The 144,179-nt window shown below is 40.3% G+C and overlaps 2 protein-coding genes and 1 pseudogene across 5 annotated transcripts; 1 reads left to right on the top strand and 2 right to left on the bottom strand.

Annotated features, from left to right (window-relative positions):
- Positions 1-26,325: 26,325 nt before the first annotated feature.
- Positions 26,326-120,052, bottom strand: GPR156 (G protein-coupled receptor 156). Of its 4 annotated transcripts, XM_037525484.2 has the most exons (12): positions 108,963-109,001; positions 106,147-106,287; positions 104,081-104,378; positions 69,673-70,133; positions 69,352-69,488; positions 46,307-46,442; positions 45,944-46,054; positions 43,613-43,738; positions 42,586-42,681; positions 39,659-39,895; positions 33,468-33,626; positions 26,326-29,195 (listed from the first exon to the last, which is right to left on the bottom strand). In XM_037525484.2, the coding sequence occupies exons 4-12, from the start codon at positions 69,763-69,765 to the stop codon at positions 27,858-27,860; spliced, it is 2,433 nt and encodes an 810-aa protein (XP_037381381.1). In that variant the 5' UTR covers positions 69,766-70,133; positions 104,081-104,378; positions 106,147-106,287; positions 108,963-109,001; the 3' UTR covers positions 26,326-27,857. The 4 variants fall into 4 exon arrangements, with proteins under 4 accessions (XP_037381381.1, XP_054556511.1, XP_037381382.1 ...); XM_054700536.1 differs by lacking the exons at positions 106,147-106,287; positions 108,963-109,001 and adding an exon at positions 120,023-120,052; XM_037525485.2 differs by lacking the exons at positions 104,081-104,378; positions 106,147-106,287; positions 108,963-109,001 and adding an exon at positions 97,378-97,489.
- LOC119257044 (histone acetyltransferase KAT7-like) lies at positions 58,945-62,366 on the top strand (annotated as a pseudogene).
- Positions 114,352-130,763, bottom strand: LRRC58 (leucine rich repeat containing 58). Its single transcript, XM_037525483.2, has 4 exons — positions 130,176-130,763; positions 124,486-124,614; positions 123,235-123,512; positions 114,352-120,276 (listed from the first exon to the last, which is right to left on the bottom strand). The coding sequence occupies exons 1-4, from the start codon at positions 130,673-130,675 to the stop codon at positions 120,068-120,070; spliced, it is 1,116 nt and encodes a 371-aa protein (XP_037381380.1). The 5' UTR covers positions 130,676-130,763; the 3' UTR covers positions 114,352-120,067.
- Between the last annotated feature and the right edge of the window lie 13,416 nt (positions 130,764-144,179).

Raw genomic sequence — 144,179 nt, 5'->3', positions numbered from 1 at the left:
TATAAACATAGGGTGCAGGTTTCTTTGGAATTGAGTTTCTGTGTCCTTTGGGTAAATACCTAGGAGTGGAATTGCTGGATCATATGGAAGCTCTATGTTTAGTAGGTCCAGAAATCTCCATACAGCTTCCCACAGTGGTTGGACCAGTTTGCACTCCCACCAACAGTGCAGAAGAGTTCCTTTTTCTCCACCCTCGCCAACATTTGTTGTTGCTAGTTTTTTTAATATGTGCCATTCTCACTGGTGTAAGATGGTATCTCATGGTAGTTTTGATTTGCATTTCCCTGATGACAAGTGAATGTTGAACATTTTTTCATATGCCTGTTGGCCATTTGCATTTCCTCTTCAGAGAAGTTTCTTTTAAGCTCTTCTGCCCATTTTTGACTGGATTATCTTTGTTTGTTGTTGAGTCTCATCAGCTCTTTGCAGATTTTGTGATCAGTCCTTTATCATTAGTGTTGTTGCAAAAATGTCTCCCAGTTGGTGGGTTTCTCTTTGTTTTTGTATTGTCTCTTTGCTGTGAAAAGCTCTTTAATTTGATGTAGTCCCAGCTGTTTATCTTTGCCTTCACTATCACTGCTTTGGGTGATGTGTCTGTAAAGATGTCTTTGATGTGCAAATCACGTAGTGTTTCGCCTATATTTCCTTCTATATATTTATGGTTTCAGGTCTTATGTCTAGTTCTTTAATCCATTTTGAGTTGATTTTTGTGTATGGTGTGAGGTGGTGGTCAAGCTTCATTCTTTTGCATGTAGCGACCCAGTTTTCCCAGCACCATTTATTGAACAAACTTTCTTTGCTCCAATGCATATTCTTTGCTCCTTTGTCAAAGATTAGTTGACCATAAATCTGTGGGTTTATTTCTGGATTTTCTATTCGATTCCATTGGTCTGTATGTCTGTTCTTGTTCCAATACCATGCAGTTTTGATGATTATGGCTTTGTAGTATAGTTTGAAGTCTGGGAGTCTGATGCCTCCATTCCCTTCTTTTTTTTTTCAGGAGAGCTTTGGCTATTCGGGGTTTTTGGTGATTCCATATGAATTTCATCAATAATTGTTCTATTTCTTTGAAGAATGACATTGAAATTTTGATTGGAATAGCATTGAATCTGTATATTGCTTTTGGTAGGATGGCCATTTTAATAATGTTTATTCTTCCAATCCATGAGCAGGGGATGTCTCTCCATTTCTTTGTGTCTTCTTCTATTTCTTTTAACAGTGTTTTATAGTTTTCTTTGTATAGGTCCTTTACCTCTTTTGTTAGATTTATTCCCAAATATTTGATTTTTTTTGTTTCAATAACAAAAGGGATGGTCTTTTTGATTTCTCTTCTTCAGATTTATTGTTTGTGTATAGGAAGGCTACTGACTTTTGCGTGTTTGATTTTGTATCCTGCCACTTTACTGAACTGATTGATGAGTTGAATTAGCTTTTCTGTGGAGTTTTTGGGGTTCTCTATGTATAATATCATATCGTCTGCAAATAGTGATAGTTTGACTTCTTCTTTCCTATTTGGATTCCTTGGATGTCTTTCTCTTGTCTTATTGCCCTGGCTAGGACTTCCAGTATTATATTGAAAAGCAATGGTGAGAGTGGACATCCTTGTCTTGTTCCAGATCTTAATGGAATTGCTTTCAGCTTTTCACCATTGAGAATGATACTGGCTGTTGGCTTGTCATAGATGGCCTTTATGATGTTGAGGTATGTTCCTTGTATCCCCAGAATTTCAAGGGCTTTTATCATGAATGGGTGTTGCACTTTGTCGAAAGCTTTCTCAGCATCTATTGATATTATCATATGGTTTTTATATTTCTTTTTGTTGATGTGTTGGATAACGTTGATTGATTTTCGGATGTTAAACCATCCTTGTGCCCCTGGAATGAATCCAACTTGGTCGTGGTGAATTATCTTATGGATACATTGTTGGATTCTGATAGCTAAAATTTTATTGAGGATTTTTGCATCAGTGTTCATTAGGGAGATTGGCCTGTAGTTTTCCTTTTTGTGTTGTCCTTGTTCGGTTTTGGTATTAGTGTAATGTTGGCTTCATAAAACGTGTTTGGTATTGTCCCTTCCTTCTCAATTTTTTGGAAGAGTTTGTGAAGGATAGGCACTAATTCGTCTCTGAATGTTTGGTAGAATTCATTTGTAAATCCATCAGGTCCTGGGCTTTTGTTTTTGGGGAGGTTTTTGATTACCATTTCAATTTCGCTAATTGTAATGGTCTGTTTAGGTGTTCTATTTCTTCTTTATCTAGCTTTGGGTGATTGTAGAGTTGTAGGAATTTGTCCATCTCCTCTAGATTGTTAAACTTGTTTCCATATAACTGTTCATAGTAGTTACTGATTATTCTTTTGATTTCTGCTGTGTCCGTTGTGATTTCTCCTCTTTCATTGATGATCCTGTGTATTTGTGCTTTCTCCCTTTTTTCCTTTGTGAGCCTGGCTAGGGGTTTGTCTATTTTATTGATTTTTTCAAAAACCAGCTCTTGGTTTCATTGATCTTTTGGATTGTTTTTTTAGTTTCAATTTCATTTATTTCTGCTTTGGTTTTTATTATTTTTTTCTTCTACTGGTTTTGGGGTTTTTTTGTTGTTTTTTTCTAGATCTTTGAGCTTCGAGATGAGGTTGTTTCTTTGCGTTCTTTCTTGTTTCTTGATGTGAGCTTCTATTGCTATATATTTTCCTCTTATTACTGCTTTTGCTGCATCCCATACATTTAGGATATTAGTGTCCTCCTTGTCGTTCAATTCAAAAAATTTTTTAATTTCTTCTTTGATCTCCTCATTAGTCCAATGGTCTTCCAGTAGTGTGGTTTTTAATCTCCATGAGGTAGGAAAGTTCCTTGCCTTCTTTTTATGGTTTATTTCTAGTTTGATGCCTTCATGGTCAGAAAAGATGGTTGATATGATTTCAATCTTGGTGTATCTGTTGATGTTTGTCTTGTGCCCCAGTATGTGATCGATCCTGGAGAATGATCCGTGTGCGCTTGAGAAAAATGTGTACTCCGTTTTTTGGGTTTAGTGTTCTATAGATGTCTGTTAAGCCTAATTGCTCTAGGTCCTTATTTAGAGCTTTGGTTTCTTTACTTATTTTTTGTCTTGTTGATCTATCCATTGTTGATAGTGGTGTGTTGAAGTCTCCCACTACGTATGTGTTTTCTCTGATGTCTGTTTTCAGAGAGGACAACAGTTGTCTGATATATTTTGGTGCTCCTTCGTTTGGTGAGTAATGTTAATGAGTGTTATTTCTTCTTGAAGTATTGTCCCCTTGATCATAATGTAGTGACCATTGGGGTCTCTTTTATCTTTTGAGTTTGAAATCTGTTTTATCTGATATAAGTATAGCTGTTCCTGCTTTCTTTTTGGTCCATTTGCTTGTAGGATTGTTTTCCATCCTTTAACTTTGAGCCTATTTTTATCTTTTGTAGCTAAATGTGTTTCCTGGAGACAGCAAAAGGTTGGGTTTTGTTTCTTAATCCAGGCTGCCACTCTGTGTCTTTTTATTGAAGAGTTTAGTCCATTTACATTTAGAGTTAATATTGATATGTTAACATCTGTATTTGCCATTGTGTTTGTCTTTCCTTTGATTTTATTTATTTATTCTTTTAATAACTTTTTTTTTTTTTTGGCCTTCTTTCATTGTTATTCGTCCCTCTGAGGTTCTGGCTTTAGGACTCCTTGTAGTATTTTTTGGAGTGGGGGTTTAGTTGCAATGAAATTCCGGAGTTTCTGTTTGTCTGGGAAGGTCCATATTCTTTCTTCAAAGAGGAAGGAGAGCTTTGCGGGATAGAGTATTCTTGGTTGGCATCTGTTTTCTTGGAGTCTGTTGGCTATGTCCCTCCACTCTCTCCTTGCCCGTAGTGTTTCTTCGGAGAAGTCTGATGTCAGCCTGATTGGTTTTCCTTTGAATGTTATCTGTTTCTTCCCTCTTGCCAGCTTCATTATTTTTTCCTTGTCCTGGATTCTTGGGAGCTTTACTATTATGTGTCTTGCTGTATTTTTCCTTTCGTCGTGGAAGTTTGGTGTTCTTCTTGCTTCTTGTATATCAATTTTCAGCTCCTTCTTCACATTTGGGAAGTTCTCTTCAATTATCTCTTTGAATATTTTCTCTGTTCCTACATCTCTCTCCTCTCCTTCTGGTATTCCTATAACTCTTATATTTCCTTTCCTCATGGAGTCAGATAGTTCCCGAAGTCTTTCTTCGTTCTTTTTCCTTCGTACTTCTCTTTCCTTTTCTGTTTTGGTTCTTTTATTTCTGTGTCTTCAAGATTACTTATTCGTTCTTCCATTTCATCTATTCTGCTTTCATTGCTTTCCCAGAATTCTTTAGTTCTTCCATTAATTCTTTGATCTCCTGCATTTCTTTTACTTCCCTCTTTAGGGACTCAATTTCTTTCTTCTGACCATTGTTTTCCCTCTCTAGGGACTCAATTGCATTCTTCTGATCGTTGATTATTTTTCCCTTATCATTGTTTTCCTTTATGACTTCTGTCAGTTTTTTAATCACGGCAATTTTAAATTCTCTTTCTGGAAGGCTCAGAATTCTTCCAAGTTATTGTCTTTGCAATCTGGGGGCTGGCTTTCTTTTTGTGGTGTGCTTTTTCTCTGGAGAGTTGCTAGGTTGCGTGTGGTTCTTCTCCTCCCTACTGTCTGTTTTCTAATTTGCCGTATGCGTTGGGACACTGTGTTGTTGGGACTGGCCGGCATCTTGGGTGGGCTTCTCTGTTCCCCTCTGGTTCTTCCAGGAGTCATCTGTCAGTTTCAAGCAGCCTTTAATGGAGAAAGGTCCCTGTTCTAAAATGCCGATGTGGGGACACACTCCCCTGTGCGCCTGGTCTGCCCCGGCGGTGGGTTCCTGCTCCCCTCTGGGCTTGGACTGCAGGCCAGAGGGGGTCTGGCGTGGGCGAACTTCCCCCGCTCACCTCTGGCTCCTGAGGAAGCCTTCTGCAGGTAGTCTTTACTGAAGAAATGTCCCTGTTCTAAAATGGTGATGTGGGACACACTCCCTGCGCGTCTGGTCTCAGGCACACTCTTCTGCGCGCCTGGTCTGCCCTGGCTGTGGGTGCTCGCTCTCCCTGTGGGCTCAGACTACTTGTTCGGAAGGAGCCAGGTGTGGGCTAACTCCCCAGCTGGCCACTAGCTCCTTCAGTAGCCTGTGCTGGGGTCAAGTCGCTAGGTGGCGCCAGAGATCTCTCCTAGAGCCCTTGGGGAGCTGATTTTCCACCCCGTGGGACAGGGAGCAGAGCGGGGATGGTAGGGTACACCTCAACGGCTTTGGGGTGCTGTGTCTGCCTTGTGCCCCACTGTCGTGGGGAACCCACGCCCCTAATTTCGTGCCCCGGGTCTCAGTTCCAAAGCCCTCAGTTCCAGGACGCGGGCTGTAGCCCAGATCAGTGGCGCGGGAATGGCGCCTTTTGAATCCCGCTCCCCTGCCTGGGCGCCTTGTTCCTGCTCACTCAGGGAGGGCCTCCGCCGTCTCCCCGCAAGCCTAGGTCGCAGGTGCGGGGACCTGGGCAGCTGCGATCCGGTCTGGATCCGCGCCGCTTTCCGCGCAGGCTTACCGGGCGGCCGGGGCTGTGTGCTGGGACTGGTCTCCTCCTGGGCGGGGCTCTCTTTAATGGCGCCTGGAGCTCACCTCCGGGGCGGATCCTGCAGGGTTCGCCTCAGCTCCCGTTCACGGGGTGTGGTGGCTGCAATAGTTCCTTTCCACTCACAGTCCCGCTTGCTGTGTCCGTTTTTCTTGTTGGCCGTTTTGGTTTGTTGTTTCCTCCTCTCTGCCAGTCGGAGAGTGCCGACTTTGTGGGCGGGGGAGGGGAGCAGGGTTCTGCGCTTCCCTCCCTTCTCGTCCTCTTTTATGGCAACTTTCTTCTTCGGGCAGTTTGCTGGAGTCGTCTGTTTATCTTCCGTGTCCCAGTTCTCACTGGGACCTGCCGCTTTTCCTCCCTATTAACTTTTTTTAATGGGAGATCTTACTCGCAGCGCGTCTCCTCGCCGCCATGTTGCTCCGCCCACTCTCAGAATGAACTCTTAATGGTCTTTCAGGGATGGGGACCATGCCAAGATTCCACTGTCGTATGTACCTGTGACATCTGTATTTCTACAGTATTTGCAAAACACTTTTCCATGAATTTCTCTGAATACAGAGTATTAGAATAGGTAACTTCTTTAAGTTTCAAAAGACAGGAAAATGCCCATAATTAAAGATCTGATTAAAACACAACTGAAAACGAAGTTTGCTCCATTTTGTGACATACAATATTTTAGAGTAATAATGAGAATTGACCAGTAATAACACAAGTCTTATCAGACTTTTAAGAAGTTTCACATGATTTTTTAGAACACTCATATTAATACTTAATTACCCAGAGCGACAACAATTTTTAAAGTAACTGTATCTCTGACAAGGCTCAGCTCCAGGCAATAGTTAAAGGACTAGATTTCTGGGACCTCCCCGGTGGCGGTGGCGCAGCGGTTGAGCACTGGGCTGTGAAGCTGCCCGCAGCCTCTGCAGCGCCGGCTCCATCCCCGGCCGCAGGGGGAGGGTCCCACATGGCGCGCAGACCTCTCCTGCCATGCCCGCTGCTCCCCTCAGCAGTGTGTTTTGTCACTCTGCTTTTTCTGTTCCCCGCTTCGGCTCTGGTGAATTCTCTCACCCTCCCGCCCTTCTGACTGTACCCAGTGCTTGTATAAATAAATCTTTAAAAAAAAAAAAAGGACTAGATTTCTGTTGAACTAACCATAGGCTTTGAAGCATCAGGTTTTCAGATTATTTAAACAGTTTGCAATCTGCTGTTAAAAACTTAGTTTTAATCGTTTCACTATACTTTTATCTTTTAGCAGAGGAAAGAAATTAAAATTTGGTTTTCCATAAGTATGTCACTAATACTAAAGCTTAATTTAAAAAATCCTCCTAATAATTTATTTGCCCTTACCCAGCTTGAGCCTATGTCCTAAGATATTCCTTTCTCACAAACTTTCTACAGATTCACTTTACTTTCCCATTTTCTTCTATCGTCCATTTCAAAAATGACCAGTTTCATTTTTTAACTAAGTCTCTTTTTCTCAGTAAAAATATCTCCATTCCTAGCACTTTCCTTTTTTTTTTTTTTAACAATACAGGCATCTTACTTTCTTTGTATACAGATTATTTCCCTTATTATTTCCATTAGCTTTAATGTCATATTTTAGTTAGAAATCTCAGCCATGAAAAACTTAATTTCCAAATTATAAGCAATTGTAAACACTGTGCAATATCTGAGCACGTTTATAAAAAGATACTATACTAGTTTAAGTTAAGGATGCTGGCACCAGACTGCCTGGGTTCAAATTCTCAGTTACTTTCTTTCTTTGTGCCTCAGTACTCTGTATCAAAATTGGTCGCAATAATGGCACCTATCACAAAGGCATGAAAGTATACTGCGAAGATTAAGCGAGTGAAATGTTTACAATTGTGCCTGGAATTTGGCTAAGCACCATATAAAAAAAAGCCATTTTATTCTTTTGATAGATGTCCAAGAGTGGCCATTATGAATGCAAGGAATGGTGGTAGACTCCAGAGGAAAATTGTAAACACAACGGATACAGAAAACAGTTTTTTCACTCACAAAACTGATAGTCTACTTGGGGATATAGGAAATTACAATGGCAGGTGTATGGCAAGGGAACATGTTGGGAAGAAAGCCTGACTGGAATATTTGATTTCTGCAAGTAAGATATATAAATATTCTAAATGTTGATCTGAGGTTACATTTGTCCTCATGTGAATTATTTGGTCTTAGCCATTGTCTACTTGCCTGAGGAATCTGAGTATTTACTTCATATATGTAGCTATATTTTTCAAATTTAAAAGCAGTGCTCATTCTGTTCCAGCCACTCACTGGCCTCTGATGTTCCCTGAATCATCTAGATACATCCCTTCCTCCAAATCACTGATCTTTGGTTCCTTCTGCCTGGAAAACTGTTCTCCCAGTATCTACATGACAGTTCCCCTGTCTCTTTCAAGTCTGCTCAAATGAAGTCCAGTTAAGTAAGGTCTAGCTCTTATCCATCTTTCCCCGAGAATTGAGACCCAGTCATCTACCTGCCAAGAACGAACAGATGGTCTCAAACTGAGCAGCTGCTACAGATGGCAGCCACATGACTTCCAATGTCACTGTCTGCTGCTGTACCTTCCTTGCCTACCAGTGTGGTATTAGCCCCACTCATAGCCCATCTGTCTAGATAAACAGGGATATAATTTCAAGACTATTGGCCCACTTCCATGTTGATACTTAAGAGGGGGAGGGACTCTATTAGATGGGAACTACTTCCAGGCAATCCTAGCACTTCTACTCAGGAAGGGACAGGATCATAACTTTCAAAGTGCTGTTTTTGAAATCTCTGCCTGGGATGAGTTTGGAAGTGCAAGGGAAAGTTGGGAAAGTGCTGCTAGGATCCAGATAAGTTTTAAATTAATTAAAATATAGATACAATTTTAAGATGTTCCCTACATTAATGTTACTCTCCACCACTTAAGTCCTGAAGGTATTTCTGGATGGGGAGCTTTTTCTACAGCATTGCTGGTTAGCCATGGACCCGCCCAGGAGTCTGCCTCATTGTAAGATCTGTAAGTATCTAAGTGCAGCACCTTATCCTTCACTCAGCTTGTCCTTTATCCTAGTACTCAGGGATCATGTTGGAGAACCAGAGACTTGTGGTACAGGGAGAACCCCCATGCAGGGAAAAAAGTGCAGGGGAGAAACTTTGCAATGACTCTTAAGCCATAATGGGTCTATGATTTGAGAATTAGTTATGGGGTAAAGATGTTAGGGAAGTAGTTTTAATTTGGGTGTGGAGATACACAAGAGTAAACACCGAAGTTTTCAGAACAGAGAGAAGTGGAGGGATGGTAGAGATCACTTTCTTACTGAAAAAAACTTGTTTGGGAAAATACAAGAGACCACCCCATCTCTACCCTTGCTTAGTGACTACCAGAAATAGTTGGATAGAATTTGAGAGTGGTCAGATTTCCCAAAATTGAAGGTAACAACAGAGCCAGAGAAATGCCATTTTTACCATTACTGTGACTCTTTTATTTCAGACAGGTGTGGTCTGAGACAACATGGGCTATATACAGATGTGTTTGCCATTTTAAGGCACACAGGAATTATAGAGCTAAAAATAATTGCATGTAAGTGAAGAGGTTATGGGTAATGTTTGCCAAAACAGTTTAATGACAAATGCATACTACAGAATTCTAAAATATTGTAACATGAAAATGTTATTAAACTGGTACCATGAAATTTAATATACAATAGACATTATATATGTTAAAGGCACAAATTTTTCTCATTGGTCTGGGAACAACTTCTGATTAGACTCTTTATGGTCAATGATGGTTTTCACACTAGGGACACACTGGGCCCCTTCAGACTCTGCTACGAAAAACAAGTGTGGTTGGAGGCAGAGGAAGAAAGGGTTCTCTTAGGACCTGAGACCTCAGTAGGGAGAAAAGAGAGGAGTTGCTTCTGGAACAGCAAGGAAAAGATAAAAGAAGAAACTAAACGATACAAATTCTCCAGACCTCAAGGTCAGCTTGGGGTAAAACTGAGTTGTAGGGGTGAGTGTTCAGTTTCAAAACATCCCACTTTTATCAACTTGGACTTGATGTTTTTCCATTTACAGTAAATCCCTTTATTAAAGTTGATGAAAGTATGTCATTTCCTTGCTTCCCTTATTCTGTTTCTTGCAACTTTCTTAGCACAGGAGCACATTCTCTGCCTGTTTCTGAGTGCCAGTTCTGACTTTATTGCCAAATCCAATATGAGGGACCCTGCCTCCTCCCAAAATAACCTGCAGGCCTTCATGAGATCCCTCCACATTAAGCTTGCTCTGAGCATATGGAGTGTGTAACCCAGGATGCACCTGCTATCTAGTCCTATGGATGTTTATTTACCAGAGGTGGATGTTGGTAAACTTCAGCAATCTGTACATTCACGAATGGCATTTCCCAAGTGAACTCAATTCCTATCATCTCTAAGAACATGTTCTGCTCTAATCCATAACTCCTCTGACCTCAGGAAGACCTAGGAACAATGTCTTGTACCAAGTACAGAGAGCAGAGTGTGAGTGGGGTTAGCCCTTGGCCAACCTTGCTGGGCAGACTGCCCTGTGAAAAATTCCTGGGGTTTACCGCAGTTTAGTCAGAAGCTTCTTCAGATTTCATGAATATCATTCATATAAGCCCAGGCTGTAACCCCAAATGGCTTGCTAATTCTCAGACTTGTCTAATGCAGTTACTAAGAAAAACCTATCTGACTGCAGCGGCCCTGCAGAGCGTATGAGAAACCTTTTGTTTTGTCTTTGCCTGGTGTGTACACTATCCCAAGCAACCAAAGGTACCATGGCCTGGTTAATGGTGAGAAATTTGCCAAGAGCCCTGACAGAGGCCCTTGTCTGGGGTCCAGCTTTTACCAGGTGGAGTTTTATGGTTGACTCCCAATATCTTGAGGAAGTGTTAGTGTTAATACTAACATTACCACATACTGAACATTCTGTTAAACCCTTCAAGCATGTAGGATTGTACTAATCCCTCTGGGATTTTGAGTTCTTGGGACCAGACAGAACACTCTAAAGTTCACAGAGATACCAGACCTACTATGAAATCTTGAGTTCTCAGGGTATGCTATAGATCAGTCTTCTCGCATTTTAATATACATGTAAATCACCTTTAAACTTTGTAAAATTGTAGATTCTGATTCAGTAGATCTGAAAGGGGCCTGAGTGTCTGTATTTCTAACAAGCTCCTAAGTTGTGCTGGGAGCAAGGACTACACTTTGAGCAGCGAGACTTTGAAGGAAGCAGAGCAGATAGAAAACGTTCAAGAACTCAGATTCCTTCTTGCGGTGAAAACTCTGTCCAGCTCTGCTACCGAAGGGAGAGAGAAGTGAGCCTTTTATATACACAATGGAATACTATTCAGCAATCAAAAAAGATAAACTAATGTCATTCACAGCAACATGGATGGAGCCTGAAGGGATTATGCTCAGTGAATTAAGTCAGAAGGAAAAAGAAAAATACCAGATGGTTGCACTTATAAGAGGAATATAATGGATCAAGGAAAAAAAATACTAATTAAAAAAAAAAAAACCCTGGGCCTCCCCGGTGGCGCAGTGGTTGAGTGCCACGCTGCGAAGCTGTCTGCAGCCCCTGCAGCGCCGGTTCGATCCCCGCCAGCCAGGGAGAACACCACATGGCGAGCAGACCTCTCCTGCCTCGCCCACTGCTCCCTCAGCAGTGTCTTCCGTCCGTCTGCCTGTTCTGCTCCCAGCTCCAGGCTCTGGTGAATTCTCTCACCCTCCTGCGCTTTTGACCTGTACCCCAGTTCTTGTATAAATAAATAATCTTTAAAAAAAACCCACAACAAAACAAAAATAAACAGACAACTATAAATCAGAGACATTCTGCAGGGGAGGGGAGGGAAAGGGATCAAAATGAGGGCAGGAAGAGCACAGGGGACTGTGGTGATGGTGTGGTGCACAGGTGAATTGGTGGTGGAAACTGTGGGGACTACACCTGAGAAAAGAAAGCAAACACTGTAAGAAAAATAAATAGAATTTAAAAAATTGAAATAAAAACCCCTCAGATTCCCTTCTATAGACATAATTTTCTTGCAGCTGGAAAGAAGTCACCTGTAAGATGAATGGAAATGGCCTTATCCATTTGGCCCTTGTAATCTCCTCTCAGAGAGAGAACATTTTTTTATGAGCAGAGATAAGGGAACTGATTAGTGTCCAAGAGAAACCACACTGCACATCACCCCCCTCAAATACTCACCTACACACACCCCATTCCTCAGCCACCTACCTAGGCATACTGACTATGATTCAGTTCCTTAGGTCCTAGGTCAGGACAGACGAGATGATGTGAGGTTGCTCACCTGCTTAAGTGTGAAATTGCTCACTGGATAAGGGTTAGTTCTTACAGCTGGGAATCTCAGAGAAGGTGACAGAATTCTTTTCATTCTCCACCTACTGTTCATGTGGGAGTTGGCAACTAGCTGGGCGGGGCATTATTTCTGGGAATCAGAAATAAATAAAATCGAATCCTTATTTTCTGGACATTCAGCCTCTAGGGAGGAGGACACGAATGTGGACAAATAACAATATAAAGATGTTTCAGTGCTTTAGTAGCTTTATGTCAAACAGTTATTTAAAATTTTTTTAATTCTATTTACTTTTTTTTTTTACTTTAGGAAACATTGGTTTACAACACTAAAAATTTAGGGGACTAGGTTCCCACCTCTTCAGATGCGTATCTCCTCACCACCGAGGCACCCATAGTCTTTTACCACAGTCCATTGGGCCCCTGCACACTTTGTTCCTACATCCGCTCCTCCAGTAACTTCAATTCTGCAGTCATATTTGTAGGGCTGGTTTTGGTTTAGTTTTGTCTGTTCCTTTTCTTTTTCTCTATACTTTACATAAGTGACAAACATCTGTTTTGAACCTATCTGGTGAGAGGGTGGGGCTAAGATTTGGGAAAGGACTTGGAAAAGGTTTCACAGAAGAATGGTCTGGGAGCAAATTTTTATTCCAATACTCTCCAGGTGGGAAAGGAGTTGTGGGAGGGTAGCTTATCCTGATAGGTTTCCCTTAGGAAAAAGGCTGTCTCAAAGGGGAATTTCTGGAACCAAGGTTTTCCAAAGCACATGACTTAACAAAGGTGAATGGAAGTACAATAAAGGTTCTTGCTTAATATTACGAATTTGGTCAGATGGTGCTCCTGCTGAGGTATTACGGCTGTCTTTCTTTACTTTTGATGTTACTCTGATAGATTTTAAAGTATTTCTAGTAAAGTTGTAGGTAGATAACAGTTGATGTAATGAAAAGGGAATTTATGAGCTTCTCAAAGATCTTTGCACCAGAAGGAGCTCAAAGTCAGACCCCAGCACTCCAGGGATGGACCTGTTGTCTAGGGCCAGCGACAAGAGTGGAGAGGGGCGCTCCACTCCAGCCCAGGCATGGGACAGTCTCTTCAGGTATGAGATCACCATGATCTAAACAAGTCATTTAGTACAATTCGTCTGTCTTCTTCCAGGTCCTGCCCCTTAGTTTGGTTACTAGAGAATACACACCCAACTATGAAAATGAGTAAACAGGCAGCATTACGTAAGCAATTAATTCATACTAAAATGTAAAGAATTACTCACGAAATGTCAGAGACAGATGCTGCCCCTGTGACAGCACAGAGGAGAGGTATCGATGGAGGAAGCTTGGAGAGCCTGAAGAACCGTGCTGGGGATGAGGGAGTGGGTTGTCCCTGAGAGAAGAAACAAATACAGGAAGAGGTAGCTGGAGCAGCAGCTGCCTTTGATTTTGCTTGTTTACCTTCTCCTAGAAAGGGACCCATAGAAGTTGCTCATGATATTTTTAGAACTATTTTCAAACTGTGCGACTAGAAAAGGCTGCAGTGCTACTTGGCTAGGAAGAGTATTAAGCAAGGGTAGTTTTCTCAAAGTAGGATTTTGTTCCTAAGTGCACCAGCATATTGTACTTAACGTTCTAAAGGAAAAAATCCCTCATCAATGCCCCCTGAATGGTGTGGGGTGGCTCCTCTGGGGCTGGGATGAGCCCGGACATGGCTTCTTATGGTATAAGCTGGGGGTGGTCAATCTGTTTTACTGTTTTTCTGCTGGACTCTGCTAATCTAGGGTTCCTTTTTTGCCCAATTTTACATTGCTCAGAAAGAGTCCAGGGCTCCTTTTGGATAATGAGCAGTTTTAAGTATTTTCATGTGAGCAGGCTGACCTAAGTGAAGCAGAACCTTTGCAGGGCAGGAGAGAGGAGGCCAGGGTAGAATTGGGAGGCAAAGAGGCAGTCAAACAGATTCAGGTTCTCCTCCAGGCTTATTAAAAGCTGAGTGATAATTCAGGCAAGGTAGCAAATCTCTCAGGCTTCACTTTCTTCTTCCACAAAATGAAGATAAAAATTGCTATTGTGAGATTTCAAGGAGATAAAGAATATTTAAAGAATTTATTTTTTAAAGCTTTTTTTAAAAAAAGATTTATTTATTTATGCATACAGCTGGGGTACAGGCCAGAGGTGTGGGGGGTGAGAGGATTTACCAGAGACAGAGTGGGGAACAGAAAAGGCAGACTGACTGAAATACACTGCTGAGGGGAGCAGCGGGCCTGTCAGAAGAGGTGTGCTGTGCCATGTGGGTAGCTCCCTGGGCGGGGATCGAACTCATGCTGCAGGCTGAGGACAGCTTCAGAGATTGCGTGGTAACCCCTTGTGCTACCAGGGAGACCCATTTAAAGAATTCAGAGGTGATGGAGGATGTAAATAATAGATTCTGGCCCCTCTTAGGTGCTCAATCATTTCGTTTTAATGTCTCTCTTCAAAACTCCCTTTTAATCACTATTTCTGTCAATATGCCTCCCCTCTTCCTGTTAGAAAGATTCTTCCACCTCCAGTTTTGCTCAAAGACCTGCCTCTCTTAGAAAGAGGAGTTCTCATTTTACATAACAAAACCACAATGAGACTATGTTAAGATTGAAACTTCTGAGATGCCAGGAGATGTTAAATGTCATTGCTTCCAGGTGAGGAGACTTCTTTCAGAAGGCCTGGCGGCTCTTTAAAACCCCTCTTCCCTCCCATGCTCAGGGCTGTAAAAAGCCCCTAATCAAAAGTTTAGGGATTAGTGCCTTAGGCTGGTGCTGCTCTTAGTCTGAGCAAGAGATACTTTCAGCTTGGGCACTGATTCTTTGGCAACCCTGTCTGAAGGGCACTATTCACCTTGTGAGTGTTAAAATCTCAAAGGTCTAGATAAAACATCTAGTCCTAATGGGAGGGGTTCCAGAAAGACTTTCAGGTGCTTTTAGCTTGGGGATTTCACATATTTGGGTAAGGTATGGGCCTCTCTCTCTTTTGTTTCATTTGGTAAAATGTAAATAACAAAGTTTACAACTTTCATTCAGTGGCAATGTTAGGGGGAAAAGGATGTCCTAAAGGCAACCCGTTCAATATTGGGGCTGCCCTATAACAGCAGTAAGTGCATTCATATTCCAGTATAACATCACCACTATCCATCTCCAGAGCTTTTTAATAATTTTCATATTTTTTTACTAAAATTCCATACCCATTAAATAACGCTCTTCCCTTACCCCCTCATAATACTATTCTACTTTCTTCCTCACCAGATGCCTCATCTATGTGGAATCATATAGTATTTGTCACTTTGTGTCTTACATAGGCCCCTTTTAAAGGAAAAAGTTTATATATTTTTTGTGGTGCCAGCAGGGCACAGAGCAGGCTTTCTATGATCCTGGCAAATGGGTGAGAGACCTGGAGCCCTCAGTGGCTTTTTCAGGCTTTTAATGATCTTTGCACACCATTTGTAGTGAGGTAGCCAGGTGCCGGGCAGGCAGTGAGGCCTGGGAGGCAGGCTGGCAGGCAACCCAACACCCCAACCCTCCCCACCGCGAATCTTTATTCTCTCTGGGCTCTCCGTTGGTCTCTTCTGCACTCTGCTGCCTGGTCCTCTGCTGCTGCCATCCTTATATGCTCAGTCTCTGGCTCAGGTGTGCCGGCTTACGCATGCCCACATCACACTCCAGGTGCCACCATCAGGCACGAGTATAAGACCACAAATGTCAATCATAGATGCTAATGGTGGGAGGGCGGAAAAAACCTGACCACTTCCATTTATCCTTCAATATTATAGATACGGACACATGTAAATGTGTCCAAGGTGATTAGAAAATGTAAAAGTTGTATAGAATTCTATGCTTATAACTCTATAGCTTAGACAATTAGGAACAATTATTAAATTAAACCTAAAAACCCACACGTTCTAATACAATTAAGTTTAATGAGAGATGATGTTTGGCTAAAAAAAAAAAAAAAAACACCCAAAGTTTAAAGTAACAGAAAGAGTTTTGGTTCTGGTTCTATATTTCACTGTGTCTTCATTTTGACTTCAAAATCAACAGTAACTACATAAGTGTATCACAGAAAATGGCACTAGTCACATCACAACTTGACTTGCTATAGCACGGTCAGCAGACCATACGTAACTGCAGTTGCTTGTAGCCAGCAAGCAATTCTTGAAGACCAATTTTAATGAGGAGTTATTAGATAAAACGTAAACTTTTTTTTCCTTGGACATAAGATTCACATTGTGCTGTTATTGAAATCTGTTAGAATAAGGAACAGAAAAATTATCTACTTTACCTGCTGCTAGGGAACTGTTACAAATTGGTACATATGAATAAGCTCTGAGATGTAGAAGCTGAGTATAAAGTCAACTGCTGTGACCAGGTCCCCTTGAGCTTAGCATCTTCATAAAATGGGTCCAATTATCTATTGCTGTGAAAGAATTCGTCCGAAACTTAATGACTTAAAAGAACATTTATTTTGGGCCTCCCCGGTGGCGCAGCGGTTGAGCGCTGGGCTGTGACGCTGCTCGTAGTCTCTGAAGCACCAGTTTGATCCCCTGGCCTCCGGCGAGGGTCCCTCATGGCATGCAGACCTCTCCTGCCGCACCTGCTGCTCCCCTCAGCAGCGTATTTCGTCCGTCTGCCTGTTCTGCACCCTGCTCTGGCTCTCGTGAATTCTCTTACCCTCCCGCGCTTCTGACTGTACCCAGTGCTTGTATAACTAAATAAATAAATCTTAAAAAAAAAAAAGAACATTTATTTTGCTTACAAATCCATGATTTGTGCCAGGCATGATAGGGAAAGCTTGTCTCTGCTCCACTGGGCTTTTCCTGGGGTGGCTTGAAGAGCAGGGGCTGGAATCATCTAAAGCAGAGATCAGTTAACATTTTTTGTAAAGGAGAAAATAGTAAATTATTTTTTGCTCTCTGAATCATAAGAATTCTGTCCTAACTACTAAACTCTGCCACTGTAGTGCAAAAGTAGTCATAGACAGATAAATGGGCATGGTTGGCAGCCAGTAAAAACTTTATGAAAACCAGAAACAGGCCAAATTTGGGGTCACAGGTCAAAATCTGCCAACCCCGCAGCTAAAAGCTTACTCACATGTCTGGCTGCTGGTACCTTATCTGGGTCTTCTAGTCAGAATACCTACATGTGACCTCACCTGGGGCCTGAGCTTCCTCATCACATAGAGCTATGTTTCAAGGGTTCAGAGAGAAAGAGGCAGGCAGAAGCTGTATCTTTTCTATGGTCTCGCCTGAGAAGTCATGCAGCATCCCTTTGATCACATTCAATTTGTTGAGGCTTCCTATGAGTCAAAGTAGAGGAAATAACAAACTCTACTTTTTTTTAAGATTTATTTATTTATGCATAAAAGAGCTGGGGTGCAGGCCAGAGATGCAGGGTGTAAGAGGCTTCACCAGAGAAAGAGAGGGGAGCAGAAGTACTAAAATACACTGCTGAGGGGAGCAGTGGGCGTAAACTCTACTCTTGATGGAATAGTGACAAGGTTCTAGAAGAGCATGTAGGACCAGGAAAGTTGCTCAGCCCAATTTTGGACAATATGATCTTCACATTTATCACCTGCCATGTTATGATTCAATTCTCCCACCACTTTTTCTCACTTATACAGTAGAATTTGATACCATTTGAGCTTCATTTTTTATGAAAATATTCACAAATGCAACCTTAGGTACTGAAATTTCATGGGAGATATCTAAAATGTCATCCAGATGATTCAGAACAAGCTAGGAATTATTTTTATATTACCATTAAGATAAAAAGCCAAATTTCCAAAAATTCTGAGTGATCTTGCAGATCTCTGGAAATATCTTCTCCATTTGACAAACATTAATCTAAGCATTAGGCCGCAGAGGCAACAAAAATAATTCCCTTCAGCACCAACTGGTCCAGACCAACTTTCTGGATAAAGTCTCATAATCATAAGCTGTGTGCATTTGCTTTAAGAGTCTACTCCCCAAAGCTCCCTTGGGACCTGAAGTTTAGGAATTTGGTCTTGGCAATTTTGTGTTCTTCCCTCAGAGACATTACTAACAATCCCTAATGGCTTTTAACCATTTTCAGCTGCATTGTGGTTCTTCCTCGCCTCTTCACAGCAACACGAGGAAAAGTTATTGTTTGGAGTTCTGGTTGACATGCCTTAGCTTTGAGGATCATCTTACAAAAGTCTTTCTAAGGGTTTTGTGTGGAGGCCAGCTGGAGGACTAGATACCTAATGCAGAATGCCAATTGATAAGGAGAAGACATTGGACCCTTTCCTGCTTAGCCTTCTGACTACTCTTTCTTGTTATCTGAAGTAGATCTCAAGAATGCTGCCCTTTTGCTAAAGATCTCTTTGCTGTAATCTTCATCTAATGCTTTTAGTGATGGATGAAGACACGGGAAGCATGCATTCAGGTATGGTATATCCCCATTGCGAGAATCCCTGGTGGCTAGATTGAGGCGCCACACCTGACACCTTGGTGGGACAATGGAAGCACACGAAAACCTCAAAGACTTCATGAATGTCAGACAGGATGTGGTAAGAGCTCCTGCCTGTCACAGTCACGCTGTCTTCAGAGAAAAAGAGCCAAGCAGAAGCTGTATCTTCTCCATGGCCTCACCTGAGAAGTCATGCAACATCTTGAGCTGTTGAGCTTCTCACAGTTGGTACAGGGACTGAGGGCTGGGTACCCAGGGGAGCGGAGTTTTGGAGACCTAGGCTGAACAACTAGAAAGAAAGTAGCAGCATATCCTGAAAGATGGAAGAGATTTGGTTTAGCCATATTTTGTTGTTTTGCTTGCATTTGGTAACTGAGAAGCTATGCTCTAAGCCCTCCTTTTCCTCTGTACATCATGGGAAGGGGTCTCTAAAGACACTTTCAGACACTTCACTTTTCCTGCTATTTATTCCCTACTGGGAGCCAAATCTTCTATGACTCATGTACTTGCTGTAGAGATAATTCTGATGTCAGGAGCAGAGCCCATTGATTTGACAGAGGAGAGCAATGACTATACAGAAACAAGTCTCCTCTCATCATGCAAACACCCCTAATTAAGAAATCCAGAGACAGATTCTGTGTCATGGAAACATAATTTCCTTTGACTCAGAGAGTTCCAGGAATTGCTGCAGGCTATCAACCTTTCTTGATATCCTTGGTTAACCTACTTCACTCTTGGCTCTGAGTTTTCTTGGGCAAAAGTAAATTCAACCCAATATTTGTGGACAATCTTCCATGTGCCAGGTATGATCCCAGTGACTTGAAAAATAAGTGTGAACAACAGCAGAATTTCCATCCTCAAGGAGATAACTACACAGTATAATAATCTTTTTTTTTTAGTTTAGTGATAGAGTTTTATTTTATTTATTTTATTTTATTTTTTTAAAGATTCATTTTATTTATTTTATACAAGAACTGGGGTACAGACCAGATACGCAGGAGGGTGAGAAGATTCACCAGAGACAGAGCGGGGAACAGAACAGGCAGACTGATGAAATACACTGCAGAGGGGAGCAGTGGGCAAGACAGGAGAGGTCTGCCGTGCCATGTGGGACCCTCGCCGGCAGGCCAGGATCAAACCAGCGCTGCAGAGGCTGCGGACAGCTTCACAGCGTGGCGCTCAACTGCCTGTGCCACCAGGGGAGGCCCTATTTATTTATTTTAAATATTTGTTTATCACATGCAATTTGCAGCAACATGGATGGCGCTGGAAGGGATCATGCTCAGCGAAATAAGCCAGAAAGAAAAAGAAAAATACCAGATGGTCACACTCATAGCAGGGATCTAGAAAACTTAAATAAGGGACCAGGAAAATGTATAACTATAAGAAAGTGAAAATCAAAATCAACAAAAAACTATGAGCCAGAGACACTTTTTGGGGGATGGGGGGTGGGAGGGGAGGGATTGGGGTCAAAATGGGGGGGTTGCAATTGTATGGGGAATATAAAAATAAAATCTATTATTTAAATCTAAAAAAAGTAATAATAAAGTAAAAATCAAAATAAAAAAAAATATTTGTTTATTTTGTAGACGAACTGGGGTGTAAGCCAGAGGTGCAGGGGGTGAGAGGATTTACCAGCGACAGAGTGGGGAGCAGAGCAGGTGGATTTACTGAAAAACCTGCTGAGGGGAGCAGCGGGCGAGAGAGGAGAGGTCTGCTGCGCCACATGTGGGCCAGTTCCCTGGCAGGGAATTGAATTCAGGCTGTAGCAGGGGTAGCAACTAGCAGATAGTGCTGAGACTTAACCCCTAGGCCACCAGGAAGCCCCTGAGTATAATAATCTTTAAGAGGTAACTTCTTTATACCATGTGAACTATAGGTGAACACTTTTTTGCTATAGGAGAACACTTTGCACACTGTTATGGATTGGATTGTGTTCTCCCAGGATTCATGTATTGAAGTCCTAATCCCTTCAATACATGCCCACCCCCATGTGGCATTAATTGGAGATAGGATTTTTTTTTAAGATTTATTTTGTATTTATTTATACAAGCACTGGGTACAGTCAGAAGCGCGGGAGGGTGAGAGAATTCACCAGAGCCAGAGCGGGGAGCAGAGCAGGCAGAGGGACCGAAGTACACTGCTGAGGGGAGCAGCGGGCGGCAGGAGACGTCTGCGCACCATGTGGGACCCTTGCCGGTGGTCGGGGATCGAACTGGTGCTGCAGAGGCTGCGGGCAGCTTCGCAGCCCAGCTGCGCCACCGGGGAGGCCCTTGAAGATAGGATCTTTACAGAGGGAATTAAGTAGGGTCATTAGGGTGCACACAAGAGAGAGAAGCCTGGAATAGATCCTTCCTTCACAGACATCTGCCTTAGGATTCACTCAATCTTCCTGATACCTTGACTTTAGACTTTTGGTTTTCAGAACTGCGAGACCATAAATTTCTGTTGCTTAAGCCACTCTGTTGTACTTTGTTATGACAAGCTCAGAAAGCTCATGTAGATACCTAGGGTCCCCCTTCCTGCTTGTATGACTTGGTGGGGAAGAGCCTGGGTTGATGTAAATTAAACATTGGCATAGTTTGCATTTATTAGACATTTATCCATTCATTCCTTCACTTACTTTTTCACTCATTTCCCATTTCTTTACCTAGGTTTATTTTCTATTACCACTCTCTGGGATTACTTTATCACTATTAACTTGTTCACTGATTCTCCACTAGTTTCATTTTAGATATGGAGTAAATGTTTGTTGTATAAAAATTTATCCTTTCTTCTTCCCTTCTCTCCCTCCATTCAATGTTCATGTTCTCTTTTGTGTACACAGCATTCCATGTGCATCCCTGTCAGAATATAAAATGGTTAAAAATCTTCAAAGAATGATTCCTATCTCCGAGGAGGAGCTTCAGAAGCAAGACAAGCGTGCTCTGTGAAGAGCTGCGTTTCACCACCATGGAGTGGGTGCTACCCAGGTGTTGGGTTATAAGAGCTACAGAGAGAGGATGGGTGCAGTGGGCCCAGGGTGTGCATGGAAAAGGGGGGACCTGCACTTGAGATGAAGGGAGAGGAGAGAGTGCATGGGAGTAGAGGATGTTCACAACCCATTTGCCTTCCCTGACACCTGGGGCAACTTTGAGGCAGTAGTGGGATTGTTCCAGGTCAGGGGCTGGACAAGGATGGTGCACAGAACCCAGAGCTTCACTCTGGCATTCTAGGAGGTCAGAGCCAAAACTTCCGAGCTTTCAACTCTGGATGCAGATGAAAGTCACCTTGGGAACTTAAAAACTTGTGAATGTCAAGACCCTAGCTTTATCAGTATGTCCCAGAAACTGCAGGCAGAACTTCAGAGGGAAGAAATCCTTTTAGGCTATGGGTTGACAGCAGTGGTTTCTGGCTGCAAGGCCCAGGCTACTCTGACCTGATCATGAGACTTCTGTAGTTCCGGAGTGATGGGGATAAATGCTGGAAATAAGACATCTGGCTGCATTCCACTGGTATGGCCTCCTTTTCCTGAGAGTAAAAAGTGCCTGCTTATGACATCAGAAGAATGTGTTGACAGATCTGTATCCTGTTTCCGATTCTCTACTACATTTTATGGTGGGAGCAGTAGCAACAGCTGCTGAACTAACCTGGTCTCTGGCTTTTGAGGACAACTTCAGCTTCCTGTATGTGTTCGTAGATAGAACCTTCGAGAAGTAGTTTTGTCATTGCTGGATTTTGTTTGTTGGTTTGTTTTGAGGCTGTTGGGGAAATTGGGTTGAAGATTTTAGGGATCTTACTACTTGGTATTAGCTTTTAGCTTAGCTTCTTTCAGCATGTCTGTAAGGCACTATCATAATGCTTGGCATATAAGGGACTCTCAGCTAATAAGATAGCAAAGAGCCTCTGAAATGCAAAACTAGTAGTTTGGGAGAAAAATATTGCCTGATTCCTTTCTATTTGCTCAAAGTACTCTTGATACAAACAGAAAGGTAGGGGCAAAGAGAAAGTTGACCAGTCTTCAAAATAAACCTTGAAATGCTGATTGAGATCTACAAGGTCACAGGCACTGTGCAAGGTATTGTGGAAATGCAATGATAAATTAGACCTGGTTCTTGCCCTCCAGTCTCTGATAATCTAGTTGGAGAGGCAAGATATGAACATGTGGAAAGCTAACAATAAAAGGTTTATGTAACAGCCCAAGACAACAATAGAATTGTTGTCAGGGAGCATTTCAGGAGTCTTTGATTTTTTGCCAAATAAATTCTGAGGCCAGTTGGAACCGGTGAGCACAAAGGGTTCACTTCAGGCTGAGGTAGTTGAGTGAAGGGAGAGGGGTTGGTGTGAGCAAACGTATAGAGCCTCAGGTTGGTCCAGATGCTGTGGTAGTTGCCAGCAATCTCCTTTGGCAGGTGCAAGGTGGAGAGGTGTGGGCAAGCTGAGGCTAGGGGACAGTAAGGCTGCATAATGGAAGGGCTTCCACACCCAAACCAAGGTGAGGTTTCATCTTGCAGGAAGTGGGGAAACAATGAAAAGACTTGAAGTTTCTGTGGCCTCTCTGAGTCTCAGCAGAAGATCTGTGGTCTGCACTGTTTGTAGTCATTATAGGGTCTTCTGAATCACTTTCCCAGTATCATCTTTTTCTGCCACTTAAGGGGGACAAAAGTTGATAAAAAACTTTCATCGTGGGGAATGGACAGTGGTCTCTTTAAACAAGGGACTTGCTTATTTTCAGTATCCCATTTTTGACTTTAAACAGCCTGAAAGCGGGGGTGGGTGGGAGCCAACAGGTAGCTTTAGAAAGCACTCTTCCAGCCTCCAGGACACTGTTCAATGACTCAGCAACAGAGGATTTTGCAATAGGCTTATAGAACCAGACCAACTTGCTTTTCCTAAGGAAGCCTTGGTGTCCTAAAAAAACCTCAGCCTGGGCCCCTGCCCTGCTGGGTTGAAATTCCTCCTGTCTTCTGCTAGCATGCCTGTAGCACATGTTCTGGAACCAGTATCACGGAGTCCAAAAAGGGCTTTGGAATCAAGTTAGGTTTCAGTTCAGTCTCTGGCTCTGTCTCTAACTGGTTGTGTGACCTTGGGCGAGTTATCTAACCTCTCCCAGTTACAGTTTCCTCATCTGTACAACGGAAACAACTACTTTGCGGGGGTGGTTATAAGTATTAAATAACAAGTATTAAGTGGCACATAGTAGGTAGTCTGTATATTTTTCTATTACAAAGTACATATATGCCTACAGAGGAAATGAGTTGTCTCTTGGTTCTACTCTTAAAACAACAACAACAACAACAAAAACTTCCTGACTTTCCAACTGCCCCTTTCCTTCTGGGCCTTCCGTAATACTTGAGTCCTACAAGAGGACGTGCTCGTTACAGGAAGTGCAGCCTGACCTAAAAGGAGTTCAGGGAGAAAATTCTGTTGCCCAAGCAGTGGACTGAACAAAGTGGCCCTCCTTATTTTACCAGATCTACTTAGAAGACGCTTTACTCAGGAACTAATCGAACACAAAGATGGGGATTTTGGTGAAAAGATTAAAAAACATAGAGGATTTCTAAATATGAATCTGCTTTCCCAAACAACTTCCTAAGACAAAGACTTATGTAATGTTTATTACGTGCCAGGCACAGTTCAAAACACTTCACAAATGTTAATTGGCTTAACCCTCCTAACAACTATAAGTGTTATTGTGCCAGTTCAGTTGGGGAAACTGAGTCATAATGTGATTATGCAACCTGTTTGCTTTTCCCTGTAATCCTCTGCTTTCACCTAGTCACCTGCAGACCTTTCAGGTGTTCCTCCCAAGCATGTTCTCTCTAAGCTCCTGCCTGTAGACACAAAATTAAGTAAAAAAAAAAAAAATGAAAAGGGGTAGGAAACAGACTCAGATCTTGTCACAGGCTATTTTATAATTCATGACACTTGCATTTTCTGTCTCTTTGTGGCCTGAATGGTGAACTGAACATAAAAAGACACTCCCTTCTTCAAATATGGTTTGACTGGGGATGCTCATACCAGGACTATTTTAGGGGAGAAAGAGGTCAGAGTGGGTACCAGAGGTGAGAAAGAACAAAATCCAAGGACAGAATAGGCGCTCTCCTGCTCTCAGCCCCACAAATGCCATCTCTGCATTAGGCCTCCCTTAACAAAGCTCTGATGGTGCAACTGGGAAAAGCACAGCAGCCACCAGGAAATGGCTCTGTTTTGGGCACTGAGAGAGGGGACTCAGGAAGATGATGGTGAGAAAGATGGACAGTCCTGCTAATATTACTTGAAATGCAGTTGCAAGGCTGTGAAGAAAGCATCTTCACATAAGAAAGCATCTTCTCATAAGAGAAGGACTTGATCACAATAAATTTCTTGCTCTTCTAGTAACCCCATCTCTAACCCACCTCTCCCAAAGAGAATATAAAGTACTATCACTTGCAGAATCCAGTTACTTCTGGGTCATGTAGTGATGCCGTTTCTTGGAAGGTCATGAAACAGATGGCCCTGCCTTCTTTCTGTAGGGTGCTAGCCCCAGGACAGGTTCTTTGCCTTCCTTCGTTTGAAACACTTATCTTCCCAGAAGTCAATCCCCAAAACATTTTTTTGACTTATGCTGTGTGCAAAGTTCTTGGAAGGTTATTTTTGAGGATACAAAGATGCAGGAGATACAGTCAGTGTCTTTTAGGAACTTACAATCTGTGAAGGAGACACATCTAAATATAGCAAAATAAATACAGACACAAGAGATTTTTGCATTGGCTTTTCTCTTTACTATTTTAGAAGTCATACGGCTCTTTAAAAACATGCCTCCTACATCTGATGCTTTTTCCTCCTCATTGAGCTCCAGGCCATGTTGTTCCTTTAAGGAGAGAAGAGTTTGGCACAGGCTAGAAGACAAAGACACACTTTGGAGTGAGGATGGACACCTCCAACCCCAAGATTTCAGTCAGCAGGAAACATACTTGGGTCAGAATCAGGCCTGGGTCCAGGCCAGATCAATGGACCAAAAGAGACATGCACAGCTCAGATAACAGCAGCAGAGGCAATGTTTGTTTTTCCTGGATCTTTTTGCTCAAGTTATTGCCCTTTCTTCAAAAGCATAAAAACCAGGAGCATGCCAAAAGTCATGGCAATCTCATCGTTTGAAGAATTTTGTCACTGGATTAGTTGGTGTTGGGTAAAAGTTCTAGGGAAAGAGTCAGCAAGGAGTGAGGGTGGGGGTGGCGCACAGAGTAGACAGTAGATTTGGAGACAGTATTTTTGGGCAGGTAGTTGTGGCATTTGACACATATTTTTTTGGAACCAAATGATAAAAAGGAAAATTTGGGGTAAATTCTCCATCTCTCAGTCAAGTCTGTCAAGGGTTTCAAAGTCAGTATAGGTAAAATGGGTAATAGAAGCCTCTGTATAACTGCATTTGAAACATGGACCCCAAAATATCCTTCTCCATTGAACGAGGCAGTTAGTCCATTTTAGTTGAGAGTATTCAGGAAAAGCTAAAGAGAGAAAGAATGTTCCACTTGCGTCTCAAAGATGAGTAATTCACAAGGTGCACGGGGTAGGGGTGGGCGGGGGAGAAGAGGGAGACATTCCAGAGAGAAGAGGGATGTAGGTGTGGGAGGTCTGGGATGATGGGACCAAGGGTACAGCAGAGAGAGGGAGAGGGTAGGAGGACTGCCAAGTTGAGAGTCTGCATAGTCCACATTAATGAACAGTAGGTGCTGACATACAAGGAGGAAAGGACCTCTTGTGCATAGGCACAGCTGAGGGTCCCCAGCATTTCTCCCACCCAATGAGGCAAGTGTTTCCGGGATAGGAAGCAACAAAGGGAGACCATGGAAGAATCTGTTATAAGTGGAAGTTTGGCAGAAGATACACTTGGAAGCTGGGGTGAGCTGGTGGCAACTCTGATGGCTGCTGTTTCCGCTCCTCTGGGTGGTTCGGTCTCCATGCCCCTCCCCCCAGCACCAGACTACAGTTTCTGAAGAGACTCGCCCTGGGAGCCATTTGTCTTTTATTAAGGTATCACTTGGACAGCATACAAACAGCACAAGTAGAAACTACAAACCCACACACAGAATAAATTATGACATTTGTATTTAAATTTAGATGATAGAAGAAGCTGTGTTATCGGAGACCAACCAGTTCAGTGTTGAGATTCATGAGGCGTTGGCAGCCCCTGAGACTCTGTGGGAAAGCTTCTCTGAGACATCTGGAGCCCGATGCCCCACCAAGCAAATCTAATGAGGCCCACACTCCTGCACACAAACATGACATGCACAGACGCACACACAGGGAGTGGGGGCAGGGGATGGCCCGTCAACAACAACCAGCTCAGCAACAAGCCAAGCGGACCCAGCTGTGCTTTCTCTGTGGCTCTGGTGGCAGACAGCTCCTGGCACTCACGCTTCTCCAGCGCCCTGTCTCCCTCGGGAGGGTGGGTGTGCCCCGGAGGCAGCACAGGGCTGCTTCCTGAGTGGAGGAACCCAGTTTTGCAATGCTGAGGTGAGCATGGCTCAGCTTTCCTTGCTTGTGCTTGCTTTATGGTCTGGCCTGCTGGGCCCTGCCTGCCACTCCCAGAAACGTCAAGACATGTGCCCTCAGGGAAACCTACCGAGAGATCCAAGTTTGATGGGCCAAGGACTGGGCTAGGCTCAAGGTAAATGTTCAAAACCGATTTTATTTTTCCTGTTGCCTTCTTCTCCCCTTTTTGCTTTCTCTTCTCCCATTTTCTACATCCAGATTTACGTATCTGTTGGAGAGCATGTAATCCCAATAGCACCGAAAGCACCTCTGGACCAGCGGGGTCCTCTTTACCCCAAAAGAGACTGCCAGTCTGTGCATTCCCAGTACAGAACTGTACCCGTGGCAGAGGCAAAGGGATGGAATGTATGACCGGAGGCAGTCTAAGTCTCAGATGCCATCGAAGCCCAGAAGAAAGATCTGGGTGCCTTGGGTGCATGCATGCCTGACTCTCAGGGATGATGGTGAGAGGCCATAAAAGTGGAAAGACGTGAAAACTGAACAGTGGTGCAGAGGTGGTTCAGAGCTGAGTCTAACCAGAAGGAAGAATGTAGGGTTACTTCTGTTCACAATTTTCAGCAGAAACAACCCCCACCCCGGCCTCTGCCAGGAGTGGGGACATCAAGGAAGGAGACTTTGGTGAACAGACTTGTGCACCAAAAGGCTAGTTTGATGGGTCACAATCCAACAACTCTGGTTCTGCAGAAACTGTCCATTCATCCCTCCATCTGTGTGTCCGCCCAGACATCCACCTGGTATTAACTCTATAGACTACAGGCTGCCCAGGACAGAGACCTCTAAGCTCCATTAGCACCTTTTGTCCAGAGTATTTTATGTGGTCAGAGCTGAGTCTTTTACAGGCATGCTGTGAGGTAGTAACAAGACAGGTAACACCTCCCTTTTCATAGATTGAGAAGTGCACGAGTGAGCATAGCTGAAACTTGGTAAGAGGCAGGTCTGTTCCCTGGAGGCCTTGGTACAATTTGTCCTGGATGTTGCTCACACCAGCGTGGGTTTCAAGTCATCTTTGAAGTTCACAATAGGCTTGGAGCGGGCCCACAACTTTTCCCAGGAAGCCAGTCCCCCAACAGGCTCAGGGTCAGTGTCTGACGAGCCACTGTCACTGGAACCAGAGGAGCTCTGGAAGCAGATTTCACAGTAGGGCCGGTGGCAGTGGCAGAAGAACTCGTCTGAGCTGCTGGACTCAGTGTCCAGGTAGCTGCACGGAGAAGGAAGGGAGGGACAGCTGGTGGACCCCAGAGGCTGCCGCTGCTGCTGCTCAGACAGGTCTGGCAAGGTTCTGGACAGGGGTGGGGCAGCAGGACACTGGGTCTGGTCAGAACCAGACAGCGGGTGAGGACAGGCTTCATGGCTCCCTCCAGCCCCTTGGGGCTCTGCCTGGCCCTGCTTGCCGCTTTCCAGGGTGGCGGGCCTATCTTGAGGATCTGTGAGGAGTGAAAGCTTCTTGGAAGAGGGTCTTGGGATCCCGGAATTAGGAGCTTGGGGGTTCAGGCTACGGCTGTCCTTGGTCTGCACGTTTAGCCTGCTCTGTGCCCCAGAAATGGTCCTGTTCACCTGTTGCCTCATATATGAGGGTGCAGAGCCTGGAAAGTGTGAGCGAGCCTGCTGTGCTGCTCGCCTTCTCCTCACCATGTAGGGGCTGAAGCCCAGTTCCTTGGAGGGGGGCATCTTCTGGGTACTGTGGGCAGCTCTACTCTTCCAGGGTTGCTGGGGACAAAAGGGAGAGGAAGGAAGGGAAGCCTCAGGGCCCAGGTCCAGATCTTGCAGGACCTCCTGAAGCTTCTCCCTAATCACCGAATTGACCCTGGATAGTCGCTTTGGGGGTTCCTCTGAGTTCTCTAGTTGTCTCTGGCTCTGGGGAACAGCACCTTCCTCACCTGGTTTGAGATTCTGGCAGGGGGCGATGGTTACCTGGTCTCTTCTTTCTGCCTCCCGGCTTTGCTCAACCTGTGGCTTCTGGCTGCAGCCTAAATTTAAATGATCAGAAAGGTCTTGTAAGTTAGACATCTCCTTCTGTTCTGCGGAGGGGCCAGTGTCCTTCCCTGACCCCTCAAGGTTTTGCACACTTAAGAAAGTACTCTGGGAGTTCTGGGCAGCTGCGCTGGTATGTTTCTGAGTGTCAGAAAGGCATTCAGAAGGCCCTTGAGCTGCCGGGCTGTGGGCAGAGACTGAGACCTGGACATCGTTGCTGTGAGGAGAGGCAGGAGGCACAGCCCACTCGGGGGGCTCATAGGTACACTCAGCTGACATTAGCCTCACTAGCTTCTCTTTGGCGTTGTTTACTTGTTCCTGCAGGCTCTCAATCACAGCATTTTTCTGTAAATAAAAGCAAAACCATCAACAGAAGATAGGCTGAAATTTTTCACATTGTTCCAGAACTGGGTTTAAGTTCTAGTTCTTCCACATACCAGTTGGTGATGTAGGCGCTGGGAAGGTTCCTAAAATGAACTGATGCAGGTAAAGTGCACCAGTTTTATCTGCATATAGTACTCAGATAAGGTTAACCATGATTTATTGTTTCATGATCTTAACCCCCCCCCCCGAGTCCACAGACTGTGACAATGTCTGAGAAGAGCAGTCAGAGGTGGCACAACTAGTCTGTCACCTTTCCTTAGAACCAAGAGAATTAGGTCCTCCGCAGGACACAAGGCTGAATAATGCTGGCATCGCCCAACTCTGGGTTATCACACATCTGTAAAATACAAGTGAGTCTGAGGCACATTTCAAGGGCCTGAGCAAATGGGGAAACAAGTATTTTGCCTCCTGTTAAACAGACTAGAGGACGGGAAGAACAGGGTAAAGGATGGAGGTTCCTGTGCCAAGGTGACAAGACTGGAGTCACCAGGGGCCAAGGAAAATCTCAGGCTGGCGCTATCACCTCCCACAGCTGGACCCCCAAGTAGGAGTTCAAGGCTACCATGTGGCATTATCACCTGCTGATATCCCCCAAAGGAGTGCAGGCACTGAAATTACTGAAGAAGCTTTTTCTAAAAATAGGATTGTTAGGCCTGGGTACCTTGATCCAGAGATCCAGAAAGGAGGCCAGAAAGGCTGGGGCAACTCTCCCATTGAGCTGCCTACTTGCTACACGGCTGTTGGTTGATAAATAGGCTGTGCTGGAGGTGAGGGCATTGGAGGTGCTGCAGAGGTGTGTCTGTTCTATCTGCAAGATTACTGCGCGAAGCAGGAGGCAGAGCATTGGCAATGGTGCACCCTAAGCATTTTCTGGTGGTGTAGGTGGTGCTTCTAGCTCACACCTCATGTTCTTCTGAAATTTCTGATGCTCAAAGGCAGAACTACTGCTCTCTGTTCATAAGCAGGCAGGTCACTTTTGTGATTATTGGTACTACCAATAACCAGTTTCACCTAGGTTTACTCTTTTATCAGCAGGGGAGGGGCCAGGAGCAGTGAGTAATTGGTGAATAAGCGGAAAGGGACTTGCCTCTGAAGAGCTGCCTGTCTGCTCTCCCTTTTCCTCACCCTCCAACTGCAAAGTCTGGGTGGTGCCAGGGAAGTGCAGCTGACTCAAGGACTCTGCAGGAGCAGAGTACATGAGTAGGGAGGTACTCATTCCGGGTTTTCATGAGTGGCAGCAGATCTCTTTGAGCTGCTGGTTGCACAGGAGGGACCCCAATCCTCTGCCTCTTGTAGCCACCCACACATTCTCTCCTGGCTCTGGAAGGCTTCTACTGCCTCACAGAGTTAGAAGGAAGCCATCAACGGATGACAACTGCCCCAGCAAGAAAACTCTGAATGCTGCTTTTTTTGTGCCTTATCCACAAATTCCTGGGAGAGTAGAGAAATAGGATAAGCATTGAGTTGGGAAAATACTCTTCTCCCAGCAAATCAAACAACTGAAACTGGCTTGTGACAAATTTTGAAATGTCAGCTTAAAGAGTCAATTTCCTATCTTTCAGGAAGGGAAGTTGGACTCTGTTTGCGTGGTGATGCATACTAATTAAAGGTGGAGTGTGAGACCAAAATCCGACCCACCATGGCAGCTGCATTTAAACGCGCTTCTTAATGATTGCTTTTGGCACATCCAAGGAAGCAAACATCCAAGGCATGTTTCCTAAGTGCAGCCACAGGAGAAATGGAATCACCCTCTTGTTTCTAAAGGACAAGGACGAAGAGTAATAGGTGAGCTTCCTCAGCTGCAGAGTATAAAATGGGGGTTCCTCAACCTCTGGGAAGGTTCTGCTGCAGCCTGGGAAGTCAGTGACAGATGCTGTCCCCAACAGCTTCCCTGGGACCCTGGCCATCGAGGCAAGGGAGGGAAGAATAGCAGACAGACAGCCCAGATGATGGCAAAGAAAGAGGAGGGCGTAGGGCGTTAAGGGATTTTTCAGAGGAGGGAACCTCACCCGAGGAGCTGGAGTGAGAGTTTGTGCACATATTGAGGCAGGCGATGCCAAGAAGGGGATTCAGATATTGGAATCACAGGGCCCTGGGATGGGCTGCTGCTTCTCAGGCCTCTCCTGGGAGAGAGGGTGCAGGTGTAGGTGTTGCAGGAGGCCAGCGTTTTACTGTCTAGGCATCTGGAACCTATTAGGGCCCTTCTCTACAGACTCCAGGCATCTTTTTGGAAAGAACAGATTCAGTCACTGTGTGGGAAATGGGGCAGCATGGCAGAAGTACAAAAAGCACGTCACAAATTACCATAAGGTTAGAGTCAGTCTACTGGCGGTTCCAACATTAGCTGATTGTGAATGAAAACCATCCTGGCTGTTCTCGCCAAGTTTCTGGCTTTCTGTTTAGCCAAAAAATGCTTTTTTGGAGACTTCACAGAGTATTAAAGGCAATGCTACACCCTTGTCAGGTGACTCTGAATGCTTTGTGAAGAGTAAAGAAATGGAGATGTACTACTCTGAAGGATAAATAAAAGGCCCAGAACTGAGGGTAACATGTGGGGGACTAGCAGGCTCTGGGGAAGCTTAATCCCTTCCCTGGGCAAGTTCCGCAGGTTCCATCGCACCACCCTCTCACACAGGGGCTACTGACACCCACGTGTCAATCCCATTACAAAAGACATAGTGTCCCAAACAGTACCTACTCAGGCATGTTCTGTACTGAAAGATATAAGGACTATAATTTAGCTAGAGTGAAAATACTGACTAATTCCTCTGGGCCCTGTGCCTCCTCAATGCAGCCTTAAGCTTTTCCATGTGCTTCCTTCAAGCCCACACCACACTGTCCAGTTCCAGGAGAGTTGCCAACTCTGGCTCAGATTGGTGCTACCATGATATCTGGAGATCCTATTCATTTCCCTCTCCACCTCTAGACACCTCCTGAATTTCTGGGTTGATAGGATGATTGAGCTTTCTAGTTAGAAACAAGAAAAGATGGGAGGCTCATAATATCTCAGAAATGAGGGCATGTGGGCCTCCCTGGGGGCTTAGTGGGTGGAGCACAGCGCTGTGAAGCTGTCTGCAGCCTCTGCAGCATGGATTCGATTCCCGGCCGGCAAGGGAGATACCCACATGGTGTGGCAGACCTCTCCTGTCTCACACGCTGCTCCCCTCAGCAGTGTTTTCGGTCTGTCTGCCTGTTCTGCTCCCTGCTCTGTCTCTGGTGAATTCTCTCACCCTCCTGCGCCTCTGGCCTGTACTCCAGTTCTTGTATAAATAAATCTTTAAAAAAAAGAAATGAGCACATGACTGTTTAAAGACAGGGCATATCACACAGAAGAAGCTGGCACCCATTACTACTCAGGGTTTTTATATTGCTATTCCACTTACTTGGAATGATTTTTCCTTGCTTTTTTTTTTTTTTTTTTGCCTGACCAATTTGTATTTAACATTCAGCTCTCAGCACAGTCTTCTGACTGCTCTAATTAAGTTGTCTGGCCCTCACCACCCATTTTTCTGTCCTACCATCCTGATTTTTGCTTCATAATTCTTTTTTTTTTTTTTTTTTTTTTTTAATAGAGGCATGCTTTATTTATTTGTTTGCTGGTTTGTTTGTTTGTTTTGTTTATACATGCACTGGGTACAGTCAGAAGCGCGGGAGGGTGAGAGAATTCACCAGAGTCAGAGCGGGGAGCAGAGCAGGCAGAAGGACCGAAGTACACTGCTGAGGGGAGCAGCGGGCGGCAGGAGAGGTCTGCGCGCCATGTGGGACCCTCCTCTGGTGGCCGGGGAGCAGCCGGGGATCGAACCGGCGCCGCAGAGGCCGCGGGCAGCTTCGCAACCCAGCGCTCAACCGCTGCGCCACCGGGGAGGCCTGCTTCATAATTCTTATCACAATTTATAATCTGATGTTTACTTCACCAATATCTATTTCTTATATTAGACTGTGAGCTCCATGAAGGTAGGGACTATACTTATTTTGCTCACCAGCACTTAGCACACTACCTGGCACGCACATGTCCAATGAATGGATGAAGTGGGTGAGGGTCAGCAATGGGAAGGTCACTGGGGAAAGGTTTTGCTTTGAGGTTTTGCTTCTTGCTAAGGTTTTGCTTGCTGTGGCCAGGGAGGAAGCGGGGAATGGGAGGAGAAGGAATGTTAGCAATGAGAGCATCTGGGGCCCACCGATGCATGGCTGGAGTTCTTTTTAGAGAATGCACCAGACAAGGGGGCAGCTTACTTCTGTGAGGAGCCTTTCCATGGAGTTCTTCTCTACTCCAGCATGGCAATTCTGTTCCTCACCATACTGGGTATGGAAGCTTTTGCTGGGGGTGCTGAAATACTTGGCCATGCGTCTGATTGTTTGGTTTTCCTCTTCAAATGCCTTCCATTGCTTCAGCTGTTAGATAAAAGAACACTTGTAATTTATTTAATTACACACCCAGAAACACATTCTCTTATTCTTACAGGCTTACTCAAAAACACCCAGGAATGACAATGTTACAGATACACATATGCACAAACTATTCTTTCATCAAAATGTAGTTTTCTCTGAAAATTCCTAGATAACAATGACAGAAGGTAGAGACAATGTTAAGATTACAGTTTTTAAAATGTTGAACAAAGAAGATGGCAGGTAGATGAAATAGAACAATCTTGACTTAACCCACCTACTGGTGCGCTGGTTAAAGAAACTGGAGTTAAAGTACACTTTAAGGGCCATATTTTAAGCCAGGGTTTAGAAGTATAAAAGAAATAAGCAAGGATGTTTCAGATGAAGCTGTTTCTAGTTGCATGTAGCAGTTCTTAATTATTCTCATTTTTGAATAATGCTATGCTTACTGCTGTCGAAAGGGTTCCTTGCTGGAGGACCCAAATCCAAATCAATAACCAAAGTTCAGGCAGAAAGAAAACCACAGATGTCAATAAAAATCAACAGAAACGATAGAACATTATGTCTGAGACCTGACCATCTTTTTTCCTTGACAGATGAGGAAAGACTCAAAAGAAGTACAACTTGTCTAAGCCCACTCTTTCCAAAAAAGAGTCACAGCTATAACCAGGGTGCTGTGTCACACATGCCATGTCTTCAACATAGCTGAAGAGAGAAAGACTCTTAACTGGGGATGAGAGGCGCCCCCTAGGGGCAGAATTTTTCGTTTTTCTTTTTTAAAAATAATTTTAAAAACATCCTTGTTTATTTTTTCGCAGTATAGAATTTCTCCCCCTCAGGTGCGGTCACCATAGTTTTCCCACCACCAAAGGGACAGATTTTTTTTTTTTTTGTGGGACCCTCGCCGGCAGCCGGGGAACGAACCAGCGCTGCAGAGGCTGCGGGCAGCCTCGCAGCCCAGCGCTCAACTGCTGCTCCACCAGGGGAGGCCCAGGGACAGATTTTTGTGCGAAGTAGGTTTTGGGAAATAATCTTTGGGAGCATGGACTGGTTTAGTTTAACAGGATGGAAATGAAATAGGACATTCACAAAAAGGATCCTCCTGAGCTTCTGGGGTGCCATCTCTACCCTTTTCCCCTTAGGAATTCTCATAAGTAAGAGTCCTAGCGCTGTAGACTGGGTACTCTGGCCTCTTAGCCGTAGAAAGGATGCTGAGGAAGCCTCATGGGCTCCTGGGGTTTCTGCGCTCAATCATTAAACATTCATTAAGCTCTGTCTATTGAGTGTAGCCCACATTTGGTAAATCTCAGGATTCTAAATCCTGTCATCCATTTCTTCTTCTTTTTTTTTTAAGATTTATTTTATTTATACAAGAGCTGGGGTACAGGCCAGAGAGGTGCAGGAAGGTGAGAGGATTCACCAGAGACAGAGTTGGGAACAGAACAGGCAGACGACCAAAAGCACTGCTGAGAGGAGCAGCGGGCGAGACAGGAGAGGTCTGCTGCGCCATGTGAGTATCTCCCTGGCCGGCCAGGAATTGAACCTGTGCTGCAGAGGCTGCGGTCAGCTTCACAGCGCTGCGCTCAACCTGCTGCGCCACCGCCACCGGGAAGGCCCTCCTGTCATCCATTTCAATGTCACATTCTCTCCCAAGACCTCTTGGGTCCTCTGTTGACTCAATGTGAGTCTTTCATGGTTCATTAGGATTTAGTGTGACTTGTGCTGGGTGAGGCCAGGAACCTCCTCTCTCAGATGCCCTTCTCAAGGATCCCCTCCCTAGGGTGCTGTCAGTTCCCTGCCTTCCTCAGGAACTGCCTGCTAAAGCCCAGCACCATGGGGTCGCTCTATAGGGCCTCTCTAGGCTTGAGCAGCCCTCCAGTGTTGTCTTCCTAGCACTGACCCTGCAGTGTTGCTCCCTCTCATTCCCTAACAATATCGTTTTCCTTTCTCTCCCCTAGCTCCAAGTCTGAGTCCTTTCTGCATAGCTTCTGGAGGAACTGTTCACACTGGTATAAGGCTCCTTGCAATGTTTTTGGTCTGTCTCACTTACAACTAGTGGGGTGAAGCCAGGGTGCCCCTTGACCAAAGTCCCCTCTCTCTCTTAATACCCCATTTGTGAAGATCCTGGTCCTTGAGATATGACCCTTCAGGTTTTCTGGAAGCTATAAATAAATGACCCTCAGGTCACAATTTCAGGACCTCTCTGTGGTGCTTCCTCCAGAAGGAAAGTATATTCTTGTTTTCTCAACCTCTGTCCCAGGTGGGTGTGGCAGGTTGAAGAATGGTCTCCAAAACATTTCCCTCCTAATTCCTGGAATTTGTGAATGTTACCTTACATGGAAAAAGGGATTCTGTAAATGTGAGGTAAGGATTTTGAGGTGGATAGATTATTTGGGATGCTCCAGGTGGGCCCAGGATAGTCATTAAAATCCTTTCAAGAGGAAGACAGGAGGGTCTGAGTCAGAAAAGGTGATACAATCATAGAAAGAGAAATGGAAGGTGCTGCAATGCTAGCTCTGAAGATGGAGGAAGAAGTCAGTAGTCAAAGAATGTAGATGGCTTCTAGAAGCTGGGAAAGGGATGGAAGTGGATTCTTGTCTGAAGCCTTGAAAGGAATGCAGACCTCTGGTGCCTCTGGTCATGGAGTTCCCTATCTGCTCATTGGACTTTCTACTTCTCTTTGAGATTGGTCTTCAACACCCCATTTTCTGAGGTGGTGTCACCAAGTCACAAGATAAATTGCAGCAATGATTGACAGCACTTCCTTAAATACTTATCACGTGTTATAACTCCTTACTTGTCTGCTCCCAGCTTGCAGAGAGATGGTCTTGTGTTTAACTGCATGTTTCCAGTGTTTAATAAATGGGTGAATGGATACATGTACAAATGAAGGAAGCTTTCCTTTAAAAAGCTCCTCTATTTATTGAGGGTTCTGGGACATATACAGATAACTACAAGAAAGAGTAGAAAGTCCCCTGTACCTTCAGGGAGGAAGAAGCAGATGAAATACTGTGAGGGTTTAGGGGAGGTAGACAGAGTGAGGGGGTGGACAGAGGGAGGGGGAGGAATATGTAGGAATGGGTCACATTCAGGTCACAAAAGCAGAGACTGGCTCATGGCTGAGGTTGACCTCGAGTTTGGCATAAACACGTAGGCATTTCTTGAGGGCCTGTGGAGAATGCTACTTGGTCCACCTGTCTCTTTAGTAGTGTCCCCTCTTTCAACCAGTTCTCTAGCGCCGCCTAGCTGCCCTTGAGGTATCTGTGCCTGTGTTTTCACAAACCTGTCCTACCAGTGTCCTTTTTGAAAACTCAGTGGCAAGAAGGAAGCCCACCTCCCTGCTCCCTCACTCACTTTTCCAAGTTGACTCACTTTCCTCCTCTGCTAGGAATACAGACACTCTCACAAAGAGAATCTTTACCACAGCCTCCTCCTGAACCAGAGGGAAAATCAATTCAGGGGCACACAAAAAACTGGCAAACCTTAGTTACTTTTATATTTTGAGAAAAAATTTTCCTCCTCACCCTAAAATACACTGACTATAAAATATATTTTTTAGTTTTATATCATGGTCAATTCAAGGGCAGAAAACTCATGATAAAAAGAATCGAAGAGGAAAGATATAGCAAGAGAAAGTGAGCTCAAGACAACTAGAAGGAAAAGGGGAAGTCAGATAGGGAGAAGGAAAGAGAAAGGACAGAGCTGTCCATGCCCAGTTCCTATTTCCTCTGGTAACCCATTCTCACTCCCACTTCAACAAAACAAGTGCTCCTTGCTTAGTTCAAACCTGGAAGTCAGATTTTAAGCTAAATTTCATCCTGCATCTCTGTATCTGTAGATGGATGTATAGCTAGGTATCACTACCGTGTTAGGTGCTGAGGGCTCAAACACCCAGGGGAGTGGAAATTTTGTATTTGAGGCTTAGGACCTAGGAGGGACAGAGTTGAGTATGGAGAGAGGAGACAAAAGTAGAGTCACATCATGGAGGTTGTGGGTTCACTCAGTTTTAAGAGAGATGAAGGCCTTGTTTTAGATTAGTAAGGCTTTCCTTGGTAGTTTTTGGTGATTGGTTCTGCCCCAAATTATTTTATTTTCCTATTAGCTCTAAATTGTATCCCTAGGTCTGTTTTCCATATTTTCTTATCTAGGCTCTCATTTTTTGTCTCCTTGTTTCCTGTTTCCTTAAATTAGTTCAATATTCTGTCATGTCTAATTGCTTATTTAATGTTTCCGTTGAGGTTTTAAATTTAGCAAATATTCTTCATCTTTATTCAATGTTTCATGATCTAAGAGTACGTCCTTCTCATGATGATTTGTTTTGAAGCCCATTGACAAGACAAATCAGAAGTCTTCTAAAAATTTCTATTTTGCTTCCGAGAAAGGTACCTTCTCTCAATCTTCAGAAATTTGTGGTTCTTGTCCTAGGAACTGCAGAATCTTTTCATATTTCTCCCTGAATTGATAGTCTTATATGAGAAGAGCTATAGTTTTATATAGTCTGGCATATATAGTATAGTAAGCACATTCTCTTAGCTACAAGATAGTTGCTAGAGCTCTAGGCATCACATTCAAGATAGGAAGAAGGTAGAAAAGGCGATGCTAATCATACAGCTTTTTTAGAAAGTGAAAGCTTTGTCATAAGCCTCGGAGAGAAACTTTGATGTTCAAAACTGTGTCACATGGGTATCCCTAGCTATAAGGAAGGTTGACAAAGTAAATACTTAACTCTTCTAACCTATAGTGAGGTAAGTCAGGAAGGATGGGTTACCAATCAACAGTGTTGGTCACAGGGCCTAAGGAGTGGGCTTCCCCAAAAGCCACCCCTGCTCTCTACTCCCTTTCTCTCATCTCCCAGGGAAGAACAGCCTTTACTTTTTAGCATGTGCTATCTCCCAGAAAATGAGTCTAAGCTCTTAATGGCTTCCTTCAACCTTGTTCTTACAGCATTAAGATTCAGAACAAATTCTTCTATTTTCTACCACAGATGTGATACCCATTCTTAGTTTTTAGTGCTGCTGCTACAGATTTTTCCATATTTGCTTATTCCATTGAGTATTTTAATGAGAATTTGAGAAAAGAAGAGCAAAGGGACTATGCCTGCGTTTCACCATCCTCTCAGATTGCATGTGTTTTATAAATACACTCTAACCCCATATCAGCCAACACTTCAATTTGGTTAGCTCCCTTGTGGAGAGGTCATTCATAGTCAACTGGAAGCTACAATGGGAATCAGGATGGGGTCTTGAGGGAGTAGTGGGATGAAGGAGGCCTCAGAGGGAAGAAAAAAGGAATGAGAAGGGAAAGAGAAAGAGTCTAATGCCAAGTTCATTAACTTGCACATATGTGGCTCAGTGGTACCCTTGGGTATAACATGAATAATTTAACATCACTTTTCTTTCAGAGCCTATGGATTCCTTTGCCTTTCCCCTGACTCCCTTTTTTGCTCTTTACTGTCTAGATATTTCTGCTTCTGTCATCCTTCCTCATTTGCCTTCTCTTAATCTCCGTAATATGAAACACATTTTTATTTAGCTTTAATTTCTCCTTTTAAAAAGAAGAGGAATGTCCTATATAGTCTTCTAAGAAAGAAAAAAACATTTTAAGTTCCATAAAGTTCCAAATGAGTTATTTCCCCTGTGAATATGTAATCCCACGTAGGGATGACATAAAGGTTCCTTACTCCCAGGTTAGTGAGAGAAATGACATTATCAGGAAGTCTGGGCTTGGGGGTAGGAGGGGGTTGGGATGAATGAAGCCAACTGGAGGGTGGGTATAAAGGCAGGTAGGCAAGGTGGCCCAGAAGGGCTGGACATGAGCTGCCTTCCTAGCTGCTTGGGGGCAGGGCAGAGCTGTGCTCATTTGGGAGAGCAAGGAGGGACGAACAGTCAGTCAGCTTACTAAAATCCCCAAGTTCTTTGTGACTCTCCAGTAAATAGTACCCAAAAATCTTAGTGGAAAACAGTGAGCAACTTCTCATGCCTGATGAAGACTCTTGAGTGACAGAGGACTGGCCTTGCTAAATTCGCCCCAGAGCTTACCTGGGGGATGAAGATGAAGCAGTTGACTGTGGTTGTGCAAACAAAGATACCTCCAGATGTGAGTGCAAAGACCAGGTTGGGCCAGGAGTGCAAATATCTGGTGATCACAAAAAGAAGCCCAGCAGCCAGCACCACAAGGTTGACCCCAACCATGGTGGTTAAAGACTGATTCACAGGAGGAGAGCTAACGTGGTCTGTCAGGCCCGCCAGGTAGGCACCATACAGCAGCAGCAGGCCCTGGAGGGGGAGAGGAGAAGCAGAGACTCAGAGAAGTGGCATTATAGGCTTGTTATGTCCCAGAGGGCAGTAGAGCTTGGACCAATTTCCTCATCTGTAAAATAAGGATAGTGATTCTGACATTACAAGGGTGCTAGGAGGATTTACTAGGAGAATTCATGGGGAGATCTTTAAGGTGGCTCCTAATACCTAATAACTGCTTAATAAAATTATTGTTTTCCTCTCCTTTATAGAGAATTAGTTTATTGGAGTTCTGCAAGTTGGAGAGGACTCTGCCAGGACAAGCACAGGACAGCTGGTGCGGGTGAGTAGGAGTCCTAAGAAAGGGCTTGCAGGCACAAAGTGGGCTGGTGGTGAGGGCTACCACATCCAATCCACTGTGTGGTTTCACACTATATGAAGCTGAAGGGCATGTGGAATCTGAAACAGCTCTGTGGTCTGTTTGTCAAACCATGTGCCATGGCAGGGGCAGTGCCCTGAGGAAGGGGCTCTTTTTTTCTAATTTTCCCAAAGGCACCATCTGCTTTCCAAGCCCTGCACCTGCAAGATTGCATCTGCCTAGAAGGGATGCCTTTTTCTAATTACACAAAGGATCTCTATAGGCTAGCGGCGGCTCTGTGCCAGTGGGTGTTTATGGGAAGTGGAAAAAGACGAGAACAAAGGCAGGCTGGGACCTAGGCAAGACTGTGGGGGCAGGCGCAGGCAGCACAGGCTCCAGCTATCCCCTTCACCCACTTTGTGACATTCCCTGCCCCCACCACCAGGAACCCAGGCCCCTATTCTTCTTTCCCATGAATATAAACTTGCTACCAGAGATCTCATTTGTAATATGGAGAAATGACTCACAGCATCTGAAAGTGCTGCGTCTCCTAGAAGGAGCTGCATTTAAACAGATCTTCAATGATTAGAAGACATACAAGTCAGGAGACGAGTGGGGTCTGATTTTTGGGTAATTTTGGGCGTGCAGTGAAGTTGAATTAGGTAAATGAAATGGGTTCTGTGATTTTGAAATGTTCAAATATGATTCCACTAAATGTTTTAATTCCACTAAAATTCTTGTAAAAGGAGACTAGGTGTGAATAAAGCCTCTATACATTCATGACTTGTGTTTGAGGGAGTCCTGCCTGATACTTGCAAATGATTCACTTTCACAGCTTAGAAGTGTGGGGTATGGGGCAGTTGATAGGTTCAGGTTTGGGGCCCTACAGATTTGGGTCTTTCCCAGAAACTGCTCATTGGCCAATGAGGCCATGGGGGTCTAGATTAGTCAGTTTCCTCTTGCTCAGCACTTTCCCCCTTTTATTTTCTTTCTTATTGTCTGGGAGAAAGATACTAGAGAAATGAAATGGGGAAAATAACTCAAGTTGAGATATAAGGCAAGGTATTATGCGGGAAGTGCTAAGCTTCTGTGCTGGGGGTGGGGAATTACTTTTCTACAGGGACTCAGGAAAAGGAAGAGGCACTGTGTTTTTTCAGAATTGTCTGGGGCAGCAGGAGATTAATAATATCTACATTTTAAGCTCTTCTGATGGGTCAAGAGTAGCTGAAAACTCTTAACTTGCATTTACTCTCAGAATAGTTCTGAGAGGATGGTATCATCATTCCCAGTTTACAGATGAGGGAACTGAGCTCAGAAAAGCTAAATGAGGTACAGGGTCAGCTAGGAAGGCGCTGAGTCAGAATTTAAGTGCTGTTCTGTCATATTCTGCAGCTCATTTTCTTAATCATTAGCAAGAAACTAGAAATCAAGAGCTGTTTACTTCCTAGTTTTTTCTCTTAAAAATATTTCTCTCAAAGAACATATGCACAGAGTTAAAAAGCAGCATTTCCCTGTCCTAAGTCTCTCCATCCCCAAGCTTATCTCTCAGAAATACCACTTGAATGCATTCCTAGCGGTGAAGTGAGTAGAGTCTATAGTTAGAGAATACTGAGTTTTATAAAAACGCTCTGCCAGCAATCAGTCCTCTCTATGCTGACAGTCAACAGGCAGCTCCCTGTCATGGGACTTACCCTGTTTATTGAAACAGGTTTGCTCTATACTCCTCGGAGCAATATCTCTGTCCCTCCAAGCTGAAAACTAGCTGGTAGGATAGTTGTCTCACCACCTATAGTGCCCTGAAGAGGTCTACACCCTTGAGAACTAATGTCCTGCTTTTGCCACCTAACAGAAACAATGGTGACATGATGGGACACCCAGGGTGGTACGGGAAACACTCTGAGGTGGCTGGCACCACTCAAAGGATACTTAGAGTCAGCCCTGTTTTCAACTAGAGTGAGGTTAGATTGGGGGAAGCTAGCAGGATACCTTCACCAAAATCTTGAAGAAAGACACAAGAGGAATAATAAGAGCATTTAAGAGAACATTTAAGAGACCCACTAACTGGGTCTCCTTATAATTTCCCTTGCAGGAAGTTGGGGAGAAAATTGAAAAAACCAGACTAAAAAATGGTAGAAACAGGTGAATTCTATGTGATTTGGGGGAGGACTGAAGGAGTTGGAAAACTGGCTCCCTCAACAAAAGTAAAAAGGAGAGAAATAACAGCAGCCGTGGCTTTGAGACTTACACATCACCAGAGGTGGCCTCTGATTTTAATATTCTTTGTAGAAATTATCTTGTTAATAACTGTAATCCCCTTTTCATATCCATTTGCTGGTGACAGGCTGTATCCTAAGGAGATATGGTTACCTACCTTGCATCCCAGAGCAAGAGTAATCCAGACATCAGAGTATCGGGAAGCACAGAAGTGTGTGCTGGTCAGAGAACAGGACACATCTCTCCTCGTCACCTGGGGGGAAACAGAGCCAGGACTGAGGGCATCCACAAGTACCAGGAATACTCACTGAATCTTTTTTGAGGATATCCCTTAATACTATAAACTTTAAGTGATTCCATTAGAGTTGGAGGAAAAGATGATATAAATGGGCTGACATGTGTATACAAGGTGGCAGAAGGGCTTACTCCTCCCTAATGTACTTTGATACCACATTGATTCAAATTAGTGCACCAGCAAAACTGCAAATTATTTCACACTATGTGCTTGCTATTTGTTAGTAGCAGAAACCTTAAATATTAAATCTACATCAAGATTCTGGTCTATTTCTCAGTCCCTGTGAGGTGGGAGATATAGAATACTTCCTATTAATTAAACAATATGTATTGGGTACACTTGAGACCTTTACCTGTATTGTTTCACATAACCTTCACCAGAGCCCTAAGAAATATTATTACTTCATTTTACCTATGAGAAAATAGAGACTTAGGTTAAATGACTTTTCCAAGTCTATATGACAGGTAAGTGGTAGAGCTGGAATTTGAACCAGAGTTGACTGACTCCAAAAACTATCTCATAATAATGCCTTCACCTCTCAACATTAGGGGAAGGTGACTTCCTGAAGCTGAAAGTTCTCATTAATGATAAGGTAGGAGCAGAGATAACACCAGGCAGATTCCAAGTGTATTGACACCTCAGAAGATGAAGATGTTATTGGAAGACACTGGGCAGGAGAAGCAGTAGGAATGGTAGCCCTTGCAGACAAGAGGCAAGGCATTCACAGTAGCCCTAGTTTCTGAGTCTTTCTCCTCTTTGGGTGGTTTATCTCCTTGTTTGGAAGATGACCACACACAGTTGCTGCTACTGGGAGAATGACACCTGTGTACCCACAGAAACCAGTCTCCCCAGCTCAGGAATTAAATTCTCCAGGGTTTGGGCCCCTCACCGTCATACTGACACCAAGAATCTGGAGGCACTGGATGGGATCAGTCAGCACCCATGTCATGAGCAGGATCACATCAGCTATCACCAGGGCTGCCACCAACCCCAGGAGCTGCAGGTCTTTGATTATCTGCAAAAGAGTCAAGGCCATAATTTCCCTTAACTAACTGGCTGTATGGCACAAGGAGTAGAGTAACCTATGTGTTATGAACAGAGTTAATCCTGGCAAGGCGTTTCAAGTCCAGCCACCAATGATGAAACAGAAGCTAATCATGTGCAATAATTTCTATGTCCATAACAGCATCACTACTAAATATGGTCATTTGTTATCTTTTTCATATCCTATGTTTTTCCACAAAGGATATAGGAGTCTATAAAATAAGAATACCATTATTTATAGATGTGTTTGTTTAGAGAGGTGTGGAAGTTTTCACATAAAACAGTTAACCATTAATCTGGAGGGTGGGACTGAGAGATAATGGTGGTGAAGGAGGCATTTTCTCTACACAGGAATCATTTGACTTAATAAAAGGAGAATGTGCTACTTCTGTGATGACAAGAATAAAATTAAGAAAACATGTACTGTGATAGAATGAAATATTGAAAACTATCAGGGAAAAGAGAAAATAGAGAGAATTATGACATCTGGGTAAAGAGTACATAGTACTATGAATGAGGCAGAAATGTGAATCTAAGTTTTTGTCAATCAATGAGAAGAAAGAAGCATAACCAGTAATATGATACATGGTGTTTTATGATCATGCTGTTTCATGATACATGGTTAACACACAAACAAATCAGATCCTTATTCAAACTATTGAAAAACCAGTGAGAAAAGGAAAATATTTGAAGCAATCAGCAAAAAAAAAAAAAAAAAAAAATACACATAGAAGAACAAAGATAAAGAAGATATTGGGTACATAACCAAGATTTTCCAGGAGAGGAAAATCTTTAAAGTACTAAAATTAAAAAAAAAAGGCAAATCTTAATCTAGGATTCCATAAACAGTGAAAAATATCTTTCAAAAATCAAAGGAAAAATAAACTTTTTTAGATAAATAAAAGTTGAAGAATTCAGCATTAGCATACACTAGCACACAAATTAATGTTAGATATCCTTCAGGCAAAAGGAAAATGATGTCCATTGAAAACATGGACCAATATAAGGAAATTAAGAGTTCTGGAAATGCTAATTTCATGGAAAAACACTATTTTTGTTTTTCAATATTTTTAAAAATAACAGTTTAAACAGAAATAACAATAGTGTAGAGTTTATAAAATATGTAAAAGTAAAAATTATCATTCAAAAATTGGAAAGGAGAAAAATATAAGTATATTAGTATAGATACTTATACTATATAAATGTCAATTATATATACAAACTCTTAATAGAAACTGAAGAATGGATACATTCTAATTCATTATATAAGAACAGCATTACCTTAATGCCAACATCAGAAAAAGATTTTACAAGGAAAAAAAACTATAGAACAACATCCCTTAAGAACATTATACATTTTAAATATGTGCGGTTTGTCTCATACCAATTATACCCCAATATAACTATTTTTAGCAAAGGAATCAGTGTTCAAGAGAGATGGATGAATTTATTGTCTTCTAAGCAATCTTTTTCATATGTATGTTTACTCACAGCTGAGCTTTTGACAAATATTCATTGAGATATAATGATGTTTACTTTTAAAAATAATCTCATCATTTCAGAGATGTAAATTCCAACTGGGTGATATATTGTCTCTGGGCAGGACTTACAGCCAAAAAGTTTGATGATCAGACTTTGAGGTTTGGGCAGGTCTATTAAGGATTTGATAAAAAAAGGAGAATGTGATTAATATGACACCTGATGTCAAAGACATGCTGGTAATTTGACTGCCACAGAGCTTCTAGGGTTGATTCTATCTGCCAAAAAGGCCCATCCCTCTTACTGCAGAGACTGGCCTTCTAATGGCAAAGAATTCGGCTCCTGTGGGGGAATAATAATGCTGGCTTGCTACAGCTTTTCTGTAATCACTGTCCCTTCCCTTTCATCTATTTCTGGGCATGGTGCTCTCCATTACACTGGGAGGTCCTGGCCAGCTGAGCAGTACCAGAGCAGTCCCCAGAGCAGTACCACGGCCTGGGGCACATAGGAAGCATAAGCTCTGTTCAAAGATCTACGAGGGTGGGGCATTTATGAGGTCACACAACCTGACAAGGCTTGAAATGAGGAGTTGGAAATTCAGATGGTCGTGAAAGGATGAGACCAATTTAGAGAAGCTTTCAATCAACAGTGAAGGTGCCATCTGCAATCAAGCAGTGTGTACTTGCTGCCTACTCACCACTCGCTTGTCTGGGGCCCTCTGGGTAAACACCTTGTAGAGTCGCCAGCTCTTCCCCAGAATGGGGCCAATCACCAGGGAGGTTCCAATGCACAGCAAGGACAGTCTTATCTATGGATGGGAAGGGACAGATGCAGGAGTCATGAGTGGCGCCTCTGTTAGTTCTCCATTCTTTCCATCTGCAAAACCTCAGACCATAGCGGACATGGGGCAGAGGGCATGACTTGGCCCTCAAGGGCTGGCTTCTGAGAGTGTCACATCTATGAGAAAGAAAGTTAACCACCACTCACAGGAGCCAGCTGACTGAAAAATTACCAAAACTCTGGAGTTATACTCAAAACAAAATTTTAATCCTTCACCTACCTGGATGAGAGTTTCCATTGAGTTTCCCACTAAAGCATCTTGATCTTGAATCCCAAAGAGGTAAGCGCTACTGTAAGTCAGACAACTGCCCAGTAAGGTCACAATATTCAGATTGGGACTGGACATCTTCACAATCCTAGAGGGAATCAGGAAGAGGGATACTTACAATCATGACCCTTTGACCCAGGAGTGGGCAGAGATTTCCCACCAGTATTATTTCCAGCAGCCTGAGTAAAGGGCCCCTGGGAAGAAATCACTTCACAGCCCTATTACAAAGTGTTAAAATTTATTGTTCTAAAAGAACTGGCACTTTCTGCTTGTAAAACTCCTAGTCTTTTAAAAGAAGGCTGACTTCCTAAAAACAAGTGGTATCAGAGAAGAGTTAGAAATTTTCCATGAAGTTTGTGGTTGCTAAGAGACTGCTCAGTGCAAACTAGTGAATAAATAACTAGCAGGTAGACACCTCGAGAGACACAGTATAGAGCCTTTAGAAATGAGTTGTAAGGCAAACTACTATTTGGGAAAACATTTGGGATTTTTCCTCAATTTACTTTACTTGATAAATAAATTGTTTCCCTCTCTTTATTTGGCCAAAAGAGAAACAGAAAACAGGGATTGCAAGACTGACATTTGGGGAGGTTCTTTTCTTTAGTATTTTTAAATGAGGTCACAGAGTACTTTGATGATTAGAGGAGGTGTAGATAGGGTTTCTGAGAAACAGTGGGCACCAGAAGAGTCACAGGCCAAGACTGAATTATGTGACTGGTTAGCACAGGGGAAACTCAAGCTTACAATGTACAGGGACTAATGATAATTAAGAAGTAAAGATAAATAGTAATAATTAAGAAAGAATGTAGCTGTATTTACGACTTTCAGTCTAAATAGTGTATTCTACACAAATGTAATATTTACACTACAGTTATTTTATAATTACAAAGTTTTACTTTTATTTTCAAATAATAACTAGGAGGAAAGCTTTCTTATCTCTGTAACTGTTATTACCTGACTGATCACTTTGAACGCCAGAGCCAAGGCAATACCATGTGTTTAGTGCAGCCTATTTTAATGACAGGCAAAGTGCTAAGGAGGTTTGGTAGTATTGGATTTGCAAACATCATAGCCATCACCAGCCCAGTTTAATTACTTTGGGTTGGCAGCTTAACTGTGCATGAGCATGAACACTAACCCACCTTCCTGGGCCTCAAGCACCAAGTGCAGTTACCATAGCCCAATGAATCTCGTTGAGCTTTTTGTCTTGGAGCAAAACCTTGATTTCTTTTTTTCTTCCTCTAAAAGTCAGAACAACTTTCACGGATTCCTCTTATAAAACGGAGATAGAGAAATAACTAAGAGTCAGAACTTAGTTATGACTAAGTTGACATGAAGGACATTAGTGTAAAATAAAAGTGCTTTATAAACCAGTAAAAAAAAAAAAAAAAACGGCCACCTTCATCAAAGAGCTGTGAGAATTCATCAAGCTATACAGCAAAGTGAGGGGTGCAGGGCCTGGCACACAGTAAGCATGTTGCCAACACTAGCTGGTGATGTTATTAATTTCACCATGAAAGTGAGGAATCATCTTTTCCTTATGCTTTTTTCCTCCACCTATACCTGATCGCCAAGTTTTTTCACTTGTTATTTCAAAATAACTCTTTAAGCTGTCCCTCACTCTTGGTTTCTGCTACCACATTTATCTGGGATTCAATCACATCCCAGGAACGACGGGACTGGAGTCAGGTATGACAGGTGGGAGTCCTAGTGCTGCCACTCACTGCTGTGTGACTCTTCTTCATCCACCCACAGGGTAGTGTGAGGGTCAAAAGGGGTGTCAACCAAACTCTTTGAAAACTTTATAGTGATACAAAAATGTTAATTTTTAGATTTTTGGTGTAACCTTCAGTTCTCTGTAACACCTTATCTCCCTATCCTAATACAGCTTATGTATTACTTTCAGACTAATCTTAAAATATTGATACCTCCTTCATCACTTAGCAAAAGAATTACATGTATAAAGAACAATTTTCTCTTGCTTACCTGAAGTTTCCTATATCCAAATATAAGGTCTAGCCCTGACCTACCTATCCACTTACTCATTCAGGTTTGCCTCCTTTGTTATCATGTCTTCAAATTGTTGACTTACATAGAATTATCTCCCTTAGTTTCCTTATTTGAAGATCACTGTACAACCAGGTCTTATTTCATGTAATTCAGTATTGTGATTTAGAATTTCCTCCCCTTCCTGATTTGTTTAGGAGAACTCAATTTTGTTATTTTGACAAAAATATACATTACATAGGCTATTCACATCACAGGAATTAAAGCAAATTCATTTTTCCACGTGGACATGTTATGGACTTTTCCATTTATTTTGAATTTTTTCCTAAGCAATTTTACTGAAGACATTCCCTCAAAGGAAAAAATGAATAGAAGATGATTTACCCATTTTGTTTGGCCAAGTTAACACCTGCAAAGTCACTTAAAGGTGAAATCATTTCAATTCAGCAGGTGAATTCTGTCTGGGGAACATCTTGCTACTTTGATAGGAATTTAAAATCAATGTCATATTTTTCTGTTGAACTAAAAGATGAAGCCTACATATGCTGAATATCTTAATCACTGCAAACATGTAATTTCTACAAAACAAGACAATTTAAATATCGTACTTATAAATAGCCAGTCTCATCTAGATTTCTTGTGTTACATTTATGAAGATATAAAAACCTGAGACTGGGTTGCTGGCAGTCAGAAACAGTGGGATTTTTTTAAAAAAGGATTATGTAGCTATCTTGTTTTTCTTCATTTGTTGGTTTGCAATGTAAGATAAGAGCTTTCTTGATTTTTCCATTCTCAAGTAAGGTTATGATACATATAATTAAATATTTGTCTGCATTGGCAGAACCTGTGTATAATACTTGATTATCATTCCATAGTCTAATGAATTCAGATACATGAGTGACATTTACCAGATGTCACTTAAAACAGATACAATGTTTTAGAAATCTTTATCAAATATTGGTTTCTGAACTTGGAGGCTTATTATATTTGGAATTATGGAGGATTAAATGATCATCCTGTTTCTTCTTTTTTTTTTTAAACTTTTTTTAAAAAAAGATTTATTTATTTATTTATTTATACAAGCACTGGGTACAGTCAGAAGCGTGGGAGGGTGAGAGAATTCACCAGAGCCAGAGCGGGGAGCAGAAGTGGCAGACAGAGCGAAGACACTGCTGAGGGGAGCAGCGGGCGAGGCAGGAGAGGTCTGTCGCGCCACGTGGGACCTGTGGCTGGGGATTGAACTGGCGCTGCAGAGGCTGTGGGCAGCTTCGCGGCCCAGCGCTCAACCCCTGCGCCACCAGCGGAGGCCCCCATCCTGTTTCTTCTTAATGATGTTTAAGGATTGAGTTTGGAAACATGACCTGGGAATGGGGCACAGTCAACTTACTGTGCGTCACTAAATAGAAACTTCTCTACAATGCCACAGGGCCATGTTTTCTAAGATGCTACCTGCGAATCAATACAGATGGTATCACTGATCTTTAAACCTACCTAAAACCAAAGAGGAACATCTTTCCAAAAACTTTTTAATAAATCAATGAAGATTTAAATTGTGAAAATGTTTTGAATTTTTTTCAATCCACTTTTTAAATCTTTGCTATAATGGGATTATCGATCTATCTCATCTGGATATGTTCCAAACAGCTTTATCATAATATTATTTGGTATGCTTCAGCAAATGTGACTACTTTGCTATCTTGTTTATTTCTAATGTATTAGGCTCAAAAAATGAACCCAATTCAAATTGTGTGCACCTCAAAAGTATATTTGTGTGATCTTTTAACCATTTATATTCAAACTTTGTATCATAAAGGAGAGAGTAGTATGGCCCTGCTCCTTCCTGTCCTGCCTGGACCACCACCCTAGGAGATTGTCCTAGGAGATTTCATTAACTTTTCTTTTTTTTTTTTTTAAATTTTTTTTTTTTTAAGAATTTTCTAATTTTCTTTCTTTTTTTTTTTTTTAATTTATTTATACAAGCACTGGGTACAGTCAGAAGCGCGGGAGGGTGAGAGAATTCACCAGAGTCAGAGCGGGAAGCAGAGCAGGCAGAGGGACCAAGGTACACTGCTGAGGGGAGCAGCGGGCGGCAGGAGAGGTCTGCGCGCCATGTGGGACCCTCCAGTGGCCGGGGAGCAGCCGGGGATCGAACCGGCACAGCAGAGGCTGCGGGCAGCTTCGCAACCCAGCGCTCAACCGCTGCGCCACCGGGGAGGCCCCTAAATTTATTTTATTTATTTATATAAGAACCGGGATACAGGCCAGATACGCAGGTGGTTGAGAGGATTCACCAGAGCCAGAGCAGGGAACAGAACAGGCAGACTGACAAAATACACTGCTGAGGGGGGCAGGCGCGACAGGAGAGGTCTGCCTCGCCATGTGGGACCCTCGCTGGCTAGCTGGGATTGAACTGGCACTGCAGAGGCTACGGATAGCTTCACAGCGTGGCGCTCAACCGCCTGCGCCACCAGGTGAGGCCCTCATTAACTTTTCAAACTCCAAAGTTCTAAATACTTTAATCATAATGACTTCACTTTATTCTACTTTCAGATATTGGTCATTTGGAATGGTTCTACTTCAGAAATTTTAAAAACCAATATCCCACTCTGACACAATCCATCCAAAATTTAATCCCTCGTCTTCTACCTCAACCTGTTTTTACATTCTTCCCCTGTTCAGGTAATGGCAACTTCACCTCTCTATTTTCTAGGACCAAAAATCTTGAAATCATCCTTCACTCTTGCCCACTATCCACATCTAATCTGTCTTGCAATCCTATTGGTTCTATCCTTGAAATATGCCCAGAATCCAACTACTGCTCTTCACCTCTGCTGCTACCAGCCTGATACAAGTTTTACTTTGTATTTATAATTTGAATGACAGCAATAGCCTCCTAACTGGTCTCCCTACTCCTACTTTGGATCTTGAGCATTCAAAGCAATCCATTCAAAGTAAATCATGTCATGTCTGCTCAAAACCCAGGAAAGACTCTCCATTTTACTCAGAGGGAAAGACAAAATCTTTACCTGGTTCTACAGGCTTACACATTTGGTCCCTATGAACTCTCAACCTCATTTTCTACTTCTTCCTCTTGCCCACTCCACTACACACAGGCTTCACTCACTTCAAGGTTTTGATGTGGCTATTCTCCTTGCCTGGATCATTTTAATTTACATATCTACATGGCTCACTCATTTGTCCTCTCCCTTCACATCTTTGTTCAAATGTTACCCTCTAAGGGCCTCCCTGGTGACGCAAAGGGTTAAGCACCGCACTAGGAAGCAATTTGCAGCTTCTGTAGCATGTGTTCGATCCCCAGCCAGGGAGCAACCCACATGGCGTAGCAGACCTCTCCTGAATCACCCGCTGTTCCCTTCAGCAGTGTATTTCGGTCCTTCTGCTTGTTCTGCTCCCTGCTCTGTCTCTGGTGAATCCTTTCACCTTCCTGTGCCTCTGCCCTACACCAAAGTTCTTGTATAAAAATAAATAAATCTTTTAAAAAAAAAAAAGAATCAAGACAGTCAAGGTCTGGGAAGAAAATTACCCAACTTTGTACATTTTTTGTCACCAAAACTGACAGTCTCCAATATCAATCAGTCAAGCTTACAGTGCTACCACTCAATCTTTTTATTTGTTACATGAGGTATTTTCCAACATTTTCTTTATGACTGACTTACCTCATTAGCTTCAAAGAAATAAGAGCATGTATCTGTTTGAATGATGCCCTCAGTCTAGGTTTGGTGGCCTCCTCTAAGTCCTTCTAACACTTCACTGTGTTAGAGACACTGTGCATCTCAATACAAATACTGTGTTATATACCTGTTTTTTTTATGTTTGCCCCACTAGACCGTTTCTACTTCTCAAAAGCCAGGTTGTTTCTTATTCATCTGTATCTTAGTCCCGAGCAAAGTCTTCGGAAAATGTTAAGTGTTTCATAAGCATTTGTTGAATGAACTGAATTAATGAATTCATTAACGACTACCGAAGGCCCATCTTTTCTTCCTTTCTTTGTCCTCTTCCCTAATCTCATTTTTACTTGGCAAAATTCTCCTCTGTCAGGTGGAAGGATGAGAACTGTTGTCCTTCCAAAAGTGTGTCAAACGGCTCTAAAGTAGCAGAAATCCCTGGCAGTCAGAGGGAGATCAAAGCTGTTTTGTGCCCGAGTGTTAAGAGAGATCCATTCTGGGTAGTGGCAGAGAAGTTTGAAGGGAATTTCCTTGGAATGACTGGGAGCTCCCTGGCATTACTGAACATAAAAGGGCCAGAGATATTTGGGTGGCTCTAAGTGCCGTGGTCTTCCACAGACACTGGTTTTTGACTCCTTGGCAAATCCCCACACTCTAAACTCTCACTGCAAAGCCTTGTCATCTGGGTAACACCCTCGTTTGCTTCCCCTCTCAGTATGATGCTGAATGGCATCTAAATATAAATGAGAGAAAAAACTGTAATAGGATGCTTATGAAGCTTTTTGTTCTCCCATTCTTTGTTTCTATGAAAGTGCAGCATATTGGGGGGATTTATATTCACATATATGTACACACACATGTTTACTTGTCTCCAATGAAATCAGGCCATTAGAAAGATTCCTTTCCATTGGCTGAATTCTTCCTGAAGAATACCCCCAGGAAATGCTTTTGTCTAGTATGTCTCTAACATCATGTGTTGAGGGCCATCTAGGCTTAGAGGGGCGATGACAGCCCTTGTCGAGCAATTGATGGATGAGACCTCACCTTCATCACCACACAGACTACAGATGCTCGGCTGACATCTGCTCAGAGGTTAACAACATGCATCCCGTTCCCTGGCTTCAGAAACTCTACTGATCTTAGGTTGATTTGCTGGTTACAGCTAGTCTAGGAAACACGTCTTTACACATCCTTGTAGCCTGATTGTTTTTTTCACGAGAGTTAAAACAGTCAGCCTTGCCTTGTGTCCTGGGTAGGCCTATTCTCTGTTAAATACACCTGCTATCCTGTGGTCATGGTCCTTACATTGCTTTGTTTTACATTGCTTTAAGAGCTTCTACCTAGTATTAAATCAGTTCAGGCCGCTGATGCTGGAGAGGAGCTAGAAGAACAAAGATATTCTGCCAGAAGAAAATGAAATGGTTGGCAGTGATTGAACCTGATGAAATCTGAGGTCCTTCCAGCTCTTCCCTTTTCAACTTATTCCAGAGGCAAGTTTCTTTCCCTGCCACTGCTTATTAACAAGCCAGTCACGCTTTACATTTCTGCCTTTCTCCCTTAAGCAGGAACAACAGAATGACCTGGTTACCAGGGATACAATAGAATTTATATATCGATCAATCAATCACCAAAATATTTAGCTATTAAGTGCAAAAGAAAACTTGCTAAATATCCTGCTCCCAAATTCCCCTGTTGATGACTTCGGTGTCTCCATGTTTTATTAGTTATTATCTTTTTAATGATATTATTATCAACCATTAATTCAACAATTCCTAAATACCTACTTGTCAGGGTATTAAGAAAACCTGGAGCCACAAAGGCAAATGTCTTCAGCTCATTAGAACACCAAGTCCTGATTCCTAATTTTTTCACTGCAAAGACAATTTTCTTAACCTATGTTTTTCTCTTTTTAAAAAGAACAAAATTTTTATTTAATATTAACAGTTATTTTCTCAGGATCCTCTGGGCCATTTAACAAAATTTAGGTATGTCAATATGTATTTATTATAGATATTTATAAGTGAATATGCATATAAATTCCCAGTGTACAAATTTCAGAGTGCATAGCTCTCTTAGACTATAAACAGGTTTAAAGACTTGACTTAAAAATACACGCTTGCGGGGTCTCCCTGGAGGCGCAACGGTTTAAGACACAGCACTATGAAGCTATCAGCAGCCGCTGTGGCACAAGTTCAATCCCTGGCCAGGGAGGTGACCCACATGGCGCAGCAGACCTTTCCTGACTTGCCCACTGCTCCCCTCAGCAGTGTATTTCAGTCAATCTGCCTGTTCTGCTCCCCACTCTGTCTCTGGTGAATCCTCTCACCCTCCACACCTCTGGCCTGTATGCCAGTTCTTGTATGCATATGTAAATTAATCTTTAAAAAAAACACAAGCTTGCAAATAAATATTTTAAAAGTTTAAATACGGAAATTTAGATAGAAGACCAAATGCCCATTATTTTATTATAATGACTAAATTTATGTTAGTAATAAAAAAGCATACTTATAAAGATAGATTAGTGATGAGAGGAGAACCCTGTAGTGCAGGAAGGGCACAGTGCAGGATCTCTATGATCCGAGCAGATGGGTGAAGGAGGAGAGTCCTGGTGCCCTCGGTGGCTTTTTCAGGCTTTTATTGCGTTTACCAGGCACACGGCAGGCAGGGGTGCCACTTCTCTCATATAACCTTAGACCCGAGAGTGTAGGCATGTGCTGTAACATAAAGCAATGATTTCAACTTCCTCTCTCTGTTGAAAGGCCGTGAGCAATTCATAGCAGAAAACTCATAGCACTTCCCAAAGGGCAGAGCAGGTGCCCTGATTTTAAGTAGAGCATAAAACACAAACACAATTGGCCACATGAAATGCCTGAGCACAGGGAATCTGCTATAAACCAGATTATTGCCATCTCCTGCCTGATATGTAAGTTGACCTCTCTGAGGCAAGAGATTCCCCATACTGGTGATGTTTCCGGTCCCTCTTCCTTTTCTTTCTTGTCCTCAGATTTATGAGAGGGCACTTGGGGTCTTGGTGCATCTTGGAATCTGAGAGGAATCTTGAATGACTCCGTTGCTGGGATCATTCCCCGCTGGGCCAGAACCTGAAATTCATGATGCTAGAACAGTTTTATTCAGGTTTGTCCCCATCAGTAACTTCTACAGAACCGTGAGCCTAGGAAGCTTATTAAATGTTGTTATCTTGGATAAATCAATAGAATTAGAAGGAATCTCAGAGGTCAGGACTTAGAAGAGACAAGAGGGAGACAGCTATAAAGGCAGAAATTGCTCCACAGTACTCTGCCCCCATAATTGCTTAGAAGAGAATTTGAGTCACAGGGTTCTGAGAAACACAGCTTAAACCAATGATCTGACCTGATTTCCTCATTTTACGATGAAGGGATGGATCTTCATGCAGTTTTACAGCTGGATAGGGGTGCCATTGGGACAGCTCATCCACATGTCCTGATTCCTGGTTCCCATGTATCCTTTCACCTCCCCCCTAGTTTATCTACCTCCTGAGACCTGTGTCCATCTGACTGATCCATAAACTTCTGTCTGAGGCCTTCCTGACCTGCTTTTTTTTTTTTTTTAAGATTTATTTATTTATTTATACAAGCACTGGGTACAGTCAGAAGCGTGGGAGGGTGAGAGAATTCACCAGAGCCAGAGCGGGGAGCAGAGCAGGCAGAAGGACCGAAGGACACTGCTGAGGGGAGCAGCGGGCGGCAGGAGAGGTCTGCGCGCCATGTGGGACCCTCCTCCGGTGGCCGGGGAGCAGCCGGGGATCAAACCTGCGCCGCAGAGGCCGCGGGCAGCTTCGCAACCCAGCGCTCAACCGCTGCGCCACCGGGGAGGCCCTTTCCTGACCTGCTTTTTAATAATCTGCAGTAGGATTTTTAGCTGCCTCCTCAACTGAGGCTCCTCAAAGTCCTCATTTAACTGGTTTTTATCACTAACAGGAGTCTCAGAGGAAGTCCTGAGTCCTGGAGCTGCATGGAGCCTGAAGTGCCTTCTGCTGGGCTTTGCCTACCCCTTCAGATTCTGGATGCTGGCCTGGACCTCAGACCTTGCCAGGATTCCCTGTACGACTCCTGGCATTACCTACTGGCTGGAACCCCAAACTGAATTCTTGCTACAACTGGCTTTGGGTTCATGGTTCCCATCATTGTCTAGTGTCTCCAAGTCTTGGCCCCAGCGGTGGTCTGGAAATGTCTGTCCTAGGCTGTGACCAGAGTTGTTTATTCTGCCCTGGAATCTGATATGAAAGGAGCAACTGATAGATAATCTGCCTGCATGTGTTTAAGCAGCTTTCGTGGATTAACACTAAGGTAACATGATGTAGTAGAAAAAGTGTGAACTTTGAAATCCAGCTGACCAGATAACTGTGCGTGGTAGGTGATTTGCCTGACTATTCTGAAGCAATATCTTCATCTCAGGATGGGAAAAATAAAACTTATCCTCCTGAGTGTTAAAAAGGTTAGAGATGATGTATCTAAACTACAAGTAAATAAATAAATGTAAATAAATCTAAAGCAAAAAAAGCACATTAGGGAACTATTAACTTTAAGTTAAATTGTCTGCATTTATACCATAGGGACTAAGTACTGATTTTCTGATGAATTTGTAATACTGAAGGATCCTGAAGCTTTGAAGTAACAAAACTATATTATAATCAGAATCCTTTATGTTTTTCCTACTTAGAATACTAAAAGGAGAGCCGACATTGATTATTTGTTCAGTATGTACTAAGCAGTTGCTAAATACTCTACATATGCCATCTAATGCAATTTTCACAGCATTCTGATATAGTAGTATCAAAACTCTTATTTTTACATAGGAAATGGAATTTAGGAAGTTCAATAAAGTAATCAAGTTACATGAAGAGCAAGTGACAAAGCTGGGATTTGAGGTAAAGTTTGATTCTTTTGCGAACATTGTTAAGGAGGAGCCCTTAGAGTCTCTATTTTCTCACCGAGGCCTATGAGGAATGGGTTCCCTTGCTCTCTCCCCACGTGGAAAACTGCTGAGGAGGAGGCTTTTATCTCTCTCCACCCCAGCACTCACTCCTCCCCAAAGAAGCAGGACTTAGCGGGGCTAACAGTGTTCTAGCTGATGGCCTCTGAGGCAGGAATGTCCGCTCCTCCTTCTCCTTTCCCACCTCCACTGCGTAGTGAGCTCTCCACTTTCTGGGCGCCATTTTAGCACTACAGCAAGTAGTACTTTTCAACTTAGCGTTCACCAGGAATCTCTGTGCTTTGTATTTCTCAAAAAAGTCTTTATTTTTAAATTATTTAAGACTCACAAGAAATTAAAAAAACAGAGCACAGTTTCTGTGTACACTTCACTGAGTTTTCCCCAAAGATAACATCTGACATAAACAGAGTACATTATCAAAATTAGGAAATTAACTTTAGTGCAATACTATTTTTTTAAAGATTTATTTATTTATAGAAGAACTGGGGTACAGGCCAGATGTGCGGGAGGGTGAGAGGATTCACTAGAGACAGAGCGGGGAACAGAACAGCCAGATGGACCGAAATACACTGCTGAGGGGAGCAGCGGGTGAGACAGGAGAGGACTGCTGCGCCATGTGGGATTCTCGCCGGCTGGCAGGGATTGAACCTGCACTGCAGAGGTTGCAGACAGCTTCACAGTGCGGCACTCAACTGCCTGCGCCACCAGGGAGGCCCTGGTGCGATACTATTAAGTGAACTACAGACCCTATCAGAATTTTAGCCAGTATTTGTATCTCTGTTTGTGTATATTTCTATGAAACACATCACATGTATAATGTGACCACTGCTGTAGTCAGGACACTAAAGTAGTTCACACAGAACTATTTCATCTTGCAAACAAAAGAAAATCTCCCTCCCTTTTCAGTCATACCCTTATCCCAACCATAACCCCCGACAACCTCTGATCTATTCTCCATCATTATATACTCATCTTTTGAGAATGCAATGTAAATGGAACCATACAATGTTTAACCATATGATATTGGCTTCTCCCAGGTTGTTGCATGTATAAATAGCTTGTTCCCTTTTTATTGCTGATTAGTGTTTCATTGCATGGATATACAACACATTTTTTTTTAATCCATACACTTGTCAAAGGATGTTTGGGTTGCTTCCAGTTGTTGACTATTATATATAAAGCTGCTATAAACATTTGTCTACAAGTTTTGTTGCACCTGAATTTTTATTTCTCTAGGGTAAATACCCAGAAGTGTGAATGCTGAGTATATGTTTAACTTTACAAGAATCTGTTAAACTGTTTTCCAAGGTAGCAATACTATTTTATATTCCTACCAGCAAAGCGTAAGACACAGTTTTGCCGCATCCTTGCTGACGTTTGGCATTGTCAGTATGTGTGGTTTTAGGCTTGTGTGGAAGAACAGAAACCTTGGACATCATTTGATTATCAGTCTTGTGTATTTATAGGCACTGTAACTGCTCTGAATCCTAGATGGGAATGGAGTATATATTAGGCTCCTAACTCTTATCAAGCATCTCCTATATGTTAGACACTGTGGTAGGTGTTAAGCAAAAATAATGTATTTGACTCTAAGGACTCAAAATATACTAGAGGAAGTGGGTAAGTGAATAGATCAATATAATAATGAATCAATGTAGTAATATAGGTATGTGCAAAGTGCTATGGGCATTGATAAAGGAAGTATGCCTTAGAAGAGTGGTTCTTAAATTTTAGAATTCACCAGAATCCCCTGGAGAGCTTGTTAGTATACAAAGCTAGTCATTATCCCCCCAGAGTTTCATATTAAGCAGGGTCTAGAGTAGGGCCCCAAGAATTTGTATTTCTAACAAGTGCCCAGATGACAGTGATGTTGCTGGTCCAGGGCCCACACTTTGTTGGATAGACATTTGTCTTAACGGGTAAATGGGAGCTTGTCAGGTGAAAAACGAGAAGAGTCATGAAATAAGGATGAGCATGAACAAAAGTGTGGTGCATGGTATGCTTGAGGAATGGCCACTGCTTAGTGTGTTGGGAGGACAACTTAATTTAAAAGGAGTAAGTGGATATTGTAGTTTAGAGCCATCGTGTAACCATCTCTGGAAGTTTTTCATCTTGCAAAAATAAAATTCTATACCTGTTAAACAATACCCCCTTTCTTTCTCCCTTCCTGTTCCTGGCAACCAACATTCTATTTTTTATTTCTATGAATCTGACTATATTAGATGCCTCATAAAGTGGATTCATAGAGTAATTTGCAATTTTGTGACTGGCTTATTTCACTTAACATAATGTTCTCAAGATTCAGCCATGTTGTAACATGTGCCAGAATTCCTTCCTTTTTAAAGATTGAATAATATTACATTATACGTAAATAGTGGATTTTACTTACCTATTATTCTGTCCATGGACCCTTGCTCTGCTTTTATTTATTTATTTATTTGGAGGGAAGGAGAGGACCCAATCACTAAAGTTGACATCCAGAGATTTAAACTGTCATCTTTTATTTTTTTAAAATATTTTTATTTTATTCATTTATGCATACAAGAGCTGGGGTGCAAACCAGAGGTGTGGGAGGTGAGAGGATTCACCAGAGACAGAGTGGGAAGCAGAACAGGCAGATGGACTGAAATACACTGCTGAGGGGAGCAGTGGGTGAGACAGGAGAGGTCTGCTGCGCCATGTGGGTACCTCCCTGGTCAGGGATCGAACTCGCATTGCAGTGGCTGTGGATAGCTTCATAGTGCTGAGATTTAACCCCTTGCACCACTAGAGAGGCCCTACCCATCATCTTTTAATAAGGTACCTGGTATCACCATGAGAGTGTGAAAAGTTGACATTTATGGAGCTATTTTTAAAATGGAACCTGGTGGCCATTACAGGGGAAATCTTATTACTTATCTCATTTGAACTAAGTAAAAACTTTTGAACTGAGCCAGAAAGCAACTGTTTTAAAAAAAACATCAGGCAAACAATTATTTGAGAAGTCATCCAGATCACAAAAATGGATGGTTATGGACTTTTTGCCAAAGAACAGAATCAGTAACCAATTACATATAGCCAACAATAGTTTAAGGTTTGTTAACACTTATTAACTCTTCTTTAACCACTTAACTTCTTTTTTTCCCATGAAGCTCCCTGACGTTGTCCTTCTTTGGGGAACCTTTCAGGTTTCTACCTGAAGTTGTCTACCCTGAATTGCAATTATTTGAACCCAAATAAACATGCTTTGTCTTTTTAAAAGCCCCCCCCTGGATTTTCAGGTTAACAAGAGACAGAAAGTGTTAGAATTTGGATTCAAAATGGTAACTGAAGTGATTAAACAGGACAATTTGAATTCAGGAGTCTAGGTAGACTCATAAGACTAAGACATATAAGCCAGATGCTGGGGACATGAAAGGACAAACAATGGTAATTTAGGAATTGAACATACAAGGATGCCTATAACCAGGAAATCATTCTGAGGAAGAAATACAAAAAGAATCAAACTGAGAGTAAACTCTGAGTGAGACTACAGTTCATCAAGCAGGGTCAGGGAGTGCAAAAAATTAGCCCAAGTCCCAGTATGGGGTGGTACTAGAAAGGCCCAGGCTACCATACATATCTAGGATTTGGGCAGGTAGTGGGCCACCAGAAAGGAATAAAGACTTTAAATATACACTGGTTATTCCCTTTCAACCTCTGGCTCAGGGCATGCTGAGTTGCTTGAGATGGGGTTTGGGTATGAAAGTAAAAACAGGAAACTTATATTGGATTCTGGAGCTAACTGCCAACATTCAAAGGGCTGTGGCTACTTTAATTCCCATCCAGTTTGTGCCAATATCACCAGGTGTGGATTTGGTAAAGCTGCAGGGATATCTATGTAGTGGGGATGCTTGAGGTCTGGAAAGTTTTAATTATGGTGATGAAGCACATGGTGTAAAATAAAATTAGTACTAATTTAGAGCACTTATTTTCTTGTGCCTAGAGCCAAAGACTTCTAGATTCTGGGTGTGGGATATGGATTCTAACATTTGGGAACTAAAAGGAGTCAGCTGTAAAAAGAGGGGTATAGATGTTAGAAGATAATCAGTTCTTTACAATCCTAGGTTGTATGGCCATGGAGCTGGTCCAATGTTCAGAATGGGAAATAACTGTTCAGATGTTACATAAATAACAGTACTAGCATTTATTCCCCTTTTCTCTTTTTTCTTCCTCTTTTAAAGAGTTAAGAATGTATAGGTTCACAGAGACACTCTATGGGGGGTAGGGGGTGGGAGGGGAGGGTTTGGGGTCAAAATAAGGGGGTTGCAATTGTATGGGGAATATAAAAATAAAATTTATTATTAAAAAAATTGCTTTTAAGCATAAAAAAAAAAGAATGTATAGGTTCAGATGTGTAGAAAAAAATTAACATGTTTTAGTTTCAATGAAAGGATATTGTATTAACTGCTACGGAACATAGACAGACCTCGGGAACCTCTCTTGGAAAACTTGGCCATACTCGAGTGGTGAGTATGACTTGGATTTTTTCCAGAGAGCACAAGCTCACGCTTTTGAGATTTTGGAGAGGTTAAGACTGCAATGCCAAATCACAGAGGGGAGAAACATGAGTAAAACAATTGCTTTTGGTTGTTATGAGCCTGATACTTGGTGCCATTCTCCTTATCCTAAAGATTATGCAAGACTGGGGTGTCTCTACATGTGTGAATTCTGTTTAAAATACATGAAGAGCCAAACAATACTCCACCGAAATGTGACTAAGTATGTGTGGAAACACCCACCCAGTGATGAGATTATTGCAAAGGCTCAATCTCTGTGTTTGCACTGGTTAGCAAGAAAAACAAGATCTACTGCCAAAACCTGTGCATGTTGGCCAAGATTTTTCTGGACCATGAGACATTACATTATGATGTGGCACCCTTTCTGTTCTGTCAGGACAGAAGTGGACACACTAACTGTCAGCTGATTGGATATTATTCCAAGGAAAAGATTCATTCCTCAACTACAATGCATCCTGTATCCTAACTATGCCTCAGCACATGTGACAGGATTATGGCAAATGCTCACTGATTTCAGTTATTTCCAGAGTGGAAGAAAAAGTTGGGTCCCCAGAACATCCACTCTCAAACCTGGAGCTCATAAGCTATCACAGTTACTGGAAAGAAGTACTTCTTTACCTGCATAATTTCCAGGGCAAAGAGATTTTTATCAAGGAAATTAGCCAGGAGACAGTATTGGAAAGGAAATCACCTACTTTAAGGAGACAGGACCTGACTGATGGGTGGAGGGCAGAGGCCAAGAGATCCGACTCCAAAAAAACCATGGATCCAAGGTGTTTAACATGGACCCTTCTGAAGGGCACTTAATGTGACCTGTTACCCTGAGCCAGCAAACGCCAGCAGTAGGAATCCATGTCCTAAGAATCTGCCATTTCTGTTGCTCCTTGTCAGTAGTAAGTACATTATGCTTTGGAAAACACCCTCCAGCCCCCCGCCGCCCCCAGGACTGTCTTGGCTCTGACCTGACTTTCATGTATACTGCAGATGTTGGTTCTTAGGACCTGTTCTTTCAGCCTCAGTGGGGTTGCCTGGATGGGACCTCTGTTAGACTTGAGCGTGGATCCCTTGCAGCATTGACCCAAAGTGTGTTTGTACCGCACCTGCCGGGTCACTTGCTCTCTCCTCATGTTCTTTAGGCCCATGAAGTTGTATATAAAATAATGCTTCTTGCCACCTAGTGGTCACCAGGCCTCCAAATGTGGTTGCCACTACCAGGGACTTTCCAGTTAGTCCTTACAGGTTTATTTTGGAAGGCAAGGGAGAGGCAGTGCTTCTATGTGTGTACGGGGAGGGTGCATTCCCTTTGAATTTCATCTCACTTTAATTTTTTCCCCTCCATTTTATTTGAAGACCTTTTTTTATCAGGCTGACCAGAGCCATACTTACGAAAAGTCCCCAGGGATTAATTCTGGCAACAGCACATATTCTGTCTGAATGAGATGGAGAGGATGGTGGTGATTATGTATTTTGATTTGAGTTCACCTGTGGGCAGTGGGCAGTGCCTTGGTGGAAAGTAATGAATACTCTTTGCCTCACTCAAAAAAAATTAACATTTTTAGAGAATCATATTCATAGATAAGCTTCTCTAATTTGCCAGTTCTTCTGTGCCAGCGCATGTTTCTAGCAAACAAAAATGCACTAATAAATCTATCAGGGGCAGAAAGGCAGTGGGGGACACTGCAGCTGCAGCATCCAGGAGTGACAATGATTAATTCCTACATCTGCTCAGTCAGATAGAAACAAAGGTCACTGTGCATAGATTAGCATCCTGATCACACTGCCTCTCCCTCTCATCCTTCTCTCTCTCTCTCTCTCTCTCTCTCTCTCTCTCTCTCTCTCTCTCACTCACACACACACACACACACACACACACACACACACACACACACACGGCCAGTATCTTTCACCACTGCTAATGGCAAAATGCAAATGCTTTAGAAATGTGTACTATGTGACATCCCTCTCCTCTCAAAAAGCAAGCTATCTAGTGTGATGGAGCTGGAAATAGGCATAGCATAGGATCAGAAACTGATTGTCAGATTACTGTCTAATCTTGTTAGCATCCAAATTAAGTGAAAATTTGATGTTCAGCTACATTTAGGAAGACAATAGGGACAGGAAATTTAAGAACAAAATCTCTAATGCAGTAATTTGATCATAAAACCATAGCATCATCTTAATAGATAAGTTATAGGTCTCTCATAAATGCACTTTGTTGGGTTAAGGAAGTTCTAGTCCTAGTTTGTTGAGGCTCTATCAAATATAATCTTGTTAAATGCTTTTTTTATATCTATTAAGGTGATGCTATAGTTTTTTTAAAGTTGGTATATACTGTAAATTATATTGATAGATCTGGGCCTCCCTGGTGGCACAGGAGTTAAAGTTTCAGTGCTATCAAGCTATCGCCATCCACTGTGGCCTGATCATAGTAAGAAACGCTATTTCAGTGAAGCAGTAGAACACATGTGGACATTTGGCATTACCTAAGAAAGAATTTGGAAGTTGATTCTCTGTCCAAATGTTCAACAGATTCCTAAATACATAGTCACTTCCTATTTATGCTGCTTACAATTGTAGATACCTGAAAGATTGATTCTCTCATAATAATATTGGGCTAGGAAGGTTATTTTTGATTGCCAAATTATAAATATTTAGTTCAATGAATTATCAAAAAGGAAACATCTATATAACTACCACCCACATCAAGAAAGAGAATATTACAAGACCTCAAAATCTCCACTGTGGCCTGAGTTTGATCCCCTGACAGGGAGGTAACCCATATGGCATAGTAGACCTCTCCTATCTCTCCAGCTGCCCCCCTCAGCAGTGTATTTCAGTAGATCTGCCTATTCTGCTCCCCACTCTGACTCTGGTAAATCCTCTCATGCTCCACCCCCCACCCCCATCACTGGCCTATATCCCAGTTCTTGTATGCATAAATAAATAAAAATAAATTTTTAAAAAATTATATTGATAGATCTGTGCATATCAAACCAATCCTGCATTCCTTGTAATCTCACTTTGTCATGAGGCATTATCCTTTTGGTACTTGGCTGTATAAAATTTTGCTTAGGATTTCTTATCTGCATTCATGAGGGATATTTAGCTTAACATTTGTTTTTTAATTTTAATTTTACTTTTAATTTTTTAATTCTCTAATCTTGAAAGTTTGTTTTTTCTAATGTCTTTGTTAGGTTTAAATGTTAGGGTAAAGCTAACCTCACAGAGTGAATTAGGAAATGCTCCATGATTTTCAATGTTTTAGAAAAGTTTGTATAAATATGTATATGCCTACAGGCACAGGGCAATTGGGTGTCTCTTGCTTAAGGTCTTATGCAAGACATAGGTCAAGGGGTCAGTCTTGGCTGCTGTCTTTCAAGGCAGGATAAGAGAAATTATGCTTCTAAGCTCATTAATTTTGCTGTTAGCAGACCTCAGAGATCTGTTTTCACACTCACTTACATGGGTGTTAGTAAGTCTCATGACCTTGTTGAGTGCAGACTGGAAACATTTTGTTTGCAATGAGGGCATTTACACAAAGCAACTCTCCAACACAACAGGTGGTTCAGGTGGTTCCCCTCAGAGTAAGCAAGTGAAAGGGCTAGAAATCCAAAATGGAAGTCACTGTCCTTTGTAACCTTGTCCTGAAAGTGACATCTCATGAATAAGCATGCCAGTAAGTACAGTCCATCATAAGGAGACAGGATTTCACAAGAGTATGACTACCTGGACATAGGAATCATTGAAGAACATGTTAGAGACTGCCTATCATAATTGTTCCTAACATTACCTTATTATCTTTCTAATAATCTTAGAGTCTTTAGTGATACGACCTCTTCCTTTATTATTTGAGTAATTATATTTTCTTTTTTTCCCCCTGATCTCTTGGATTAGAGGTTGGGAAATTTATTTTTTTATCTTTGTACAAAGCTTTAATTTCATTGTCTATTCTTGTTATTTTCTGAATTCTGTTTTCTCAATTTCCACTCTGATTTATATTATTTCCTTTTTTCTTGCTTATTTTGGAACTTGTTTGCTCTTTTTATCCCTCCTGTTTAAGGTGGGTATTTCTTCTTTTTCTAAAATGGAGTTTGGAGCTAAAATTAGCACTAAATACTGCTTTAATGACATTGAACAAATTTTGATATGTTGCATTTTCATTTTCATTCAGTTGAAAATAGTTTCTAATTTCTCTTTTATATTTCTTCTTGACCATGGGTTATTTCAAAGTGTTCTATTTAGTTTCTAAATATTTCAGGATTTTCCAGAGAGCATTCTGTTATGGAATTTTAATTTAATTCCATTTTGTGGTCAGAGAACATACTCTGTATGACTTGAATTCTTTTAAATTTAATGAGATTTTTGGCCCAGAATGTGCTCTATTTTGGTAAATGTTCCATGTGTTCTTGAAAACAATATGTATTCTGCTGTTGTTGGGTGTAGGATTATATAAATGTCAATTTAGGTTAAGTTGGTTGATGGTGCTGTTCAAGTCTTCTAAATCTTTACTCATTTCCTTGTATATTCTACATTTTAAAATTTTATCAAAATGCAATATCTGCAACTAAACTTGAAAATTAATATATTCTTTTAATTTTAAAATATCTTTCTTCCTCCAGTACACACAGGCATATGCACTAACATACATACACAAAGTTACAAATTCATAGAACACAGAACTGGAATTAAATGAAGCATCTAATTGTGAAGCAGCAACTTTGAACAAATTTTACTATTTAAGAAAGAACTTTTGCACCTGGATTATTTTCTCTTTCCTTGTCTGACCTTATAGTTACTTAATTGCAAAATGTGCTCTATTCATAGTACTTCTTAATATTTTATTGCTTATGCCAATTCATGTCCCCACTGCAAGTAAGGCAGAAAGTAAAATCTATAGTACAATGAAAGAAATATGTGTATTTCTACTTTAACATTGTTTATAAGTATTCTATTTTCAACAGATTATATAAATATTTTTAAAACTTTGCATTTTACAAGATTGTTTATAAAATATAGGTTATGGGACAAAGAGTAAATATTACAGTTGAAACATTTAACATTGCAACCAGAATACTAATAAAAATAATTATTATTCCAATTAAAACACTAGCATTCAGTAAATGTCCACTACCATGTGAACCCAAGATCATTGCTGATTTTTTCAGTCTTAAATTTGCAAAATGTATGTCCTCGGGTTATTTACCTCCAATGAAAAAAATGTCATTAAAATTGAAAACATGCTATGGATCTGTACTTTCTTCAACAATCAATTTTTTTTTTTTAAAAAAAGATTTATTTATTTATTTATACAAGCACTGGGTACAGTCAGAAGTGCAAGAGGGTGAGAGAATTCACCAGAGCCAGAGCAGGGAGCAGAGCAGGCAGGAGGACACCGCTGAGGGGAGCAGCAGGTGGCAGGAGAGGTCTGCGCACCATGTGGGACCCTCCTCCGGTGGCCGGGGAGTAGCCGGGGAGCAGCCGGGGATCGAACCGGCGCTGCAGAGGCTGCGGGCAGCTTCGCAACCCAGCGCTCAACCGCTGCGCCACCGGGGAGGCCCAAAAATCAATTATTTTTAAACACAAGGGAAATGTCTTCTTTATCTACTGCTACAGCTTCACTAGATAGCTCAATATAGGAATGATACCAGTTCTTGAAGCTGTTAAACTAGCTTCACATGTATTAGGGAGGTACTGCCATAGCATTCTTAGCGTAAGGTTTACTTCTCAGCAGAAAGCTTGTCCCTGAATGTTTCAAAATATTGATTTGCTGGGGGCAAAAGTGACAGATGAACCAATGATATCATTTACTTACATGTCAATCATGTATTAATTTGCATTATAAGGACTATGTTTCAGTTGAAAAGATGGTATGCCATAATTCTCTAATCTTGAAATGCATAGTATTCCTAATCATTTTGTTAGCATCAGCCACCATTGGGATTTAAATCTCTTTCCTCCCACTCAAGGGATCACTGAAAACATATTTACTGCACACTGATTATGCTCCAGAGCCTGTTCTAAATGTTGGAGACAGAGGTGAACATGACAGACCAGGTCCCTGTGTTCATAGGTTTTATATTCTGGTGGGGAATACAGACAATATACCGGGAACTCAGTAAATACATTAATATCCAAGAGTTATACTTGCCTTTAAAAAATAATACAGGGTGATTAGATTTGAAATGATATGTGAGGACTGGGTGGCCATTGGGCAGAAAGACTACTTTCGATAGGAAAATCAGGAAGGCTTCTCTAAAGAGATGACATTTGAGTCAAGACTTATGAGAAGAGGGCCTCCCCGGTGGCGCAGCAGTTGAGCGCTGGGTTGTGAGGCTGCCCGCGGCCTCTGCAGCACTGGTTCGATCCCCGGCTGCTCCCCGGCCACCGGAGGAGGGTCCCACATGGCACGCAGACCTCTCCTGCCACCCGCTGCTCCCCTCAGCAGTGTACTTCGGTCCTTCTGCCTGCTCTGCTCCCCACTCTGGCTCTGGTGAATTCTCTCATCCTCCTGCGCTTCTGACTGTGCCCAGTGCTTGTATAAATAAATAAAAATAAATCTTAAAAAAAAAAAAGACTTATGAGAAGAAAGTAGTCATGAGAAGATCTGGAGAAGGTTGTCAGGCAATGGAAACAATAGGGGATGGTAAGGCAAAGACCTTGAGATGGGAGGTCTAAGTGTACTTGAGGAACAGAATGAAAAGTGGCTGGAGCAGCTTTAGAAGTATACGCAGGATGGAGTATACTGACACATGTCACTGCCACATCAAGGTTGACTCAGCATTTAGTCATTGCTGCTCAACAAACCCATATCCTCCATTCCTCAAATGACCATTGGCTCCCCCAAATGCCTGCTAGACAAATCCAACTGCCTGACCCTAATGTGAGTGATAAACCCAGGCAATGGAGCATAAGACACACTTAATAATCACAATGTGTGAGGCTAGAGTGGGACTGGTCAAGTTTGGCCTTTCTGAGGAAGATGTTTAAATCTGATGAGTCTCCTCTGGAAGTTATCTGTGGATCAGGGAGAAGACTGGAACTGGGCTTCTGAGGAGGCAGCCTAGGTCAGCTGAGTAAGATGGAGCACAGAGTGTTAGAGTGGGGGAGATGGAATGAATCTTAGGAAAGGGCTGAACAGCTGTGAAGGGAAGATTCTGTATATCCTTTTAGAAAAAAGTCATCACTGGTTTGTTTTGTCAGTGACAGTTATCCTGATGAGCCCAGGGTAGAATGGTCTGTTGATGCCAGAATTATCTAGGTCAGGTAGTAGGACATCATTATTTTTACAGAAATCTTAGCCCATCTAGATTGGTTCTAATTATGTCAGTCATAAACTTTAATGTTGCTTTGGAATAGTTCTCAATATGCTCTCTGTTTTTAATTATAAATACCCCATCTTCTCAGAAGGGTCATATGCTCCTTTATGAGAAGAGACTCTTCACTCTCTTCTTTGGCTATCTATATAGTAGTTAACACAACTCTGGGCTAGCACAATCTTCTCAAGAGGAAAAAGTCTCAAGTAGCTTAATGCCACTGTAGGAGACAAACTTTGCTACTATCAGCAACTCCTGGTGACAAAATGGTATAACATTCAGTACCATGGGTGCACTTGGTTCAGTAGCATGGGAGCACTTGATCCAGGCCATGGGAGAACTTGATTCAGGCCATGAGAGCACTTGAGTCAGTACCGTGGGAGCACTTGATCGAGGTCATGGGAACACTTCAGTCAGTACCATGGGAGCACTTGATTTAGGCCATGGGAAACAAGAAACTAGGTATGGTGGCGTCTTACCTGTTCTTCCTGCAGCGAATTGTGAAGGCAAAGAAGAAAATTATCAGAAGAAGTCCACAGCTGAGGAAAGTCCAAACAACACCCAAGAGGACAGGAGATAATGAAGAACTGCTTTTGCTGCTGTAGTGGGAGGAGGTCTGAGAATAGAATACAGCGAAGCTGTTAGGAACAAAGGCTCTTCTGATCAGGCATGAACTGCCCAATCCGTCATCACCTAGGCTGGGAAATACATGTCCTGCATGAACATTTCTCCTCTTCTCGTCCCCCGCCCCCCAACAATTATATCTGAGCAGCCCTGACACCCCATGAGTGCTCACTTACAATTGTCCCGCAGAGATCATGAAGGGGTCTCTGATCCAGTCCCTGACCAGGAAAACTGTCACATAATTCAGAGCAGTTTATTTCAGGCTCCATGTCATCATATGCTCTACTCGGTGAGTACTTATTTACAGTCTTGGTTACCCACTGGTAGGTAACCAGCAGATTTTTTACTAAAATGTAAGAGCAACTCAAATCTTTTCTTCACAAGTGCCATTTGCGAGCTGACTTCTGGCTCACAGTCTGGGGTAAACAACCCATTCGGGTGGAAGCAAAGGGTTCTTTTACAAGGTTCCTTCATCAGACACAGTCCAGGCTCCTCAGCGGCCAGGACACAACCTGTGAGTGAAGAGTGGGCATTTCAGTAATCATTAGATTACCAAGGTGATGATTCTGGCTTGCCACCAGATGGCAGTCACTGCTCCAAGTAGTCTCAAATGGTTCCCAAAGGAAAGCAATTAAACCTGTTAACGAACAAATTAGGCAAATTATACATATACATACACATAACCATATATACACATATGTGAAAATAGTTTATTAGAGGTTTTATAGTATTTTATATATTTGAATTATATAGTTATATTTTTATTATATAGTTATACAATTTTTTATATAGCAAAGGTTTAAATACAGTTAAAGTTTTAAATATATTTAAATATATTTTAACCCTCTACAATAAACAATATTTTAAAAACAAAGGAAGCACATCTAACAATTTTTAGATATAAATCTCTACACTTTCTCTTCAGATCCTTTTGATGGCCCAAATCTATAAAAACCTTAGTTTATAAACATGCGAGGTATATCTTTTTTTTTTTTCCCTTCTCAAAGTCTCCTGCCCTTCCAAGATCTCTCCATGCAATTCATGTCTTAAACTGTCTGATTTGATTCTGAGTAGTAGCGGACTCAGGTGTTCCATGTTGTGTGCAGGCAATGTCCCTTGGTGGCTCTAGTTTTGTTCTTGCAGGAAGTGGAGAAACATTCTGTGTCCAGTCAGATGGGGGCACAAAAGGGTAGGAAAGCCTTTTGCCTAGAGTTTGTTTTCAAACTTTTAGAAAAACAGAATGAGATAATCTACTCAGGTAATAGAGTAAATTCTCATTTAATCTCATTGAGAGGTTTTTGGAAATTGCAACTTTAATTGAAAGTATAAGGAAACTGAGTCCTTGAGTAGTGTCATTTCATATATTGGAGGCTGGGACTTTTTTTTTTTTAAGATTTTTATTTTATTTTTATACCGGGGTACAGGCCAGATGTGCAGGAGGGTGAGAGGATTTACCAGAGACAGAGCGGGGAACAGAACAGGCAGAATGATGAAATATACTGCCGAGGGGAGCAGCGGGCGAGACAGGAGGGTTATGCTGCGCCATGTGGGATTCTCGCCAGCCAGCTGGGATCGAACCCTCGCTGCAGAGGCTGCAGACAGCCTCACAGTGTGGCACTCAACCGCCTGCGCTGCCAGGGAGGTCCCCACTTTCTTTTTTTCTTATCAACATTATAACAAAACAACACTGGCTATCTGAGGGCCTGCGACAAGGAGAGAATTTGAGGAGCTCTAGGAATATTCACAGAGTATGGTATTATTTCTCTCAGGTGCTTGCAACTTCTAGAAAGAAGCTCTACCTTGCAGAATAAAAGTAGAAATGCATAAAGGTTCAAATTAGCCTGGTAGAAAAAGGTAGACATGTTCCAAATTCTTTAAAGCAATTAATAGTCTCGCCTGCTGCTCCCCTCAGCAGTGTATTTCCGTAGATTTGCCTGTTCTGCTCCCCACTCTGTCTCTGGTGAATCCTCTCACCCCCCACACCTCTGGCCTACACCTGAGTTCTTGTATGCATAAATAAATAAAAATAAATCTTTTTTAAAAATAAAAAAAGCAATTAATAGAGAAAACAGATTTGAAATTTTACCAATAGGAATCTAAAAGAGGATGCCACTTCTGTTTTCTGTTTTCAAGTTATTCTGTTTTCAAATAACTTGGTACAGTTTGCTTTTATCATAGAGGAAAACTAGAAGAATAATATATCAATTATTATTGTTTCAATAGCCACTGAACATGGGACTTGTGTTTAAGTCAGAATAACAGTGACAGGTGTAGGATATCATCTTTGAATTCTGTGTGCTTAGGCATGAACAATATAGCACCAGGTGTTACCATTCATTGGCTTCTTATGTGTTCCTGAATTATTTACGAGGTTAATTACAATGAAATCTCAAGAGAACTAAAAGCCACTATGTTCTGTCAAGAAATTTAAATTCTTGTGCAGTCTCATCAGATTATTGAATGCAAAATTAAGAAGTAAATATTAAAATGTGACTATGAGCAGTCTAATTTAGTTGAAATATCAGTTGCTGAAAGGACATTCTCTTTCTTTTTTTAAAAGCTAGAGATCTCACATTGTGCTGCCTAGCAGAGAATGACATTTTAAGCCACAGAGGACTATAACACATGTTGGACTGCAAGATATATCTTCTCTATATTACTCTTTTAATCATGCTGGCAAGTAAGTACACTTATATTTGAACCATTATTAAGTCCAGTTATGTACATTATATGGAAGCACACATGAGTGTCTGTGCATGTGTGTGTGTATAAAACTTTAATTCATTCTCACTACAACATTGTCACGTGAGGTAAACAACACCAACTATTTTATTTCCAAATAAGGAAATGAAAGAGCAAAGACTTGGGAGAAACTTTTTCTATATCTGTAGAGGCAGGACATGAATCTAGGAGTTTACAATCCAAGATGAATGTCTTTCCAATATTCAACCGACATCAGGCAATCATTCTGGACTGATACCTCCAAGAAGATACCTACTGGGTTTCTTTATAAGTTCCCAGAGCTGCATTGCTATGGGTCCCCTGAAATGTGGCACGCATAGTGCATCTATACCTGTAGTTCCCAACAAGGGAAATTTTATACTTCCAAAGGACATTTGGCAATATCAGAAGACAGTTGATAAAACCAAGAGGAAGGTTCTAATGACATGTAATAGAAAGAATGCTATTAAAAATGCTACTATTCTCAAGATTGTCCAAACAAAGAATTATCCAGTCTCAAACATCAATAGTGATAAGGTTGACAAACCTTGGTTGATGCAGTGAATCATGGAAGGTCTAAAATCTTAAGCTCAAATCACCTTTAGGAGAGTCGGTGCCCATGAGGATATTCTATCTGAACATACATTCCAGAGGGCTAAGTTTCTTAGTACATCTCAATTGTCCCTTGGACAGACTGAACTCACTGACATGAAACTTTAAATGCTAGGTTCCCTTTCAGTCCATGGAATCCAGTGTAGAACTTTATATACAATGATGCTGGACTTCCCAATGGGGAAAACATTTGACTCCAACATTAGCAGAGGGATTTTCAAATGAGGAGCTAGTAAAACAATGAATGGTTTGGTCACTGAGAGTTATGTTGAATGATATTAAAAGTGTTGAATGGAAATATAGGTAAGAAGTATTATGTCAGAGAGGGTAATGTTGAGATATTATACCACATGATAGATACAGAATCTAAGGCACAAAGAAAAAGGTCTGCTTGACTCTTCCAAGAGCAAACACTATCCACCAGACCTCACACCAAGCCCCCATCTATACACAAAGTCTCTAGAGGTAAAATGTCCAGGCCACACAGAGATAGTAGCAAACCCAAGGCCATCCATGGTAGGGATTATACTTTATTTAGCAAAGATTATAGAATCCTGCCTGGTAGCTGATACAATGTTAGGATCAGGAAAATGGACATTGTATCAGCTACCTGTTCCCAAGTGCAAAATGGTCTTTTACAGGCTCACAACTCTCAATAGCCCTATATCTTCTCACAAAATTTCTACTGTTCTTCTACATATTATTTCTGGATATTGAAAAACCAGTCATATAACTACTGTGTTTGAAAAGTTGTTTTGCAGATGGTGGAACTTCTGCTTCTATTCATAAGAATTAACGGCTTTTAGAATTGTCTTCTGATTGTAAACAACTTGAAAATTAGTCAAAATATAAGAAACAACTCTTTTCAGACACTGGATAATAGCTATCATAGGACTATGTGAAACAAATAAGGTAAGCTCTATAACTGATTGACAAATAAAAAATGGAATATAAGTAAATAGCCATTAAATGACTATAAATAACCCCAAGTTACTGCCTGGAGGCAATTTCTAGTTTCTAGACCATAACACAGGGAGGGAAAGCCAAAGGAAGCCTAGAAGACTTGCTGAAATAAGGAGGATAATCAGGCTTGGGATGTCAAAGTAGATAGAGTTTGAGGGCAGAGTAATGAAGGAGAGAGAGGGCAGAGGCAGAGAGAGGAGGGAGGGGGGAGAGAGCGAGAGAGTGAGAGAGCAAGAGCCAGAGCGAGAGCGAGAGAAATCTGCAGGAATCTCATCATTCTTCTTCCAAGTACAGATTCTAGGCAGAGCTGAGAAGAAGTGTAAGAAATAACCACTGATAAGCAGTAGCTGAACAATTTCTGCAGCCCACACAGGGCTGGGAATACTTTGTCTTCCCACCAGCCAGAATGCAGAAATCTCATAATGTATAAGAGATTAAATAAAAATCCTCAGAAAAGCCCTATCTTAGTTGTAGATCGAAAATAACCCGAGACTAGAAGTTACTTTGGGCCTACCCTCATGATGCTTAAAATAAAGCACAAAAATGATCAAATTGATCCACAAGAAACTCAGCTGCATTCCAGACCACAATATAATATGCTTGAAAGGAATACAATAAAAGCCAGCACTCAACAACACAAAATTCAAAATGTCCATAAGCCAGTAAAAAATTACCAAGCATGCAAAGAAGCAAAAAAATAAGACCTGTAACTACATTTTTAAAAAATTCAATGAAAACAAATACAGAAATAACAGAAATGAAATAACAAGCACAAAATGGTTTTAAAACAACTATTATAGGGGCTTCCCAGGTTGAGTGCTGGGTTGCGAAGCTGCCCGCAGCCTCTGGAGCACGGGTTCCATCCCCGGCCACTGGCGAGATTCCCACATGGCACGCAGACCTCTCCTGCCGTGCCCCTGCTCCCCTCAAGCACTGTATTTCGGTCCTTCTGCCTGTTCTGCTCCCTGCTCTGGCTCTGGTGAATTCTCTCACCCTCCTGTGCTTCTGACTGTACCCAGTGCTTGTATAAATAAATAAATAAAAATCTTAAAAAAAAAAAAATGAAACAACTATTATAGATATGCTCAAGAATATAAGGAGAAAATTAACAAAATGAGAGAAATAAAAGACACCCAAAAAATTCAAATGAAACTTCTAGAAATAAAAATATAACTCTGAAATAAAAAAAAATACTAAATTTGATACTGCTAAAATAAAATACTGGTTAACCTAATGGCATGGTAATAGAAGTTATCCAAAATGAAACAGAAAAAATGATTGATAAAAGTAGATATTGATTTGGGACAATATGGAACAATAACAAATGGTTTACTGTGTAATTAGAGTTCTGGGAACAAAAAAGGAGGGAATAGAAAAATATTTGAAAGAAATAACAAACAAAAAATGTACACATTTGATGAAAATTATAAATCTACAAATCCAATAAGGTCAATCAGTCCCAAGTAGAATAAATATTTTAAAACACACAGGGTGGGGAGGGTAGGGGGAGTAGGTAGGAGAGAAAGGCACATCATAATGGAATAATTGCTCAAAAGCAGTGATAAAGTTAAAATCTTGGGTGCAGCCAGATTATGTACAGAGAGAAACAGTAAAACTTACAATATCATTATTTGAAATTATGTGAACAAGAAGAGAATGGAATGACATCTTTTAAGTGCTAAAATAAAAGAAGTCAACTCAGAATATAATGTCCAATGAAAATATCTTTTAGAAATTAAGGTAAAATAAAAACATTTTCAGACAAAATCTGACAACTACTATCAGAAATGACAAAGGAAGTTCAAGCAAAAGGAAAAACACTAGATGTAAATCTGGATCGATGAAAGGAATAAAAGGTGCTAAAAATGGTAAATATATGAGTAAACACTAAAAAATTTTATTTTAAAAATATATATATTTTACTATGCTCTCATAAGCATGTACCTATAGGAAAAATACACATGTGATGACTTCTCCTTTACACCCATGCCACTTATATCCTCTTATTTTTCAAATACAAATGTCTTGGTTCATATTCTCGTTGTCAATTGAGGTGGTTCCTGCATTATCAATAACAAAGCTGAATCATAAAAAACTTCTAGGGTCATAAATGAATCAAGTGAATATATAAGGAAGTGATCTATACCTATATATCCATATTTATGAATGTCTATGTTTCTCTGTGCTTATGTATGTATGCATGCATATATGAATGTATGTATGTATATAAGTATCCATCCATCCATCCATCCATCCATCCATCCATGCATGCATGCATGCAGAACTCCATGGTCACACATTCTTTGTCCCTCGAAAACTCTGTTGCTGCTAATACTCACTCAATATGTTTTTGAGCACCAATAATGTATCAGGCACTGCTGTGGGTATCTGGAATACACTGGTGAACAAAATAAAGATCCCTATTTTGTAGAATTTGCATTACCAAGGGAGGCAATCAAAGACAAATCAGCGGACATAATACATAAATAAATAACATTTTGAAGGTGTTAATTAAGGATAATGGAGGAAAAGTAGATCAGGGCAAGAGGATTTGGGGATGCCAGAAGTAGAATGAAGCAATTTTTTTAAAATTTAAATGTTTAGCATATGCTTTTTAATTTTTTTAATTTTTTAATTTTATTTTTATATTCCCCATACAATTGCAACCCCCTTATTTTGACCCCAACCCTCCTTTCCCCACCCCCCACCCCCATAGTGTGTCTCTGGTTCATAGTTGTTTGTTGATTTTGATTTTCACTTTCTTATAGTTATTCTTTTTCCTGGTCCCTTATTTAGGTTTTCTAGATTCCTGCTATGAGTGAGACCATCCGGTATTTTTCTTTTTCTTTCTGGCTTATTTCACTGAGCATGATCCCTTCCAGCGCCATCCATGTTGCTGCAAATTGCATGTGTTTATCTTTTTTGAATGCTGAGTAATATTCCATGGTGTATATGTACCACATCTTCTTGATCCAGTCATCTATTTTTGGGCATTTGGGTTGTTTCCAAAGCTTAGCTATTGTAAACAGTGCTGCTATAAACATAGGGGTGCAGGTGCTCTTTGGAATTGATGTTTCTGTGTCCTTTGGGTAAATACCTAGGAGTGGAATTGCTGGATCATATGGGAGCGCTATCTTTAGTAGGTTGAGGACTCTCCACACAGCTTTCCATAGTGGTTGGACCAGTTTGCACTCCCACCAGCAGTGCAGGAGAGTTCCTTTTTCTCCACATCCTTGTCAACATTTGTTGTTGCTAGTTTTTTTAATATGTGCCATTCTCACTGGTGTGAGATGGTATCTCATTGTAGTTTTGATTTGCATTTCCCTGATTGCAAGTGATGTTGAACATTTTTTCATATGCCTGTTGGCCATTTGTATTTCCTCTTCGGAGAAATTTCTATTTAGCTCTTCTGCCCATTTTTTGACAGGATTATTTTCTTTGTTTTTGTTGAGTCTCATCAGCTCTTTGTAGATTTTTGTGATCAGTCCTTTATCATTAGTGTTGTGTGCAAAAATGTTCTCCCAGTTGGTGGGGTTTCTCTTTGTTTTTGTTATTGTCTCTTTTGCTGTGCAGAAGCTCTTTAATTTGATGTCGTCCCAGCTGTTTATCTTTGCCTTCACTATCACTGCTTTGGGTGATGTGTCTGTAAAGATGTCTTTGATGTGCATATCATGTAGTGTTTCGCCTATATTTCCTTAGAATGAAGCAATTTTTAATGAGGTGCCAGGTTTGACCACATAAACCTAAATAATGAAAGCTAATTCTAAGTGAAAATTATGTTAGTTTTCCATATTAAGCTCTCCTGTTATTACAGGGAATTAGTGATATTAATGATAAAACAATGACTCTACAGAGTCATCTGACAATGATCAGCTAAGAACACTAAATGTGGGGAGAATTTGCTTCTTTCCTTTTCTTCAGTAAGTTCTTTTATTTCAGGTGAAAACCCTCATCAAGTATTTAGCTCCCCATCTAGAGAAGTGCCCACACATATACTCCCTGAACTTTCCCTCTTTAATGTAATTGCATTAGATGCCCATATTTCAATGATTCCTAAGAATTTTCCTATTGCCCTGGTATTTAGTTGTATTTCAAATGGTTTTAAAATTCATTTTTAAAAAAACCTCAGAAAAGTGCTAGGAAGAAAATAACAAGCACTCAGAATTCAGCATTAATGCCTTGGCATATTCATTCAAATCATCCCTCCTATCCACTAACAAGGGAAAATAACTTCTACCTTTGCAAAAATAATTAATTTTTTTATAATTAATTGTGGGAATTTAATAGTACATTCTGGACTTATTTGTTACTTGCCCAGTTTCAGTAGTGATCTTTTTTAAAAAAAAAAAAAACAACTTTGAATTATAATTTTTTTAAATTTATTTATTTATTTTTTAAATTTTATATATTTTTTACATCTTTTTCATTTTTGTACAGTGTATGCATTTTCATCTTGGTTATAGCCCCCATATAATTCCCAGCCCCCCTTGTTTTTTAAAATGAATATCTAAATGTTTAAAGAATAAGTAAATATGATTTACTTGTTTAAAAAGAACAAGCAAGATGCCGCAAAATGTATATGGTATGCGACCTTTTGTTTTAGAAAGATGCTTAAATACATACAGCTCACTGCCAAAAAGACATGATGGACGAATAAAAGTATTAACTATAAAAGGGAGGCAAAGAATAAGAGGAAGGGGACAGACAGGGAAGTAAAATAAACCTATCAGTGTTGACCCTGAACCAAAATTATTTGGTTCCTCTACATTCCTCCTATAAGTGAAACCATCTGATTTTTTTTTTTTTTAAAAAAACTATAATAAAGTAAAAATCAAAATCAACAGGCAATCATGGACCAGAGACACTCTGTAGGGGAGGAGAAGGGAGAAGGGTCAGGACAGGTGGGAATAGCACAAGAGGACTATGGTGATGGTGCACAGGTGAATTAGTGGTGGGAGTTTTACAGGAAATCATACACTGTATAGAAATGAAGGATGATGTAATAAATATATATATATATATAAATTAAAAAACAAAATTAAGTCAAACACAAGAAAAATCATATGGCAAAAATTAAAAAACACATTGAAATAAATTAATATAACTGTATCAAGCTCATGGTATGGCCACATAGAAAAAAAAATTTTTTTTAAAGATTTATTTATTTATTTATTTATTTATACAAGCACCAGGTACAGTCAGAGGCATGGGAGGGTGAGAGAATTCACCAGAGCCAGTGAGGGGAGCAGAGCAGGCAGAAGGACCGAAGTACACTGCTGAGGGGAGCAGCGGGCGGCAGGAGAGGTCTGCGCGCCATGCGGGACCCTCCTCTGGTGGCCGTGGAGCAGCCCGGGAATCGAACCGGCCCTCAGAGGCTGCGGGCAGCTTCGCAACCCAGCGCTCAACCGCTGCGCCACCGGGGCGGCCCAAATAGAAAATTACTTTAAGTAACAATAGATTATATACCCTAAGGACCAAAAATACTAACAGAGAAATTTTAAACCGCATTGAGTAGTGATCCTGTGGATACACACACATATATACATACACACATTTATGTATCTATAAGATAAAGAAATAAGTAATTACATTCATGTCATTGGATACTAAGATCTTCAAAGAGAAAAAGAGATATACATATAGATTAAGTATTTCAAGTGAGAAAGTGAAAGACAGATATCAGATGGTTTCAGTCATTAGTGTAATATAAATAACAAAAAAATGCACTGGCAAAATGCAGTAAAAACAAATCTTGGACTTATTTAAACAAAATTCCTGCTTACCAGAGGAAATCAAGGGAAGGGAGGAGGGGGTGAAGGAGGGAAAGAGGATATTGGCACAGGAGGTTTGGTGGAAGGTGAGTGGAACATGTGGACATGTGCAGGAGTAAAAATGTAATCACAAAATTAAAAATAATAATAAAAAAGAGATACACATATAAAGCAAGTGAATAGAAACTTTCAATGTTTAAATGGAAACTACCAATATGGATTCAGGAAATATGCATAACTTTTTCTAAAACATCATTTTTTCCTAATCTGTAAACTGAAGTTTTGAAGTAATTACAACCCAGAGACAATAAACACTCCAAGTATACAGGATGTGATATTTTAAACTACATTACAATAAAAAGAATCAGGTTTCTTTTAATTTATAGAGCAGGAAATAGACAAGATGAATCTGAAATAGCCTGTCATACTAGAAAATAAAAAAGGCATTAGAGACTTCGGAATTATAACAAAAGGATGCAGGAATTTACAAGTTCCCACTGACCAAGACAGGACAATTTGCACATCAGAAAGAAAAATAATTGCAATGCACTGAAACACGCATTGCATGAAAATGGTACATAATAGGCACTCAGTAAAAGCTTGTTGAATGAATGAATGGATTCAGAGCATTGTAGGTATCAAAGGATATTATTGAGGGTGTGGTCTTGAACACTGACTCCTTCATGAAGAAACGTAGTATAAATTTCTCTTCCTCTCATATACAAGGAAAAATTAACCTTTTCCTGGAAAATTTTTATGTCATAGATAGTATTATTTCTCCCCCCCCCTTTTTTTTTTTTGGCTGCTCAAAGGCTCAGAATCAAAATGTGTGACTTATAGCAACTGTGCAGTAACTCTTTATTTTTAATCCTACTACATGTTTTATATAGAAGCAGAAGGGACAATTGGAGTAATAGGGATGTTTCCACCCAGTGTAAGCAAATAGACAACTTATCTGAAATATGTCAGTTTCAGGTACCCTACTAAGAGAGATAAGACAGAATCACATGTAAATTCATAATAAATGGATTTATTCAAATCACCACCACCACTATGATGGTGATTTGAACCATAGATGTTTACTATGGTTCTTTCTGGCACCAATATTATCAGAAGTATTAGCTCTCTATTAACTATGTTAATGTAGGCAGTAGATACACGGATAATTATAAACAGCAGGGAATGTAAAATGCAGTTTTAATTGCCTTTGAATGCATTGTGTTATGTTCTGGTAGCAGATTTATAAACATCCTAAATGTGAGTCACTTATACTAATAGTGAAATTCACTACTATTCCCTGAGCCTACACAGCTCTTCGTGAAGGCAGCAGGCAGGTGCTAGCAAGGCAGAAGGGATTCAGTCTCCCCCAAAAACCACCTGCCATATGGATCCAATACAGAAAGTGGCTCACAGTTGTAAATACTTTCTAAGAGCGCATGAACATGGCATTAGGGTGTGAGAATATTCCATGTGTAGGGACATAGTTCAATCAGGAAAGTATGTGAAGTCACGGAATGATGAGGCAAACTTACATACCATTAAGTCTAAACTCTTCACTTGATGGATGAAAAAATAACCCCACGGAGGTTGAGAGGCTCAGGATCAGTGAAGGGACAGAATCTAGGTCTCCCAAGTTCAGTGCTCTTTCTATACTACATTAACAGGCCTTTATTTATTTTTATTTACATAAATTATCATTTTATTTTATTTTTTAATTTAACACAATTTTAATAAACATATTGTAGGTATTTTTTATATTAATTATTTTTTACATCATTGTTCATTTTTCAACAATATTTGCTTGCCCCCACCCCCTCAAGCGTAGTCCCCATAGAGTTTCCTTCCCCAATGCACCCGTGCACCATCACCTCAGTCCCCTGTGCTCCTCCCTCCCTCCCTCTGATCCCTGTCCCGCCTCTTCCCCTGAAGTATACATTAACAGGCCTTTACAGGAAGTTACAGTTCACTTGTCATGCATTTGGGAGAGCTGGGGCAAAGACTCAGAAGAAATGATGGAGACTGTGTACACAGAGGTGCTGAATGGGTGTGGCAAGTGGACGAAGGCAAGCTTGAATTGAATACACAATACCTGTGGGCCTACTGGAGGCCAATGGAGCAGGAAAGGTCATAGGGGTAACCTCTCTGTTGTTAGAAGTTTGTGGAGGAAATACAAGAGGGAAAAGAATACTCTCTTGGGAGTGTATAAATTTTGAAACTTGTATATTTTCTTCCCAACAGTGTAAAGTGGGCTGAATTAATCTGTTTCTCACAACCTCAGATTTGCCTTATGAAAGAAGGAGAGATGATAAAAGTTTACTTTTAAAGCCTTTGAAGTGCCTCCAATTACGATTTTCCTACTTTCATGGTTTCTGAATAATCATCCCAAGCAGGGCTCCTGCAGGGAATCTTGATTCACTGAAGGGAAGAGGAGGGGGAGAAGAGATGGCTGCTCCAAACACATTCCTCTGAGGGGATTTTAAAAGCAGAATGGAATCACTGGGTGTCCCCTGACAGGCGTGGGAGGTGGGTAGTGTGGTAGGAAGGAGGGTGGCCTTAATTCACTCCCTTATTCTAGGGAGTATCGCAGAGAAAACAAAATTTTGAGATTCTTCGGCTTGGTATGAATTCTTGGACTAAACCACATTCTTTGTTAATCCCTAAGTTCTAAAACATTTCCTTTTCTGTACTTCCGAGACCATTGTTAGTGTTCTTTCCATAATCTCAACAGTATTTTTGCTCAGCATTATAAGGTTATAGTCAATCTTTTAATTTCCTATTACGGGTAATTTTTCTTCCACTAAACCTGATTTTTCCCTTTGCTATACAGTATTTACACATTTCTGACTGCTTTGTAGAATTATAGTGAATCGGATCTGCTATTGGATTGCCTCCACGCCCACCCCACTCCCTGGGATCTGGGAAACTGTAAAAAACAGTAAACTTAACTATGAGCAGTAGATCAAGTGAACACAGAGCATTACCAGGGCCCCTGGGCAAATTCAGTCCTCCAACCCAGTACCTGAAGTTTGGCTTCACTTCACATATCACATATCCACAGGTATAATAAGTGGTATTGCAGTGGTACAAAGCTAACACTGAATTTAAGTCTCAGACTTAGTATTTTTTTTCTGTGGTGCCGTTACTTGGTCACTTAACTTTCCAATTCTTAGCTGCTTCCTCAATGAAATGAAGATAATACTATCTATACCTCACTGGTTTTGTTGGTGATTGTATCATACGATGTCTATATAAGATGCATGCAAATATAACTGATATCTCTCAGATGATCAATAAATATCTGTTTCTTTTTTGGTTAAGATTTATTTATACAAGAACTGGGATATAGGCCAGATACACGGGAGGGTGAGAGAATTCAGGAGAGACAGAGCAGGGAGCAGAACAGGCAGACGACTGAAAACACTGCTGAGGGCAAGACAGGAGAGGTCTGCTGCACCATGTGGGTAGCTCCCTGGCTGGCCGGGAATCGAACCCGCACTGCAGACACTGCGGACAGCTTCACAGTGTGGTTCTCAACCCACTGCACCACTGGGGAGGCCCAATAAATATCTGTTTCTTTCATTTCTGTGATAGAGAAGGGCCATCTATAGAGAAGATTTGAATAACAGGTTATTCATTTTGTTTCTCTAAAGCTTACAACAGAATCCCAAGTTCTGAATCATTGTTTCTTCTAACATGAATAATGATCTATGTGTACTGTATTTAAAATCATATTTGTAATAATGAATAATAGAGCTCCAATGGTGTAGACCATGCTCATTAATTCAATAAATATTGATTGATCAACTACTAATGTGCTAATCACCATGCACAGCAAGGAACAAGCCAAAGTGGTGTTGCTCTAATACCTAGCACAGTGCCTGTCATGTACATATTTTCTGAAGTGGACACAGAGATGTTTAGAAAATTAGTATGGGAGTCCTAGACACTTGGGAACAATCCTTAGGATGGCCAGATACTCCTATAGCTTGAGAAAAGGGAGGTTTAATTCATGAAGGAAGGTTGAAACATCCCACCTACCCGGACTACTGGGGGAGCATCTCCTGCTTTCAGGGAACTGCCCTCAAGTGTTTGGCTGATTCTCATTGTGCTCTCAGGTATAACTAACACAACCATTTGGGCAGAACTGGGATCTGAATCAGTACTACCTTATAGATGGGTCCTAGAAACTTGTTAATATTCCACGCTATTGTCAGGAACTAGAGTTGGAAATTAAAAAAACAAAAAACAAAAAACCCAAACAGCAACATACTAAAATCCTCACCAACTTCCCAGAGTTGCAGTTACCTAAAAGCACTTAGGTACTATTATGCAAATTACACATAGATGATTTCCATAAAAACCAGTCACAAATGTCAATTAGTGCTCATTAATATGCAATAAAATTCTCATTTGAAAGCTATTAAGAGCCAAGAATGAATTCCACTTGGCTGCCCTCCTTTAATGAGAACTGCTGTAAAGTGCTCTGTGTGATTTCTCATCAGTAAGGTGTCAAGACAAATCGAGCTTCAGGCAACAGAAGGACCAGAGAGAATGACCATTTGAAGGTTTCAGAGCCTGGTTTTGGGCAGCTCAGGTTACATGCTGCTACAGTTGAGACCTCCATCCTGCTGAGTATTCAGAACACAGGTAGAGTAATTTCATTGATCTACCTTGCAAAGGAGCACTCCTTTAAAGTACACTTGTGAGGGTGTCAAAGAGCTGGAAAAAAAAAACAAAAACTATTTCTGAGTTTCAATTGCTCAGGAAAGCTAAATATTCTACTCCTCAGAGGAAGCAGAGTTCTTTTGGAATTAATGAAACTCATTCCTGAAAACCTCCTGGTCAGAGGTTTTTATGAGTAAACATGCATGCTCTAAATTCCCATTTCAGCTGGACATCAAATTTCTCTATTGGTCAGTGCTGCTGTGCAACCTAAGACACTCATGTAAGAGTATTTTGGCTCTTTACGGATAAAGTGATTGAAAATATGCTATCGATATTAGACATTCATTCAGTAGCCACTTAACAAACAGTCCTAAACTTAGGATGGAAGCAGGGGTTAGAGAAAAGACTTTATTAAGTACAGTTTAACTTACTGTGATAAGTTTAACTTATCACACTTTAGTGCACATCATAATCACTAAAAAATACATATTTCTGTTCCCACCAGCAGTTTCTGGCTTAGTAGGTCTGGGGTGCAACCTGAAAATTTGTTTTTCTAGAAAGTTATCTGTTGATGCTGCTGCTGCTGATCTGGAAATCATGCCATGTCCAGTCCAGCTAACTGAAACACAGGAATTTTAATTAGAGTTTAAACCATATACCCTTGGAATAACTTTCAGCTAGTAACTTCAAGGTATTGTGATTAGGCTCATGCACAACATATAGAGATCAAGTCATGTGACTAATTCACTAGGAGTTAATTTCAGAGACGTGCTATTGAGAAATTAGAACAGCACTTTGACTGGGATTGCAGGAATCGATAGATCAACAGTTACTTTAACAAGTTGAGTCTTTTAACCCATTGTCTTAGCTCAGCAGCTACAACAAAATAGCACAGATGGAGTATCTTACGAACAACAGAAATTATAATAACTATTTATAAAAACTTGTAAAAAACAATTCTGGAGGCTGGAAATCCAAGGTCATGGTGCTGGCTTGGACTAGTTCTGGTAAGCACCCTCTTCCAGTTTGTACATGACTGACTTTTTATACCTTCAAGTATGGGGAAGAGAGGAACCTGGCTCTCTGTTTTCCTCTTATAAGGACACTAATTCCATTCATGAGGACTCTACCCCCCTGTTCTAATCCCCTCAAGGGCTCTGCACCTCCAAATACCATCACACCAAATACTAGATTTCAACATAAGATTTATAGGGAAGACACAAACATTGAGTCCATAGCATCCCCCAACCTCACCCCCTTCCTCTGCACATCTGGTCTACATCCCAGTTCTCCTATGCAGAAATAAAAACAAACAAAAACCAAATATTTGAAGATTTCTGTTATTGATTTCTTCCATAATTTCATTGAGGTCCACAACATACTTTCTATGACTTGAATCCTTTTTTATGTATTAAGACTTGTCCATGGCCCCAAATCTGGTTATCTTCATAAAAGATAACTTGAAAGGACTGCATATTCTGCAGGTGATTAACACAGCACTAGATAAAGACCAATAAAATCAGGCTGAGTAACTGACTAGTTATGTTGGTTCTTTCGTCTATAGTCTTAATTATTTTCTGTTTTCTTGTTATATCCATTACTGAGAGAAGGCTAATAAAATTTTGGACAATTGTGAATTTGACTACTTCTTGAAGTTTTGTTATTTCTACTTTATATATTTTCAAGCTCTTAATATTTTTACATACTCTGAACAAATACCATGTATTGATCAATAGCACTTTATTTTTCTTATACTTTAAAAATTTTTTTTTGCCTCCACCATCATTTCTTATATCCCCTTGTCCTTTTCCTCTCCCTTTCCTTTTAACCTCAGATCCCTCACAGTGTGCACTGAGGTCAACTGGATTCTGAATGTATTTTATGTTATCAAGTAATCTGCTATGTAAATACATGTTCAGTATTTGGTTTTTTTTTTTATTCTCATTTGCTTTATTACACACAATTCTCTCAAACTTACTCTATTTTGTTGAAATAGTTGCAATCTATCCCTCCTTATGGCCAGAGTATCCCATAATGTGGATATATCATACCTTCTTGATTCAATAGTCTATCAATTGACATTTAAGCTGTGAAACTCTCTTACTCAGTGCAAAAATGTTTAGTATTGTTATGTCCTTCTTATGAATTGATTATTTTATCATTTTCTCTTCTCCAAAGAACATGTTCCTTGGCTCTGTTACAGTGTTAGGATAAAACAGTGGCTGATTTGACTGGGGATTGGTTTTTCTAAGACCAGGTTTATTTCTGGGCTAAACTCCTCAGGTACAGTCCTTCAGGAATACCAATCCCAAGTTAAAGATATTTGTATTAGTCAGTATTCTCCAGAGAAAACAGAACCAATACTTTATACATAAATAAAAGAGACTTATTACAAGGTTTTGGCTCATGCAATTAAGGAGGCTAAGAAGTCCCATGCTCTGTCATTTGCAAGCTGGAGACCCATGAAAGCCAGTGCTGTAGTTCAAAGGCCTGACAGCCACAGAGCTAATGGCATAAGTGCCAGTCTGAAGGCCTGAGAACTGGGAGTGCCAAGGGCAGAAGAGAATCAAGGTCTCAGCTCAGTCAGGCAGAGAGATTTCAGCCTTTCTCCAACCTTTTGTTCTATTTAGGCCCTCAGCAGATTGAATGATGCCTACCCACACTTGGGAGGGCCAACAGCTTTACTTAGTTCATGAATTCAAATGCTAATCTCTCCCAGAAACACCCTCACAGACATATCTAAAAATAATGTTTAACCAGATACCTGGGAATCCTGTGGCCCACTCCAACTGACACAAATTAACCATCACAGTGTTTTTCAGGATCTTCCACCTTGATGATTCCTACACAGCAATGTGTAAGTCAACAGCACAGTAAGACTGTAAGTAGTTCTGTGAAGCTTCTCAGCTTCTCAGCACCTGCTTTCTGTTGGATTTTTTTTTTTTTACCTCTTCATCTGTGCTACTCATAAACTGAACTTGGAGAGAAAATTGCTCAGATTATTGGCCTGATTACTCTGTGCCTGTTTTTTTTCCAAGATCATGGCCTCTCATGCACTGGTTCACTTAGTATCCCTGAAATCCTTCCCCCTCACCCCACCCCATTCCTATCAGACTGCAGGATGTTGTGCTCATTTTCTGCCTCTTAGGGGCTACTATTGCTTGTTCTCTTAGCTTCTCAGATGCTACCAAATAAGTGGTAAATGTCTCATGAAAAAAAGCAGCCAAGAATGTGGGGTACTCAAAGAGTTTCTTTCTGAGGTCTTAGCACTTAAATTGTGGATGCCTTGATAGGTCTTTTATGCCTTCAAATTGATTTTTAAATACAGCTTTTCTAGATGTCCTCTATGGAAGCAGTGGTCTGCTAGCAGGCAATACTCTTTAGTCAGAGCAGATGCTTAATATCTTGTAATATGTTTAAACTGAAAAGTTTTTAATGACAAGACCAAACTGTTTACAGATGATCTTTACAGTCACAAATGACAGAATAAACAATATAAGATAGACAGTCTTACTATTTACTATGATTAAGAGAGATTATAAAAATCCCTGTTATAAAAGACAAACCTATAATGGGGACTGGTTTTACTGTCCATATTACTGGTCAATACATATTTGAAAGCGAAAAGTTTGTGTAAAAGTGTGTATTAACACAGACTGATGCTGATTTGGCAAGTTTTAACATGTTCCAAGTAAAGTAAAAAAATTTTCCCTAGAAATGAATTGCAATAACTTCTATCCAGGTTTTCTTTCTTTTTTTAGTTTCCAATTTCAGACACAGAAATCCATTCCAAAGGTACTCAGTAAAAACTGCAAGTGTTATGGAAACCAACAGCAAAATGTCTGCCACAGCACTTTATAATTTCTTTCTTCTGCTTAGCTAATGTTTGCATTTTGAGCACAGATTCACAACTGGGTTTCTAATATGAATTAGAGATCACAGATTTCCATAAAGTGTCGATGAGCTCACAGGCCCACTGATCACACAGCAGCCTTCTGCTGAGGTTTTAAAATTTTCATTTACGGGCCTCCTCTGGTGGCACAGGCAGCTGAGTGCAGCGCTGTGAAGCTGTCCACAGCCTCTGCAGTGCAGGTTGGATCCCGGCCGGCGAGAAACCCACATGGTGCGGCAGACCTCTCCTGCCTTGCCCGCTGCTCCCCTCAGCAGTGTATTTCAGTCACTCTGCCTGTTCTGTTCCCCGCTCTGTCTCTGGTGAATCCTCTCACCCTCCAGCATATCTGACCTATATCCCGGTTCTTGTATGTATGAATAAATAAATCTTAAAAAAAATAAAATAAAAAGTAAAATTTTCATTTACTTGCTATTTTGTCTGTTCACTATTTATAGTCTACCTTTTCGTACTCTCCAGCCTCCCTTCGTGCTTCTCTGTTATTTTTTCCAGACTTGGTGTGGAGAGACGGCCCATTCCTCTCTAGCCTAGTGGACTAAATTGAAATTTTACATTCAAACCAGAGCAAAACTTCAGACAAAAATTAAAATAAGAAAGAGAGAAAGGAATTCTGGGGAGTTCGTTCTAATAACAGGTTTGTTAGAATCATTTGTTTGAAAATGTTTGCATCTGTTGCTTGGCACTGATTCTTAAGCTCCAGACCCCTACCTTCTTTTCTAATTATCCTCATGTCAAGTAATCACTTGTAGTCAACAGACTACATATTCATAAAACCTTCCAAATCCCAAATCCCTCAAAATAGAGGGAGAAGATTGGGATAGAATAGAAGGACATTTCTCAATTCAACGATTAAAGAAAGGATATAACAAAAAACAACAGATACAGTGTTTTGAAAAAATGTTGTTTCTGAGCCTATTGTCCCCGAAAGCCCCCCACCCACATGTGTGCACTGGCATGTACACACACACACACACACACACACACACACACGGCATGCTGCTCCCACCACAGAGGAAGACCATGTATAATTCCACAGCATGGCATAAACGAGCAAGGGGGGTTGTAAACAGTCTAGCCAACCAGAAGCAATAGAGACACAATGCAATCAGAATACTGCAGACCCTGCTCACCACTGAGCTGATATAATCCACACTTGGCAAGGATGAGTTCTCACTGCGGGGCTGTCCTTCCTAAATATTCAGGCTCCCCTGGAGAAAGGCAGTTGGGGAAGAGAAAGGCAAAAGGCGGGAGGGAACACGAGCTAGGGGGAGATCCACAGTGAACATTAAAATTGTGTGTATCCCCTTTGCCAATTTTGAAAATCTTGTATAGAGATAAAAACCAAAGTGTAAGGATAAGTGCAGAAAGTTTATTGTGGCATAATTTATTGTGTAAAAAAAAATTGGAGGAAAATAAATTGGAAAAATGGCAAAAATCAAGAAATTTCCAACAAGTGACTATTAAGTAAATATTAAAATAATATATAGATCAGTTATATGCATCTATAGCTCTAGAATAGTGTATATAATAAATAAATGAAACAATAGAACAACTGCTTTTACATGGTCCATTTACATATGAAAAAACTACATTTTTTTTGCAACATAGAAAAGACTGAAGGAATTCACACTTTTGAGGGACGGAGGGGGGAAAGAGAAAATAGAGATTAGTGCTGTCTTACTAGATTTGCTGCAATGGATGTGTGTTACTTTTATAACTTAAATATGTAATAAATTTAAAATAGAAAAGGACTTATTGAGACTTTATAATTACATGTAATACCAGTTTACATGTACAAAGTTTAGTAAGGTGTATAGTTCTCTCGCCTTTGCTTTTTTAAAAGAAATATTTATTTATGTATTATTTATGCATACAAGAACTGGGATGCTGGCCAGAGGTATGGGGGATGAGAGGATTCACCAGAGACAGAGTGGGGAGCAAAATAGGAAGATATACTGAAATTCACTGCTGAGGGGAGAAGCTGGCCAGACAGGAGAGGTTTGCTGAGCCATGTGGGTTATCTCCTTGGCTGGGGATCGGGGATCAAACTCAGGGGGTGTCTTCACATTGGTAGCACTGAGACATAACCCCTAGGCCACCAGGAAAGTCCCTCTGGCTTTGCTTTAAGTTGATCCTGATGTCTAGGGGGAGACAGCAACATCTGCTCCTGGAGAAGCCCACCCTGTGCCCGGTGGAAGTCAATTAAAACACAGACATGACAGTGCTTCTGGAAAACGCCAGTGGTTGCAAAATGAAAAGCACATATACCTCTCAAAAGCCTTTGTCACAGAGCTTCCCCAGAGTTTGTGGGCAGAGGTGTGGATAGGAATAGAACAGGCTTTCTATTCCTGTTCTATTCTTTTCTATTTCCTGTTTGAGAAAATCCTTCTACAACTTTGTTGGCTCCTGTTCTATACTTTAGAGATGAGATAGACAAGGCTGGACCAGCCTCTGTAGGAATAAATATGAGAGTGTATCGGGGAGAGGCTGTTGTCTAGGTTTGCAGTGTTCTGTGAGCACTTTCCTAAAAGATTCTGTGATACTTGGCTCATAATTTGCAATTTGGTTTCTTCAAGGGAGGACAACAGATATGTCATTCAATAATAAAGAAAATAACATGCAGAAGTTAGCAGCCTGTGAGGAATTAACTCTTTTGATCATTCATCTTCCCAAATCTTTTTCTCTTTTGTACAACCCTACTCTCCTTCACCCATAGCTCTTCTATCTTCCTACTTAACCTCTTTAATAGATTTGTTACTTAATGTTTTCCTGATGATCACAGAAATCCATTGTCACTATAGCAATCATGGAAAATATGGATAAGTTTTAAAAAGGAAAAGTAATATTTGTAACCCAACTGTTGGGAGTATTCTAGAATAGATTCTTCTTGTGTTTGTACTCACTTTTAAAAGTAGGTCTTTGTGTATCTTTGCAAGTCTCATGTACCTAATACTAGGAATGAGTAGGACAAACTGCTTGGAAGTGTGAAAGGGGAGCATATTACTGCAGGCATCTGCATGGCTGTGGTGTGGCTGTGTTCTGGATTGTCGAGACTGTATTAATATTCCTCAAACTGACTGTGACAGTAGCCTTCACATCTCACCTCTTTTTTTCTCCTTCCAGTTGGCTTGGGTATTCTTTCACCCCAGTTTTTCACTTGCAGATAATTAAGTATTTGTGACTCCAATGGGTCAACCACTCTCTTCCCTTTCCTATCTCCAGTTATTTATCTTTCCCAATTCCTGTCTACTCTGATCTTCTGGGTTTATCCTAATAGCATCCAAAGGCAGGCAACCTGGGCACAATCACAGAATCATTGAAATGTCCATTCAGAAAAGTTATTCTGTTAAGCATGCACTCTCTTCATGTTTTTCAAGGAAATACCACAGTTAATGTGGTCCTTGAGGTCCACATAATGTGGTCCTCAAATCTACTTCACACAAATATTAGATTAGAGCCAAGAAAGGCCTCGTTGGTCTGGAGTCTTGCCAGACCACCACCACGAGATGCTTACCAGGGCTCCAGTTCAGAGCATACTGTCAGGACTTTACCGTTTCCCTACTTAAGACATTTCCATCTGCCTTTTCTCCCCAAATCTCCTCAACCTCTTGGAAAATTTGGATGGGAGCTGGCAGTGCCAACTGACAGTCTGCAGTTCCAGGATAGGGAAGGCCCAGAGCATTCTTTCCTGGGTATTCACAGTATCACCCTGGAACAGGTAACCATGGCAGCAAGAGAGCAATTCTAAGTAGCAAGACCTGGGCAGGATCATGAAGTTTCTCTAAGATGCCATCCCCTGCCCTTTCCTTTCCTCACACCAAGAAATCATGTTTTTCCACCAGAGCTTTCCAGCTAATCCAATTCATACACAAAGCTCCTCTCTATAACACTGAAGACTGATTCCTCCAGATCTATCACTTCCACAACTATCTCTTCTTTTTAACAGACATCGTAAAGTGTAGATGCCTGATAGGTTTAAGCACCCCACCCCCCTTCATTTTCATTATGGGTTCAAAAATAAACATCATGGGGCACTTTTGAAAAGGAACCTGCAATCTGATGGGAGAACACAAATTGAAAGCTGCCAGTAGTCCTGTCTCTAGGTTATCAGCCCACATAACCTCAACCCTCTAGTGCCAGTGGGCTCGCTAGTCACCAGCCAGTCGCTTGGTCAAAGCAGCCCCGAATCCTACAGGGGATGGCCTGTGGGCCTTATGGCTTTACCCTTTGTTGCCTGACATCATCCATATCTGAAGTATACTGACCCAGATTGAGGTCCAAGTGATAAAGGGGTACTTATCAGTCAACTCCCCACACTGAGGTGGGTGGTCACAAAGGACACTGCAGGATGTACCATACAGCCTCTGAATTCAGTCTGAACTGGAACATTCTGAGTATATGTGATGGGGGATGAGAAAGTGGATGAGACCTGTTTCTGGTTAGTTCCAGGAGTATGTAGAGTATATCTGACTCCCTTGTGTTTATTTCTTTTAGAGTAGACTGCACAAAGTCCCTAGTCTAAGTGGACATGACAGAACAGTCTGGAAATGCCTTGGACGTAAATAAACCTCAAGGCCTTGCTTGAGTTGGATGTACCTTCCAAGAATTTCTCAAAATCTGACCCAATGTCTGGTCAAAAGTTACATGGTTCCCTACAACAAACATACTTTTGTGTCCTTGACAAGCTGGCCTTGAGCTATCTGGCTTTATCTGTTACTGCAAACTTGCCCTGACCTGACCCTCTCCACCTTTTTTGCCTTAGTCAAGTCACTCTGGCCCTGACTGGAATATCTGCTGAAGTTATTCTGTTTCTCTGGAAATGTCCTTCTACATTACAGCTGTCACGAACAGGTCTGGACCTTCAGAACTTGACTTAAAAACTGCTTCTTCCTTGGAGGAAAATTACAATCTTCCTTAATTAGCTGGCTCTCTCCCCTCCACCTGGAAACCGTACTAACCACCACCATGTCCACACCAAATTTTCACAGCAGGTATGATAACTTAATTATAGCACTCAGCATAGTTTGTCTTGCGTAGGCCTTGTTCACATCAGTTTCTAAGGAACTGTACTTTTTACAAGGCTGATTTCTTCATTCTTTCAATTGGGATAAATACAATTTATCTTAATCTCTCCACATTCTAACAGTCTCCTTCCCATGATCAGCTCTTTAGTACCACCTTTAAGGGCCTATGTTAACAGGGCCTTCTTTTATCAAGATATTTTTATCATCATATGTAGTCTTCTTTTGATGCCTGCTCATTCTCTCTCACTCTTAGAAAACACGGTGCTCTGCGAGGTGGGGTTCATTAACACAGATGTTCTCTGGCCACATCATCTATCTGTGCCTTATGATCATGACGAGTGTCTCAGAAAAATGCCTTGAGAAGGCTAGATGGAAACCAATGCCCTATGGAAACACATAAATATTTTATCAGGCTCTGAACAAGACTCTTGCTCATAAATATTTAAACTCCTTGATAGCATAATGCTTGGTGGCTGATTAGAGTCAACTTGTCCTGGGGTGAGGAACTGAGAGAGGAGGGGAATACAATAGCACCAGCAGCAGGCATTCTACAGTCTCTTTGATGGATCTAAAAACACTGAAAGTGTACCTCACAACTCTCAGATTTGCATGGACACTCATTTTCCAAGTATTCTTCCTCCGGAATGAAAGGTAGGTCAGTACCTTGTAGCACTATCTAAGGAAGGTGTTTGCTGGGCTACAGGCAGGCTGCCACATCACCACAGCCCCCTTAACCTTGTCACACTTCACTCAGTACTGACGGCATGAAGATTTTCAAATAAAGTACATAGGGCTCAAAATGAGGCACAGCCTATAAGAATAGTCCTGGCAACTTTACTCAAAATAGCTCCAAACTGGAAACAACAAAAGTGTCCATCAATAAGGGAATGGATGAACACATGGTAGATATTGATACAATGGAATACGATCTTGGAATAAAAAGAAATGAACAACTGGAACACTCAACCACATGGATAAATCTCACAGATGTTATATTGATCAAAAAGAAGCCAGATAAAAACATACATACTGTCTCAATATATTTATATGATGTTCAGGAGCTACCAAAATGAAATCTTTGGTAATAGAGATCAGAATAAAACTTGCTGTGGGATGGTTTGGGGAACTGAAATTTTTATATCTTGCTTGGGATGTGAGTTTGTCAGAACTGGCGCAATTCTAGCACAGGATTGAAGTTTGGAGCTGTGTGAGAACAAAAGAGGCCACTGGTCTCCAGGACATCATTTACCTATAAAATATTGATTGACTTTAATTACCTAAAGGGGCTTCTGGTATTTTACCAAGGGTTCTGCAACCCTTATGAGAGTCATTGCCTGGTTCATGTCATTTAATTACCTAGCTAATTCAATAATTATCTATTAATTTCTCATAATATGTCAAACAGGAACATAGCCATGAATAAAACAACGATGTTCTCATCCTTATAGAGCTTACATTTGGGGGAGGTGGTTAACAATGAAATAGATATATTAAAATATATCAGGTGATGATAAGTGCAAAGAAGAAAACAAAGCAGGATCAGAGGACAGGGAGTTTGTAAGGGCTGTTTTGGATCAGGTGATCAGGAAAGGCCTGAGTGAAGAGGTCACATTTGAAAAGAATCCTGAATGAACTGAGCAGAGAGGCAGTGCAAGAATGTGAGGGAAGAGTGCTCAGGCAGAAAAAAGCAAGGAAGGAAGACATTAAACAAGGGGTGAGTGGTAGAATTATGAGGCTAAACAGGCCAGTTCATATAGGGCCAAACTGGGTAATCTCTGGAAAGTCTGAAGGGCAAAGTGTCAATCAGGGGAGTGATTTAATCCCACACGTTTTAACAAGCAATTAAGAAATTTGCCTAAGATTCAAAGGGAAGAGTCAAAAGGACAAAAGCCATTTTCCCCCTTCAAAATGTTAATATCCTTCATACATCTATTTCTTAATCACCTTCTTATTCAAGCTCTGTCCAGGGCTGATCATATATATCTGGACTCCAAGCTCTGATTTTCACTAACAACTTTATGTCTCAAGATAATTAAAAAAGTATAGAAAAGAGAGGTAGGTAACATGTCTGAAATTATTTTATAATAAAATGTTGGAGGAAAAAGGTAAAATTCACTAGCAACTAAATTTGAATGCTGTGTTTCTTAACACCTTTCACCAAAATCAAGGTTCTAATTTTTTAATGTAGAATATTCCTTTCAAATTTCAAATCCAACATCTCTGTCCAAGTAGTTCCACTTTCCAGTGTTTCTGTGGCATGTCAGAGACTTGGTACTTCTTTCTTTTCTCTCCATATCCCCACTTTCTAGAAACCTACAAAGGGCTGGAATAAAATGTGAATTGGGGTGAGGGAACACTTTTCAGAGTTCTCATATTCCACCAATCCTATCTGGAAATGTCCTTATGGTCAAACAACAAAAAAGAGGAAATATTAAAACCCTCAGCAGGAAACAAAGTCATATTGTCCTTCCCAGAGAATCTCCTTTCTTTAGTCATTATTCTCCCACTCTTTTTTATTTTTTTTTAAAGATTTATTTATACAAGATCTGGGGTACAGGTCAGAGGTGCGGGAGGGTGAGAGAATTCACCAGAGAGAGCAGGGAGCGGAACAGGCAGACAGAATGAAGACACTACTGAGGGGAGCAGCGGGTGAGGCAGGAGAGATCTGCCGCGCCATGAGGGTTTCTCCCTGGCCAGCTGGAAATCGATGCCACGCTGCAGAGGCTGCAGACAGCTTCACAGCGTGATGCTCAACACGCAGAGCCACCAGGGAGGCCCTATTCTCCCACTCTTTTGCGCATACTCTGTGCTGGAAGTCTGTCATTTCATTCTACCCGTCTCCTAGTTCTCTAAGTCACAATTGTGCTTCCACTAGATTTGAAGTTCCTTATCCCTAGGCTACCATACCTCTGCCTTTGACCAAGTTCCACTCTAAACTTTATTGGGGAACAGGGAGAAGTTAAAGACTGGAGGAAGAGCAAAAGGAAAAAAAAGAGGAAGCACTCCAGAGACAGTGGAGGCTCTGAAGTGGAATTAGCCTGGCAAAATGGGAACCAGACAGCTACAACACCCACAATCCCAAGAGATCCCTAAGTCAAGCAAAGCCTGTCAAGCCATTTTATTCTCCAGACTCAAACTGCTTACACCACATGCAATCATTTCCTCAGTCATTTACCTCCACACCCATTTGCTCCAACTGCTTCAAAGGAAGAAAGTACTATTTTGCAAACCTGGCTGCTACCCAGTGCTGCATTTCTCATTGAAAAGGAGAAAAACTAACTTTCCTTTGCGGGCCTTGTTGCTTAATACAGCCATATAACATCAATTTTTCCAGCTTTTAACCACATCTGAAAATCTTTCACTCTACATTGGGATGCAATAATTTAATATTATCCCCTATACCCATTTAAAGGACTACACCAGGAAAGATATTCATTATAAGCAAGGACATAATTTACATATTATTCATGCATGCAAGTACCTAGAAAACCAACAAAGGAAAGAGTAAGAGCATGCCAGGACTTCTCTCCCCACAAAGGTTAACAACAAAACTCCATTTGAAAGAAAAACCTCATGGCTCATATTCCGCAGTAGCACATATACATACAATATACACCATTCAAACGCCGAGTTCTAACAAGTGGCCGCGAGTTTTTTATAGAGCTAAGTTGGGAACCGGCTGCTTGCCAGGAGACAAGGATGCCCCGCGACACTGCAGTTCGACAGACCTGAGCGCACTACAACTTTCCCGGACTTCACCATCCCTGCGAGGTAGAGCATCCTACCCGCCACCCTGCACCAGGGCCAAGCATGCCCTGCAAAGCAGCCTCGGGGACAAGCTGGGTGAGAAGGCTCGGGGACGTCCCCATGCTGTGGAAAACTGCTCCTGGATCTCTCAAAACCAGCAGTCTGTCGCTTATTCCATAAAACAGAACAGCAGGGCCCTGCTTCCCATCAATACCAGCACTCGCCCCTCGCTTATGAAATTGCCACTGGCAGATGTCTGATGAGTGACCTAGTCTCTTCTAGTTCCTAAGATAGTTTCTCCACAACGTCCAAAGAAATCGCCCGAGTTCTGGAGTGGAGGAAAAGTCCCTACCCCTTTCCACTTTTTATTTCAATAATTTAAGTGTCTGATGATTTATGGGTATATAGGATCGACCGTGAGGTCCTACAAAACCCTGAATTTGCTCTCTTTAAGGGGGCTCTGCTCACCTCACAGGATGCCGGTCTCTGGCGAGTGCGCGGGGCTGGAAGAGACCAGGAGGGGCGGGGACCGGGCTAGGGCACCGAGCCGCGCCCATCGCCGGGCGTAGAGGAGTCGGGTTTGCTGCACCGGCCCCTGCGTTCCGCGCCGGCCGCGCGATGCCCGGCGGGGCCGCCTCTAGTCTCGGCACAGGCGAGGCCACGCCTCCCTCCCCTCCCCTGGCACCGCCCCCTGGCACCGCCCCGCCCCTGGCACGGGGCCCCACCTGGCGCGCTCGGCCTTGGAGGGGCAGCACAGCCAGGTGGACTCTGGGACGCCACGCCGGCCTGATCACGCTCTTCTCCAACCCTGCGTGTCTTTCTCCTGGTCTGCTGCCGAGTCACCTGGGGCAGCCTCGCCTCCCTCCTACTAGGTCCCTAAGACTCACTCTTTTTCAGGCTTTTGGCCTGCTTCTGCCGGAGGCGGGCTCCTGGGCCCAGCATCCCCAGAGTCAGGTCCCAGACCCACCAGTAGTGCTTGATTCCCTTCTCACCACACCCATACCAGCATTTTATCACTTGTCTTTTTGTGAGTGTTGTAAGCTAGGGGTCCAGTTTCATTCTAACAGGCATGACACGATACTGTGGTTTTAGTTTGCATTTCCCTAATGGCTAGTGATGTTGAGCATCCTTTCATGTGCCTGTTGGTCTTTCATATATCTTCTTTGGAAGAATGCCTACTGAGGTCATTTGCACATTTTGAAATTGGGTTTCAATTATATAACCTATATTTCAATTATATAACCTATATATAACCTATATTTGTGTTCTATAGTTTGGATCTATATTTTGGAGATTCTATCAGGTATGTGGTTTGCAAATATTTTGTCCCCATTCTGTAGGATTTTTTTTTTTCCAGTTTGTTGATGGTTTCTTTTGTTTTGCAGAAACCTTTTGGTTTAGTGTCCTTTCACTGGCTTATTTTTTATTTTGTTGCTTGTGCTTTAGATATCATTACTAAGACAAAAAAAATCATTACGAAGACCTATGTAATGGAGCTTTATTCTTATGTTTTCTTCTGGGACTTTCATGATTTCATTTCCTTCGTTTAACTTTCAGTTCTTTACATTTACTCCAATTTGAATTAATTTTTGTGACTGTTGTAAGCGTGGGGTCCTGTTTCATTCTTTAACATGTGAATATCCAGTTATGCCAGAACCATTTATTGAAGAGACTGTTTTTTCTCCACTGAGTATTCTTAGCTCCTTTGTCAAATATAAGTTGACACTGCAGTGGTGGTGATGGCTTTATAGTGCTGAGACTTAACCCCTTGTGCCACCAGGGAGGCCACCACCTTGCTTTGATTGCTCTTACTTTGTAGGATACCTTGAAATTGGACAGTTTGCTTTGTTTTTCTTCTCTCTCAGAACTTTTTTTTTTTTTACTATTTGGGGTATATAGCTTTTGAGAGTCTCCATTTTTTGAATGACCATTTGCTGAATATAGAATTCTTGGTTGACAGGTTTTTTTCCTTTTAGCATTTGGAGTATGTCATTCCAATGCCTCTGGCCTTTGTAGTTTCTGATGCTAAGTCAGCTGTTAATTTTATTGAAGATCTCTTGTATGGGAAGAGTCACTCCTTTATGATTTAAAATTTATGTTCTTTGCAGTTTGACTATGATGTACCCCGGTATGGACCTCTTTGTGTTTATTGTACTTAGAGTTTGCTGGACTTCCTGGATATGTAAGTCAATGCTTTTCATCAAATTCAGAAGTTTTAAGTCATTATTCCTTCAAATATTGTTTTCACTCTTTCCTGTTGAGATTTCCATTATGTTGGTGTTAGTATACTTTTTGGTGTCACACAAGTTTTTGAGGCTTTGGTTTTTTCTTTTTGTTCTTCTTTCTATTCTTCAGACTGGATTATCTCAATTGACATGTTTTAATTTTGCTGATTCCTTTTTCCTACCTGTTAAATCTGCTGTTATATTCCTCTACCGAATTTGTCACTTCAATAATTATAACTTGCAGGGCCTCCCCTGGTGGCGCAGCCATTGTGTGCTGGGCTGCAAGGTTGCCCACAGCCTCTGCAGCTCCGGTTTGTTCCCTGGCCGCAGGCGAGGGTCCCACAAAAAAAAAAAAAAAATTATAACTTTCAATCCCAGAATGTCTACTTGTTTCTTCTTTATGATTTGTCTTTTGTTGATATTCCCAACTTTGTAAATTATTATTATAATTCTTTGAATTATTTACACATAATTTTCTTTACCTATTTGAGCACATCTCTTAAATACTTTGTCTAGTAAGTAAAAAAATCTAGGTTTCCTCAGGGATTGTTTCTTCCCAATCCCACTATGTGTGGACCATACTTTCCAGTTTCCTTGTGTGTCTCATAATTTTCCTGTTGAAAAACTGGATATTTATATAAATTATATAATAAATTACATAATAACTCTATAAATCAGATTTCCCCCACCAACCTCAGAGTTTGTTGTGGTTTCTTTTTATCATTGTTGTAGGTGCTGATACTTTCTCCTCACCTGTTAGTGACTTTCCTGGACTTATTTTGTGAAAGGTATATTCTTTGTCCTGTGCAGTCACTGAAGTTTCTGACAATGAGCTTAATTGAACAGAGATTTCATTAAATACCTTGAACCAATAAGTTTTTCATCTTTTGCGGCAGAGCTCTGTGGGGTGGGGAGGGCAAGACTTCAATGCTCTAGCAGTTTAGAATCCTCTTTTAACCTGTACCTTCTGCTTTTTAGTCAGAGATGAGAAGTTAGAGCCTTCTCAGGTCTTTTCTGGGTATGCACACAGCTCTGCACATGCACTTGGCCTTCTATAGTCCCAGGAATATGTTGGAACTTTTCAAATCCCCCTCTGGATACCTCACTCTCCAGAATTTTCTTTTTAAGTTTTTTTTGGCCAGCTTCTTATTGGCTCTAACTCGCATTGCTGGTCACACAGCTTTGATTTTAAACAATTGTCACCAATTGTTTTTGATAAATACCTCAGGGATAGAGCATTTCTTGGTGACCAAGGCCTGGGTCAGGTCAAATAAGTTAAGCCCTGTGAATGGCGCATTTCCAAAGAGGTGTCAGACAAGTCAGATAGTAATAGTTGTCTATGGATGCAGTTTTTGGGAGTTATAAGTTCATTATGCTCTTTCAGTGGCTATGAGACTGCTGTTATATGTGTTTATGTGTGTGTTGTTTGTTTTTACAACTAGCATGGGTGTGAGGCTGTGGTTTTCAGAATGCTAGAATAGGGATGAGTCATATATGACTAGGGCAAAGTAAAATCCCACAAAGCTTACAGTTCTTATCAAGACTCATCCATTTTATTGTTGCAGACCTTTCATTGATTTCCACAGCTCTGGAAAAGTTGATTTTGACAATCTTTTTTTTAAAGATTTATTTTTAGGGCCTCCCCGGTGGCGCAGCGGTTGAGCGCTGGGTTGCGAAGCTGCCCGCAGCCTCTGCGGCACCGGTTCGATCCCCGGCTGCTCCCCGGCCACCAGAGGAGGGTCCCACATGGCGCGCAGACCTCTCCTGCCGCCCGCTGCTCCCCTCAGCAGTGTACTTCGGTCCTTCTGCCTGTTCTGCTCCCCGCTCTGGCTCTGGTGAATTCTCTCACCCTCCCACGCTTCTGACTGTACCCAGTGCATGTGTAAACGAAACAAAACGAACAAACAAACAAATAAATAAATAAAAAACATGCCTCTATTAAAAAAAAAAAAAAAAAAAGAAATTTAAAAAAAAAAAAGATTTATTTTTATTTACTTATGTATATAAGAACTGGGTGTAAGCCAGAGGTATGAGGAGCAAGAGGATTCACCAGAGACAGAGTGGGGAGCAGAACAGGCTGATTTACTGAAATATACTGCTGAGGGGAGCAGCAGGGAGATAGGAGAGGTCTGCTGTGCCATGTGGGTTAGCTCCCTGGCTGGGGATCAAACTCATGCTGCAGTGGCTGCCAATAGCTTGATAGCTGACACTTGACCCCTGCATCATTAGGGGGGCCCAATTTTGACAATCTTGATGGAACTATTTTCCCCATTTTCATAGCTGGCTTATATAGAGAAAACAATTAAATTTTAAAATTTATCTTATACCCAGCCTTCTCACCCAATTTTATTATTAATGCCATTATATATTTTTAAACAAAATCTTTGGAAAGTTCTAGATAAAAATATCATATCATCAAATAGTTTATTACCAGGTTTCATAACAATTAATTATTTTCCTCGTCTTTCTGCATTTGTCAGACTCTGTAAGTAATGGTGAACAATAATTATGGGAAATTTCCTGTTTTGTGTCTGATTTTTACAGAAAAGGCTTAATGGCTTCCATGTTTAGAATAATTCATTTTGTATTTTGGGGGAATAATTTTATCATATCTAAGATTACTATGTTGAATTGAGCTCTTGGTTCACAAGATTTTGGAGAATTTTTATTATTTATTTATTTGTTTGTTTGTTTATTTATTTATTTATACATACAAGCACTGGGTACAGTCAGAAGCACAGGAGGGTGAGAGAATTCACCAGAGCCAGAGCGGGGAGCCGAGCAGGCAGAATGACGAAGTACACTGCTGAGGGGAGCAGCGGGCGGCCGGAGAGGTCTGCGGGCCATGTGGGATCCTCGCCTGCGGCCAGGGATGGAACTGGCGCTGCAGAGGCTGCGGGCAGCTTCGCAGCCCAGCGCTCAACCGCTGCGCCACCGGGGAGGCCCCCTATGCACATTTTAACAGAAACATCCTGGAGATAAAATTTCTGCTGAGTTGTTTGTGACATTAATGACTCAAGTCAACTGGGAAAATTCTAGGTTTATCAGAAGGAAAGATAATCTTGTTGTCAGACTGGCAGAAGTGATGTTTTGCAATAGGCAGAGCCATTGTTCTTGCACTGCTCCCCTTCTGCACTCCCTAAGTCTTGGTCAATCCACCGAGTTAAGGCCTAAAGATCCCCTCTTGTCACCCATGCTATCCTGTCTCATGAAAAAGGTAACCCCTATTTTCTACCTTCTTGGCTTCTCATCTTGAATCCCTTTTCATTTAGTTCCACTTAAAATTTAAAACAAGACTAGAATTTTTAACCTTGAAATTAACCTAAAAGCATTTAGAATTCCCTGGCCTTACCTCTAACCAACTAGCAGCATCAGACATTGAGACTCAGAATTCAGCTTAGATTCCTAAGATGCTTTTCCTCCAAAGGCTGACTTCACCTTTCACTGGTACCTAGAGGCTGTGGCTAGTTAGTGAATTCTAAGACTGGACTAGCGTCAGAATGGCATTCTTTTCTTGTTATTGTTTTCTGAACAAATATTTATCAAGTATTAGAGATACCATCATTCATTCTCCTCTCCAACTTTTCTTTTCTAGGTCCAAAAAAAAAAAAATGTTCCCTGCCTTCTGAGAAGTGTTAGGGAGAATGTTTCAATCTTTCTTCCTTTCATCTTCTACTTTAGTTTCTTAAAGGAGATAGAGTGATTTGTATAATTGTTATTTTAGAAAAAGAATAATTGCATTTACATGATTAAGTCCCCCTTGACTTTTAATAGAATTGATCCTGTCCACAGATGATAGGCATAATTCTCTTCCACATATGGCAGACTAGTCAGAAGAAACCCTCTTCTCCAGGTGAGCTATGCTTGTATAAATTCTGCCTGGGCGTGGGTGGCTAAGTTCAATTGGGGGAGAAAGAATACTTTTTCCTTGAATCTAAGCTGTATCTGTCAACATAACATTACCATAAAAAGTTGATCTCTTATTCCTGGATTGGTATTTCTATTGTTCAGAATTCAGAGGCAAGAGGAATATGATTCTTATCCTCAAACTCCAAATATTGATATTCATTTTGTGCATTCTATTGCTAGGAGCTATGAGGAAGTCAAAAAATTAATTTTTATGTGGTCCCCGTCCTCAAGAAATTTGTAGTTTTGTAGTGGAGATAATACATTTGCACAAAAAAAAATTCAAGTAAGGATATCATCGTAAAATATTTTGGAGTTACTTTCTGATTTAAGGTTTTGTGTCAGGTGCTGGAAGCACAAAGCTATGGTACAGTTTTGCTCTTAAGAACCATACAGAGAAACTTTCAGAGAAAATGGAACTACACCTAGGCTAATAAGGACAGAAATGGAAGAAGAAATTCCAGGTAGAGGAAATAGCACAAGTATGAGTTCAGAGGCAGGAATCAAGGCAAGCAGGTCATTTTGATAGAACTGGAGAAGTCTTTTAGGAGCTCAATGGAAGATAACTGCACAGGTAGATTATATCTAGATTGTATGATTACTTGATTGCTTCCCTAATCAGAGGCAATGGAACCTAAAGAATAAGTGTCAGTGATCATAGAAAAAAGAATCTTGATAGAGAATAGACTCCTTAACAACAAAAAAAATCCCCAAATAAATACTTTCTCTGTAATCTACTCAACATACAATCACAGAACATCAAAAAACTGACGAGGAACTTCGAGAAATTCTAGGTCAATTTTCTCACTTTAAAAATGAAGAAAGAAGTTCAGAGAAAGAAAACAAATATTCATAGGAACAAGTAGGTGCATAGAAAAGTTTAAATGATGTCAATGTGAGAAATCTAAGCAACAGTAGTGTCTTTGAACAAGAAGGCATGTGACCTCCAGAATTCCAATAGCACAATGGGTAAAAACTCTTTCATGAACACAAATTAAATAATTTCCTGTGAAGCAAGTGAAAAGATTTCTGGTCCTTACTTGTATGGATTCTAGTCTTGTGTGAACCAGAGGGACTGAGTCACAGCAATTAGTAGATCATTGTTAGGTTGTTTTTCATGTTACAGTCATGCCCCTAAATGACTCTTAGGTTAACTTTTCAAACCCCAGCAAGTCTTTAAAAGGTAAGAAACGTCTTTTGTTGGTACTTGTTGGGATGATGGAGCCCAGTGGAAAGGGTTGCCATGATGAGTCTTAGCAGGGAACTCGTCTCCGAGGCCTCACTTGTCAGACTATGAGTTCCAGAGGACAGGCAGGAACAAGATACAGAGGAGAACACCTGTGGGAAACAGAAGTAAACATTACATTAAGAATAATTAAATTAATAAAATGTGTATCCTCTACCCTACTTTCATCACCAAGTGTTTAATGCACTGTGGCCCCACTGCAGCCAGAGGGAGAGTTTTAATGAGTAACAGACTTCCTAAAACTAGATGTCCGGAACCCAACATGGCTGGTGCAAACTGCCAGTCCTTTGAGGTTGGTAAGCTTTTCTGTTGTCAGCCCTTCTTGGAGATGGAAGTTGAGAACGCCTCAGTTTCTGTGCTCTTAGACAAATGTCTTTTTTGCTTTAAAAAACAAATTTATGTATTCACATAACAGACAATTTACCCATTTAAAATTTGAAGTTCAACAGTTTTTGGTATATGTGCTACCATCAGCCACAGTCAATTTTAGAGTAATCTCATTAGCTCAAAAAGAAACTCAATGTAAAATGGTGAAGTCACTATGGAAAATGGTGGTTCCTCAGACATTTAAACATATGACTTAGAAATTCCAAATGTGTATATATACCCAAAAGAATTGATGATAGGGACTGAAACTAATATTTGCATATTCATAACAGCATCATTTACAGCAATCATAGGTGGAAGTAACCTAACTGTCTATCAGTGAATGACTTAGACAAGCAACATATGTACACATTTCATGGAAATTATTCAGTTTTACAAAGAAAAGAAATTTTGATCCATGCTACAACAACATGGTTAAAACTCAAAAACCATGTTGATTAAAATAAGCCAGGTAGAAAATGACAAATAGTGTGATTCCACTGACATGCAGTACCAAGAACTGTCTGCTTCATAGAGACAGGGGTTGGTGATAAGGGAGAGAAGACTAGAGGGTTACTGTTTAGTGGGCAGAGTTTCCGCTGGGAAAGATGACAAAGTTCTGGGATGGATGCAGTGATAGTTGCATAAGAATGTGATTGTAGTTGCTGCCACTTAACTGTGTTCTTAAAGATAGCTAAAATGGAAATTTTGTTATGTGTATTTTACTATGATTTTTTTTCTAAAGAGGGGCATCATCAAGAGGTCCTTTGAAGGAAAGATTGTTTCTGGCCCATGTCCCACACCATGAAAGGTCATGATAGCAGTGGGGAAAGGGCATGGACTGTGGTGGCAGACAGGCTTCTTGTCACCACTTATGAGCCACACAGCCAACACACTCTCCTTGTTCTCTAGCTTGTTTCTTCATCTGGAAATGGGAATAATAAAGCAGCATGGCTCTGATAGTTGTGGACTTTCTTGAAATCTAAAATTCTGTTAGGTAACAGAAGCATATATTCTCCAACAAGTAATAGCATAAAACAAAAAAGAAAAAATGTAAGTACAAAAAAATAAGGGTGCAATCCAATACCCCTTAGCGATCAGCTCTCTAGTTCTCATTCCACTTTCCCTCCAAGCTTCTGTCCTAAGCAACCATCTATCTAATTTCTCTCTATGTAGTTTTCCTTATTCTGGGTTTCATATGAATGGAATAATGAAAGCCTGGTTTTATATGAATGAGCTTCTTGATTGTTCTTTTCTCTCTTTAGGTAAGCTGCCTCTTCCTAGGAGGAGCTGCCTTGACACAATGAGACTCAGGAGTTTGGGCACACCCTGGGCAGGGCTTTTGGGATCATTAGGAATAAAAATTAAGTGAAATTTCTATAATGTAAAAGTGTTTTAATTTTTCTTACTATAAAATCAATATATTTATTTTCTGCAATCTTGCAGAACATAGACTAGCAAAAATCACAAAAGAAAAATAAATTTTGTTCTCACCTCTCAGAAGTAATTACAGTCAACAATGATAAATATTCCTTCAGACTTTTTGCCATGCATATTATACTCACACACATGTATATCATATTAAATTTTTTAAAAGATCTTTTGTTTATAAATGTTATAGATGCTTCTGGTAAGCTGTTGAAACAATATAGAGTTATAAAAATTAGAATGTACTTCATTATCTCTCCATACAAATATGTCACAACTTCAGAATATATCATGATATTTTTTGTTATTTATTCAATCCAATACCCTTTAGCGATCAGCTCTCTAGTTCTCATTCCGCTTTCCCTCCAAACTTCTGTCCTAAGCAACCACCTATCTAATTTTTCTCTATGTAGTTTTCCTTATTCTGGGTTTCCTATGAATGGAATAATGAAAGCCTGGTTTTATATGAATGAGCTTCTCGATTGTTCTTTTCTCTCTTTAGGTAAGCTACCTCTTCCTAGGAGGAGCTGCCTTGACACAATGAGACTCAGAAGTTTTATTCAATCTTCTAATAGTTGCTTAGTAGACCATTATATGTATGCTCCGTTATTTGTCTTAGCATTCTCCATTGATAACATTTGTGTAGTTCCTAATTTTTCACTGAAATGACACAATGATATTTACACTTGTTCTTTCTCCTCGTAGTTCCTAGAAGTATAATTGCTGAACTAAATATATACAAACACATTGTTGTGTAATCTGCTTTTAAAAAATGTATTAATATATAGTGAACCCATTTTGAGGTCATTAAATATTTAATTTTGTTGCCTACTTTTATAATCTATGAATGTATTAAAATTTATTTTCACAAACTCCTAGTACTAGAAATTGAGCTATTTCTAGATTTTCACTATTATAAGCAACTTTTCAATAATGATGTCTTGAGTTAAATCTTTGCACATACACTTAAAGCTATATTCTTAAGGTGAATTCCTAGATATAGATTGCTCACTCAAGGAGCAGGCACATTAAAAATAACAACTTTTATTGTTTTTTTCTTATTACAGAAATAGTACATGGTTACCCTAGATTAGAAAATGTAAATAGGCAAGAAAAATCAAGCATGCATAGTCTCATCACCCAGAGGTAACCGTTGGTAAACGTAGTGGAGATAACCATTAGTAACTATTTTGTTGGTATGCTTTTTTTTTTTATAAGAATGGACATATAAAGTACATGCAGCATTGAACCACTTTCTAATTTATCTCTATTATAATATTTAATATTTGCATAGTACTATAATTTAGGATGCATGAATTTTTTTTTTTGCACAATCATTATTGCTGGGTACTTGGGTTGTTAATGGACATATTTTGAAACTTTTCAGGTGAATGTAGTATATGCAGAGGGAATTATCTCACTGTCAAGAAGCCCTGAACAGGGGGGCCTCCTTGATGGCCTAGGAATTAGTCTCAGCACTATCACTTCATTGGCCTGAGTTTGATACCTGGCCAGGGGACTAACCCACATATGGTGTCTCAACTGCTGCTCCCTTTAGCAGTGTATTTCAGTATCTGCCTGCTCTGCTCTGCACTCTGGGTGAATCCTTTCACCACCAACACCTTCCCCCACCCCCGCTCGACACCTCTAACCTATACTCCAGTTCTTCTACTAAATAAATAGCAAAATTTTTTTTGAAAGGCATCCCTGAACAAAAGGCACCTGCCTCTTTATGGACCTGGGGACTGAAGAGAGGGCGAGAAAGGAAGGTCTAGGAGTGGTAAGATACTGAGTCAAAGAGAAAAGTGCCTTAGCCAAGGCTGCCAATTAGGTGGCCTCTGAATGGCAGCATCTGGATGAGCAATGTAGATATGTGTATGCACAGGCCTGACGGGGGTAGGGAGAAGGAGGACTAAGTCCTTGACTGCAACTCCCTCCAGATTTCAATGCATTGGCAGTGCATCAAGCCTGGTAGGGAAAAATGGCTTCTCCCCATGAAAACTGTCAATCGAAGACTTACAACTGCGTGTGATAGGGTCAGAAATGCTATATCACAGATAGAATTTGGTTGAACTCTTCAATGATGACAAATTGCCAAAAACTTGTCCAGTGTCCCTACTCACCAGTGTCATGCAAGAGTGCCAGCAGCAATGGAAGTTTGTAAGGGGCTCAAAGGGAGGAATGGAATGATTTCTTTTGGGACATATAAACTGACATCTGAGAGCAGGACAAAGAGTTCCAGCATGATTCAGCCACAAGAAATCCTAAGCAGGTTGAGTTTAGGCCTGAGAGGGTCCCCTCCTTTCAGGAGATGAGACTAAGTTACCAGGTATCAATCTGCTGAGCGCTCTACTTTTGGAATGAATTCTAAGCACAGTTTATGTGAATGCTTGGCTCTGCACTTGACTTCAGAAAGTTATGATAAATCTCCTAAAGTTATATTTTTCCTTAAAAAATTTATTTTGGTTTGTCCCCTTTGAACTTCTAATCTCTTTTGGCATTTTCAACTTACACTATCTCATTGAGTAGTGGGTTCTTGCAGTTAATTACTCTCTGTGTCTACCACTTATATTAAATTTCCTGCTTCAAAATTTAAATACTTTGAAATGTAATGGACAGTAAGCATTCTCTGGTTACCTCATCCACATCCTTTATGATCTCATAAACTTGCATCACATCTCCTTTTAGTCTTCATTGTTTTGACCTGGTCTATTCCTGTGCATCCATAAGAGGGATGATTCTAAAGCCCTTTAGCCATCATATGTAGATCTTGAGTTTTATTAAATTATTATTTTTTGTACTACTACTATTGTTATTTTGAGTATCATAGGGAAGCACTATTTGTAAGTTCTCAAACAAGGACACAAAGTTGAATAACTTACGTTCTCTGATGAGCCTACTTTTCTTCCCTTGGCCCGTAGAAGCAGCCCATGGAGTCAGGTCTTTAGAGCAGAGATAGGAAAGGACATACCAGGGGGACAATCCATTTGCTAAGCCACAGGTAGTAAACATAGCTGGAAATTAATTTTCTTTTATTTTCTTATTGAAGTATAATTGACATACAATATTATGTTAGGTTCAAGTGTGTAATACAATGATCAACATTTGCATATACAGTGATCACAATATATCTACTTCCCATCTATTCTTAGCAATTTTTCGTATTTATAATACAGTTTCATCACCTATGTAGCTCATGCTGTACACTATATCTGTATGACTTATTTATTCTATAACTGGAATTTTTTTAGGAAATTAATTTGCTTAACTCTTTCATGGAAGTATACTCAATCTTAGTTTCTAGTAAGGGTGACTGGACCTAGCCCCAAGTATTCAACGTAACATAGTTGAAACAAAACCACTTCACCTGTATACTCTGTCAAGCAGTGTCTTTTAATTAAAAGTTATATGCACATCCCCTTTGATCCTGCAGTTCTACAATTAGGAACTGAGACTACAGATACAGTAACTAATTTATGACAAGTTATAATTGCAAAGGAGGTTATTTGTAATAACAAAAATAACAAGAAAAAATAGCAACAAAAAACTGGACTCTAAATAATGCCATCAATAGGATGGCAGGTAAATCAGTTGTCTCAAACACAGTTAAAAGCAGTAAAAAAAAAAAAAAAAAAAAAAAGGAAGGTAGAACTATGTATGTTGACAAAGAAATAGTTCTAATAACTCTCCTACATTGTTGGTGGGAGTGCAAACTGGTCCAACCACTATGGACAGCTATCTGGAGGTTCCTCAGTCTACTAAAAATGGAGCTACTATATGACCCGGCAATTCCACTACTAGGGATCTACCCAAAGGACACAAAAACATTGATTCAAAAGAACACCTGTTCACCTATGTTTATTGCAGCACTATTTACTATAGGTAAAAGCTGGAAACAACCCAAATGCTCAAAAATAGATGACTGGATCAAGAAGATGTGGCATATATACACAATGGAATATTATTCAGCAATCAAAAAAGATAAACTCATGCCATTCGCAGCAACGTGGATGGAGCTAGAAGGAATTATGCTCAGTGAAATAAGCCAGAAGGAAAAAGAAAAATATCGCAGGGTTTCACTTATAGCAGGAATATAGGGGAGCCAAGTAAGACATTAGTGTAAAACAAATAACAGTACAAAACACAACAAAGCAAAAACGGACAATTATAAATCAGAGACATCCTGCAGGGGAGGAGGAGGGAGAAGGATCAGAGGGAGGGAGGGAGGAGCACAGGGGACTGAGGTGATGGTGCACGGGTGCATTGGTGAAGGAAATTCTGTGGGGACTCAACCTGAGGGGGTGGGGGGAAGCAAATATTTTTTAAAAATGAACAATGATGTAAAAAATTTAAAAAAATTAAAAAATTAAATTTTTAAAAAGCAATAGTTCTAATATATTTTGTTTTAAAAAACAAGGGGCAATACAATGTGTATAAATTAAAAAAAAAAACAACTTGTGTAAATATAAAAAAGCATCTATATATGGAGATATAAATTTAAAATATTCCTGGAAGGATCCACAAGAAACTTGAGTGATCTGTGGAATGAATGACTGGGAGACTGTAATCTTTCATTTTATACGTGTAAGTACTATTTGAATTTGTTACTTATGGCATAGGGTTTTTTTTTCCATGTAAAATGTAAATAAATAGGTTTCACGACAAAATGAATAGTACTGAATTGTGTGGTTAAAGATGGCTGAAATGTTTTTTCTTTTGAAATGTTTTTAGGTATAATTTTCCAAGTAAAAACTAGGTAACCATGTAGAAATTAATTTTAAATAAAAGAAGTGACCTGAGGAGAGTAAGGAGTTGCAGAAAGACAGTGACTGTGTGAGAAAGCTCTGAGGGGGCAGTAAAACAAGTTCACTGCTTCCTCTGATGACTCTCACTGAAGGTTGTTGCACATGCAGCCTTACTGACGCTTTTATGGGGGGTTCAGAAAGGAGCCAGGACATGCATATTTGTCGGTAATAACTTGGGGAGGAGAACCTGGTAATTTTTTATTTCTATTTGAGTTGTGAGTAGACTCTGCACTGTTGTGTGAAATTAAAGAGCAGGAAGATTTATTGGGCAGTGTGACCAGTTTCTACCTGAGTAACCAAGGGTTTGACATGCACAAAGTCCTTGGCAAAACCTGGACTGGATTCTTGGTGAATGAGACACTGCCCTAGACAATGTCTAGGTGTCACGGACACCTAGAATATGAACCAAAAGGACCTTGAGTATGCCCTCCTTTTACTTGAAGGCACTTCTAATATTAAACAATAATTTATATTTTCTTTCTGTTTCCAATCCACTATTATAGTCCAAGGGTTGCAGGTGACTGGAACCTGTTGAGGCAGTTCAGGGTGCAAAACAGATACCAACCCTGGATGGGACATCCCTTCATCAAAAGGGTATACCCTCACTCATTCATATCAGAACAACTGAGACATACCAATGAACCACAATGCATATCTTTAGGGTGTGGGAGAAAACTGTAATACCTGGAAAAAAGCCTAATATAAACTCCACGCACACGTAGTAGTCCAGTCAAGAGTGGATGTTATTTCCTCCTAATTTTATAATGAAACAATATTGAAAGGATGTCTTCAAATGACCTGATATACCAGGCATTTTCTTAAATCAGCATCTAATATGTGCTTCTCATCCTCCTAACTGCCCAATTTTATGAAAGCATGCACTCCTGGAACCTGCATTTCTGAATCTGTTAGGATATGAGATTGTTGCCTAATCTTGTCTTGGCACTTGGTCATAAAGAGATTAGATGCTGGCTACCTGGGGTTAAAGGGCACATATAGGAAAATCACCCCCATCAGGGTAATCAGCACATTAATGAGAACTAGATCTCTCTAGATCTTGACTTGAGAAGAGACTTCTGCTTTATGTCAGATCAACTCCTGGACCTTTGCTCTAAGATGGCATTGTTCTCTCTCAAAGGAGAGAATAATTCACAGCAGTTTGTGAGTTCCTTTCTGGGCCACGGGGTCAGGTGAAATGACAGGCACATTCTTTTCTCTGCCCCATGATCTAACTTCTATCTTTTGGTGTGCATATGTCTATGTTTGCATGGGGTATCTGTATGTAGGATTACTTAAGGATTTGGACTTATCTGAGTGTAAATATTGATTTGATTCAAGTTCCTCTCCATAATAGTACCTTGAAGAGATTGTATTACCCGAGACTTCATAAGGATAACAAAGAATAAATAAGAGTGAATCTTTGTTTTGGGCTAAATTTACAACATATACATACATTATATGGCAATTAAAAAAAATATATCAATCTTCCTCACTGGGACATCCATGAAATGCCTAGTCAAGAGTGAGGAAGCTTGCTGTCCTTTCCTCCTCCTGGATACACCAACTTCTCTATCTACATGAGTCTTGCTGCTGCTTAGTGTCAAGGCTGACAATTTCACTATCAAAAATTCTCACAACTTTTCACAGCTTGATGTCATCTTGTATTACCAGATTTATGTTTTATGAACTGAATGAAGTGGTGTTCTCTCACTTTTCTCCTAATAGGTGTTGCACAAATGCATACAAGGTAGCAATTATTAGAAATGTGACTCCTGTGTGCATTGACTTTATAGTGGCGGGAGGAGTTTTGGTTTGGGAGAAAGTACTGAGAGGAAAGCAGGAACACTATTTTGGAGTCAAAATAAATAAAATAAAAATTAAATAACAGGTAGTACATATGCATACATTCACACCACAATACACTTCATCTTATTAGTGTCATTGTGCCTCTCTGCTGGCATATAATTTACCTACATAGCTATCTGGCTAACATAAATCACAAGAACCTTAGGAAATGCTCTTGTGATAAACTTTATAATGGCCAAAGAAGTAAAATTTTCTTTGGGTATCTAAAAATGGGATAGGTTCGCACCCTGATATGATTCAGCTGTCTTCTTGTGTAAAGTGGTGTGATGTCTTAAACTCTCACTGTGAAATCTTTGTTTCTGTGATCGCTTAGGAGAGAGAAATTCTTATAACAGACCAGTGTTTAAAATGTAATTAAAATTACACCATTGCTTCAGTCATAGGCATCTAATAGTCATCTGATTCATTTTTATCCACCAGTCAATTACACACATGCCTTCCTTTTCATGACATGCTGCCCTCAGCAGAAATGAAAAACTAAGACAGATGCCCATTGACACCTGTCATCCACTACAATTCCAATAAACCTTTGGAAGTGATAGAAAAGGTAGATTTTTAATTGCAGATTCAGGGGTGATATTATTACTCTACTAACTTTAAGTTGCATGTGCATTAGCTTAGGAGGGATTAAGATACCTAGAGATGACTAAAAAGGGTGTGGTGAGTGATGCAAGAACTTACAAACATTTGAGAACTACAAAAATAGAAGTTTTGAGCACAGATAATTGTAGACTCTTGAGGTTAGGGAAAACCGTGAATAACATTATAAAGGTTACACAGAGGTTAAAATTAATGACCAAAAAAAAAAAAAAGCCCTAAAAATATACAACTAGTTCTAAGATAAACTTGATTTCCAAGAAGTTAAACTTATTTCTTATTTAACCTATCTTCATTTAGTTCATCTTTTAAAAGCAAAAGCAACAGAGAATATTTTCTTTTCCATGAGTTTCCATGGCACCATGAATAAGTTTACCTCTTCATTTAAACCTTCTATGTATTTATAGAAGTCTTGCGACTGAGTTTTTAGATTTAGGGGGTAAAATAATCAAATAGTGTCATATACAGATTTAAAAGAATCTGGCACAAACTATGTATAGTACTTACAAAAATGTGAAGTTGAATTGAACTTTTCTTGTTTCCTAGTATGAGAATCTATGTTCATGGACTAACTGCAGTGTCTTCTCCTAGCAGATGCCTGCATTTTCTTATCTTTTCATGATGAATTCAACCTGTTCATAACTGCTGCTTGGGATGTCAGTATGTTTTTATCTATAGTCACAAGAACCAGTGAAAAAGTGTTCCTCACCCATGGAAATGCTATTAAGACCTTCTATGTACTAACCAACTGAATGCTGAGTTTTCCTCATCTCAGCAAATTTGAAATATTAGCTGTTTTGCAAAGAACATGTCTTTCCTACCTACTCTGCTTACTTCAATTAATAACAAACTACACCATTCTTCCAAATTCTGGAATCTAGAAATATGTCAGGTGTTCTAGGGAACTAAAGGACAATAATACATAGTACTGTAATAACAATGTGCTTACTTAAAATAGTACACTACTTTGGGTTAAAATTGTTTGATTTTTGGACTAAACACAAAAGTAACTGATGCTAGCAAGCAAATAAACTCACCAATTTATTACAGCATGTATCGTAAATCTGTTAAGACTGTAGCGTAGAAGAAACTCTAGTAAAAAGGAGCCAGATCTACTTCATCTTTTATCATTTGCATCTAGTACAGAGAATAAATACTAATACATGCTTATCTTATTTATGTACTGAAAAAATTCAAAATACAAATAAGCAAAGATATAGCAAGTAATTAGGCAAATACCAACATTGTAATTTTAGGTTTGTTTTTTTTTTTAGGTAAAAGTTAGACAATTGAAACTCAAATACTGTTGCTTTTGCAGAATACAGAATCATATTCCAACAAAACACTTAAGAAAATAAGGCACAATGTTTGATAAGGCAAAATTCACAGATAGTTAATATAAGATCACATTCTTTTGCATTTCCAGGATGAAGGGGGGAAGAGATAGTACAATTAAAGTAGCTTAAATATTTTAGAGCATTTACCAGTACAAGGTAGTATATATATTTGATGCAATTAAATATATCTTGTCCTGAAAATAAAGTTTAATTGCTGAGTTACATTTATTGTTACCATTAAATTTTAAATGCCTATATACCTATATAGACATTCCTAATGCACAAGATTTTAAAATACAGAAAATAAAGAAATTAGATAATAAAAAGTAATTTGACCATAGTAAAAGCACATATTCAATATTCTTTGTTGATACTTTAAAGTCCCAAACTTTATAAAAAGTTAAAATACTGGTTATTTAAAATAATTCTCCAATTATGTTATTGTTTCTGATGAATAAAAAGTGGGCTCAGAAATGCAACAAATCTCAATTCCAGACACACAGGTCTCCCCATGATTGCTATAAAGTGATTGTTGAGATTAATATTCTTTGTCTAACACATCAATGTCAAGTGAAGTGAAGGAATTTTTCTTAAAACATCAGCTGCAGACAGAATAATTAACCAACCAATGTTTCTGTAGTAACATTTGCTGTAATCATAATGTTAATCTTATCCTTGTTTTTTTGCCTAACTGGAATTTAGAATAAAGTATTTTATCCAATTATATAGGGCCAAGGGAAGAAATTAAGTTCTGAGGAATGCAGAGTTTCTCCACCATGGCTTTCTGGTATGCTGGCATATAAATAACCTTCAAAACTACACAATCTTAAAATTTATTAGATTGAATACTGTGTCAAATAATACATTGAGACTGGTCAACGCTAGGTAAAATCTAGTATAGTAGCACCCAAATCAATGTTACCCTGTGTGTGTTCAATAATGTGTAATGTTTGCAAGTGAATTGTTATTTTTCTGCATTAATTCTTAGCAAATATGGATCAAGGATAGGAAAAAGATGTACTTACATGGGAAAATATTAAAACATACCCCCTACAGTCTAGTTTTACAAAGAAAATAAATGGGAAATAGGCCTTACAGCAATGTTTTTATATTATGCTATTAATATGAAGATGCTTAGGAACTTCTCTGTCATCTTTCACTGGTAAAATATAAATTTCCTTTACAATATAATATAAAAAAGAATATATCTTTTCAGTGATTTTACTTCAGGGGACCCTGATCTTTATGGTTTTGATCCTCTGCGATGGTATGCATGATTGAGGTTTCCTCTCCAGAAGCCCTAAACACCCCTCAAGATAACAGTCTTTGTCTCTCAAGTCAAATGCAAAGGGTCACAACCAACTTATTTAAATAACAGTTCCCCAAACTTTGTGTCTAGAGTGGAGGATTTAAGGCACATATACTCTGAACACAGCTGAAGACACAGCTAAGTTTAAAAAGATCAGGACTATAATGAAAATATAAAATCAGATATTGAGATTAATGTTATGCAAAGGATGGTGCTTAATACAGGTAGCGTAGGTCAAGTTATTTTTCTGTATGAGGAAATCAGAACTTTGCATTACAGATCACATTGCCTATAAAATCTACACAGCCTAACAACCTCATTAAATTCCCAGCACAACAACTTGAAAGCTCATTATTTTGGATTAAATGTGTTGTAATATTTATACTGACTTAATAAAATTGCTACCTTGAATGAGAAGGGGTAATTTAGGTAACAATTAGGTATTTCTAAATAAATGCATTTTAACTAATTTATATACATGTACTATAACTGATAAAGTTTTGTCTAGTGTTATTATTTAGAATAACTATAACAACTATTTAGAATAACTATTTAGCTATTGTATAGCTACTGCTAAAATGCTTTTCAAAGATCAACTTCATTTGTACTAATTATCTGCTTAGTCATTTTTCTTCTTTACATAATGAAACAGTAAACATTAACCACAAATTCGAGGTTAATGAGGTATTACCATCTTCCTTTAGAAAGAACAAAGTTGACTATAAGAAAATCCTATTACTTACTGGCCCTTCATTATGGAGGAATGTGGACAATCTCCCAATAGCAGAAACTGAGTAAATTCAGATGGTTTTGATAGAGGGCCACTTAATTTTAAAACAATTTGCTATCAAAGGGCTTTCTTGGCTCAGGGATGTCCCTGGGTGTCTAGTTTCTTCTCTTTTCCTTGCCCTTTGTTGCTTTAATGATTTCTTTCACTAAATACTCCAGCAGTCTGCTTTTTCCCCCCACTCTTTGTTTAAAGTCAGTATTTAGATGTGTAGCAGAATCTTCTGCAGTATTACACAGCATTCACACGGACTGCCTTTAACTTTAAATTAACACAAATTTTTTCAAATTGGAGGTACAGTTTATAATGCAAGTCTTTACTTTTAAATTCAGCAACAAAATTCCAAATATCAAGAATTTTAAGAATTAGAGATTCCTACGGTATACATTCAGAAGTGAAATATGAAAATGACCCTCAGGTCCACCTTCATTATTCACACACAAGGTAAAATGAGAACCCTGACCCGCTTGCCCTTAGGTTAGCCAGTCCCTGGCACCATGGAAGCAAGCATTATATTCTTCCTAGTTCCTAAAATCCTAGGATTATCTCACACCAATTCACTGTGATGACACTAATAGAAGTGGATTCTAGGAATGTACCTATTTCAATTAAGATATCAGCACTAAAGAATTCCATTATAACACTTAATACTTTTGTTAAGTAGTTTTATCTACAGTTTTAGTCACTAAAATTGTCCAAGTGAAACAATATCAAAAACATGTGACTTAGAAACTGTAGTGGCAGACTATGATTTTAAAAACATAGCTAAATGATTTGGGAGCCAATCATCTGTTTTCTAGATTATCAAGTCCCTTGTATCCTTTGAATTAGTGTCTATGATCACTCATTATGAAAAAAGGGAAGGTAGGGCAAAAAAAACACAGAAAATATTAGAAATTATTAGCAGCTCTTGTAAAAGGTTAGATCAAATGTAAAAAAACAAACAAAAAAAACAAAACAACCAGCTAAACATAAATTACAGTAAAAATCACCAGAGTTGCACACTGATCACAGATTTTCAAAAGTACATACAGAGAACCATAACAAACATTTTGCTAGACACTGAAAGACATTTTGCTCTATAGTGTAGCATATAACTACACTATATAGCAAAGGCTACATAATAGCAAAGGCTACATTGTGGGTTGGACCTATTTACACCTGTAAAAGATAAATCAGTATACCCTTTCTCTGGGGAGCTCGAGAAAAGTGTGCAAGGTTAACTATTATATTTACAAAACTGCCCATTTATTTTACAAAGACTAACTTTTAGCTAAGATTACCTAAGCTGTTACTTAGATCAAGCTGGTCATGAATTAAGAAGTAAACTGAAGCATAAGTCAATTTTTAAGTCATAAAAATTTGTTCCTATCAATTAACTATGAAAACACTACTTATTTCTATGAAAATATTTTATGTATCTAAACTTAGTCACTTATAAAATATTAGGGCCTGCCTAAGTCATCTTTAGCTTTCATAATTTTATAGTATGCATCTCACTGTGGCTCAAATGGAGAAGTAAACAAAGACTTTTTATTATTTCCATAATTACCCAAGAACTACTTTGCTAGGCAGTAAAAACATACAAGATTACTTTTATAAACATAAAAATTTCTCAGTCAAAAGAAAAAAAGAGTCATACTACATTATAACAAGGTGAAGGGATTCACTCCATAGCAGCGTTTCACAACTGCAGTCATGAAACTCTCAGGGTGTTTCATGAATTAACATATAATCAACAAACTCCAAACTATCCTACAGTATATTTTCTTCTAAAATAAAAAATAACATATATGAAAAAAACAAATAAATGTACATGTCACTATTTTACAATGATCAGCTTTCAGAAATGGGATGTGCAGTCATGAATGCTGGGAAGTCAGAAGGGAGTTTATCTGATGGTCCAATGCATTTCTGACTTGTGTATCACTGTGCTAAGTAATACTGACTAACAACCATATGCTACTATAGGTTAAGTATCTAATACTAGTATGTTTTATATTTTCTTTTATAATATCAAGTTATAGATGTACTATCACTCAATTTTTATTGCACATTAGTTAATAAAAATTGGTCATTTCAAATAGCCTTCAATCTGTTAAACATTTTTCTGCTATACTTTAAAAATAAACTTTGCAATTTTTCTGTTTTATCAATACATTATTTTCAAAATGTATTCCATGATTTAACTAGTTTTAAAAGCTGTTCTATTGTGTACAAATACAATGACTGCGGCCCCCAATTTTGAGTGAAAATGATTTTCAATTTTTTCTTCTAAAAGTAGAGAAAATTATAGTTCAGGTCACATAGGCAAAGTCATATTCTACTGTCAAAAATTTTTAAATGATTTTCTCATTTCATTAAAGAAAGATATAAAGAAACTTCCCTAGTTTACATTTCTTTTCTATCACAAGAAGTCTGACATATATTTCTATCAAAATGATTATGATGACAGATTGATGGAGACTGGGGCCTTCCATTAAGTATAAAAGTGAATCCCTGATAGGGGATCGTTTACTCTTTAGAGAATGAGTTAACGGTGGCCAGGAGCTCAGATGTTAACATCCAATTGTTTACCTTGTTCTGTTAAAGCATATTTTAAATTGTCTGCATAGTTTCTTGAATGTATTTCTAAATCTTTGTTAAGATTAAGGCACTAAACAGTTCTTTCTGGATTATGTAAGGGTTAACACCAATCATGTGGAACAAAGGAGGAGAATTGAAGAGTTTTAAAATCCTAGATAAGAGTTCTACCCCTTAATTTATCAATTAGTAGGTCAGAGAGGTTTAGGTCCTACATAACTACCTGTTTATACAAACAGCTCTAGATTTATATATGGGCAATACAAGAAGATGCAGTGTTCCTGTTATGGTGCAGTGTTCCACCCAGACCAAAGGACAACTCTGGTGATAATTACAGCTTTGATCACTGCTGTCTCTATCTCAACTGTCACAGGTTACACCACTCACAATCTATTATAGCACCTTTCTTCAGAATGTTTCATTCTGCTGTGTGATTCATACAAAATGTGAGTGATAACTGCAAACAATAGCCCAATTTGAAACTGCCATTTAGAATGAATTATATGCAAAGAATCCAAACATAGAACTGAACTCATTTCTACTGAATAAGTAAATGAGATACAACTCTTTTATATCATCTCTTTCTCTTTCATGGACATTCAGAAAATGAAGATAAGGTTTCTAGTGAACTTCAAAGTCTATTTTCTTTTCTAATCACCTTTGCTCAGTCTTTTGAGTTATTTCACACCACACTGTACCCTTCTTAACCAAGAAGAACCTTCTGCATTCTGTGGGCAGCAACACTGGCTTCATCCTCTGAGTCAGATTCGCTCTGGGATGTGGAGCTGTGAGAGGCAGAACTGCAGGGGGAAGAGCATTCGGGAGAACACAGGTAGTGCATCAGTGGGAGGCGGTACTTCCCACAGAAGTCCACAAATTTAATTTGTCTGACACAGCAGTCAAAGTAGACTCCTGGAGAAAAGAAGAAATAAGCACATGGTAATCATTAACAAAATAACAAAGCAAAGAGTCATCTATGTTTTTAAATTCTTTTTCCAGCATTCTGAAGAAATGTCAGATAGTCTCTTTCATGAATTTTAGAAGCAGGAGTAGTAGTTGTTCTGGGACCTCCCTGGTGGCGCAAGGGGATAAGACACAACTTATGAAGCTATCTGCAGCCATTGCAGCATGAGTTCGATCACCAGCCAGGGAGCAACCCGCATGGCGCAGCAGACTTCTCCTGACTCACCTGCTGCTCCCCTCAGCAGTGTATTTCAGTAGATCTGCCCGTTCTGTTCCCCACTGGTGTCTCTGGTGAATCCTCTCACCTCCCACACCTCTGGCCTATACCCGAGTTCTTGTATGCAAAAACAAATAAATCTTTTTTTTAAAATGTAGTTGTTCTATAGCTATTTATAGAAATATTGGAAGGTATCAGGGATGGCAATCTGAATGGAAAGAGAAGGCCAACAGACTTATCTTAAAGGCAGCTTGTATTAAAAAGACACAGTTTACTTAGCATGTTTTCTCTCAGTGATGGGGATTGTAAGATACCTAAGTGCCCTTCCTCTATCCCCAAGCTACTGTGTGGTATTACCCACAGTCAGAAATTAAAACACAAAAAACCCAAAAACTTCTTTAAAAATGGTCTTAAAGAAGTAGTTGTTATATAAAACTTGAGGACAACTTTTGGTATTCCTGCTCTTATGTACTGGAAAGGAAAAATTAAAACCACTAACATACCATCTTAAATTCTTCAGGTTTCACTAATGATCTTACTTGATTCTCATATTGAATAACAATATTCTTATATTGTTAGATAGACTGAAACTAGTATTCCGCTCTTTTAATTCTGAATTCCGCGCTCATGAACCATGGACTTCAGCTAAGTAAAAACGCAGCTAAACATGAGGAGAAAGCAGAGGTTGTTGTGCCTCAGAGTGAGTGCTAGGTGCTCCATAAAAAAGATACCACACATCTCTAGCCATGCGGCTGTCATAATGGTTGTAGCAAAACTGGGACATTTAGAACTCTGGATCCCATCATCTTACTGGAGAGAAATCTCAATCTCTACTAATACCTAAGTTTCCTCTGGTACCAAGTCCTCTGTGTGCATCACATAGGGACAAAAATTAAAGAGATTTGGTCCAAGCAAAGGAGAAACAGTATTTTTTTTCCCTGATACTTCTCCATTAACTTCTGAATTATTTGATCCCACAGCATGTATAAATCATAGTCTTCAAAGAGAAACAAGGTATGTTACTGTGAACAAAAGTCTCCAAAAGAGTTCCTGAAAACAGACATGAATAATAAAATAAAGCATTACAGAGTTAGCATGAACCAAAACAAGCACAACACTATCTTGTCCTTTTTTTTTTTTTAAAGATTTATTTATTTTTTTTTTTTTCATGTTTTATTTATTTATTTTGTTTGTTTGTTTGTTTGTTTTGTTTATACATGCACTGGGTACAGTCAGAAGCGCGGGAGGGTGAGAGAATTCACCAGAGCCAGAGCGGGGAGCAGAGCAGGCAGAAGGACCGAAGTACACTGCTGAGGGGAGCAGCGGGCGGCAGGAGAGGTCTGCGCGCCATGTGGGATCCTCCGCCGGTGGCCGGGGAGCAGCCGGGGATCGAACCGGCGCCGCAGAGGCCGCGGGCAGCTTCGCAACCCAGCGCTCAACCGCTGCGCCACCGGGGAGGCCCAAAGATTTATTTATTTTTATACAAGAGCCGGGGTACAGAGCAGAGGCACGGGAGGGTGAGAGGATCCACCAGAGACAGAGCAAGGAGAACAGGCAGAATGACTGAAATACACTGCTGACGGGAGCAGCGGGCGAGACAGCAGAGGTCTGCCGCACCATGTGGGAATCTCCCTGGCCGGCCGGAATCGAACCCACACTGCAGAGGCTGCGGACAGCTTCACAGTGCTGCACTCAACCTGCTGCACCAGTGAGGAGGTCCCCACTATCTTGTCATTTGTTAAGTCCTCAGATTATACAAAAACTAAATATCTCACAAAACATACTGCTTTTGTTTAGAGTTTAGTAACTAATATGTCTGAGGGGGGAAACAATAACAGTTCATTTTATATATTATCTTAAATTTTAAACTAGTAGTTTTAAAGTATTTTTGTTCTTAAGATAAATAACACATCAGTATACTAAATAAACGATTAAGAAAGAAACCATTTAAGAGAGAAAAGTATTCTTGCAGATGTCCATTTCTAGAAAAGGAGAGATTCAATATAATCTATGAAGCCTATAAAGCCTGGAGTGAATGATGTCCCTTGCCACTGTCAAAGTCAACTTAGGAAAGGAGAATCACAGGGAAAAGCTCAGGCACTTCTCACGTGGCTTAGTACAGCAACCTCTGCTTCTGAGAGTAGGTGGTTAGCAAAGGCCCAGTGTTATTGTTTTTTAAAATAACAGCATTTTTTTTTTACTCTATTAATATTCTTTCAGGTATTTACATCATTTTCTGTCTACTTAAATGTCTAATGGTTTTAAGATACAAGGAAGTATTCAAGGAAAATCTCACCTAGCTCTATATATCATTACACAGCATTTCCTTAGCACCTATATTTATTCTACTACAGTAAAAACTTTTCTGCACTCCCATTAAGTTGGATTTAAAAAAAAATTCACTAGGGACCCAAAATAAAATGATCTATAAAATTCCAGGGTACATTTTGAAATTGGTACACATTTAGCCATTCTCATAATCTTGAATTATACTTTTTAAAAGTATCATTTTGTGGGGGGGATACAGGCAGATTAGAGAGGATAAAATGTCTTATTTTCTGGTAAAAGAGTGTTTTGAAAGGATGAGGGAAACAGACTTTCTCTGAATAAAGATAATTAAAGTAACACTTAAATGATAAATTTAAAAATTAGGTAAATAAATTAGAAACAAAGAAATTGAATTAACTTACCTCCACACTTTGGATTTGGGCAATTGCTGGCTAAACTCAAGTATCTAAGAAGATTCCCAGGAAGATCACAGGGAGTATATGAAATATTTCGAATTTTAATGGTCCGTGCAGCTAATTCCAGGAGAGTTGGAGGATCATAGGTTAAATCTCTAACAAAACGAACAACCAGTGGATTTCCTCGCAAACTCAATTCTTCCAAATGAATAAGGTTGAGGATTTCTCGAGGCAGGTATGTCAACAGGTTATTATGAAGACTGAGGGAGCGAAGGGAATGCAACCTAGAACAAATGCAATACAAAAAGTAATAGCAGTAAGCAAGATAATTACCAAGAAAGCTTAAATGAAAAACTTGATTTCCACATAAGAATGAACAATTAAGTAAGATTAAGGTAACCAGAAGTAAAATAAAAAGTTGCTGAAACTAGATCAGAGTACAGCTTTGTAAATATTATGAAGGACTTATGTCCATGGTGTTTTTAGAGAGCTTAGACTATATAGAGAATTCTTAGAATATATAGAGTATTCTTATAATTGACTTCACAAATGCTAGATTTAAAGTTTTTTTTTTAAAATATGTTTTATCTTTCAGATACCTAAAAAAGGAAAGCTTTCAAATGTAGCAGGACTCTAAATCCTTCACAATGTCATCTCATTAGGACAAGCACGGTTCACATCGAATATAAAATCTATGATGCCACAAAAGCAGGGGAACTTCGTGTTAAATTATACTTTTTTTTTTTTTAGATTTATTTATTTGTGCATACAAGAACTTGGGTACAAGCCAGAGGTGCAGGGGGTGAGAGGACCCACCAGAGACAGAGTCGGGAACAGAACAGGCAGATTGACTGAAATATACTGCTGAGGGGAGCAGCAGACAAAACAGGAGAGGTCTGCTGTGCCATGTGGGTAGCTCTCTGGCCAGCCTACAAAACTCGTGCTGCAGAGGCTGCGGACAACTTCACAGTGGTGTGCTTAACCCCTTCACTGTGCTATGCTTAACCAGGGAGGCCCAACATTATTTTTGATTACAGAAAACAGGTCAAACAAATATTTTGAGGAATAAACCAGAACATTTAAAATTAACATTAAAAATAATCCAATTCATAGCAAACCTCAGAGAACTATAATTCTCATGTATTATTTACTCTGAAAACACCTAATTCTTTTCTCATATAAAACATGTGCATGCAGGCAGGACAATAATTCTTAATAATGGATCTATATATATATAAACTACCAGGAAGAACTCACTGTGAAAGCTGAGGAGGCACACTTTGTATTTTGTTGTCACATAACACCAAATAATTTAGAGAAGGCAAATTTGCTAATTCTGGTGGAATTTCTTTGATGAAGTTTCCTCCAAGATATAAACACTCTAAACTGCAAATTTAAATGAACAAAAACAAAAATTAAAAGCTGGACAAGATACTCCAATATCTTCATTATAATGAACACATTTCTATTATATGTTTTACTTAGAATTTGCTATATAGTCCTAGAGAAATAATATAATCTTCAAGGATCTTAAAGGTAAGCAGACATGACAAACCAATGTTACACAGTATTGTAATTAAACATAAAACAAGGGCAAAAGAAAGGATAACATGATTAAAATGCCAAAATAAGGTGACAATCCATAAATGATTTAGAAGTTTAAAAGGTAGAGAAATAAGAAAAGGACACAATAGTTCTGATTTCCCAGGGAAGGGTTTTGATTTCAGCTGGACTATGCTTTCAGCCTAGCAAGATGGGAGAAAATAGGTTACTTCAGGCTGGAGAAGAGGGATTTTTACTGGACAATCAGCACATCTTTTAACACCGAAGAATCCAGAGATCAGACTAGAGAAAGGCAGACTATAGGAACACTGAATTCCGTGCTGATAGGTTTGATTTGTTGCACTCCTAGGCAATGGGACAACCACTAGCCTTTTGCTGAAGATTGGGGAAAATACTGCTAAACTTTACATTTCTTCTTTGTTACTACAACAAACGCATTCTTCAGATATTTACTTATCTAAATATATCATGTATAACTATCTTGATATTAAAGTTCCAGATAATTATCCTGTTTTCTAACCACTTAACATTCTGGACATAGCAGATATCGCCCTACAATGTACCATTATTCTTTGTGGTAATGAATGTAGAAGAGCTCTTTGCAAAAGACTTTTGGAGGGGATGGCAGAATCAATTCTTTCAATATATAAATATAAATAAAATGTATTCACATATATTCTTTTCACTATTATACTACTTTTTCTTTTTCTTTAAAAGATTTTATTTATTTATTTATACAAGCACTGGGTACAGTCAGAAGCGCTGGAGGGTGAGAGAATTCACCAGAGCCAGAGTGGGGAGCAGAGCAGGCAGAAGGACCGAAGTACACTGCAGAGGGGAGCAGCGGGCGGCAGGAGAGGTCTGCGCGCCATGTGGGACCCTCCTCCAGAGGCCGGGGAGCAGCAGGGGATCAAACTCGCGCCCAGCACTCAACTGCTGCGCAACCGGGGCCCACTACTTTTATTTTTCTGCTAACTCAGTAGATACTGTCACTTTGTCAACACTGTCACCACCTGATTAAAATCTTTTTTAAAATAAAAAACAAAAACCAGCTATTCAATGGTGTGAAAAATGGCACCTTTCTGGTACCTCCATCCTCCCCCCTCACCCCCAGCTCCAATTTGCAGTTCCCTAATTATTAATGAAGTTTGCCTCTTTCTGTAAGTTTTTGGCCACTTTGCATCCCTAGGAAACTGCCTGTTTCTATCCTTTTTCTCAATGGTTATGTGACTTTCTGTTATTAATTTGTTGGGCGTGCTACTGCTGTTAAATATATGTTCTGTTTAACCTTATCCCTCTGTGCCACAGAGTTTGGTCTGTTTTTATTCACATTTTATATGTGTACAAAGAAGGTGTATCTATTAGGATTAAGTTTCTTAAAAATTCAAATTTTTATCATCTTTCTCATTATTTTGCTTCCAGATTTCATGGTTAGTCTCCTACCCTGAATAGTTCTGTCAATTTGTCCCCTCTTTCCCTTCAAAATATAGAAGCTACACTGCAGATAGATTCAAGTTCATAACAATTAAAACTTCTTGCTGAATTGTTCCTCAATCCACATGAAGCATTTCTCTTCCATATAATTCATTTTGCCTTCAAATCTATTTCCTTTGATTTTCAATGCCTCTTGGCTTTGTTTTTGTTAGTAATTATTTTATTTAGGACTAGCTCTAGTACTTACTTATGTAAGAACTTGGCCAGTTACTTATTCTTGTTATGTTCCAGTTTCCTCTTCTTGAAAATGGAATAATATTATATGTCATATGAGTACTTAATCAACAAGTATGAACTAGACCATATCATGTGCTAGAGACCATTCCAGGGAAGACAGTGCAATTAAAATAAAGTTCTTGATATTAAGAAGTTTACATTCTAGTGGAGAAATAGACAATCAATAAATGTGTATAGATTATGCCAGAAAGCATTAAGTGCTACAAAGAAAAGAACCAGAGGGTGATAGAAGTGCTAGTCTTGAAAGGGTGGCCAGGAAAGGTTTCTCTCAGGACATGACTGTTATTCAATTGGGTCAACTCTTCCTCAATTAGTAGCTGAGCTAACTGAGTGGAATAAAAGGTAAGAGTTCAGAAGTAGAAAAGGACAAATTATCAATTGCATCTATTTCTTCAGAACTATAAAAACAAAAACAAGCTATACTATCCAAAGAGTTATTATGCCTATTTATTAGAAACTAATCTCATATTCTGATGGGAAAAAATGTATACAGATAACCTCATCGTTCACACTGATAGCCTAATTTGCTCCAGGGAAATGAAATTAATCATAAAAAAAAAGATTTCAGCAACTACTTCTGTTATACTTCAAAACTGATTTTTTTGAAACCATTTTTTAAAGATTTTGCTGCAACAGAAAAGTATCAGGGGCTAATTAGATCAAAAGACACAGAGAAGGATCAGCAAGTTACAGAAAACAAACATGAAGACATCCTGCTACATCCAGTGAGTCAATCATGCCAATTTAAACTAAGTATCTGATATTTTACCTGGAATGATGAAAGGTATGGTCATTTATATGGACCATATTTTTTGCATTATTTCTAAATATACCTGCTCTGCTGTTAAAGAGGGCAGGTGTTTCCTCATTGTCCAAACACACCTGACCTGGTTTTAAAAGAAACATGGAAGAGTATACAATACATATCAGGGTTACCAACCAGGTCTAGGGAGTCCACATATATTCAAAGAGAATATGGTGTTCTTGGGCAGATACCTAATGGTTTAAGTGACTGAACTTCCACCTCTACATTTTTGAAGTTTTAATACATTATTTTAGAACTAAGCAGTAAGTAGCCTTTGAGGACTGACCTACACAAATCTCATTGTCTGGGCCTCAAGTCAGTTGCTGACACTAAATCTCAGTTTCTTCATCTGTAAAAAGGAAAATTAGATCATTGCTGAGTTTCTACTTCTAAGAGTGTATTTCTATACATCCCTTTGGCCCACACTCAACCAGAGTTTATATGTGGAGCACAGTCTAAACTTTTACTGAGTCTTCAGTAAAGAGAAATGAAACATACAACTGAAAAATGAAAACAGTGACATAAAAGAAAGCACATACTATCGGAGTCAAGAGTACAATGACCAACAACATAGTCATATTCCCAGAAACTTAGGTTATTCAAGAGAACAGTTTTTTAACCAAACTTCTGCATCACATATGCAACAAAGTAGGAGTCAAAAGAATTAGGTTCTAGCTCTACTCTTGTCACTGGAAAAATCATGGATTTGGACTCAGAGATGCAGAAATCAAATCCAGTCCCACCACTCACTGATTTTGTGATCTTATGACTTAACCTTTCAGAGGTTTCTTTCTCTCATCTCACAATGTTCCTGTGAGAATGAAAGCGTACAACAGGGCCACTGCATTGTAAATGAGATTTTTGCCCACCTTTTCTTCCATGTGATGGAAATAAAACTTGCTCTGGGTTTTTCTAGTATATTATGAAAATTCAAGAGAGAAGGTTGGAATTATGTAACATCAAAATTAAATTGAATTAACCCTGTCGAATTTAAATTTAAGTCTCTCCCCAAACCTTCTATTTCTTACTATCTCTCCTAGTGTCACACTGTATAAGCTACCATCATTTCTCATTTTACTAAAATAGCCTCTTAACCAGTCCTCAAAAACTCATCTCTCCACTGCCTCACATTTCTCCACTCCCTCCCTATTCCATTCCTCACAGTAACAGGAGGGATATGCTCAAAACTCTCTCATGTATACTTAGACTGAAACTCAAAACTATAACACAGCCTTCAAGATCTGACATGACCTGGGATCTGGTCCAAATTTGTATTTGCTATTTTTCCTGTCATTTCCTTCCTATGCTCTAATGTAATAATTTCTTTCAAAAATTGTGATCTGTAGTTCTTGCCTCTTTCACAAGCTTTGTCCCTTCTACTTGGGTGTTCCACTCCACTCTCTTCTAGTTAATTCCTACTCTTCCTTCGAAAGCTCAATCCAAATGTTATTTGCTCAAAGACTAAGTCAAGAACCTCTGTTATTTCATTTCAAGGCACTCTGTATGTCACTGAACGTATAACAATTGTTGTTAAATAATGAGGTTTACACTTAAGTGTTTAAGATCTCTTCTGTTAATCTGTTAACTTCATGTTGGCAAGATATGTTTACCAGTGTATCTCTAGCACCTAGGACAGTGCCTGACACTTGGCAGGTAAATACAGGGACATCTTGTCCAAATATCTCATTTACAGATTGGAAAGCTACAGTCAAGATCTGTTAAGTGACTTGCCTAAATAAGGTTGGGAAATCAGGGATTTCCATTCTCTGGCTAATGTTCTTTTCAATACACTTAACTCCGAGATCATGTCCAACTCTAACATTCCGTTATCTAAGAAAATTCAATAAAAGATGTGTAAATATTTTATAAATGTAAGACATTTTTTTCACTCTGGACAATACATTTGCTCTGTTTTATTTCTCACTTCCCTGAAGGGCACCTTGAAGGCAATTTTGCTACTCTTTAGAGAGTTGATTCTTATCAGTAATAAATGGAGTATAAGACTGAAAAATGTTTCTCTGCTTTCTCCTTCCATTTAATTCAACATACATTTGCTAAATAATACAGTACGCCAGACAAAGCTATACACAAAAAATAATAATCAATAAGGATTATGCAATGGCAAAATGATGTACAGAGAAAGAACTGTTTAGGCAACAAGTGCTGTCCAAGAAGCAGTAAAAGAAAGCTCAATAGAAGACAGTTAAGGTAGTAATTGCTAGCCAGGAAGCAGTAAAGAAAGGAAATAGCAAAGACCCTTGTGACTGGTTCTGAGGGAATAGGAGTATGCCAAGAGCAGGCAACATTTCAAGCAATTACAGAGGCAATGCTTCCATTCAAAACCTATTTAGTGAGTGTCTATAAAGTGCTAGCAAACTGCAACGCTCACTGAATTTCACATATAATATTGTTGGTACTATTACCGAGAAGAAGGTGAAGAAAAAGTAGAAAGCAAAGGTCAGATCAGAGAACCTTGTATGTAGTGCTGAATGTCATAAACTTTGATTACAGGCGTGGAACATCACCAAAGGCTTCTGAGCAAGGACCTGACACTCTCGGATTTACACGCGTCTTACTGCGTACCTGCTCCGTATGGCCCACTCCCCCAGACCCAGAAACTGTCTAGGAAATCTGCGCAGGGGGAAACACAACATACCAAGTACTGTCACGCACACACCATCTTTCAGATCTGCAAACCCAATGTAACTCCTCGAGATGGCAGAGCAGTAATCACTGCCACAGCATTTCAGCCAGAGTCTGCAGGCAGTTACGCGACCACTGAGCAGCGCCTCAACCAGGCTCCCGGACACCGCCAGGCCTCCCTACTCTCAGGCAGCGCCCCACTCACCTCCGCAAGTTCTCGATCTCCGCTGGGATGCTCTGCAGCTGGTTGCCGCCCAGGCTGAGGGTCTGCAGCGCGCGCAGCTCCAGCAGCGAGGAGGGCACCTCCTGGAAGCAGTTCCCACTGAGGTTGAGCACCTGGAGGCTGCGGCACAGCGGCGACTGGGCCAGGCCTTTGGGCAGAGCGCCGGGCCCGCCGAGCCGGTTGTTCTTGGCCAGCAGCGTGCGCAGGCCGCGAAGCCCCAGCAGCTCCGGCCCCAGCGCGGTCAGCGCATTGCCGCTCACGTCCAGCAACTGCAGATGCGGGAAGCCGCTGCCCAGCGCCCGCGGTAGCGACACGAGACGGTTGTGAGGCAGCAGCAACCGCAGCAGCGCCTCGCGCGCGCCGCGCCGCTCCTCGCCCCGCGCCTCCAGCTCCGTCTCCAGCGTCTCGGGGGCCACACTGAGGCGGGACAAGTTCAGTTCGGCCTCCCCCACCGGGGCCACCGCCGCTCCGGCCTCCTCCATCCCGGCCGCCGCAGGGCGCGCGGCCCTAGAGACCGCAGAGCGCCGCGGGAGAGCCACAGGCCCGAGGCTCCGCGGCGCCCCGGAACCTGAAGCGCAGGCGGCGTCGGAAGTGGGGCGGGCCCTGACCCCGCGCGTCCCCGCGAAGTCTCAGGACGCGAGAGTCTGCGTGGCGCGCGCGCCGTCAGGGCCCAGCCCCGCCCCTCGTGGCGCGTGGCGCGGAAGGGCGGCTCGGGGCGGGGGCGCGCGCCCGGAGGCCGATGGCCTCTGAACCCGATGCCCTCTGAACCCGATGCCCTCTGAACCCGGCGGGGTTTTAGATACTCTGGAGTCTGATGACCTGTGCGCTGGGTCCGGGTCCACGGTGATGAGCCGTCCTGAGACTGGTTGTTTGACCTTGAGAGTTCAGGCGTCGCGGCGCCCCGCGCTCTTCGTACAGTTTGGGAGCGGGGCGCCTGGTCTGTGGGCTTCAGTGAGAACACGGGAATTTGGTGTTTCAGTTCTCCGACGCCCCAGGAATTTAAGGTCCGGGGATTAATCAAGCCGACTCTCAAGTGTGAGGACAGCTGGACCAGAAATCAGAACCCCTGATCCTATCTCGGATTCTTTCGTTAAATAGCTTAGTGTCCTCGGACAGGAGATTGACTTCAGTTTCTGCATTCCTAAAATATAATTCTTGCCTTAGTCATCCAGCAGGATTGCTTTTGTTTCTAAAACATGATGGCAGTTAATGTATATCAAGTAGGGACTTTTGACCATTTTAGCTAGAGAAGCACTGATTTTTGGTTTAAATTAGCCTGGGTAGAAATGAATTAGGGAGCCATGAAGGAGGTTCGTTAACTTGAAATAATTCAAATTAATAGGTGAGATTAAAAACTCAAAGGATTGAGATTTAACTGTAGGTTGAAACTAAAGTTTAAGTGGGAAAGTCCTCTAGCTTTAAGTTATTAATTAATATAACTTCTTAATTTCTTCCTTGTCCTAAATGCACTTGTTTCTGAAGTTTTTATGATTATGAAAAGTCATAAGCAGAAATGAGGAAAGATTTAGCTTTTTAAATTTTTTACAAAATTTACGATTAAAAATTAAGATTGTGTATAATTAATGACATTAAATTACTTTCCTACTGGAAAGAGTAAAGTAATTTTTCACTTCGTGTGAGTGATTTTATGCCCTGCCAAACTTAATTTCTGGTTAAGTTATAGTTGTGGAGAGATACACTTTGTCAGAGTAAACCAAGGATAGAATGTTTTTTAGACAGATGGAGTGTCCTGCTTTAGAAACATGTTTTGAAGGGGTTCTTTTAAAAATTAGGCCTTGTTTTGGATCAAGATTACATTCTGGCAGGGATCCTATTATGTTAACACACAAATATTTAAAATAATGCAGTTTTATGCTATAAAAATGTGTGTCTGGACTCAGCAGTGACCCCAGTGCGGATCCCACTCCGCTTGCTCTCTTGCCTTGCTTCACTTTCTCTGTAACAAGTTTGACAAACCCAATATGACTGAGATTGAGAAATCTGCTAAGTCGAAATTGAAGAAGACAGAAAGGCACTGCCTTCAAAAGAAATGATTGAACAGGAGAAGCCAGCAAGTGAATGGTAATGAGGCCTGGGCCAATATGCACTATGCATTGTGCAAGTATTGCCTTCTTTCTTTTAGCTGTTGGACTTTGTAAGATGCAAGAGGTTGGAACAAGTTTGAATAACTGTGCTGCCCCTCTTCAAATCAAACAATCAAGAACTACTGACAGTGAAGTCGTTTCTGCCCCTCCTATCTGCCTGTCAGGGAAAGAACTGGCACGTTGAAGGAATAAGCTCGATGGGAGGAGAGTGAAATCTAAAGTAAAGGCCTAGCTGGTCCAAGGTATCTTGCAGGCTATAAAATGAGTTTAATCACTGTGCTGTTTTTTGGTTCAAATGATTTTAACTACTGGAATGCACAATTTTTAATTTTGATAAAATGGGCTTTAAAACCTGAAAAGAGGGCCTTCCTGGTGGCACAAGGGGTTAAAGATGCAACCTATGAAGCTATTTGCAGCCACTGCAGCAGGAGATCTATCCCCCACTAGGAAGCTACCCATATGGCAGAGCAGACCATTCCTGACTTACCCGCTGCTCCCCTCAGCAGTATATTTCAGTCAGTCTACCTGTTCTGTTTCCCATTCTGTCTCTGGGAATCCTCTCACTCCCCCACACCTCTGGCCTGTACCCCAGTTCTTGTACACATTAATAAATAAATCTTTAAAAAAAAACCTGAAAAGATAGCTAAATAAAACTGTGTGTCTGTAATAAAAAAATACAGTGACCGGAATGTAATGGAAATAAGAAAGTACTTGAATGTGATTGCAAAATAGAGGTAAGATTACAAATCAATGAAAATATGGAGGGAAAGGTGAAAATAGCTTCAGTAATAAAGAATAAAGCTACCTGGTAGAAAGAAATGTTTATACTAATATGTGAATCCTCTTATTGTTCATTGTTACATACTCTTTCAGAAAATCTCAGCTACCACTGTGTTATCTTTCTTCCTTGCAGCCAGAGGGGTTTAAATTAAGCCTCATCCCCCAGCGCTATAGTGGGCCTTGAAACTATTCTGTTAGCCTGGATGATTCTGAAAATGCTCTGGAAGGTGAAGCTTTGGTGACTTGTGGACCTTTGTATTGATGGGGTCTGTCCTGTGACAAGCTGAAGGAGATGCCAGTGAAGCACATGAGAAAGTGTGATGGGAAAAGGAAAAATAATGCATTATGTAGGAAAACGGGATATGGCTTACAGGGAATTGTGAAAATACTTGGTTTTTTGGTCCAATTATCAAAAGCTATAAAAAACCAAGCCACTTGGGTCAAATCTATGTTTCAGGATAAATCTTCTAACTAGTATTTTCTCCAACTATCCTGTGTAGGTTCCCTGAAGGTGGGACCTGTGTCTGTTTACCATGGCATCCCCCTGAGACATAGGCACTCAATAAACAATGAGTGAATGAAATAAATGCATAAGATTTGCCATGCCTGACTTAGATAGCCTCTATTTTCCAATTGACTGTAGTGGACAATCCTTTCATAAACCATACCAGCTGGAAGGCAATGTACTGATGTAGTTAAAACAGACTTTGACTTTTTTTTTTAATCATTAGATACAGGTTTCAAATCTCAACTCCAGAGATTAGATTTCTCTTACTGAACCTGGATTTTGTTTCTCTTTAAGCCTTGATTTCATCATCTGATTAGAAAAAATACTCTCTTAAGGTCATTATAAGGATTAAATCTAAAGCATTTTGCAAAGTACCTCATACAAAATAAGTACTCCATAACCATTTCAGTTATAATTAGCAATAATAGTAGATACTGTTGTAACTATTACTCTCTAACACTTGTTAAATCAGATCAAGGTAAAGAGAAACAAAGTTGAGAACAGTGTTTATTCATAATGGCATAATTTCCTGCATACACTGTGATTTTCTCTTCTGGTCATGCGTGTTTGGGGCATTAGAATTTGAGAGATTGGCCTGAAGTCTCCTTGCCCTGGAATCTTGACTCCCAAGGTTTATGCTCACTGTCCTGTTTCCTAGTTTTCAAGTCATCGTGGCTCCTGAAAGGGGCTCCTACCTCCAATCCAGCCACTTCTGATTGAGTTAGCCTTTCTAAAGCATTGCTTTCATTATTTCCATCCATCTTTCACCCAACAACTCCCCCAAACTCCCCCCCTCATCATTAGTTATCAGAGAAAGTTTATTGTTTAGCCTTGCATAAGGATTTTGGATTATTTCCTCTGCTGAATTCCCTCTATTAATTATTGATTATACAGTAGGACTGGAGTGTTATAAAGCTCCGCCAGCTTTTTACCTACTATAGGAAGCAACAAGTTACTACCTCTGTTTAAGGGTGACAAGAAGGGAGCTACAGTCTTTCAATCCATCATGAGGTGGAGTCAACTATTTACAGGGGCATAGAGTGAGTCTGCAGCCACTTTTGTCGATTAATGTCTACAATTTGGTTATCATTGGCATGTGCCCTCTCTACCTCAGTTTATTCTATAACTCTATAGAGTTGATAGATTAAGATGCTTTCCTCAACATCTTCCCCCAAACTAACTTCCTCTATTAAAGTTAGGACTTTATTCTGAAGATTCAAATCAGATTTGGCGTTTTTGAATCTGAGCGTCTTTGGTGAAACATTTGTAAGAGCTATGGAAGCATCCCTATGACTCCTTCCATTGAATTAATTCCATTAAGGGTTTTTTTTAATCAAAGCAGGCAATGTATTTTTCTTGGTGATTGTTTTGGGAATTTGAAAGGCTGTGTATCTTTTTAATTGAATCCACTTGTTTAGTTTATAATTGTGTTATTTTACATTTCATATGTAGTTAGTCATAGTCACAGTAACCATAAACATAACAATTTTAGTCCCTAATTTATTCATCCCCAAATAATTGTTGAGCACCTCTTGTTTGTAAGAGACTGAACTATACATTGGCACTCTGTCGTGATTACTAAGAATATGGCTAAAATTTACTGTTTTCTAAGTGCCAGGCACTGGCCTAGGGACTTTGTAGCCATTATTTTAATTCTCATACTCATTCTATAAGGTAGGTACTATCACCTCCATTTTATAGAAAGAAAATGGAGTTTGGTAAAATTAAGTAACTTTCCAGTCCCACAGTTATGATGGAACTAGATACCAAAATATTGGAAAAAGAGTCCATAGCTTGTGATTTTGTCCAAATGCAATCTCTGCCTTCAAGAGACTTACAGTACAGAAACAGATTAAATATGAACCCACAAAAGCAAATAATCCAATTAATAAATGAACAAAAGATCTGTTATCCCTTTCTATAGAGAGGGTATACAAATAACCAATAAGTACATGGAAAGATGCTCAATATCATTTGCAAGTGCAAGTCAAAACCACGAAGATACCACTCACACCAAAAGCTAGGTAATGAGGGCCTCCCCGGTTGTGCAGCGGTTGAGCGCTGGCTTGCGAAATTGCCCGCAGCCTCTGCGGCGCCGGTTCGATCCCCGGCTGCTCCCCGGCCACCGGAGGAGGGTCCCACATGGCGCGCAGACCTCTCCTGCCGCCCGCTGCTCCCCTCAGCAGTGTACTTCGGTCCTTCTGCCTGCTCTGCTCCCCGCTCTGGCTCTGGTGAATTCTCTCACCCTCCCGTGCTTCTGACTGTACCCAGTGCATGTATAAACAAAACAAACAAACAAACCAGTAAACAAATAAATAAAGCATGCCTCTATTAAAAAAATAAAATAAAAATAAATAAATAAATAAACTCATTAAAAAAAAAAGTTAGGTAATGAGTACTGGTGACAATATGGAGAAATTAAAACCCTCATATCACTATTGGTGTAAAATAGTGCAACCACTTAGAAAAACAGACTGATAGTTTTTCAAACAGTTTTAAAAATAAAATTACCACATGGCCCAGCAATTCCACTCCTAAATATATATATCTAAGAGAACTGAAAATATGTCCACATAAAAATGTGTACAAATGTTCATATAGCATTATTCATCATTGCAAAAGCATACGTCTGGGAAATGGTGAGAGATCTGGTTTGGCTGGTGCTGGTACTGGTGGTTACAATGGCCAAGTATTATTTCACTTTGAAGAATAATGGGTAAAACATTTTAAAATTGCAGCTTTGTCCCTAGATATAAGGAGAACTGTTATGACATGGTGTAAAGGAAGACTAAAGTTTGAAATGATAAGTTGGTAGAGACCATAGGAGGAGAGGTATGAATATCAGTTATCTCTGCTTCTTTGCCTATTGGAAACTCCAAATCATATGTCGTATTAACTCATGTAGCCCTACCAAAAAAGACTGCCAAGCTGGGGTGTGGAATGTGGTTCCTATAGAAGGCTGTCAAAATAGTCTTATTTCAAATATGAAGTATTCTTCCTGGTCTCTCAATACTGTAGTGGCTTTGGATGTTTTTCTTCTGCCCTAGGGTGAAAATAAAAAATATGCCAAGCCTCAAAGCTGCAGCATGAATTAGAGAAGTGATACAGACTGATTACCATTATTTCATCCCATTATATTATTCTATTCTGCAGCTATTATGCATAATATATATAAAAAATTTATGCCAGATGCAGGAGTTTTTTTTTAAAAAAAAAAAGATATCCTTCAACAGCTCATGTTAATGAATATGATCGTAATATTATCTTGAAATTACGTGTGTGTCCATCATTCAGTCCCTGAAAGTGAGCAGAAGAAATAAGGGGTTCTGGAGTGCCACAGTGAGTAACTGCTTTGTTTACAGTCACATGGGATCCAGAACAAAGCTGCCTGTTACCAATCCCTAGCAGGAGGCCTCCTGTTCTTATCTTTGTCTTATTTGCCCAATTGGAATAAGTCTGTTTACCAGGAGAAATGTTCCTTCAAACCCTGCCAAAATGCATATGCTGAGTGTGAAGACTAAGTCAACCCAGATCAGATCCAGACCCAGTAATTCATGTGCTATAAAGGTGGGAGAGGGGAGGGCACCCTAGTAAAAGCCTGACCACTACTGATCTCGAGCTTTAAAGGTTAAAGTAAAAGGTTTTTGACAGGAGACATAAACCTTACCTATCCCTAAGAGGAAGAGAATGGAGAACAAATCTTGTTTGTTCTTCTCCCTGTAATTTCACTCTCTATACCACATCATGGTACAGAATGTGAGGCTGCCTGTCCATTCCATTATCTTTCCAGTGTATATTGTAATATAAATAAAAAAATTCAAAATAGAAGATTAGAAGATTTGCAATGAAAGCAAAGAAAGTGCACATAATCTCACCACTAAAATTACAGTGTTTATTTTCTGTGTTATTCTTCAAAAATGTGATTTTAGAACTTGAGCACAGTATGCTTCCCCACATCAGACATTGTGATGTCCCTTTAGTTCCACTTTTCCACCATAATGCCTTGCAAACAATCTTTCTTTTAGTCAACAAAAAGTCTATTAAAAAGATTAGGTCTCATGGAGTTCTTTGCTGAGCTTCTGCTACAATAGCTTGATAATAACAGTATCACCAAGCCTTCTCCCTGGGGATTGTCACACGATCATCCCTTCAAAGACATGCTGACTCCTTCTCACTGGCTTCTCACCTGGCTGATCAGTGCAACCAGCTGTGGTACAGGTAGCTCTTTCAATAAGGAGACTTTATTTGGAAGAAGTTGTTGACCATGATTGTGAACTGAAGGTGCAAATGCCATATAATGTGACTGAAGTGTTTAGTGTCTATTCCTAGATAGTTATCTAGGATAACATCTAGGAGACACTTATGTGTCTATGCAGAGCTAGTTCATACACTTCCCATAGCTTTTCTGTAAATGTGCTGGGTAAAGGGTACACGTCTTCCAGGCAGTACTTGGGTGCACTGCTGAAATTTTCTGTTTTAACATAGTTGACACTCATCTTTAGTAGTAGTGAATTTTTTTCTGTATTTTTCTTTTTCCTGTTATATAGTGAAACTTTGTAAGAATGCTACACCAAATTCAATTTAATTCAATGAATACAATAGGCACATATTGGATGCCTATAACATATGAAACAACGCCATGGGCATATGAAAGACAAAGAAGATCTAGCACTGACCTTAGGGAACTTGCAGTCTAGTAGTGGTGATGACATATGCATACAAATAACTATAAGATCAAGTAGACCAGATTATAAAAACATTTAGTGATGGAGTAATGCTCACAAAATAGTGTCATGAAGAAAAATAAAGTGGACATTGAACTGTATATACAAATTGAATTTTCTTAAAAAGTACATATATAAAAGACTGAAAGGGACGGCCTCCCTGGTGGTGCAAGGTGTTGGGACGCAACCTATGAAGCTATCTGCAGCCACTGCAGCCAGGGAGCTACCCACATGGCACAGCAGACCTCTCCTGTCTCATCCGCTGCTCCCCTCAGCAGTGTATAGTTCAGTCTATCTGCCTGTTCTGTTTCCTACTCTGTCTCTGGTGAATCCTTTCACCTCCTCACACCTCTGATCAGTACCCCAGTTCTTGTATGCATAAATGAATAAATTAAAAAAAAAAGAACTGGGGTGTGAGCCAGAGGTACAGGGTGTGGGGGAGGGGTGAGAGGATTCACCAGAGACAGATTTGGGAGCAGAACAGGCAGAGTGACTGAACTACGCTGCTGAGGGGAGCGGCAGGCAAGACAGGAAAGGTCTGCTGCGCCATGTGGGTCAGCTCCCAGACCAGCCGGTGATCGAACTCACACTGCAGTGGCCAGCAGCAGCTTTGTAGCACTGTCTTTAACCCCTGCGCCACCAGGGAGGCCTGACATACTACCTTTTAGATTTCTTATTATTTTAGATGTCTTACTAATATTTACCACAGAGATTTCTAAATCAACAGTTGTTGTCAATCTCTAAAGATATTCCAAGAGTAAACAGACTCAGGAAAGAATATTTCCACTTGTCCCACTGATCCCAGAAATGCTTGGTCATTGACTGGCAAGGGTTGCTTCTTTATCCTCCTGGTCTGAAGAATTTGTATTTGTTAATATTCAATCCACAGAGCACATATTCTCCAGAGTCCACTAGGTCCCTAGGAAAGTGATTTACTGTAATATTCCACAAGCCATGTGCTTCCTCAGCACATGAGGTTTCTGTCTCTTTGGGCACCCTGGGTAATGGAACTTTCCACAGTGGGAGCGTGAAGTTTCAAAGGTTTGTCAGAACAGAATTTAGGTGATATACACAGGCTTCAGCTAACCCGAAAGTTGACCCTTTAGCTAACCTGTGTGACCCTGGATGAATTATTTAGACTTTCTAAGTCCTGGTTTCCACATTTATAAAATGAGGATAATAACAATAATACCTTCTTCACAGGCTTATTTTGAAGAATAGTATGGCATTTGGAAGCATTTGACATAAAGTTATGTCAAATCATATTATTTTGATGTATCATAGACCTGGAGGATTGTGATCAGATTTTTCCTTCCATAGTAGATTATAGAGAGAAGAGAAAGCAAGAAAATGTTCTGAGAGGATACGATCTTACCTTTTTCTTTGAAACAGCTAAGAAACAAAAGAACATGTAAAGAAATAATTGCCATTCAATGTATATATTGCCAGTCAAGATATAAAAGGGGGACTGGTGACTTAGACTTGGAGTAAAGGAGAACTCTGAGAAGTAATAACTGGGCACAGTTTTGAATGACAGAGAGTAGAAGAGGGCAGATGTGGGTGGTGGAAGGAGGAAAGTATCAGGCGTGGAGAGTTTTAACCCCCGCCACGACTTAGGAATGGTACTAGTAGAATTTGAAGCATAAGGGGAATGGTGGGAGATGAGGCCAGAGGGGGAGACTGGATCCAGCTCCTAAGATTGCTTTTACTTGTATATAGATGTGCATTTGTGCCAGAGCTTCTGGAAAAGCTGAGTGTCCCCTGAACTCTTTCTCTCACCCCCTCCAGAGCTGTCCCAGTTAAAACCATTTCCGTTATAGTGCAGCCTTGGTCGGGCAGACTAATTAGGTATTGTTTCATTGGAAGAATTGCTCCATAACTTCTCAGATATACCAATAGACTAATTATACTTACTCCATGCCGATTTTCCCCCAGCATCATCCAGAAAGACCAGTGTGGGAAGCTTTCACTGGCGGCTCAAATATCATCTCAAGGCTGATTGATCCCCGTGAATTCAAATGTGATTTACACAGAGAGAGAGATTTGTATAGCATAGAAATAGTGTTAAAGTTTCATAAAGCAAATCAGACAAGTTGGCATAGCATCAGCCTGTCAGTTTGGTGAGCTTGACTCGGTGGGCACTCCAGCATGGAATACCTAGATGTCAGAACCTTGCTTGCTAAGGGTGTATCTGGTGGCTGTGGAGTCTGGAGGTGGTGCCTCTAAGAGATACCACCTGAGATCTAGTAGGGGTAAGTGGGTTATGCTGGTCCATACTCTTGACTGAAGCAAATGTTCTGCCTTTTTGTTGTTTGTTACAGAATGTCTTTCTTTTTGCTGATTGTCAGCTTACTTCCACTTGTTCATAATGCAGTTGAGTAACTTTTCAAAACAACTTTGTAGGTTGTTCTGAAACAACTTTGGGGACAGTGAGGAAATAGTGATTTGGAGATGTAAAAAGAACAAGAAACAAATGATTTTATCTCTCAAAATCACATTCTTTTCACTTGTCAGATGGGAATAACAATGCTGTGTTTGTTTCATAGGAAATGGTAAAAAAAAAAAGGGAAAATAGAACAAACGCAAACTGTAAAGTATTACTGTTCCTTCTACTTTTTCTTAAATGAAAAGAGTCTTCCTACTCAATTGCCTCCCAGTTTGGTTTGCCCATTTGTGGACATATTTGGATAAATACGCTTATTCACAACTATAATTTGAACTCCCTTAACCCAGCCCCTTAACCTAGACACCTGCCTCTCAGGCTTCAAGTGACTTTGACAGATGCTGACTTAGAGTTTAGTATCACATAATATTTAAAATCAGGTCTTTCCTGAAAAATCTGGGCAGTTAACACAAGGTTTATATATTCTTTATATGCAATTATTTAAAAATGTTGGGACGAATAGTCTACACTTGTTGAACATGGTAATGCAATTTAGCTAACCAAAAGTATATATGCAAAACTTTATTTTTCAAAATAGCACATTTCAAAAATTGCAATATAACTACTTTATGCAGTGATTGAGTGCAATGATAGTCTCCAGGCACATGACACCTCTCAGGAACACCTAGCAGTTCCACCAGTCTTGTAAAGGCATCTGCAAACACCTGAGATCAACTTAGGCGGTAGCCCAGAACTTGCTCACCTAAATTACATTTACTAACTCTTCTTTCGATGGTTGAGGGGTGTGTGTGTGTGTGTGTGTGTGTGTGTGTGTGTGTGTGTGTGTGTGTGTGTGAAGTGGAATGGTACGGCAAAGTGAAGTGTGGTAATCCACTTATATTTAGGAATAACTGAACCAAATAAATTAAAGCCATGGATAGAGGCACAAAAGAAAAAGGCTTGTTAATTCTAATATCTTACCTTCTGTAGCAATGCTCACAAGTTAATACTATATGCTAGGTACTCGAGTAGGTATTTAAGAGATTTCTTCCTACAGCTTTCAAAGTGTTTTCCTACGTTGTTCATTTTTTCCCTGAGCTTTGCCTCAGCTTTTTAGGACCCATGAAACCAAAGACACAATGATTTAGAAATAATACCCCATGAATAAACAAAGAAGTTATTCAGATTTAAGTAGGACCATCTGCAGGCACATCAGTCAGAAGTTGGCTTTTATATTAGCAGTTACATCATTAGTGGATCAAGTTTCATGATTCATTCGTCAGAGTCTTTGAATTCCTTGCTTGAGAACCTGTGCCTCAGGGGCCAGGAAAGGCACAGCTGTGGCAAGATCTACTGAATATAACCTGAGAAGCTAGAATCAGAGCTCCTCAAGAGGAAGCTACATGTTTTTATGAGAGAATTGGGAAGAGGAGCAGTTTACTGGGGTATCCATTCATATGGTCCACTTCTTCTGTCCCTCTGGAAAATGACTGAGTTCTAAATACAGCTGAGTCCATAAAAACAGCTCAGGTAACACCTGTGCAGTATTATTATCCTAATTATATCTAAGAAAACTGTAACTTGGAGGGATTAAAGGACTTGCCCAATGCCAATGACTTAGAACTTAGATGTACATACCTTCAGACAAGGATTCTTTTACAGCTGTAATATATACACTGCTTCTTCATTATAATCATATTAGACAAATAACAACTGAAGAAAGCATTTAGCTTTTTTTTTTTTGCATGTAAATCCATCCTTCTAAAAGTTATACAAGGGTTTCTTTTTACCTCCTTCTTTCCACTCCCATGTCTTTTTTCATATTTATTCAGTCATTTATTAGTCGTTGGTTCAGTCATCAAACTTAGAAGGAATGCCTGCTGTTGGAAGAAAGCACACATTTTTGATTGAGGACTTTAGAACAAACTGCCTAAGTTCAAATCATAGCCCTCCTACTAACTAGCTGTGTGTTCCTGGGCAACTTATTCACCTCACCAGACCTTTGTTTTCTCAGTAGGAAATTAAGGAAAATAATAATAACTACCTAAGAGTGATTATGCAGATTAAATCAATCAATTCAAGAAAAGTTCCTATCTTGTCTAATATATTGTAAACACTTGCTGAATGTTACCTGTTATAATAGTCAGCGTTCTTGATAAAAAATAGAACAAACAAAAATATAGAGATAACATGATTATGGAGGCTGAGAAATCCTGAGATCTACAAACTAGACTTGGATGTACAAATCCAAGCAAGAGTCAAGCTAAAGATTTTGGAAAGTGGATAGCATATTTCTAGCCAGAGTCCAAGAAAAATCAACACTTCAATTTGGGTCTGAAAGCCCGAAAAGACTAATATATTACCTTGAAGGCAGTCTGGCAGGAGGAATTCTCCTCAAGGAGACCCTCTATTAGGGAGGGTCTGCTTTTTGTTCTATTCAGCTCTTCAACTGATTAAATGAGGCCCACCCCCATTTAAGAGGGCAAACATCTTGACATTTGAATCAGTTTATAGATTCAAATGTTAATATCATCCTCAAATATCCTCACAGAATAATGTTTGAGAAAATATTATAGCTACCCTGATATGTAATCAAGTTGACACACAAACTCCACCACTACCCATGATATTTTCATTACTATGTTAAGTCCTGTGCTGGGCTCGGAAACAAGGATAACTAAGACAGTCTCTGCCCTCTGTGGCCAGTTTATGCCCAGCCCCACTCACTGATATGGAATGAATAGATCACATCTATGACCCAGTTGAATGTCTCTTACTGGTTGTCTTGCTGGATGTTCTTTGCTGGGCTGATGGCTTGCAAGCTTCCTTGGTGAATTTCATCATTTGGATTTTCCTTTGGTGCCTCATCTATTCTTGTCTCCTATTTTTCATATCACTTATTATATTAAACAGCATCCTTACTTAGGCTCATGTTAATCAGATCTTCCTCCTTTCTGATGTCTGTTACCTGTACTGTGTCTCTAGAAAAAAATAAAATATTGCTTTCTTATTGCACCACCTACTTTCAAAATGCTTGTTTCTTTATTCTGTCTTAATTAAATTGGGAATTAAATTAGTCTTTTAGGCTCAAAAGTTTGTTAAATATGATCTTTTTAACCTCTGAGAGGTTTTTTTTTTTTCCCATAGTACTACCGATATCTTACTTTGTGACTCTCAACATTACTTCCTGGGATTCAGTTCTGTCTTTTAGTAGGAGAAACATTTGACATAAGCCCAATTTATAAAGTAAATTAGAAAGGGATTTTTCTGATTTAAGTGATAAGAGGATGGAAGTGTCACTAATTTGGTCTTTACCTGGCTGGCAATGGCCACCGTAAGTATTGAGGGAAAAAGTTTGAAAATGATACCGAAATTGCAGGTTTTCAGGCCTAGTCTCCCAGCCAGGAACGGATCCCAGGCTGCAGGGGCAGTGCAGAGTCCCAGCCACTAGGCCACCATGGGTTGGTGTCTCACAAAGCTGCAGCA

The sequence above is a fragment of the Talpa occidentalis genome, unplaced genomic scaffold (genome assembly GCF_014898055.3).
Source record: "Talpa occidentalis isolate TD23 unplaced genomic scaffold, MPIMG_talOcc4v2.1 talOcc4.4, whole genome shotgun sequence".
NCBI lineage: Eukaryota > Metazoa > Chordata > Mammalia > Eulipotyphla > Talpidae > Talpa > Talpa occidentalis.
This window is presented reverse-complemented; position numbering and strand designations above follow the sequence as displayed.

Coding starts and splice junctions, on each gene's coding strand:
- GPR156 (XM_054700536.1), bottom strand. CDS start 69,765: ATGGAGCCTGAAATAAACTGCTCTGAATTATGTGACAGTTTTCCTGGT. Junction 46,443..69,351: donor ATTCGCTGCAGGAAGAACAG/GTAAGACGCCAC, acceptor GATTCCCTCTAG/GATTGTGAAGATGTCCAGTC. Junction 46,055..46,306: donor CAATGGAAACTCTCATCCAG/GTAGGTGAAGGA, acceptor TCCCATCCATAG/ATAAGACTGTCCTTGCTGTG.
- LRRC58 (XM_037525483.2), bottom strand. CDS start 130,675: ATGGAGGAGGCCGGAGCGGCGGTGGCCCCGGTGGGGGAGGCCGAACTG. Junction 123,513..124,485: donor GTGCCTCCTCAGCTTTCACA/GTGAGTTCTTCC, acceptor CATTTGTTCTAG/GTTGCATTCCCTTCGCTCCC. Junction 120,277..123,234: donor CCCAAATCCAAAGTGTGGAG/GTAAGTTAATTC, acceptor TCTTTTCTCCAG/GAGTCTACTTTGACTGCTGT.